Source organism: Symphodus melops (genome assembly GCF_947650265.1).
Source record: "Symphodus melops genome assembly, chromosome: 3".
Classification (NCBI taxonomy): Eukaryota; Metazoa; Chordata; class Actinopteri; order Labriformes; family Labridae; genus Symphodus; species Symphodus melops.
The window spans coordinates 12688636-12810446 of NC_136693.1; the positions used below are offsets into that span (position 1 = coordinate 12688636).

The 121811-nt window shown below is 39.1% G+C and overlaps 5 protein-coding genes across 13 annotated transcripts; all 5 read right to left on the reverse strand.

Moving 5' to 3' along the window:
- Positions 1 to 9683: 9683 nt before the first annotated feature.
- On the reverse strand, positions 9684 to 22890 carry stk33 (serine/threonine kinase 33). 2 transcript variants are annotated; one of them, XM_079339196.1, is made up of 14 exons: positions 22784 to 22890; positions 18326 to 18442; positions 17696 to 17809; positions 17464 to 17568; positions 17133 to 17337; positions 15357 to 15442; positions 14674 to 14761; positions 13807 to 13882; positions 13597 to 13709; positions 13396 to 13481; positions 13237 to 13309; positions 12678 to 12853; positions 11869 to 11955; positions 9684 to 11538 (listed from the first exon to the last, which is right to left on the reverse strand). In XM_079339196.1, exons 2-14 carry the CDS (start codon positions 18410 to 18412, stop codon positions 11407 to 11409), a joined length of 1428 nt encoding a protein of 475 aa, XP_079195322.1. In that variant the 5' UTR covers positions 18413 to 18442; positions 22784 to 22890; the 3' UTR covers positions 9684 to 11406. The 2 variants fall into 2 exon arrangements, with proteins under 2 accessions (XP_079195322.1, XP_079195323.1); XM_079339197.1 differs by having other exon boundaries at positions 17133 to 17271; positions 22784 to 22889.
- A 4151-nt stretch (positions 22891 to 27041) lies between these two features.
- Positions 27042 to 44722, reverse strand: trim66 (tripartite motif containing 66). Of its 2 annotated transcripts, none has more exons than XM_079339183.1 (18): positions 44634 to 44722; positions 41736 to 41960; positions 40726 to 40939; positions 38448 to 38577; positions 38021 to 38137; positions 37727 to 37841; positions 37311 to 37457; positions 36434 to 36551; positions 35404 to 36206; positions 32824 to 33030; positions 32358 to 32487; positions 32184 to 32265; positions 31925 to 32099; positions 29313 to 30097; positions 29106 to 29229; positions 28920 to 28994; positions 27742 to 27894; positions 27042 to 27628 (listed from the first exon to the last, which is right to left on the reverse strand). In XM_079339183.1, the coding sequence occupies exons 2-18, from the start codon at positions 41742 to 41744 to the stop codon at positions 27392 to 27394; spliced, it is 3621 nt and encodes a 1206-aa protein (XP_079195309.1). In that variant the 5' UTR covers positions 41745 to 41960; positions 44634 to 44722; the 3' UTR covers positions 27042 to 27391. The 2 variants fall into 2 exon arrangements, with proteins under 2 accessions (XP_079195309.1, XP_079195308.1); XM_079339182.1 differs by having other exon boundaries at positions 31925 to 32105.
- Positions 44723 to 46056: 1334 nt separating this feature from the next.
- dennd2b (DENN domain containing 2B) lies at positions 46057 to 93757 on the reverse strand. 3 transcript variants are annotated; one of them, XM_079339185.1, is made up of 20 exons: positions 93415 to 93757; positions 79447 to 79545; positions 72360 to 73598; positions 70894 to 71039; positions 66799 to 66920; positions 65203 to 65418; positions 64834 to 64930; positions 64617 to 64661; positions 63870 to 64054; positions 62681 to 62790; positions 61464 to 61533; positions 59654 to 59731; positions 58421 to 58561; positions 58119 to 58267; positions 51197 to 51374; positions 50196 to 50237; positions 49571 to 49682; positions 47666 to 47905; positions 47314 to 47400; positions 46057 to 46532 (listed from the first exon to the last, which is right to left on the reverse strand). In XM_079339185.1, exons 2-20 carry the CDS (start codon positions 79518 to 79520, stop codon positions 46498 to 46500), a joined length of 3366 nt encoding a protein of 1121 aa, XP_079195311.1. In that variant the 5' UTR covers positions 79521 to 79545; positions 93415 to 93757; the 3' UTR covers positions 46057 to 46497. The 3 variants fall into 3 exon arrangements, with proteins under 3 accessions (XP_079195311.1, XP_079195312.1, XP_079195310.1); XM_079339186.1 differs by lacking the exon at positions 93415 to 93757 and adding an exon at positions 88503 to 88655; XM_079339184.1 differs by lacking the exon at positions 93415 to 93757 and adding an exon at positions 88390 to 88654.
- A 401-nt stretch (positions 93758 to 94158) lies between these two features.
- On the reverse strand, positions 94159 to 99430 carry tmem9b (TMEM9 domain family, member B). Its single transcript, XM_079339200.1, has 5 exons — positions 99172 to 99430; positions 98122 to 98213; positions 97932 to 98040; positions 97545 to 97679; positions 94159 to 95377 (listed from the first exon to the last, which is right to left on the reverse strand). The coding sequence occupies exons 1-5, from the start codon at positions 99241 to 99243 to the stop codon at positions 95222 to 95224; spliced, it is 564 nt and encodes a 187-aa protein (XP_079195326.1). The 5' UTR covers positions 99244 to 99430; the 3' UTR covers positions 94159 to 95221.
- A 753-nt stretch (positions 99431 to 100183) lies between these two features.
- scube2 (signal peptide, CUB domain, EGF-like 2) lies at positions 100184 to 118043 on the reverse strand. Of its 5 annotated transcripts, none has more exons than XM_079339190.1 (23): positions 117354 to 118043; positions 116776 to 116892; positions 116511 to 116636; positions 116132 to 116266; positions 115162 to 115287; positions 114923 to 115039; positions 113446 to 113535; positions 112720 to 112836; positions 112503 to 112625; positions 112078 to 112194; positions 111782 to 111904; positions 111377 to 111493; positions 110424 to 110513; positions 110154 to 110276; positions 109400 to 109567; positions 108758 to 108961; positions 104371 to 104541; positions 103535 to 103702; positions 102571 to 102732; positions 102257 to 102454; positions 101897 to 102049; positions 101703 to 101782; positions 100184 to 101386 (listed from the first exon to the last, which is right to left on the reverse strand). In XM_079339190.1, exons 1-23 carry the CDS (start codon positions 117439 to 117441, stop codon positions 101240 to 101242), a joined length of 3060 nt encoding a protein of 1019 aa, XP_079195316.1. In that variant the 5' UTR covers positions 117442 to 118043; the 3' UTR covers positions 100184 to 101239. The 5 variants fall into 5 exon arrangements, with proteins under 5 accessions (XP_079195316.1, XP_079195314.1, XP_079195315.1 ...); XM_079339188.1 differs by having other exon boundaries at positions 108758 to 108964; XM_079339189.1 differs by having other exon boundaries at positions 116776 to 116895.
- Positions 118044 to 121811: the final 3768 nt, after the last annotated feature.

The following is a 121811-nucleotide window of genomic DNA, read 5'->3' on the forward strand; positions in this document are numbered from 1 at the left end:
GACTGATTGCCTCCAATTGCATATTTAAAATGCTTAATTCCTCCATTAAGGAACCTATTTACATGAATTAGGGACAATTAGCATTTTCAGACCCACTTCAACTTTGTTCGCCCCCTTCCATTAACATTTGAAAGTGTCGGCTGCCAGACACAAGAAAGCCCCTCCATCTGATTTGTGCTGACCCCCTCTGACTGTTGCCTGCATGGACTTTTATATCTGTAGCACCTCACTCAAAGAAGGGGGCCGGTCGGGGTCTGCTGTAAGTCACCTCATTATGGCTAATCAACAGAAGCTGTGAATGAAAGACAATGGAATGAAGGGCAAATGGATGTCTGATTCAGAGAGGTAAAAGTGCAGGTCTTTGACCTTATAGACCTTTTTGTGGCCTCCTAATTGTTGGTTAAGTGGAACTTAAGAAAAAAACATTAACAGTACAGGAGAGCTAGGTGTCAGGATGTGAACATTTATCTTTTTTCAGGTTAATAGTCCATGTGGCCAAGCTGCAACCTTCAAAGCTAGAAAATGAAGCCAATGTTAAAGTGCCAACTGAGCTGCAGTCCCTCAAATGGCCCCTTGAGGCTTGTTCTGTACTCGAGTAAATTAGGCCTCAAATTAAAATAAAATATATTTTTTGATCAAGAATTACTATTATACATAATTAGGGTAGTTGCTATGTGACAGGTCTGTTGTATTTACAGTCAACACTGCTAGTTCAGTGACATTTGAACTACTCTCTTGTGCTCAGAAACCAACACAAGCTGAATTTTATAACTTGCTTATGCCTGTGTATCTATCAATGTTGGATCATCCATTGCTCCTCTCCATTGACACACTTCAGTCCACATATACTGTAGGCAACCGACATGACGGTAGCCACACATCTAACTGAAGGCTTAAAAAATGACTACAAACCAAAGGGTGACGTCACAGTGCTTTTAGCTCAATGCAATCCATCCACACAATGGAAAATAAGGCATTGTCAACAACTGTTGAAAACTGTGCAAATGCAGACTTGAGTGATTTCATTAGTCAGCAAAAACATTGTCTGAATCAAAACACTTTCACATCCTTAACATGAGCTTTTTGATGGAAAAAGTCATATTTTCTCTCTCTCTCTCTCTCTCTCTCTCTCTCTCTCTCTCTCTCTGGTGAGCTTACTGAAAAAGGAGTCTCATGTCACGTGAGTCATATGTAATGCTTTTTATTGCTGCAGTCACAGGCAGAAGAGGGAGGATGAGAGAGCTTGTTTTGATGATTATATTCACTCTTGACAACATATTAATATCTCTTTGAGTTGCATAAATCCTCGTGTGTTGGTTTATGTTGGTGTAGGAGAGGAGGAGGGAAACAGTGGCCGCTTGGATCTGTGGGTGTCCATCTAATGATGCACATGTCCTCACGTAAACCCTGTTCAAATGATGTTATAAGACACACAAACTAAACTATTTTGTATGCAGTCGATCACAACGGCAATGCAAACACAGTATGCAAGAAAATGCTTCTTTTTGAGTTTATTGGTTTTAACCTAACACCATGTGATGTAAGTCTAAGATCATAAATGCAATTCTGATAAGAGAGAACATGTAGCCAGTAAAGTTGTGACCATCTATTGGGTAAAAGAGTGCTGTGACAGATCATCTGTACTGTACTAAGAAATGACAGGGGAAAAAAGCAACTTAATTGTACCTTATACTATCTATCTTTATTTTGATTGTGGGAGTGGTTTAAAGAAAACAGGATTAAGAAGTACTCCCGTTGGGTGTTCACAAAATAGTGTTGTGAAGTAATCCAGAGAATACTCCCTCATAAAGAAAGAATACGCAGCTTTTTGATCCAGTAGATGTCGCCCTTGAGCACCAGCATGAAACCAAAACAACGATCTGGCACAACAACAAGCTGCGTTGTTGTGCTAGATTGTTGTTTTGTGGTAATGGTTACACCCTTCAGTCTGCTCAAAGCCTTACATTGCATGACCATGATCTAAAAACGCTTATGTGACATCCAAATGAGTGTTATTCTTCTTTTCTCAAGTTAAACAACTTTTATATGCATGGGAATGAGTCGTTCCATCCATGTAAACACGGTGTAGATACGGCTCAGATAGCAGGACTCACAGGTGTCACACTCATTGTAAACTTTTAAATCTTGAGGAAGTTTACGTTGGCAACTAACAATCCTCTCACAGGATGTGCACTGTTTCCATAAATCTAAATAAAGATTTAGGAGGTTCATTGTATGTCAAATTGTATGAGACAAAATGCTAGGATGTCTTACTGCATGCAGGCCAGCATGCTTTTCTTGGCTGTTTCAACTAAAGTCCTCCACAGAGCACGAGACGTCACAGCAACTGCTTGGTCAAGAAAGTAAAAAAGAACATAATGGACATAGCTCTGAAAATAACTAAAACAAAGTGATGCATATTATGATATTTCCAATAATGTGGAAAAGTGGTAGAGATGATAGGCTAGTCTAAATTTTGGTCCAATCATCAGTTCCTGCAGTCCACATGTCCCTGTGTCCATGGTCAAGAGACTCAGAGGGACTGAAATCAGCTTGTTTTGTGTATGTGTATCAGCAGTACTAACATGCAGCCTTGGTCTTTCACATAACAGCCTCTGCAATCAGTGTATGAATGTGTTTTTAACAGGGTGAATGGTGACATAGCGTAGAGCACTTCAAAGGGCAGAAAAGAAGTGGAAGTGTATTTCAATACAATATTCTAACTTTGTGCTTCAGTCTGTTAAATATATGTGTATATTATCTATGAGAATCAAAGTTCAAGGTGCACCAGTTTGATGAAGTATTGCGTCCTATTTGGATGCATACTGCGTTCAAAGTTAACAACGTAAGGGCAGCTTAACTATAGAGAGAAATATGCAATTTGTAGTGCAACAGCTTTCTTTCTAATATTTTTAGTTGTTGTACTTGTGGTCATAGACTCTTAATGTACACTGAAGTAACAGCGAAATCATATGTGATTTGCACTTTGGATTTATTTACTAGAAGTGAGAGAGAAAATAGAGGAAGGGGAAAATAATCCATTCAAAAATGTTAACACACTTACACAACTCATTCATGAAGACGGAAATCATTTTTATGTGACAGTTTATATAAAGATATTCACAGTAGTGCCCACAGGAGGTCAAATGTGAGGAATTATTAGGTTGTAGGCATGTGTGTAGATAACTGTCAACCTTTCTGAATAATTTCTTAGCTAAACTGCTCATCTCTGATTGATGAGCAGTTTAGCTAAGAAACGATTCAAACTGCCAAATGCCCATTTATTAAAATGTAATTGAAATAAACAGATGCTGCACATGAACACAGACAAGAGACAAGATGTTGGGTGTTTGAGGGATTCCAGTTTTTCTATGTAGTCTGAGTAGTTTTGTCTGTGTGCATTTCTGTGGGCAACATGCAGGAAGACCATAGGCTAATGTTGTCTCTCTTCATATGGTTACAGTTGATAGCAGGACTTTATATAATTGCAATTGCAAGAAAACTTGGATTGGAAATGCATGCGTGTTACACCTGAAGCCCTCAAAAATTCTCCTTCACTCCCAGAGGCTATTCAGTAATAAATTATACACTGATGGGATCCAACATTGATTAAATAAGAGATACTCATAGAGTGTGTTCCAAATATAAGCAAATGGTTATTATTCAAATAAATGTTTGAACTAAAATTGTACAAAATCCTTCATTTCTGTTGGTTACTTTTTAGTTTTGTTATCGACCACAGACATCACACCCAGCGGCTGAGTTTTGCTGGTGTGAAGTATTTCGCAATCTTGCCGATATTTCAGGGCACACCAAAGGACAATCAAATGCCATGGTCTCACTGGATTTAGCAGCCTTACTGTGCTCCTGACAATCTCCTTCCAACATATTTCAAAATAAAGCTTCCATAGTTTCCAACAACTCATGGCAGTGTTTTTCCATCTCACAGACACAGAGTGTGCAATAAGTGATCTTTACGTCAGGATTAATATGTTGCTATAACATAAACAAGCTGCCTGAGAAAATGTGCCATCATAAAAAAATAAAGTAATATCAGTATGAATGCTTGGACATCTACACTTAATGCTGTTACAAACACAATGCCGTAGTTTGAATGCACTTATTGTCTGAATTACAAGGACGAGTCCTACGTGCTATCATTATTGTGTTATTGATTATACATAACTCACTTTGTCTGATTATGATTACAATTTAATATTGACTTCCAGCGTGAGATGAATTCACTCTCCCGGTGTCAGTCTTGTTGACTTGTATGATCTATCATTCATCAATACCATTGATCCTCCCAAAGTTCATCCATCCATATGTGACTGGCACATCAGTATTTTACATAAAAAAAAGATTGAGGGGAGGCAATCTGCATGTCAGCAAAATGTCACTGTAATTGAGCTCGGCTGATGTTATTGTCCCCTAACGAAGTTCTGACTGTTTTATAAACAGGGCTGGGACAAGAGGCATCAGTCACAAGGGACACTGTTAACATTACCAAGGACAAGAGCATCCTGCATTAAACAGGAGCAGCAGATGTGCCACACTCACCCGTATATGGAATTTGAATTCTTTCTGATCCTCAGATCCATCCATCCATCCATCTGCTCATGTGTCGACACGCACACACAAACACACACACACACAGGAGATGCGTTTACAGTATACAAAATAAAAGGAGAACATGCAGCACTACAATAGCATACAAGACTAACAGTGCACTGAGGCTAATTGGAAAAGGCCTGTCACTCATTACAGACACACTCTATGTGTGCAGAAATCTGTTTGTGTGTGTCTTAGTGTGTAAACATCCCCCATGTGTGCTCTGCGTGGGTGCGAGCCTATTCAGTCCACACACTGGTATATCGCTGGCAATTGCTGTACTGGTGGACACCGCTGTGACAGTGGGCTGCCCTCAGAGGTCTCTGGATATCCAGTGTAAATCCAGCCCATGTGGAGCTGTGAAAAAAGCTAATAATATGTTATTGCAGTCTGGGTCCCCCTGTCGCCTCTCCATCAGAGCACCACTGTCACCTTACACACGGTCCGCCGTGTGATAATGGACAATAATGTGGAGTAGCTGAGAGTGAGAAGTCCAATCTGCCTCCTGAGTGGTAAAAGGGTTGGAGGAAAGAACAGGCCGTATGCTGTGTGAGAACTCCTGACTCTGAGGCCATGTGTCATCCCATCATGAACCTCTGGGCCTCCCTTCCAAAAGAAAAGCATACTTCTGATTGATTGTTAACTTATTCCATAAATCAAGAAGTTTCAGTCCTTACAGGAGAGAGCATGTGTGAGATTCCTCAGTGCCGAACTCACTAATTACATTCTTTCCCAGCGACACAACAGGATAATTTGTGCCTACAACTCTGCAGCTTTGTTTTTGTTATCTTTTTTTTTTTGCATCCAAATACAAAAAGCTGCTCCTCAGAAGACCATTGCCTAATTGTTTCATCATGATGTGTTTATTCATATTTAATTTAGAAACATATTCCCCTGCAAAAACATTCATTAGCGTTAGCTTCGTAAAGAAATAAATAAGCAGATTTGTTTTGAGACTGTTTAAATCTCTCAAAGAGAATCTAAAATCGCATTATCAGCGATGACTTCAGGCGTGTTTGCTGTAAGTGAAGCACATGAGCCATTGTTGTTCTCGTTTTGTTTTAAGCAAAGTTTTACAAAACAACCTTTAGAGGAGAAGTAAGAGCCTTGTTTTCAAACCTAAACATATTAAATATGCTTCCTTTGATCAGGAAAATGTTTCTGTTTTTGCTTAAAGTGAAATGTTTCCCCTGAAGAGGAAAGTTTAAACTCAACAAAACACAAGAAGAAGAGCAGTACATGGGGTGCTGGTGGTGCAGTGGAAAGTGCGTGTGTCCGGTATATGGAGGCTACAGTCGTCAACACGGTCCTATCCTATCTCTCCAATAAAGGCACTTAAAGCCCAAATATAGATCTTTAAAAAATGTTAAAAAAAGAAAAAAAAAGAAGAGCAGTACATGTAGAAACAAAGTGGTTCAACTTTTGGCCAGACTGAGGCCTCTAGTGGCGGCTGAAGGCAACATCCTTCTCATGACACTTCAACTTCATGTGAAGAGTTTAAGGAGGATTTTAATCAAGGAGGGTTTTTGATCAACCTTATCATTCTGTTGAATAGACAAAAGCTTGTCTAATGTACAGGAATACTGAACCCCACTTTATGTAACATTTATAAACAGTATTTATTATCGATAATGTTATTTTTTACATTACAAGTCCCTTTTTTCACACATTATTGTATCTCTCATTGTCTGATAGATTCATATGTTTTCGTACATTTTGGGAACATTCATCTAATATTCTGTGTGGGGGTTTTTTGTTTTGGTTTTTTAAGACTGATTTTTGGGGCTTTTTGCATTTATTTGAAAGAACAGTGGATATTGTAGTAAATCTGGAGTGAGTGGGGAATGGCATGTAAGCAGCCACAGGTAGGACTTGAACCCTGGCACCCTGCTTGGAGGACTCATCGACTCTGTACATAAGGTGCAAACTAACAGTTAGGCCATCTGTAACCCAGTGTGTAGTTATTTGTGCCTAAATATTATTTTACTCAGTGTTAGATGTGATGTATTGACTGAGCTTTATATATTCTGAATATTTAATCTTTATATGAATTACATTTCTATCTATCTGTCTGTCTATCTTCAGCATGTCTGTCTGTCTGTTCATCCATCCATCCATCCATCCTTCCGTCTGATTGTCCATCCGACAGCGAAAATAGTTGTTTTCAGTTTCTATGAATCTTGTAAAATAGGAGAATAGATTCCAGTTGTTACAACAGCATCACTCATCAGGCCGGAGTAAACAGAAGACTGTGCAGGAAGTCTTCTATTTGTAATTATTGTGATGTTGAGGGGGCACAGGGGGCATTTTATTTTCTGTCTGATGATTGAATTCTGCCTCCCTCCTGTGCTGAGTTGTATTTCGGTGCGTGACCACAAGCTTTGTGGTTTTCCAACCCTCATGGGACCAATTCCCATTATTTACTTGACTGTGACCCCGTATCATGACCCCTCAAGTCTCTCAATCTCCAGGAGCCTACTTTTAAATTGCCCACCTAATGGCAACCTGCATTTTTACTCAACTGTAATAAATGTTCCAATTACGCTGATGGTGATGGAGACGATTTTCCTATGATAGAAAGGCTGATTGGATCTCCCACACTCCATTTCACTATCTCCCTGCTCTTTAGGCGTTCCTACAGACCTGTGGTCAGCACTGCATGTTTGGAGGGATCTAAGCCTCCTCCACTTGTGGTAATGCACCCCTCTCAGTGCGCCAATGAGGTGACTTCGAAATTAAGTGCTTGAAATAAATGAATTCATTCTGGCAGAAATGTGTCAAATGACCTTTCCGCTGCTCATTGCGCATGGTGCACATTACACCAGAGAAATGCTCCTGTTGTCTGGGCTTCTTTTGTTTCCCCCTTCATCTCTCTCTCTCTTGGCAAATGGGGAATGGTAATTAATTGAAATTATTTCCATGTATAAGGTTTTGTAGATCACTCCTCAAGGTGTCAATAGGTTGATAGATATTTGGAGTTTATAGTAGAGTCAGATGAAAAGAACTCTGGTCATACTCTGCAAATGAGTGCCAAAGCTTCATGAAACCAATACAAGGGCAGCAGAGGCGATTGAGGGCACGAAGTAAAGACAGAGGGGAGACAGAGGGGGGCATTGTCCCCAGCCAATGATATTCTGACAGAAGTGACAGTGGTCACTTTCCACAGAAATTGAAATGTTTTGGATCACTCAAGACTGGGCACATTTTTCATTTTCTTCCCCCTTTTCCCTCCTGATGAAAAGGCTGTTTGTGAGAACTGAACAGTCTCCTTCCTTTGAGGTGGTATCCTCCTGCTTGGGTGAATGCAGGGCCTTTTACCCAGCTCTGTGCACAAGCGAGGAGAGCTTATCCTAATGCAGAGGCTGCCTGCCTGCCTGTCTGCCAGCCAAGGAGAGATGTAGCTTTAAGAGGCCCATACATGGTGTTGATTAGTTTTACTGAGCTGGTATGCAGAGACCAATAAATTAAAAATGAATAAATTAAAAATGTACTCTAGCAGAAAATTGCTTGGAAAACAACCACCTCCCCATTAAAATATGTATAGTAATGCCTTTTATGTGAAGTAACTCGGGATTAGATATCACTGTAAATTAACACGCCATCCAACCGTAGTTGAGAACTTTTCAATTTTAACAAGGAGTTATAAAAGGGGTATTTACTCCAGTGTGTTCAGTAATTAATTTGATATTCAAATGAGCTTACAGTATGTATTATAACTGCAAATATTCCAAATAAGAGTATTTTTTAAAAGGGGGTAATGTCAACAGAGATTGATTAGGCTTGCTTTGAAATTGCCATCTGTTTTAAATGTTTACTTGAGGTGTTGTTCGCCCCCCTCCCTTTTCTATGGAAGTAGAGGCATCATAGTTGCCCCCATGTATCTGGTATTTTATTTCATTTGGTAGGGGCGCAACGCACCCAAACATCCAAAAACCCACGTGTGCATCTCCACACACAAACACTGAAGGGGATCAGGAACATCAGCATGTGTGATGAGCTCCAACAGATAACGTCTCTGCAACATTTCCATGACATTGTTGTTGTGTTACCTCATTACCACAATGTCACAGAAGCAGTGTGAGGATGTTGTGTTTTGGAGTGAGGATGGAGGTGGGGGTAGGGGGGGGGTCCAGCTGCAGGTATCGAGCCTCTGCAGATGAGCTGATTAATTAAAGGGAGCTCTATTAAGGTTATTGAGAAGCATCCCCTCCTCCCTCCTAACTGGATATAAAATGATTGGAGCAGAGGGGGGGCCAAGGTAGGGGGAAGCATCCTTGCCTCTTTTGACATTACCCAGCGTGTGCCCTCTTCGCACGCCCCACAACTCTCACCACAAGTTCCTCTTTGCACCCCACCTTAGCTTTGCAGGGGTGACACTCTCTTCAGGCTCCAAACCGGGGCTGCAGAGTTTTAATCCCCCCTAACCCATCAAGCCACCCACCCTTACTTCCATCTGTCAGGAGCACTGCTGGAGGAAAAAGGGGGGGGGGAGGTTTTTGGGGAGGCAGGGGGCGCATCCCATGTTCCATCCCAATGAATTTTCTAATTTCCTTTGCCTCCATGCTTTGTCCCAAATCCACGCCCCTAACCTTCCCACCATACAGCCTCTCTTTTGCTCTGTCCCCCTCCCATCTCACCTCTTCTCTGTGTTGTGGTCCGAAAGAGAAAACTGAAGGCTTCTGTTGGATTTTAGCAATACAAGCTGATATTTTTAAACTACTCTCAGAATATATCAAGATTTGCATTATGTGTTTCAGCCTCTTCACATTTGTTCTACCTCTGGTCATGATGTACAAGAACACCTATGATTTGCTCTGAGTCAGATTCTGCTTGCACAAGTCAATTTGGGGGATTTTTTCCTGTAATTAATCAAGACAATGAGGACCATATTATGCTAAGATCTCATCTCCTCTTCTGAAAGAAGTTATACATTTAGGAGGTTGTCAAAACAAACTTCCAGTGTGGGTGCTTAAAGGGAAATGTAACTTAAGTTAAACACTGTATTGTTTTGTTATATTATCAATCACCAAAGTTGTATTTTGTGGAATTAAAAAAAGATGGCAAAAGATGAATAATTTCAAAATGTACTTTGTTTTAATGAATCATCCATACAAACAACATATTAGTGACACATCACATTGACATCACAGTTTAATGGGCAGTGACTCAAGCAATCAATTCTAATTACACATTATCATGCACCAAACTAGGTAGTAAGCTTTAAGGAGAGCACTCTCCTGTCAGATTAACTCAAGGAAAGAAATTCTGCAACTTACTACAGCTCCATCTGCTGTTTCCAGCAGACTGAGGAAAGCAGCCGTACAGTGTGTCAGTAAATGTTGCAGCGATTTTGGCCTGCAGCTTGAATAAAAGATCATTCATTTCCTCTGTTTTATTAAAAATAAATCTAAAAAAAGACAGTGAACATGTTTTTGTACATCACCCAACATCAAGAAGTTTGCCTAAAGACAATTCAATAGAGGTTAACAAACTGTGTGCACACTTTGAAGACCCTTATCCCTTCCCTGAAATATAGGAATACCTTTTTAAAAACAGTTTGAACAAATGCACACTACATTTACACATGCACACTAAAACATTGAGCCTGTGCAGGAACACGGAGCCCCATTGTTGGCCCTCATTCACTTCAAGATGCAAATGTGTGGATTTGAAATTCAGCCTGTGTGTTATGCTTGGCTACTTTAATGTTGTATCTATGCCGGGGATTATTCTCTCTACAGCGGGAAAACCTGTGCTTGAATGGCAGTGCCCTCAAAGTAGCTCCTGCTGCTTTCAATGGCCTCCAAACGAGATTAGACCCGTGGCTGCCCTCAGTCCCAATCCTCTGCATTCAGACAGAGCGTAACCAGCCTGTGTGACACTTTCTCTGTTTTGACACTGAGTGGGAGCAGTCAGTGCATACAGGCCGTTTTTTAGAATTGAGAGGTCAGAGTGGGAGAAAGAAAACCCTTATTGCTCTTTTGGTGTTGTGCAATGATAATGTGTTCATTGTCCTGTACCCCAAGAGTTTGAAAAACATATACCGTACATTAATTATATGGTATTTTAGTGAAATAAAAAATGTACAATTATTGTGTATCACTTTTATTGTAATGATATTTGGCACATCTTAGTTCTTCATCTCGGCATCTTATCTTTTGAACGCATCCTGTAGCTAATATTGTCAATCTAAGACAGAGCACTAACCTTTTCTGAACAAAAGTTGCTTTTTCAACAACAATTCATAGACATTTTTTGTTCTTACTTAAAAGTTAAAAATCTTCCCAGACCAAATTTGTATATACTTGTTGAACCCTTACGAATAATTAAATAACCCAGTGTGATAGGAACAATTATCACGATCAATGAATTGTAAAAAATGCTTCGGTAATAATCCCTGTAATTGCTAACACTATAACAAAGTGTGAGCTCTCATCTTGGCTGCTTGACGATATTAAACAGTTGGCTATGTAACAGGAAGTATTTGTCCTGCAGTTTTACCCTACTTCACAGGAATCACCGCTATGTGGGAGGTTGGGGGGAGGTACTTTTCTTTGGCACAAGGAACAGCTGACTTTGTGCTCCACTGGTCTCTGACTACTTTTTCGAACGCCTGCATATGAACTCCAAGTAATTGACACTTCTCTTGATGCTTTGTTTCAGTTCATTCCAGTAAAGATTGCACCATTCACAGTAGTTTCACAACAATGCTAAATGACAGAATTACTTTAGTTAAATGAAGTGTATGCCAAGTCACTAATTTAACTTTTCTCTCTTGTTTTCTGTCTCTAGTTTTCAAGAGACAGTCCTACTTTTGTTGGTGGGAGAAGATCTCCTTTTGTCAGAGGCTGATTTCTGTAATGCACTGATGTCCTTCTTGTCCGAAGTTCTGGGCTGCTGTGTGCAGGGTTTCAAACCAACAAGAGACTGCAGGGAAAAGATTCACATTCATCTTACATAACAGAATTAATCACATTCATATAAAAACAGCTGCATGGATACACCTTCATTAGCAACTTCTGTAAGAGTTGAATCTGGCACCATCTAGTGGTGATTTAATATGAAAGGATGTGTTCAAGATGCACAAAGGAAGTTAAATAAGACAGGTGTTTGTCGAATAAAAAATGACAGACGGTTTGAATTTTAAGACCCAAACCTGCAAAATGAAGACTGGTTGTACTAGTTGTACATCTGGGGCTATGATTAAAACACATACATTCAAGGAAATGGAACTTTCAGGGCTAATTTGCTATTAACCTGTGTGGCTGTTGGTCCAGCTGGTCCATGGGCTTTAGAGCCGTTTTTGTGTTTGTCCTGTCGGATGCTGCCGACAACATCTTCAGTCTGTATTTTAAAACACAAGGAGAACCCAAAGAGAAAAATGAGATATTATAGCTATGGACTGGCCTATAGAGCAGTGTTTTTCCAGTTTTGATCTGCCTGTTGAACAAAATAAGATTTATTGTCTTATTTACTATATTGAAAATGACAAAATGGATATATAGGAACCAGAAAGTGTTTGCAATGTCACTTTAAAGAACACAGTATGGGGTCGCCGGTGGCGCAGCGGCAGTGCGCGCGACCCCATGTATTGAGGCTCAGTCCTTGCGCGTGGGTGGCCCGGGTTCGCGTCCGGCCTGTGGCCCATTTCCCGCATGTCTCTCCCCACTCTCTCTCCCCCTTTCCGACTCTATCCACTGTCCTCCCTCTATCAATAAAGGCCGAAAACAAAACTATAAAAAAAAAAAAAAAAAAAAAAAAAACACAGTATAAGAACTGTAACTATAATTGATTCAATACAACGTTAAACGAGTACAAGAATAAAACTACTATACCCTAAAATGAATTCTAGAAAATCTAAAAAAATGTGCCTGTTTTGGATCATTTAGGACAATTAATGATACTTACCCATGTCAGCTTTGAAAAATTACTCTTACCGCTTTACTGGAAAAAATGGCCAACAACTATAAAAAGAAACTTGACTAAGCTTAATCTGATTTCTGAAAATTAACAAAAACAGATACACAGCTAAGGTGAAGTTTATGTCGAGCTGTGATGAACAGTACCTGCATGGTGGATGTGGTCGGGTTGCAGAGACTCCTTTCTCTGCTGGACTTTGGGTTGAGCTTAACCTGGCTCTTGTGGTTGCTGTCTGTTTTTAATGAAGCTGATTGGGAAGCCACGGATGGGTCCAGCGAGTCCTCAGAGGGGGAGGGTGAAAAGTCCTCCTGAGTTAGTGTTCCTATTGGAGATGATTTTGAAATAACCTAAATGTCAGCTAACCACAGATGGCTTTTCTATTTCTTTGATAACTTTTTTTGCACATCTGCTGGTACACTTTACAACCAGTCCTTTTAAAATCAGCAGTTTCTCCATGGCTGGTAGTTCCCTGTTAAATTGTATTTCAGGACACCTCAAACATAGCAATTGCAAAAAAAGGAGCAGTAAAGAAATTGGAGATAACCAGACAAAATAAACTTATTTAAAGAGTTTTACTCCCCCTCTGCTTCATCCATTATTCCCCTTTCCCTTAAATGACCTCTTAAACAATATTGTTCATAAAAATGATCAAATCATGACTTGGATAAGGTTTTTTCAGTGAAGGGAAGTTCATTATTGACTTACTCTCTTGCTGTTCTCTGTGATGACGAATCATCTCCAGCACATTGGACGGTAATGCAGATACATTAGTGTCACCCTGTCGGACAAAGCACCACATTAGAGCCCCTAATGTGACTCATTTGGTAAAGTTTATGAGCGCTGCTGGAACAATCGCTGTCTTACTGTGATCCAGGGGTTTTCTAGGAGCTGATTAGCAGACATTCGATAGGCGGGGTCTACCTTCAGAAGGCAAGTCAGTAGATTTTTTGCTGTGGGGACAGATGCAAGATGATGGGTGAGCTTGTCTGTAACAATCTCCACTACACAAACCATGTATCCTTTATGCAGGATTACATGTTTTATGTATTTAATAATGTGAGCCACCTGCATCACTGATGGTTTTCCAGATGCTTTTGGTAAATTCAACTTCTTTGTTCACAATTTCCTTAAATAGGTCTGTCTTTGTCTTGGACATGAATGGAGGCTCCCCACACAGCCTACAGGGACACACAGCACAGAAGAATGTATTTACAGTACCTGCATATTCATGAATGTTTAACTGTGTATATATACTACGTGATTGTTTCTACTTACAACATATACATGACAACTCCTATGCTCCAAACATCACACCAGTGTGTGTAACTACGACCGCTCATAATTTCAGGGGCTGAAAGTCACACACAAACACATATGTGAGGAATTTAAAGGTGCCACATTGAGTGTTACCTTAACATTTAGAGAAATGCTGAGTACAGTTATGTTCTGATTAGAAAGTACTTTAAAGCCTGTAATGTTTAACATCAGCGAGCAGTGTTTTTTCAGATGGTCCAGCTTTGTGTTTACGGCACACACATTCTAAATCGATAGAATAGCTTGACACAAAAGGACACGCTCTCTTAGCTTTAATATCAGAACCTTTTTTACTCCCGGTTATATTGCACATGCCAGTAGAGCAAAAAATTGACATGAATGGACTTCGTATAGCGCTGTTCTGATCTTCTGACAATGCAAAGCGCTTTTACACCATACGTCACATTCACCCATTCACACACTAATGGCAGAGGTTGCTCTGTAAAGTGCCCAAACGCCCAGAAGTACTTTCTCCATTCACACCCTGATAATAGCTGTGACAGCAATTCAGAGATCAGTGTCTTTCCCAAGGACACGTCGACGTGATTGCAGGAGCTACTGTAGGGATCAGACCCCCCAAACAGTCCAGTTTAGAGGCAGCCGACTATACCATTAATCCGCAGCAAAAAAAAAAAAAAAAGGATTGCTTAACAGACCCCCAATTGTTTATAAACCAATACCTTTGCAAAATAAAATGTAGTTATGAAGCAGACATTCAAAAATACAAAAACCATCATATGCAGCAATTTCAAACGTTGAAATAGAGCCCCCTCCCTGTGGTCATCTGCATGGCCTGTTAGCATGTTGGAGGAGATACCAGTGTCCTACCCATAAAGATAAGAGTCCCACAGCTTTCCGTCATTATGTTCTCCATGCCAACACCTCCCGTCTGCACTGATAATCCGAAGTCTGTCACCTAGGCAGAGAATAGCATTTAAGAAAAGGGCGATTAAAAAAAGAACATGATTTAGATGAGCTAACACACTTATAATAAATGCGATGTTAGATGTGTTTTTCAGGCAAACAAAGCAGTGTTTGGGCACCACTACAGCCTGTGATGGTTTAACTGAAGACCAACATAGCTGCTGAGGCTACACCTGGAAAGCCTTCTGACAGTATCACAAAAGCAAAAAAACCCAAAATGAGACTGATTCCTGGGAAATAAAAGTATTATGTATCATGTCAACATATCCTAACAACATATACAGCATCTGAAAGTTTTTGTTTTTAGAGTGAGAAAAAGACGGAGAGCGACAGAGACGTTTTGGACAAGGACTTCCTCCTCGCACACCAGGTATCTGCTTTGTCCATAAAACAGAGTTTCTCTTTGTAACGAAAAAAAATCTGGGTGAATCTGCAGTGATGAGATGCTTTTAAAAGCTTTCATGAACATATAAACTGAGGAGACATTGAAGGAGGAACATGTGATGGTGAGAAGATTATACTCATTTCGACAAACTATTGTGAGGAAGCTGAAATGGAAAGTTTTGAATTTTATGTCAGCCTCTCACCTTGATATTAATCCTGTCGCTTTCATCTTCATCACCAGCATTTTTCACAAGGATGTTTCCCAGTTTCAAGTCCCGGTGCACTATATCTGTTAGATGTGTGAAAGAATATTAACAATTCTAAGATGAATGTTTGAGACTATAACATTTTTACACACGTTTCAGAAATCAATATTCATATGTTTTTGTTATATTGAAACAGCTCAAATAGGTAACATGTGATCGCTAATAGCTATGAAACCGCTGAGAAGTGCTTTTGCACTGTTTGGGTTGTTGGCTTTACTTTTTTTTATTCTCTCTCACTACTCTCATCCATGTGTGCAGCTCTGACATACAGAAAAATCAATCTAATGTACAAAAACACTGAGCTCCAAATCCCAATGGTGGTTCAAGTTAATGGAGACCAAATCAGAATTTAAAGAAAGGTGAATATAAAATGTGCATTCAGAAACCCAACTCAATTATTATAAAGGATATAACAACAATTATCCACAGGGATTATAATGACCAACTTTACAAAGTGGGCTCATGAATACAGCCAGTGGGACGTGGGCATTTTTGACTATTATTCCAGCAACAAATATCCCAACACATGTCATCTTATCGGCTGAAAAAAAGGGCCTTTGTGTCAGTGCTGAAGAAAGTCTGTGATCAGAGAATGATGCATGATAAGTTCATGTCAGTCACCAGAATTATTAATAAAGCATGCGTTTTACCCACTGACACAGTCATCTGTTTACTTTGTTTACAGCAGACCAGGTTGAAGGGCCTCATTAACAAAACTTGGTGGAGAGAGAGCAGGCAGGAGGAAAAATACAATTTGCCCTGGGCAGTCCCTTTCACTGCAGTTTGAAGCAGGCAATTATCAAAGGCAACAATACTGATGGTGTATGTGAAGGGAACGTTTGACCAACTGGTGTGCCCAAATCAAACAAGAAAATACTCCTTTATAAATCTAAAAAAATACTAAAAATAAATATTAAGTCGATTGTTCAATTGCTTACTTGAATCTTTTACTTTTAGTCCTTTATTTAAAAGTAATATTTTGTCCATACACTTATTCTAAATCACATTTTCTTATAATAAATAAATCTATGATATATTTTTTTGGACATTACCACATCTCAACTAGAAAGAATCATACAATTTCACAAGACAGCTGGATCTGCAGTTTAGTATCTGCAGGACATGTGAATGTGCCGCGGTGTTACGGACATGTTAGCGTCGAAGCTCAAGCTGCTGTTTGGGTCAAACAGCAACTCAAAGCCTCACAAATGACGGAAACATTTTCCTACTGTGAGAAACGCTCAAACAAATGTAAAATGAGGGATTGCAAGAATGGTCATTCAATAAAAGGGGTTCTTGCCACCTCATTAGTATCATGGAAACCAGCACACAGGTTCCATGTGAAAACACACCTATTAATCAGTATTGCTCCCCAGCTGGCTGTAAATTACTCATTAACTACCAGTAATGACGCTTCATTGCCAGGCAATGTCCTAAATTACCTCTCGTTCACCATTAAAAAGGGGGTTACATTTCCAATCCAAACACGTAGATGTAATTACATTTTCTTTTTCAAAAGGTTTTAATAGTGACTAAAATAATGATGACTGTGCAGGTAACACAGTTTGATGACAGTGGAGGCCACAGTCTGAACTGAGAATAGAACATGTGTACTTCATGTCCAATTCTAAATGAACTTGAAATGCTCGACTTAAGTTAGTCTGAAAATGTTTTACATGATCTCAAATGTCAAATGTCTGTAAAAGAAATCACCTCTTTTGTGAAGGTAGACGACGGCGTCAGCTAAGCTGCAGACGATATGCCTCGTCTCATCCTCTGTAAAGAACTTTTTCCGCTTCAACAGCTGCTTCAGATCACCTCCAACACACAGCTCAGTAACCAGGTAAGTCATCTGGGAACCAACAGGGAACATTCCTCTCTTCATATGGTTCATTCTTGTTTGCTTATCGGTAATGTTCTTGCAGGGACACAACATTATAAGATGACCTCAAGTCAAATTGATCGTGTTAATGTACGCGTCTCAGATCCACCCTCTTAGTCAGCCCAGCTTCGAGTTGCTTACTTTAAGTGCAGCATGACTCACCTTAGCCGTGACGTAGACTTCCTTGAGATGTATTATGTGAGCATGATTTACTCGTTTGAGAATGTTTATTTCATTCTCCAGCATCTCCACTTTCGAACTTCCAGGCTGAAGGGACAGGAAGTCGAATCACAGCTTGATTTTCTCACAAAACATTTAACTCCATTACAAGTGCATCTTTTTTTTTTTTGACATTTAAAAACAGACTCCCCAGAGGGATTTCAAATTCACTCACCGCAGGTTTGCAAACTTCCTTAATAGCCCATTTTGTCCGCGTCTCAACGTGGATGGCTTCATAAACAACTCCAAAGCTACCTTGACCCAATTTTCTTCCAAATGTATACATTTCCTATTGGGATAAGAGAAGGAAACCTTAAATCACTGTTCTTCACCTGCTCACTGTCAGCCAGAAACAGCAGGAGGTTTTCATTTGATTTTGTCTTGAAGGCTTCAGGATGATTTTACAATTTTTGGATCACAAAAACGGGATGTTTTAGTTCAAGACCTGAAATTGGAAGAACATCCTGATTGCAAGCTCACAGGAAAAACGATACATTTTCTGGGGCTCTGGAGGTGCACAATATAGTATTTCTAATCAGGTAACAAATGATTAAGTTGCTGCTGCAGTTGGTTCAATCTCAGGTCTAATTAAGTTGATCATTATCTGTGTGCATGCAAGGGTGAGCACTGGCTGCTTCAGATTTTGCAGAGAGAGCAGTCAAATTCCCCCGATGAATGAGAGCTACACAGCAGCAAAGTGAAGTTTAATCCCCTTCTCGAGCAGATGGTTTACATCAGAGAGTATTTGTAACTTCGTCGATCGCACAAAATGAGACTGGGGTGGAATAATGGAAGTTCTTCTTACTCTGAGGTCAGCGTCATCCTCCAGACGCAACACAGGCACAGTCCTCTCCAGTGGACCACTGTTAGTCCCCGGAGACACCATGTCCATTCCTAACTCACTAACATCTGCCTGTGTCACCTAAAGATGAAAGAAAAGGCCAGTTCTCATGTTTATCAATACACATCCATATCTACTCATTATTTGACACAACATTTGCCCTTGTGGAAAAATTAATAAATAAAGATTCAATAAACCAAAAGAGAAGTGTTTTCTTTTTTAGGGTTAACCTTCATTTTAAACATTACTGTGTAAGTGCCATTTTGAAAAAAAAAAAAAAAAAAAGATAAGACATCACATGATCATAAACTCAAAGTGAAGCGTTTTCTGAGACACTCAGGCTCACTAATGAATAAGTCAAGAAGTAGTGTACAGAATGACTGAATGGTTTCTTTCACTAGCTGAACTTCTCTGTGATCACTAGTTCATGAGCGATCTGTTGGCTCAGCCCCCCCCCCCCCCCCCCCCCCCCCCCCCCCCCCCCAACAGTCTCTGGATCCAAATTAAATGTATAGCAGTTATCAAGTGATGACTGGGAGCAGTGAAGTGGATCCACCACATGCATAGCAATTAATTATAAACAAGGAAGCAGTGTCTTTAACCTCTTCACTCTGACGCGTTATTTTAGCCCTGACAGGCCTCTCATAACAGGCCTGTCTCTCCCATTAGCTCCTGTCTATTTTCCAATCAAAGTGATTGTGACAGTGTCTGGAAATTCCAATCACCTCAATCACAGCCCATTTGTGAAAGACAGAGGGATGTGATGAATCTATCACCGGGGACTTTGTAGGTAACTGGAGGAGGAGGAGGAGGGGGTGTCGGGTCCTTTGCCCCAGACGCCGAGGCAAAGGTAACAGGACACCTCAGGGTAAGGTGAGGGTGAGAAGTCTGATGGTGACGAACAGACAGGTCTGCAATTGTTTTAAACCTCAAGTTGACATGTACAGTCTTGACAGATGAGCTTTTTTTAAAATTTCAGATCAAGCATTACATTTTAAAAATAGAACAATTCTGATATCATTTTTATAGCTGTGTGTTGCTTAATTCATATGGATGTGATTGTTTTACGGCCTGGCTCGGTACACTGAAGGAATGTTTGTCTCACAGCACTTTATCCTCTCTGTCTGTTTGAACTCAAAGCTCCTGTGAAGGGGCTGGTTGTGAAACTGACTGAAATGAATGATGATGCCTCTACATGACCTGCAAAAGCAAACAAAACCATCAGCAGCACCAAGATTGATCACTTCTATATAGTAACATCCTAACCTTTAATGTCACTGATTAAAGCTACCAATTATTTTCACCCGCCAATAAAAAACTACATATAGATGGTGGACTGTAGCCGGCCTCCCATTCCTCCCAAATCCCATCACTCTTTTCAAAGGAAACGCTCAAGAATTGCCATTTTGCTAATTAAATGATAAGGACATGATGATTTTGGCCAACTGTTTTTGTTTCATGACCAAATTGCTGGAAATAAATATGGCTTTCAACCTTTCAGTGTTAAAGGGGGGAGAATTGTACGCGAGTGTTAAATAAAATGCCTCCCAGTGAGACTACGTTTCCTGTCCTGTGCTTTACAAACTCTCACATGCAGGTTAATTAAGACTGCTTATTTTCTGCCTTATTGACATAATGGATCTTTGTTCTTGTCATTACAGGCGGAGCATCAAAAAATCCATTATCATTAACTAATAACAAATGACGACTAAGAGGTTGGATCCAATACAAATGAACAATGTCAAAACAAAACTCTTTATTTTAAAAGATGTGATGAAAGATGAGCAGACATCACACATCCCAGCCCCAAAGAGACAAAGTCCACCTTTTGTATTGATTTTGCCTCATCTCCACTTTCAGCAGGAAGTAATTAGAGCCGACAGTACATCACAAGTCAAGCCCATTCCTGTCTCATCTCTTACATCATTCTGTCAGACAGCAATGTCTATTTATTTGCACGACTTAGTAACTGTATGGACATACAGTATTTGCATGGGAGGGTGTTGAGGAGACACAATCAATGTCACATGGGAACAAAGGAAGACTCTTACACTGTGTAACTTTGGTCCCGTGAAACAAGCTTGAACATGTCGTACTCTTTATGAAAGGATGTTGACTCTTTCTTCCACCTTTAATGTCAACAAGGCTGACACTGCCCCTAGAGGCTGTAAACATCTGTACATCTAAAGTTTGCAATACTCCCCAGCAGGTCAAAAACAAATTCTGTTGTCTTTATAATGACACATACTGATGTTTGCTGACGTGATTTCTCATCTGCCAGTTATAAAGTGAGCCTGGAAGAAGAACGTTTTATCTGTACAAGAACACAACATCTGTTTCAGGCCTGTAAGTCTTTAGGTTTTCAATTGTGTCACTGTGCATGGTGACTTGTAGTTGGAACATTTACACTGTTAGAATAAGTGATTTAAAAGTGCTGTGCAGAAAACAACTGTTCCTGACTTTTGGGTGAATAAATTCCTGATGTAGTTGTAATTTTTTAAATGACTCTTGAGTGTTTCTGGCCAAACAAAATATGTGAAGATGTCATCTTGGACTGCAGGCTATTTCAGGTATTTTCTTTTTGTCAGTCTATTTATGGCATTTTGATTTAACTAATAGTTGTTTGTGGCATTTCTTTTCTGGCATATTAAATAACTGCAGCATACCAAACATAACCATATGCTGATTAAACTACAGTTTAAGAACAGTTCCCACTTTTGAATCTCCACCACACCATCAAGATATCACACATTTCAGTCACTGTCGGGGGGCCTTTTGAAGTTTGCTTTCCTTAATGGAATAACGAGTTGAATAAATTAGGCTTAAGCAGCTCTGTAATGACGCTGCCTCAAGCTGTAACAAGCAGCCTCTTAAATATAGCCTGAATATCAAACAAAACAGAATCTTATTTACTGCAATTAAAATATAAACTGCGATCCTTTTAGCTTGAGCCTAAATATCACATTTCCTCATGTGAAACTTAATCATTTATTGACAGCTTGGCTTTGATGACAAATGATAAACTTCACAGTCCTAATGAAGCGTGGAATTACATTACCTGATGAGGCAAAAAATTGCATGTTTAGAATGCAAATATGGAGCCCATCTACTTCACCACGTTATGAGGTGAATCCTAATATTATGCAGGGAGATTATCAAAGCTGGTGGTCTAACTGCAATATGCCAGGAGCACATCAACATTAAGCCATCAAAGCACGCTACCACAGAGTTCTGATTGCAAGTATACCAAACCTGACAGTTGACGTGCTCCAGTGCTGGCAACAAGGAGAAGTTACTGTTCCTACACTCAGACAAACATGTAAGGTATGATGGGTCCCTGTAAACAAATCATTTAAACCCCCCTTCGAGAATTACTTCTGTCTCCATTGGTCATGTTTGATAAGTGTCTATTGGCAAGAAAACGTGCTTTGCCAAAAGGAAGCAAAAGATCAAATTCTGCCATTTGCTCAGAGCTCTCCACGTGTTGCTGGGAGATAAGGGCCAACAAATTCAAATTTTCTCATTGGTTTAATCCTGGTTAAGGCTAATCTCTGCCCTTGCTGGGCTCAGCCTTGGGAAGCGGGGAGGGCAGACATCTAAAAAAATATATATATAGGCCATAGCAGAAACAAGAACAAATTACATTCATTTCAATGACAACCCAGAGGGAGCTCAGCATATTCATATCTGAATATACACAGATGTCCACACCTTTATTTATAAGTCATTTATATCCCACCTGCAGAGCTGACAACTCTAACACTTTTAAACACTTAGAACACAACATACAGGTCAACCTTGTTAACAAGGTTGACCTGTATGTTTCTAACACCTCCCTCATAGGCTTTAACTGAACTATAGGTGAAACAATGAAAATAAAATATCTAACATTTTCCAAAACTGCTTATAACGTTTCAACATGAGCATAAAGGAACATGATTGTTCCCACTATGATAGCACTTCACTTCAATAGTAGTGTAAGTTCCGATATTTTAGGCTAGTAAAGCATCAAATGTTTGTCTTAAAGGTATGAAGTAAAGTGACATGACGCGGCTTCATCATTTCAAAGTTCAACTAGTTCTTAATATCTTCGTTTGCCGTGACTCAGCATGACCCTTCACTAAATATGAGCAAGCTAATAATCAACTAATAACCTGATGTTGACCATCTTATTAAGATACAGCTTATTGAATTAACGATGATATTGTCCAAAAGACGAAACCGCGCACAAAGCTATAACAGTGACAATAATTTAAGTTAAGCATAAACAGTGTCGTCATGGCAACGAAACGCCAAGTTGTGCAATGTTGTGTCCTTACATGGTACATACCTGTGGTGTTTTTTATGTATTTAAATATATTTAAATGCCCTACATAAAAGGTGTCAGTTGTTGTCTCAAAGTTAAAGAAAAAGTTGTCTTACCTCTCAGAGTAGGTCATTTTTCAGAGTATAAATTGCTGCCTGGAAGTTTATCAGCGTGTGAGTACGGAAGGCGAAATGGGACAAGATACCAATGAATGAACAGCGCTACTCTTTTACAGGGTCTTTCAGCGCCCCTGGTGGATCTCGAGGGTCCCCCAACATGAAGTACACTTGACCTAAAGATAGACGTGACAGAGGCAGGAATCCCATTAATTTCCTAAATTGATGTTCACCACAGGTTCTCTTTTATAAAATCAGGTGGGTTAACAGCTTTTATCAGTTTGTATTGTATAAGCTACTGTGCAGTCTGAGTTTTCTTGGTCCTAGGTCTCCATCTAGTGGAAACAACTGGATTTATTTTCCTTGGCTATTGGTATAATAGAGATCTCCATATCAGTTAAGAACAAACAAACAAGGCTTATGTTTTAATAAAAAATAATGCATTTTTTTCTCTGTATGACTATCATTGATTACCATGAATACCAAATAAATAATTTTTAACATAAACTAAAAGGCACTATTAATTGAAGGTTAGATTAATATATTTAAGGCCCCATTAAGTCATGATATTTTGTCAAGACATAGTTATCTCTGCCAGTTATTATGTAGTCATTTGGGATGATGTCACTTTTATCTAATTTTATCAACACATCATGGTCTAACATCATGTTTTTCCCACCCAAAAACATTTTGAAGAGCATTTTGCATAACATATAAAATCTTCATAAATCATTGTATAAAAAATCTTAATATATCTGAAAATAAACACTCACAGTATGTAAGATGGAAGCAAAAAGAGACAGAAAACAAGGTTCAGCTTAATATGCAGCTAAAAATAAAAAACAAAGCATAAAGCAGCTATTTGTTACTCCTATAAAACCATCTTTGAAGATAAAACATATACAACAAAGAATTCCAAGCTTCATGCATATTTATCAATTCTATCACAGCATAAAGTATCTGCAAAAAGACAAATAAAAATAGGTTTTCTATAAAAAAGGGAAGTTCGCTATACATCAACTGTTAACAAAGTACAATTAAATAAGAGAAGAGTTCAAAACAGCAAATGGAAATGCACAAAGCTTCGTATCTCAGAGGCAGTGAGCACAACATGTTGCCAGTTAAGTCAATCTATTGAACAATGATTACTGTAATTACTACGTTGCATAATTGCTCAGAGGAACCAAAAAGCTAATTAATTTTAGGCCAGGAGTTTATGTTTGAAAGGTTATATTGCTCTTCAAACAATCATTCTATTACAGAACATTAAGTGATGGCAAAATGTGCAAAGCACTTATTTTAGACCATATGACTCAGACTGAAAAGCAGGTTTTCTTGAGTCATTTTAAACAGATACCATATAATTAGTATAAGAGACACGACGAGAACCTTTCATGTAAACCTTTTAAAAACGCAATGTGTCACACTATGATTGGTTGAAGTTCTCTGTAGGTCGGGAATGTTTGTGGTGACAAGTTTTGATATTAACTTTAGTTGGTAGGTTCTCTGAAATCTCCATTTACAAAACAAAACATAATTGTATTCTTTGAGAGTTATTGAATATTTCCAGAATAATACACTACAAATATCATAATTTATCCGCTGCTAAAGGTAAAAATCCACAACTTTAGAACCACCACAGTTGACCAAAGTGTTGTATAAAGGAAGGTGTGGTATATGGAAAAATGAAGCTAAGGTACACGATAATTCCCTAGCTATTTGGAAATTTGCAAACCTAACCACCAGAAGACAGGGTTGAATTCCTTAGTGACCTAATATTTAGTGCAGTGCCTTTGAGGTATTACCAGAAATGTTAACTACTGTGTATTCTCACAATCAAAAGAAAAATGGCCCAAGGGGTTCGGGGTAAAACATACCCTACTTTTTACCGGTTTTATCATTGAAGTTATACATGTATTTTATTTATTTGTTTATTTTGACAGGGACAGTGTACAACCTATTAGCTCTACCAAAGGTATCTATAAGTTATTTTTACATGTGTAGTCACTGGGCAGGAGTCAGAGATAACGTTTCTGTTAAGACACAAATTATACGCAAACATCTTCACAACAATAAACAACAGCTGAACAATGGCATTAGATTAATCCACAGTGAAATTCTCAAATGAGATGAAAACAATAATAGGCTTCACTTTAATAACTATACACACAAAAAACAGCTACACTACAACATACCGGTATATATTGTATCTCCAAAACACGACATTAACACAATACCATAACAACATAACCATAACCACACTGATCTGTGAGAAGAATCCCTGCTCATAAAAAGTCACATAGATTTGAGAGCTAAAATCAGCTTGTGGTTTCATTAATATCCCTGTAGCTAAAAGTCTACACACTGCACAAGACCAACTAAACTCATCACACCTATCATATTCTCACTTGACTAATGTGAACATTAGATGAGTATGACTAATTGTGAGACCATATTTAATGTGTTTTCATATCACTTGTGCATTTTTTGCTCGCCCATATGCCAGACAGTTTGACACGAAATGTGTAAAAACCAGCAGGTCTTTCCAGTAACAAGTTCCAATGCAGCCTCGTTGCTTCTATTACCACTTAGAAACCCAACCCTTTTATTTAATCCAACACAAACACAATGGATTTATTATTACTGAACAACAGAGAGGGTTTTGGCATTGGATCACAGTTGCAATCACCTTCGCCATCCCTGGGGCTTATTAGAGAAGACATTATGAAATATTTCATGTCATTTTTACAGAGAGACATCAAGGAAGTTATTTTATTCACCATCCTCCGAACCTGTCAAGACCCTCTAAAATCATAGAAATGGCATCCCAATCAAATGGTTGTTTACATCTTGTCACGGTTAAATGACTTAAATGGAAATTATCTTGACTTGTGAGTCTAGCCACAATTTAATTTTCACAAAGCAGTGTGACTTGAAATTCTTTGGGTTATGACTTAATGACCAGAGACCTCCTGGTTTATGTGAGTATAGATATTTGTTTACGCCCAAAGAGCACCTGTCTTTGAACCTTAATTTGTGAAGTAGCACACATCATCCATTCATCCATTCTATGATCTTTGTGTTGTCTGTATATTGCTTGTGATGTTTTAACCCTGTTTGTAAAGCACTTTGTGGCCCCTGCCTGCGAAAAGTGCTATATAAATAAATTTACTTACTACTTACTACTAGTGGTATTTGTTATATACTTGCGTAACAAATGTGCAAAAAGAAATAAAATTGCAAGAATGTATTTTATCTTGAATGCATTTTATTGATGTTCATACAGTATATGTGCATTTATCATTGTTATAGTAAAAATTAAAAAAAAAGAAAAAAAAAAGAACTGCAGACTGCTGCCAAAAACAGTGACAGCAACTAAACCTTTTCCCTCATACAAGAGGAAACATTGTGATATCTATGTCATTTAAAGAAAGTAAGATTACATATGTTGTATATTCACTACTCTTGACAATGATCAAGGAGTGCACCGACAATCATTGTGTGCAGGACTTAATCTAAATGTTAAGTTAATCTACCTTAGGCTGCTGGAAGCAAGTTCAGACGATAATACACGCTGCTATGCTCTACAACAGTGGCTGTTATAAAATGACATATTTCAGTTTCGCTTTATACGTCTATTCATCAATACTGGATAATATCAGTGCATTGCTCTCAGTTTCAGCATGTATGCACAATCTTAATTTAAAGAGGAGAAAATCCTCCATGGTTGTTCTGGACATTTAATTTAACTTAACAAAAATGAAAATAGGCTTCTTTAAGCTCTCACACTAGTCTCATTTCCCTCAACCATTTCGATTCTGTACCATTCATCCAATAAAGCAAGGTTTATAGGATTTGCTAATGCTTTTCCAGAAAAGAAAAACTACCTAGATACATAATCATATCAAGAATCAATCTTATGATAATTGCCTGCAATCATTTCAGAACTAAAAAGCCAACTATAGTAAAATAAATGGATACAGGTTAACAAACATGGCAAATCAAGTATTTACCATTGTAAAAGTGCTGTGTATATCAAAGCTACATTAATCACTTAAAATTGTCCACTTGATAAAGATGAAAAGTGAAATGAATAAACAACTACAGCATCCTCTAAAGCCAGGAATGTAGCTAAACAAGTCCTGAATGTAAATACAATAACTAATGTCCAGTGCATCAGGAGAGTTTAAAATACGATGTGATGCATACAGAATTGCTGCTCCACCTTTAAGAACGCAGGGGTAACCAAACCGGTTGATTCTTTTTATTATCAAAGGGATATGGCTCTGCGTGAACAGTAGATCCTTAAGTATGTGACTGAACCTTTTTTCATTCTTATTTTACACTCTATGCTCCTCTGCTAAGCTACAGTCAGCAGGTATAATAAGTGCTCCAACATGTCAGACATTTTAACGATGCTTTCAATATGTTTAGCTGCCATCGGATGGCAGCGCTGTGATATTACTACAAACCACAAATTAGAGCTTCTATCAGATTACAGAATGTGAACACTGCTGCAACCCCGCAGGTTGCTAAACAGAAAACAGCATAATTACACACAAATACAGCATAATTGTGATCATGGTTTTGAACTCCCTTCACCTCTGATTAGAAGTTATTTCTCCTTGACTTGAGAGAGTGTCTCCTCTTCCTCTTCCTATGGCACTGCTCCCTCCTCTCTGGCCATGGGAAACTGCCCTCAGCGGTCCTGTAGGCCTCATCGTACTCATCACTGTCAGAGTCCGCTTCAGCCCCGGGGAAAGCTCTTTCAGGGAAAACTTCCTTCAGCTTGGAGGTGAAAAACGACTCAAGACTGCGGCCTGCTTGGGCCACCTCAGAGTCAGGCTGAGGTAAGAGGGAGAAAGACTTTTTACACTTAGAACGGTCACATTGAGTTAACTGCTGACCTCTGTAAATGTTATGTTAAAAACATGCATTACAACATATGACGTACTTACATAATTAAACTTTGCACAATTATGGAACATGAGACAGACATCAGCAACAAACTGCTCTGCTGACTTATAATGCTGGTTGTGGTTCTTGTTGAGTTTGGCCCTGATCACCGACAGGTCCATGGGCCTCTTAATGATCTGGTAGTAATGACGAGCCTGCATGACAAAGATATAATCAACCAGGGGACATTTAGACATAACTAACTTTGACTCTTACTTCCCTGATTTTATCCACAGTGTAAAATCCTCATAACTCTCTTTGCATGTGAAACGCTTCATTGATTACAATATGTATCACTTTGATTATTACAGTATGCAACACATTTGTGTTTATTTATTACAATCCTTAGATACATTTTGAATTTCCCTCGGTATGAATAAAGTATCTATCCATCTATCTAGATATTCAACCATTCGAACTGTAGAGACCGAGATAGTGTAGCTAAACTAAAACGGACTTAGAGGGGTAACTTTAGGTACCAATAGTAAAGGTTCTCCATGAAGTACAGCACTACAGTGCAATATTTTAGATAAGTCATCCTTCTTTGTCTGTGTTTCATGCACAGTAATGAGGATGCAGGAGCAATCCAGCCGATAGTGTAAAGATACAATACTGATCCAAATCATCAAGAAGTGCTGTAGTGTAGCAGTATTGGAAGATAACAGACAGACAGCAAGATTATGAAAGCTGTATTCGAAATGCTCATTTGACATTTTTTCATTTGGTACATTGTTTTTATGGATGTTCAAACTTTTGGGTTGTGTAATTATTGTAGGCAGATGCAGATCCAGGGATCGGCCTTGGCCAGCCTTGATGTGATTGACCACTCCTGGGGCCACCTCACAACTCTAAACTATGATTAGCTTTTGTTCAAATCTGCTGTTTTGGGCTGCGGTGCAACTGTGTTCCTGCTTAAATCTTTATTTGGACTGCCAGTGAAATGTTGCTTTTTAGCTGACCCACATTCAAAATGCATCCGTTTGAAGTGAATGAAAGTACATTTTCCGTTTTTGAATAAAACATAAATTAATCTAAAGAATTGCTGAATGAAAAAGGATGCGTTCATTATTTTTAGAATAACTTCCACCAGGTGAACATTTGTTTAGGCCCAGAAACCTCGACTTATATGGCATCAATCTTATACATTACACCGGAAACATGGTGAAACTCAGAAACTTACAAGTGGACTGACAGGCTCATGGAAGGGAGCACTCAGGATGTTACTGAGGATCAGAAGAGTCAGCCGCTCACATTTCTACAAACAGATGAATAAAAATGAAAGATAATTGTTCGAGACAGTCATAGCAATCAGTCAAAACCAGAAAACAATCATCATTATCACTGTGCAGATTCTTAAAGTTCCTACTCTCTGGTCATATTCAGTGAGTCCAAGTGCTGATGTGTGTTCTCCAGATGTTCTCCCGTTCTCGCAGTCGTACTCCACCTCTGGCTGCACAACGTCTCTGCACAGGCTACACACCCAGTCGCCTCTGAGCCAGGTGAGAAACAACATCAAGTTAGGAACGATAGTAGGGTTATGTTGAATGTACTGTATAAAGTATAAGAAACATACGAGGGGAAACTCAGCAGTGACGGGATGTGACAGGACAGATGGAAGACTTTAGGACAGCGATCGCAACACAGAAGTTCTCCTCCAATCAGACAAACAGCACAGAAGTCCTCACTCTCCATCTCGGCACCGTCCTGGTCAGGCTGATCGTCCTCTGTGCCTCTTTGGGCAGCGGGGTTTGCAATCAGAAGCGTCCTCTGACTAGGACCAATGTGAGAGTCCTCTTCCAGGTCAGAGCGGAGTGGCTGCGGGTCATCTGTGGTCAGTTCATTGTCAGAGTCTAAGTCAAGATCAGACTCCACAGAGCCATGGGAGTCAAGAGGCTGAATGGATGCTACGTCAGAGTCGGTTTCTGCCTGAAACCTGGAATCATCGTCAGGCTGGACGTCTGACTCTGTTCCTCCGTCGCCAGATTCTTCAACAGCATCCAGTCCTTGACCATCCTCTGATACGGGGTCTTCCTCATATTCTAAACTGGGCTCTGAATCTCTGGTTTCACCACAGAGCCCCATCTCTCCTGCAGCAACAGATTTCTCCTCAGCTTCAGAGGAAGACTCTGCATTTGGGTCAGATTCTGGGGATAGATCAGACTCTTGCTGCTGTCCTGGATCATCCCAAGAAAACACTGCATCCTCTGAGACTGATCTGGGATCTGAATCAGAGTCAAGATCCAGAGTGGAGTTACTCTGTGGCACATATTTGGGGATGGTGGATGGCAGTGTGAGTGCTTTATGAGCTCCAATTGACCCCCTGCTGTCAAACTCTCTGGCAGTCTTGAGTGTGCTGAACTGATGATGACCAGAAGAAAAAGAAAAGTGACAGAAAATAAGAAAATGTTACATTCATGAAATGAAACTCTCTAGTTACACGTCTCTAGTGATAAAATGAAAGAATTAAAACATTAGCATCATTACGGGCTCTTTGGGAGTAAACATCATTCCGAAACCACACAAAACATGCACCTACTGTAGACCCTGTATACAGTTACAGTAAAGTTTTGGATGTTTTGCAATTGTATAGTGTTTTCACTTCCATGGAAATATGAAAGGCATAAAACCAAGTTTAAAAAGTTACATGGGCTCTTGTGGCTCTTGTGCAATATAGATGACATTTTCCCTTGGTTCCTCATGGTACACCTTAATTTAAACATAAAGACCACTTAACTGACTTAAAGACTATCTATCTTTGCTGTGAGATTTCCATCGTCTGTTTCTCCCTGGCTAACCAACAGCGGATGTTCATCCTGGTCTGCATTGTGTTTAAGCCAACAAGGGACTGTAAGTGAGAAGTCTTTTCTCCACTTTTTTGAATGGTGGTCCCATGTTCTGAGACGGGTTCCTTTGCTTCATATGAGGATAGGACCTTTGTCCACGTTTGTTACAAGTTACTTATTTTGTTATTTGTTGCTGGCTCAAGTTTATTATTAAGTTGAGCTCTCTTTTCTTTTAGTTTAATCACAAAATGGGTTCTGTTTCTTGTAGATTGTTCCTGGTCAGGGTCACCCAATAAAAAGGAGGGTAACATTTTTTTTCCACAAGAAACAAGTTCTTACATTTTGGGTCAGTTATTACATTATGGGGCAGGCTAAATATTTTTTTCATAATAATGTAACAACTTGCTACATTTTGGTGAAAAGTTACTACGTTTTGGGCTCATAAGTTTACAGTCACTGATCATATCCATTCACTTTCTGTTTCACTGATAAATATTTATTGCCGGAACAAGGATGATCCAGCTTTTTTGGTCAGGTGTTCGTTTTGATCGTTTGGTAATGACTTAGGCCATATACTGATGAACAGTTTCATGGTCAAAAATCATAACAAATATCATCCACCCAGATAAGACAAGATTCGTCCTGGGCAGAAACTCTTTCAGTAATGTGCAGATAATTCTCTGTTTATATGCCACCTATTGCAAAGAACATAGAGCCACTATTCCATCTCTGGCTGCCCTAAAGCGTTTGACATGATTGAGTCGCACTACTTAATTGTAGCACTCAGGAAATGGCTCTAGTTACAAATTAATTGAATGGATTCAAATACTATATACCAAATCAAAATGCTCTATTCTTACTAATGGGGATGAATCCAATCCATTCTCTTTGCAATGTGACATTCACCAGGGGGAACCATTGCCTGCATTGCCATTTAACAGAGTATTGGAGCCTGACATCAAAGGTATCCGTTTAGGCAATATTGAGATTGTTGTGACCCTGTATGCTCATGACCTCCTTGTCTGTCTTACCCTGTATTCTGGTCCTGCTAGATTACATGAACTCTTTTGGGAGTATTTCAGGCTCCACCATAGATTGTAATAAGTGTGTATACAAGACTTTAGAGGATCAATTTATTGAAGACTTCCTGTAAAAACTGCTTTTAAAGGTAGTGAAAGAGTGTTTCTTAAGCTCATCAACAGAATCAATAGAGAACCTCAGAGCCAACATTGAATCCTGGAGAATTCTACTCTGCAATAAAAATGGTGAGCCTTCCCAGGTGCCTATATCTTTTTTGACCGATCTGCCCATACACCTAAAATAAAAATATTTTCAGCAGTTTAATAGTATAATACTTCCATTGATAATCCATTTACATATAACTGCTCTGATGTTTTAATACCTCTGCTGCTGCATCATGCCAGGTTCGCTCCTTCGAGAGACTTTCACTCTTCCCAGTCCCGCTGGCTGGCAATGGGTCACTCTGTCGTCGTCCATGAGGGGGGAGTTGAGACACAAGAATTTTGAGACGCTCTAAGCAAACCACTGGGACTTTTGACCTTCCTGTGTCCTTCTCTCTGTTACTTCAAAGGGGAAGATTAGATATATTTACTTTCATGATTTCTGCATGGACAGATTTTTTTAAGACAGCTTTTACGCACCTATTGTTGCTGATTCTTGACACCCTGCATTTCTCCTTTGCCTCATAATTGACCTCTTCATTTACATAACTGAAAAATGGTTCTAAAAAAACAGAATTGAAGTGAGCATATGTTAATAACCTTTGATAACAGAAATAGTCATTAGGTTTAGGATTAGGTAGTAAAATCCAGCACCTGGTTCTGTCTTATAGGACAGTAGAGGAGACCTGTGACGCCTGTTGGGATGCATCTCAGAGGAAGATTCTTTGACAACACAAAGCACCCCATCTGAAGACCTCCTCTGTCTGGGGTCCACGCTGGTGTACTGGGAATAAACACAAATGTATACGAGATTGGTGTGAAGAAATCTGAACACAAGACATGACTTTGAAAATACATTTTTCACTATTTTTTAGCAGTCGCAGAACTTTGTTTTCATTCAGACAAACAACTAAGTAACTACGCGGCAGATGAAGGACAGCTAAAATAATTTGCTGTTGGAACCATCAAAGTGGAAGTGCTATAGTTGTGTTTCAGAGGAACAGTGACAGTCAGAACAAAATAGTATTGCAAATTTGCAATAGTGATCACCTCTATTCCATCTGACAGCTGAGCTTCACTCCTTGTCATGTGTGATCATATTCAGAAGACGCAGTCTTACCTTACTTGCAGCTCCTGCATCTGTGCTGTGACTGCTTCCTGTGGGCCTGTCAGAGTAAGGACTGCTGGATGGGGCTGCCAGTTCTGCCGGGATGCTCTGGGAGCGTCTCTTCCTTCTTGTGCACACCAAACTCGGGCTGAGTCTGCTGCTCGGCACATCAGATACACACTCGTGGGCTGTCACTGACACCTCCAGGGATGTGGATCTCTGTTGGTAGCACACATATACAAAACTAAACATGATTTGTAGCTGCATCACATTAACAGACAATGCTGTTAATGTTATTAACAACAGAAAGTGGGACGTGTGGGTGGAAAAGTCCTTGGGATACAGGCACGGTACTAAACAAAAACATCATTCAGAGCCTATTAATTCAAAATGATTCAGTCCTTACAAACACAGAGAATGGTCCACACAGCTGCATATGTCCCGGTTATTGTGTAGCAGATAAAAGGCTCAGTTACAACATGTTATATCCTATGTAAATTCTCTATCATGCATGCAATGAGGGCCCTTTGATTAAACCAGCTCGGGTGTGGATGTTACTGCAGGTGGGCTGCAAAATCTCACTTATAATACAAATGTAAAAAAGACTGTTTTTCAATAGTAGTTTTACTTTTTGCACTTATGTAGAATTTTTCTGTTGATGAAACTATATCAGGATAAACTGGATAAAGTGTTGATTAGACCTTTCTTTAAACTGGGAATGACTGGATTAGACCCCCCCCCATGCCTATATTACAATTAAAGTGATGCAATTTTTTAGATACAGTAGTTCTGTAACAAACTTGAGCTGTATTCACATATCAGCAGGAGGGAAATTAGCACAATTTTTTTGGGGACTGATCCATTTAACATGTTTCACTTTTCTTTTTCAGTGCACCATCGTCCATATTGAGGCCAAACAGAGCTTGTGCTCCTAAGTCTCATGCAATTAAAACACTTACCTGATCCATGCCCCCTGGGAGAGGTACATAGGATTCAGACTGTGGAGAAAAAAAAACTGACTATAATCCTTCTCTCTGGAACGATGGAGAGGATGGGGGTGTAGGAATTTATCTCAAAGTAAGAACCAGAACTGAAGTCAAACTGGCAGCTTCCTCTATTCCCTCAGTGACTCATTAATGACAGGTTAAGTACATAAACGACTGCACCCAGGTGGTTTTATGTCGTTTTCAGATACTGTGACTTGAAAATGCAAATATAATACATCTTTGTGCGTATGAGCGCACACGCAGAGACATTTTAGAGAGGTGATTATGTGGTTGCTCAAACCTCTGGCATCAAGCGTGATAATGAAGAACAGTGCCCTCCTGGTTTCGGGATGCGTTTCTATGAACAGCTCAGAGCTTTAATTGTCAGAGCAGCACTTTGTTTTCCCGTAATAATTTCTTCATAAAAGCACATTTGTGTTGCACCATCTGTTTTTTAAGGCGAGCTGTCAAATGTGGGAAGTGATCAACCTGGCATTTAAATAAAGTGATCCTTTATTTTTAGCTGTTCAGAGAATTATTAAAACTAAGTACTGCCTTTAATTTGACTCCAACATTTTAGAAATAAACAGTAGAAACTCAACGTATGTGAACATTTCCGCTTACTTTTTTTCACCACAAGTGACACTGAAGTCAACAACTTTAGAATTAGGTTTTGTTGCTCTCATTGTCTGAGCTATGGTTTAGAACACCTGTGTTTTACAGGAAATAGACATGACACTGACCAATGCATTGAGGTTTTGAAGCGGCAAATACAAACAGCGTTATGTGGTTAACCATGTCATGAGTAAGGAGTGGAGTTCAAATTAGTGAGATGATACAGAAACTCAGCAGGACCACGTGTGAAAAGGTGAACCGAAGACTGTGGTGCACAACTTTCACACTACATACACTTTGGTCTCCCAGTAGCAAAAACAACCAACGTTTTCATTCTCAGCTTTGACTGTTGCTTTACTTCCACTATTAGAAGATACATCTATATATCTAAGACTCACCAGAAAATGTAATTTTATTATAGCTTTTTACTGAATTATCTCTTAAATACTGGGAATACATATCGCTGTAAATGACAAGGGTCATCTAAAACGTTTTACAGGCTAACTTCTTTATTTGTGATGACTATTTGTTCAATAAAATATTTAATAAATACAAGTTAAATGTGTGAAATCTTAGTTCAGAAGTTTATTGTAAATATCCTTAAATTAGGCTGGACTTTTGCATAAAACCAACATAGGCATGAAGTGAAACAAATTTATATTCAACTTTTCTATTACTTACTTATATTTTTAGGTCCTATTTTTTCTTTGCCCATTTTAAATAAAAAAAGTTTGTTCAGGTCAGATGAGCTTCACATATCTGTTACAAAGGAAAGCTCCACAGCAGCTCCTGAGAGGACACTGTGGTGATATTAACTGTCCACTTTAAGGTGAACAACAAACTTTGAATAGTTTTTCGACAGGCGTGCTTTCCAGTTTCACTTATTATTTATTAATCACGTCAAAGTGAGGTTTCCTGGTAGTGCTGTGCAAATCTATCTTTGCCACAGAATACTTAAAATCTAATCAGAGTGATCCTTTAACTGTCTCACCCTTCCGTCTCTGTGGTCTCTGAGCATCAGTGCTGGTCTGTTCCTCTTCTCCTCTCTTCTCAGCTCTGCTGCAGGAGGGACATGGAGCTGATGTCTTATAGGACTCGGCTCCCCCCTGTCTTCATCATCATCCAGCAGCTCTCTGCTTTCAACCCCAGCTTCCCCATGTGACTCCTCCACTCTGCACCTGTTCTCCCAGTTGTCTTCAGTCATCACGTCTCTGTCCACAGCTGTGTGGCCGATATCCTGCTGCAGAACAGAGCTGGAAGACAGCTTCCTCTGGCACTGGCCTGGCCTGCTGTGGTCTGCAATCTGACTTTGGCTGTCCAGAGGAATGTCTTTGTGGCGATGGTGATAGCGATAAGACTTTTGAGACTGGGTTTGATTGGCAGCAGCTTGAGGCTGGGATGCAGAGCCTCGACTGCAGTTTAACTGGATATTTCCCATGAATGGGACAGGAGATGAAGGTGGAGGACATTGCGTGGAGCTGTCAGGGTCCCAGCACCTCTGGAGCTGCTGGTTCTGGTGCAGGGAGGAGATGACAGCAGGTTGTACATAACTGGTGTTATAAAGTGTGGTGTCCAGCTGGTTTTTGTCCAGACTGGATAGATCTGGCTGAGAAGGAATGCTGTGTAGGCAACACATCTGGGGCTCACAGCAAGCCTTGTACCCACAGCCCGGCTCGCGTCCTCTGTGACACACAGACGGCAGAGCCATGCAGGTGAGCGGCTGAGGCCTCAGGATACTGGAGCAGGTCAAGCCCTGAGGATATGTGCAGTTTCCCCCTTCAACATTTAGCTGGCCTGAAGAGCAACAGAGAAATGACTTGTAAGTGAAGCTGTATCTCCTTTAAAGTGAATAAATAACATAACAAAAACAGACAGTAGTAAAACACATAAAATAATAGTCATTAACAGTAAATAATGACCTGAAGAATCTCTTTGAATCATGGAGGCTAATTAACAATGGAAATTTAGTTTGACGCAGAAATTGTCATATTACTATCATGGTTAATTTAAATGCATTTTACCAAGAGAGGAAATCTGCTTGGTCCAGTAACTGGCATCCCAGTTGAATTTAATCTTTACAGGACTCCAAGAGTCTGAGTGGAGTGACGGCTCAACCAGTTGTTGCATCTGAAGTGAAATCTGAAAAACAAGAGGATACCTTCTTGAGATAAGGATAACAAGATTTTGCAAACAACCATGTTGATGCTGTAGGGGCCCCTAGTTTTTCGTGATCTAATTTCTGGGATTTGGTTCTGGTCCAATACAGAGAACCACGCTGTTATCAGTTTAAGTAATAAAGCTGTCTGCCAGACGATTTTTATAAAGACTGGAATCACTCTTTCTTAAGGCAACATCAGGCCTGACTTTCTTTCCTTCCATTGCAAAATTGAATGTAAGAACTCTGAAGGTATTGCAGGAAGCCATCTTGGTTGTAAGAGCAAAACAAGTGAAATATCTCCAAACAGCTAACGCTTTAACCAACCTCCTTCTTTTTGTGATCAATACAAATGTCTGCACTCCCGAGGTTTGACGTAGACATGTATCACATCAAGGCAAGAACATAAAATGTATTTCAATAGATCAGCCCACGATTAGTCCATTCTCACAATTTCTCACAACAAGTCACCATTTTATTCAGCTATTTCATTAGTTCACTGAGATATTGTGACTTCTGCTCCCTTTCATGGGTCTTTTTTCCCCTCAAGATGAAAATCCCCAGTTCTCAACAAGACAAAAGCCATAGCTGAATTTTAATTTAATTAAACATTGCACCACTGTGACTGGTGACTCTTGTAACCAGTGAATTTCACCTTTTAGAAATAAAAAAAAAAAATTGAGGGGGATCAAACATAATGTTTAGCGTACTCCTCATTGGACTGTGTTAACCATGAGACATACCAGAGCCCTGCTGAAGAGCACCGGGCCTCTGCAGTGGTGGGTCTTAGCCCAGGTGATGAACTTCTGAACATGGTCCATCTGGCCACACGTCTCGATTGCCCCCTGCAGCTGGTCCTCCAGACGCTGCTGAAAGTCCTCTGAGATTTTCTGTAAAGACACAAAAAAAAGCATCCAGTAATATGTAACTTTGAGAACACAGAGCCCCATAGCTGGACTGTGGGTTAAATCAGTGGCTCATTTTTTTTGACAGATCTAGTACTGTAGATTTTATCTTAAGCAGCTTTGACAGATTATTATTGGTTCTCATTTGCTTGCTATCAGAACTGATTACATCATGGCGGTTACTGATTCTTTGAATGTAGATTCACAGCTGGCTCAAGGATAAAAAGGAAAGAAAAAGGAGAGAAAGTAATTACCTCCAGTTGCTCTATTAATAGGGTAGCTCGTTTGTTAAGCTCGTTCATCATAATCATTTTTGCCATTTTAATCTGGTTCTCTGCCTTCCTGTGTGCAATCTTTACTCCGTGAAGTCTACCGAGACAGAGAGGAGAAAATAAATGCATCAGTCCCGGCAGAAAAATCCCAAATGTAGAAGAAGAAAGCAGACATTAATTTATGCATTAGCTTGCTATATTTCTCCATCTTAAATTATTAACGAAGTTGCACTGGCTTGGGACTTTGATTTTGCTTCTTTGTGAGTTTCAACCAACCTGTCCTCTATCTGTTTGGCATTGTTCTCCACTGCGGACCGCCTTTCCTCCACCTGCTCCATCAAGCTCTCAAACAGCCACTGCTGATCCTGTAGGGCCTTCGCAATTTGCACCACCCTGAACAATACGAGAGATCAGATCATCTACCAGATATAAAGTTGACTAATTTATTCACTGGACAGGAAGAATTTCCCCGGGGAAGAGACATTATGCAGGTGACCTTAGAGGCAGCTACTGTGCTGAAACATCACAGAAAAACAAAAACGTATGAATACTTAATTGGTATTAGGCGGGCCAAGGATAGCGTATGCAAATACACAATGATAGAAGTGACAAGGCAGTTAAAGAGAGTCGATGCTCATGGAAGTTTTTAACCTGCAGTTGGCCCTCGTCTGCAGTGTCCTTGTGCTGTGTGTCTGACACTGACCTGTGGGTTTTGTGGGAGGACAGGTGACAGCTGCTACAGCACAGAAGGTCACATGACTCACAAAACAGCTCCAAGGGCTCCTGTCTGTGAGAATGGCACATGAGGAGGGAACAAGGATATGACCCAGGGCCTAAGAAGACAGACGGAGGGAGAGGAGAGGGCATGGAGCATCAGCAAAATTTGCAAAAGCAGAGGAAGGCCATCAGGGTGTTCATGCAGTCAGAAGTTTTGGTGAGAACAAACACTAACACTTACTTGTTATCAGAAACTTTTAATGACTAAACAGTTATCAAATGATAATAATAATAATAATTTATACTTTATAAATGCCACAAGGGTAAATTTGGTTTACACTCTGTTTAATGGACATGAACACACACAGGCCGAAATACACACTCAACCACAAACAGGATCCTAGTGACATGCATTAATGGAGAGGTCTCAGAGTGAGGGGGCTGCCCACAGCGACCACTCCAGAACAGCTTTGGGGTTCTGTGCCTTGCTCAAGGGCACCTTGGCAAGGCACCGAACCAATAGAGAAACTAATTAAAATGTGATTAAAGTTAGAACTTGTCTCCAGCAGAGGTCTGAGAGGCATAAAGCATCACACATAGTGGTCACCTCTACACTCAAATATCATACCCAAACTTGCATCGTTTAAAAATGAGCCTGTAGTTTGACAGATTGGAATAAAACTAATGAAGTGAAATAAAGTATTTAAAGGACTCTATCAGTATCCCCTGAGGAGTTTGTTTCCTCGAGGTTGATCTAAAGTTAGCCATGATCAAGTAATCACTATGTGTTAACTTTAAATGCACTTCTAAAGTTCCTGTTTTATAAAGTAGTTTTTGGCTGTAGTCCATTAAATAACCCCCTGTAAAACTATAACACATTTTCACACTTAGTTTTTTGTAAGAGATGTGTGAGAAGTTAGAACAGGTAGAAGATGCAGGTGTCTGATGTTGTACCTCTGGACAGCACCAACTGTTGTTATAGTCAAAATGAACTGCTTCTGAGTTAACTGCTTTGCTTATGTTAACTTCACAGACATAATAGTGATCCCAGTTACTTTATTTATTTATAAGCAGTGAGACTTTCTATAATGTTAAGGAATTCAAAACATTTTATTTCAACACCCACAACATTTGATGTCATTTGTTATTGGAATAAAGTGTGGATTTTTATGACGACAGTAATGCAATTAATTTCTGGCATAAAGTCTACTGTCTTTAGTGTAAGGTTAGAGTGATGCTGTTTAAAACACAAGGGCAGTCCTTTTACGTTCTGCTGTACATTTTAACCAGATCAAAGTGTGAAACTTTGTTTTGATGGTAGAATCATGCTCTGTTTTAAAGTGTGCTTTGAAAGAGTGTTACAAAAGGACGGTTAAATTAATCTGTGGTGAGTTATACTGACGTGTTGTCTTAATACTGGCCTATCTACACTGAACAATAATAAAATAGTGGGAAATAGGTTCATGGTTGAGGTTGCAGGGAGACTGAGTTGAAGTGGGTTAAGTGACAAAAGATGCAAGTGAACATTTTTTACAGTCCTGCCCAAATGGTCTTTGATGCACACTCTAAAATATCCTTCACACATTTATAAATAGGTCACAGTAGAAACAGTTGGCCCACAGTACATCTAACTAACAATAGCAGGATAAGGCTAATGAACGCAGCCCTGCTGCTCTCTGCTGGCCGGCTTACCTCAGCCAACCCTCCTCCTGCTTGCAGATCATCTCAGATCTCTGTGGTAAAGAGCTGAGCATCACCTGCTGTGCATTCACTGACCACATCCTGTCTGTCAGCACACTCACAAATTTTCTCACATGTATACAAGGCAAACAACAGCACTGCACCATCAGAGTGAATGCGTTTATGATGTGCCAGTTATGATTTGACAGCTTCTGTAATGCACACCTGCAAAGGCAGCTGGCAACAAAGCTGCCAGGCATACTTGAGGGTCTTTAAATAGCAACACGCTAATATTAGCAATAATGATATCATAGGAGCGCTTAAGAATCTGGGACACGTGTTAATGAGAGGTTTAATAAAACACGGGGATCTCCAGGAACTATTATCAACCGCTGTCCTTACCATGAATTATTCTTCATTCTTCATGATAATGACAAGCAAACACTAGCAGAGTGAAAACAAAGTTTAAAAAAAGGCCTGCAGGCGACAGAGCGAGTCAAATTATGTATTTATAATCTGTTTCACTGGTTTACATCTGGATGCAACATCTTGAAAAACAGTCTTGAAATGTGTTAGTATCTTGCCTTGTCCAGTGGGAGGCAGGGAGCTGGAGCCTCTCTGATGCAGGTCGGGACACTGGGGGGCACTGGGCCTCTGTTGTTGATGCAGCTCCGTGTACTGGGAGGTGGTGGAAGCTTTCTGATGCTGATGCACATCTGTGCACTGGTAACACAACCACTTGTTGCAGAGTGTACACAGGCTCTGTGCGAGTGTTGGCTCTGAGCACTCAGAGCAGCTCTAGAAAAGATTCACAAAGAACACCTTATCGCTACATATGCACAATAAACACTCTCTCACACATACGTGTGATAAAAATTATATTCCTGAAACATTGTATTGCTGCTAGTCCCTGGGTTTAATCACACATTAGAAGATAGTTCATTGTTCTTGTGACAATAAACTTGTAAATAGAAACAATATTTAACACAGAATGCATTTTTTTTCAATTATTTTAACATTTTAAGGACGTTAACAACAAAAATACAATAAGTACTTTCTGTTAAAATAATGATTTGGGCAATTTTACTTTCAAAAAACTATCAGAGCCCCTTTTGTTTACATCTGATATTTGCTTCTGGTATGAGCAAATAAAGGAGCATGAAAACTGTCTGTTAAAAATATCGCAAAAATGTCTATTTTAGAGCCTTTAAATACTGGATTAAAACCTTAACTAATTCTAGCGGGAAAAATATGTCCTCTGTGCTTCACCATGTCTGCCTATTAAGCACTAGTGAAAATGACCTCGAGACCAAATCCAGTTTTCAAACTGTATTACTTGCCCAAAGGCATTGCCAGGGCTATTCCTAATATCCAGCATGTATTTTTTTCGGATGACAACAGAGCAACACAAATATAGAAAGCATGCCAACTCTAAACACAAAGGCCCATGATACCCTGAAGGGGTTCAAGCACAGGATCAACAGTGCAGAGACAAACAAACCTCTAATCTCAATGTGTGTCAAAACAGAAGCAAAAAAAAGAAGAAAAAAAAAAAGTGAAAATCAAGAAAACATTTCTAAAACCAGCTCCTTACCTTCTCCATTTCAGTGTTTTGAGAGCAGAACCGTTGCCTTCTCAGCAGGAGGGAGATGAGAGGAGAGCGAGCAGCCTGACGCCTCAGCGGCAGAAACACTGAGGCTTCTACCTGAGGCAGGAAGCAGCACGCACCGAGAGGTGGCCCCAGAGGAGACGGCTTACATGACAGCCTCACTGTTCTCTCTCCTCCCACAGTTCATCCATGTGTAGGACCCGAGCGTCACTGCAGAGGAGGAGAGGAGTGTCACATTCAAATTTCATTCCCTGCTCTCTGCTGCAGCCACCAAAAAATAGGAAAAAAATCTAATCCTTTTTCTTAAATAAGCCTGTGCATAATAATTGGGAATTAGGGAGATAAGACAATTATTTCTTTGTAGGGCAAAATATCCCCGGAAGCTCTTTCCAAAATGGAGGAAGGAAGACCAAGTGACCTACAATGGGCAAATCGTACTGTAAGCAACTTTTAGTTCTTTGGAGCAGGCACAATTTGAGGGAGAAGTAGGTGATAATAAACTCAGGTAAAGACGGACTATGTCAGGCTGGGATAGGTGGGCCAGCTGTGGCCTTCTTCCCTTTGTCAGCACAAGGAGGGGACAGGTCCCTGCGGAGCTACATGCTAACATAGTGTACCAAAACCGGGTCAGGCTCTGATAAGCTCCAGATGGGACTAGGATTCACTCATGCAATTCCCTCTAACACAGAGAATTCAATTAAGATTTTACCTCCACATGTCAAGGATCATGTACACAGAGAGTAGAAGCAAACTGAAGACGAACAAAATTCAAACACAATAAAGATAATATTACTATATATAGTACAGAATGTCTGCAAAAGACACAGTTTAACAAAGAAAAAAAAAGTTGAATACAGCACAACTGGGGGAAAATTCGATTGACAGCAAGCAAAACTTAGAAGAGACAGACACACAATCATAGACAGTCCAACATGAGACTACAGTCGCATCTGGAGCTGTGAGCAAGCCTGCCTAACAACAACCCCTGCAGTTTGACCTATAAATCTGACAACTTTCTCATTCTTGGGTTCTTCAGCAGGGAGCTCAGAGCAATCCCATTCCCCATTGTGCGCTTAAAGACCCAATTTGAAACACAATTAGTGAGTCGGAGAACACCCTGCCTCTTAGTTCATGCAGCTCTGTAGAATAGTCTAACTGTGCACATGCCTTCTCTGCACCTTCACTGTGTTTTTTTTCCTTCTCAAATGGCAACCTCCCACCAGCTTCTTTGCCCTGCTAAGTGGAGCTGGCACTACGTACACATGTCATCTCAAGAGATGTGACTGTAATAGAAGCCTGTGCCGTGATCTCTCCCTTGAAAGCACCTCCGGTGTAACATCTATTAACTCTGAAAAGATGATATAACTTATAAGGCAGGATTATCTTCTACCAATCCTTAGTTGTTTTGAAACCTGCTAATATAATAGTGTATATATATATACATATACATATACAGATATACATATATGCCTAATTAGTTTGGTGAAAAAGCAGAACAAACACCTATCTCCATTAATGCATGTCACTAGAACCCTGTTTGTGCATGAGTGTGTATCTCGGCCTATGTGTGTGTTAGACAGAGTGTAAAAACTGAATTTCCCCTCGTGGGATTAATAAAGTGTAAATTAGTATTATTATTATCTGTGGGGGTGTCACCCACCTTGGGGAGGGGTTACAGCTCTTTGTGATGTCATGATGGGAAAATCTACAAACGGCCTGTATGAGCACACATTTTGTGACAAGTGGAGCAGGCAAAATACGTGGATGGATTTTTCTTTTGTAGACAAGCATGGTAAATTTTGTATTTTGCAAAATATGTGACCTTTAAAGTTTTGCTTTATAAACTTTACTTTGTAAAAAAAAATAGAAGTAACAATATTTGTTGCTCATCACCTTCTGCCTTTGGCCCTCTTTAATCACCCAAAATGCCATCAATAATATCTGCCATACTTTTAAATTATAAAGAGTAGGAAGGATTTATGAGATGTATGTCCGCTTTTAATATCTGTGTTAAGTCTATAATTGACATGAAACACCATTGTAATAGAGTTGTTAGTATACTATGAGAGTGGAATTGGCTATTGGCTAATAGGCTACTTTTTCTCTGTCATGACATCTTAAGTTCTTCTGGGTTTTTGCCCTTCTACAAAGTTGTAGCTGTGCCATCTACTTAATGGTATGCTGTTTCTTCTTCTGTACTGGAATTCAAGGCAAAACAAGAGATCCCTGTATTGATGTTACACTGAAGTAATGGAAGAACTGTAGAGTAAACCAGCATAGTTGTGTGTATTTACTCACTGTACTGTATAAAGCTGTGGGACTTGGGATTTCCAGTGATTCTCCTTATGGCATCTTACACGTTTGGCTACCTGTTCCATCTGTTCATGAATGTGTCAGTCTGACGGCACTTTATTAGCGCGTCGTCTCCCCTTAATAACAGCGAGCATGTCAGTCAAACTGCACAGCATCTGCCCCCGCATCCTCAGCCTGCCTCTGCATTAGCAGCCTCACCTCCGGCGCATCACTGAGCGTGATATTATTTTTTACAAAGTGCGCATGAGATTACGCCCCTAACATGGCATCATGGTGCAATCCACAACACAACAAGAACACAGCCCGCACAATGTCTTCGCAAACAGATAGTTTCAGTGCACACAGCGTCTCGAAACTGTGTCTGTGTACATGTTAATTCGGCTCGTTAAGTGCGCAGCTCATGCACAGCATCCTGTCAGGTAAACATGTGAGGATGTCAGAGTGCTGTTCTCAGTCCAGTGGAAACGAGGCTGTCACTCGAGCAGATAAACTTCTGTCGGCCTGTCAAAACATGTCAAGTGTGTTTGCAGTGTGCGTGTCCAAAGCGAGAGAGAGTGTCTTTTCTTTTACCTTGACCCATGCATCTCCGAGTGACGATCCCTCCATCGGATGTCGCTCTTCAGACCGGCCAAAAATTGGGGAAACACCAAGTCTCGCAGTTAATCGTGAGATTTACATTCGTCCTCTTGCAATACATCTGACGTTTCAAAAAGCTTCAGCATGACACTCTTTGAGAAGAGTTATTATTGGAGAGATGAAAATAATGGCGTTATGGTTACATTGTAACCCGGTGAGGGAGGAAGCATTAAAATCCTATACATTATAAATAAAAATAAGACAACCACAATGAGGAAATGTTCTTGTTTAAGAAAAATACCATGCTGCTCATGTCTGCTGTTAGTTTTTATAATTCTTTCTGCTTATATGCTATTCTGCTTCAGATCACTGACCAGATGTAAACAAGTTTGAGCTGAGTCAGTCCAGGTTTAAATGCAAAATAATTTAAAATCTGTTACGATGCTTTTAAATATTTTCTAACAATAAAAACATCAGGAAAATTATTTGTGGTCAAATAAATTAATACTAAACTTGATTTGGACTGCTATTATTTTATTAATATGTTAGTACCATTTCATTATTTTAGCTGAGGTCATTATTTTTATGCTGTTTGGTCATTTCTCGGGGGGGGGGGGGGGGGGGGGGGCGACTACTATGACTAAAACAGAGTCCTGAATAAAGGTTGTTGTTATAAATGTATTGGGGGAAAAACACTTCAGGTCGATTAATGCATCAGTGAAATTACACTAACAGTACTCACACTAAGACTCATTCATCTTCATCATGTGAAATTGTTTTACCTCCAAAAAGTCTGTTAATGATTATATTGTTGTGTGTTGTTCTGTGTTGTGTATGTTTATATATTATGTGTAACTATCAATGCTCAATGCTTTCTTGATATAAACGTCCATTCGATTGATGTAGAAGAGGAAAAGTTACTGTGTATACAAAATATTAAAAAAAATAAAAATAAAGTTTTACCACCCTAAAACTTCACTTCCCTTTACAATAATAACAACAATATGTTAAGCCGAATCCAGACCATGTGATTTCACATCAAATGTCACTGTTAATTACTACAATAGACACCAGCAGAGGAGAAGTAATATGGCGGCCTGACTCCACAGTAAGCCTCTCAGTTTAGAGAGTTAATAACAGCGTGGCAATGACAGGCACCAGAGTGATGTGTACAGACGTAATAAGGTTACCAGCAGCATGTGGTAGCTGGTGCTAGACTAACTGTGCCGTCTGGGATCCTGCCTGCTTTTCCTAACGCACAGCTTTGGGAGATGCTGTCATTAATATGTGAGAAAAAAATGGTGACTTATAAATGAAAGAAATTTGTGATTTCAGCTATGTCAGAATATCATATTTTAGAACAAAAAATGTCTTTTTACATGTACAATTGTTAAAAATTAACACTCAGGCATTTGTAGTATCAACTACCATTTTTTTAATAAGTTTGCAAAAGACTCCAAGAAGAGCTACAATCATTCTCTCCATCACCTTGATGCATGTACAGTTTTTGAATACACTCCTGGATCAGAGGACAACTTTGGGGTGAAATAATGCAATAAAACAACGTATGAACTGTACATCTATGCCCACGTCACTTCACACACACTCACATAACTCTCTTCACAGTCACACCTGGACATCAGTGGTTACTCTGAGGCTCGCTCGCTGTGTACCGCCCTGCTATTAATATCTCATAAGGCACTATAAACATACACTGAAGAGTATCACAGCCAGCTTACAGTGAAATAATATGTACATGTTTACAAGGTAAAAAAAAATGACAAAATAGTTAGAATCAATATAAAGTGGAAATGAGACATCATGTCTTCAGTTTGCTGTAGGACTGCAGGACTTCAACTCAGTTCTTTTTGTGGAGGAACTTCATTTTACTTCCTGAAAACAAATAGAAGAAATCTTGTCACGTAAAAAAAACCATCTCAGAAGTTCAATTTAAGTCAAATTCATACATAGACTACATGGATTTACTCAGAGAGATTTAGCTCTTGATCCCTCTTCTGATTAGAATTCAAGACATTGATTTAGTGCAAAAAGTTCTTTTTAAGACAAAAATAAAAAGGATTCCAAAAGACGTGTTTGTAGATTTAACCACACTTCATATGTCTACCCCCTCCCCCCCTGTCTACCCCCCTCCCCCCCCTGAATAAAATCGTTAAAATGATTTTCTTGAGTAAAATGCTGCTCATACTTCATTCTGCAAAGGGAGCTCCTGCATCGGAGAATCAAAACTATCAGTAATTCACATTTCAATTCAAATTGACCTTTTCATGAACTACTGACAGACCTATTGGTACTATGTTAATTGCTGCTATGGAGTATAAGTTCAAATCTAAACAAAGCGAATAAGGAGCAGCATCTGACAGATGTAAATTTTGTTATATAGCTCCATCTGACATGTAACACAAATAACCATAGAGTAAAGTTTACAGTAAAATGGAATGACATGCGGGAAAAGGAGCCACAAGTTAGACTTGAACCCGGGACGCACACTTGGAAGACTATAGCTTCTGTTCATGGGGTGTGACCAAACTGCTGTGTCATCAGCACCCAGTATTTCTTATAAATTTGCACCACCACTTTTTTCAGAACCAAACTAAACAATTTCTTTTTACTCCTTGACATTGAGTCAAGCCTTGTCTATCATAGCAGGACTCACCAAGGCCTTTGAGAAACTTGTTGACTCCACTCTGTTCTGTGTCCGGCAGCTCCTCCAGATACTGATCCACCCTCTGCTCAAACAAACCTGTTGACATACAAAGCACCAGAGATACAAACGATGGAATAATAAATACCTGTTAATGAGCCAAACAGCTGGAGTTACTTTTGTCTGCCTAGTAGAACAGGCATGAAAGCATGCTAATGGTAACTTTTAGCCACTAGAGATCAGTGTTACTACAGTGCCTTCTTCTAACTCAAAAATGAAAATCCACACAGAAAAGTTTCCAGGCATCCCATCAAAACTTTTAAAGACAACATAGAATATTCCTGGAAACAACTGACTCTTTTACCTTTAGCCCTGGTCTTCCTCAGCTCCCGATCCTGTATGAATCCTGCAAACATCTGTGACTCCATAAAGACACCCAGGAAACGACGGATACTTTTTGAAGCCACAGATTTCCGGAAGGCCTCTCTTTGGAAGACACGCTCTCCCCGCTCATTCTGAGTGATAAACAGCGAGTAGTGGCCGATGGTTTCCAGGAAGAAGCGTATGAAGGCCTCTGACACCAGGCTGTTCAAAGAGTTATACTCTAAAGAAAAACAGGAGGAAATCCTTCAATACTCACATAAGTTACATTAGTATTTATAATAATAACACAGAAATAAAACAAATAGAGCAAAGGACAGTCAGAGTAAGATTAAAGAAGATTAGATGGTTTGGCTCAACGCTCACAGCCATAACAGTAATAAAATGTACCCACAGCTATTTCCAAATCCTTGTGCATCGAAATAACCACAAAAAAGAAATAACAGTTGTGTGGTTGTTTTGGTTAACTTTTATTACTTCCTTTTTTTTAAACTGAGGTTGTCAAAGTGTGTCAAAGTATTTAATGATGGAAACACAGGCCACAGCGAGCAGCCTTACTTGATGAGTCCTACAGCTGAAGCTGAAGGGATAATAATTTGAGTTGAAGTAAATACTAATGATGATGATTCCAACAACAGAAGCATGCAGGGACACCCTGATGTTGGAAAGGTCTCTGTGTTTTGGATTTCTTCAAGTTCTATTCTTCACATTATTCAAATAAGTTATGATCTCCTCCTAAAAAACTTACATGATCTGCTTCTATTTTAGTAAGGAATGCATTTTGAGAAGTGTTTAACCAATCTATGAATTTCATTTTCAGTGCAATTGAGACAATCCATTTCAAAACTCTTGTTCCCATACCGGGAGTCGAACCCAGGCCGCCTGGGTGAAAACCAGGAATCCTAACCGCTAGACCATATGGGACTTGACTCACAAATAGTTTTCTGTGAATCTCCCTGCTGTTAGATATGTTTATCTTCATGTACATTTTATTGGTGTTTTACAATTTATGTAATCGTATACTGTGGTACTTGTAACACTAGGTGCCATAAGCCTGACCCAGTGTCTAAATATGACAGTCCTTTAAGGTGACTGCATTTTTGCACAGAGTATTATAAGTTCAGTTGTTCATACTATAACAACTGTAACAACTGTAGCCCTGTAACTGGCTCTTTTAACTATTTTGATGCATATTTCCATACATTTTTATCTAATTTAATTTTGCACTGTGTGATTTTTCTTCTGCTATCCTGCTTTGCTGCTGTAACATTAAATTTCTCCATTTGTGAGATGAATAAAGGATTATCTTATCTTAAAGTCCGACTTCAACGTCCATTTAATCTAACGAAATGTTGGTTGCTTTTCATAAATGTCTTGCATCGGTGTGTATATTATCAGGAACCGGTTGTGATTGACATGCAGCAGATGTTGTCAAACTACAGACCATGAGCTGTTTTAGTTTGGTGAAGAATGCGGAAATCTGAGACAGTCTGGGTAGTATGCTCTATTCGAGATGAATCATTTCTGACACACTCAGACACACACATGAGTACATATCGTTTTAATTTAACAATTTACCAGGAATAAACACCTCAAAATCCTTATTCCCATACCGGGAGTTGAACCCGGGCCGCCTGGGTGAAAACCAGGAATCCTAACCGCTAGACCATATGGGAGATAAAAAACATCATGTGGGAGAAAAATAGCAATTATCTCACCTGACCTAGGTACAAGTTTTATGACTCACTGTGATGAGTAGTCTATACAGAGGACGTCATCTTAAAGAGTTTCACTGAGCCTTGGACTGAACATGTTACCAAGACTCTTACTCTAATTGACAAGGGAAAATCTGTCTCTGTTGGGTTGAGATGATTCGTCACATATTCACCTTCGTCTGACTCGCTGTCAGAGTCCTGATTGATGATGTCATTCCTCTGCTCCAGAGCTTGTTCAAGGGCTGCCTGAAGTTTCCGTGGTAACAGGGAGGCCTCGTCGTCCATCTGTAAACAACAGAAACACTGCAGTCACAAATGATCAACAGAAATAAAAATGGAAAAATTCTTGTTTATAGGCTAAAACTAAGACGCAGAGTGGAATATTTTACAACCTTGTTTAATATAAGACTCACTTTTGAGAGAGGGAAACACAAATTCTGCATCCTGCAAATGAACTTGTGTTCATAAGCAAGAAAAATGCACTCATTACATTACATGCTACATTTTTTGCAAAGTTGGTCTACAATGAATAGTAATGTGGCTAATGTCTGCTAGAAGAAAACTTCAATTAGCTGTATGTCAAACAAATGCTGACAAGATAATTTGCTGACTTTATAGAAATGATAATGTTTTGTGTTTTAGCATTCCAATGGCTGTAACACTTTTATATACTTTTATATATAAACACATTTATATTGAGCACCAAATGCCTGGGCTTAAATACGTCAAAGGTCCAACGCATAACAAGGATCCTTCCATTGTCTAAATTTCTGGTCAGTTTATTTATTATTCATTTACCTGTCGGATGAATCTGTCAGTTCCCAGGTCAACCATTAAAGCCTGTAAACAGGGAAAAAAAGAGCACATTACTATCAACTAGTTTTTTTTTGTTTTTTGTTTTTGCAAAACCAACATCTTTGAAACAGCTCCTGCACAAAATAAAGATTGATAACACAAAGAAAGTGAGAAGTCAATTAAATCCAGGAGAAGTGATGTTAAAAGGCAACAGATGTTGTTCACAGCAACAGGTACTTCCTCCTTAACTGTGACTGACATGTGTTTTCTCACATAAATCACTTCACTGAGAAATACAGTTCAGATGGAGGTAATACTAAGATAAAACAACTGTGATTTTTATTACAAAACCAGATTCAAACCCAAAACCAATAAACCAATAAATGGAAATGCTTTACTGTGATTCTTCTGCCAAAATATTTAATGGAAACCAAAACTGTTATGTAGACCAGCTACTCAAACTACCTAATGTCAACAGATGGACATGTAATGTGTTGAGGGATTTAAAAATAAACAATGTATTGTTCTGATTATCAGCCGCTCAAATGGTAAAGTGATATGTGAGCAGGGTTAACAGTACTGACTTAATAGGAGACAGTACTGACTTAATAGTCAGTACTGTCTCCCAATGGAGCGCTTCACAAGGTTTTGACTCATTTTACTGCCCCCAAGTGGTAAAACAATTAATGCAACTAGGAGTTGTTCTCTTCTAACATCTATGATCTAAATAAATTAATTTGTCTGAATTCACTAATAATCAGAATAGAGGTAGAGGTAGAAAATGCCATTTTGTTCAGGAATTATTGTGAATCGCTGTTGTTGAAATGTACCAGCGAAATGACACTAGTGTGCACTCTTTGGAGAAAGAAATTGGTATAAATCCAGGAAAAAATACAACAAAGAAACACAGGCACAGAAAAGGCAGGGACATGAAAATAAAAAGTGGAAAGGAAAGCTCAGTTAGAGGTAGACTGTCTGGGGAAACACAGAGGCAAGGTCCTCACCTCTTCCACAGGAAGCTCCTTGAGTTTGGGCAGAGAGCTGGACAGAAGGCCCACAAGGAAGGGAGTGGGGCAGCAAACAATATCCAACATGGACGCAGGTAGCACGGGGATGAAGGTGTGTTGCCAGGAGAAAGGGTAGAGCAGTGCCACCACTGCATGCATGCAGCTGGACAGGGTACTGATGATGAGATTTAAAAAAAATATATATATATATATATAAATATTTTTAACAATCACTGAAATAATACTACACTGAAGTGCAACACCAGATTAAACTGAGTCGCACAACCAAAACAAGGTAAATGTTTCACTGGATAATGAGTTTTTGTTTTCACACTGAAAGGGAAAGTGGGGTGCTGCAGGCTCATGGTGGCAAAGCCAAAAAACTGTGATAATCATACTTAAGTTGTTAGGACATCCATCAAATAAGGACAATTTTAAGGCTTTGATATTAGTGTCAATTTAAAAGGAATGGACCGTGAAAAGCTGGAAGGACACTGGTCTATGTTTCAAGCTGAAATGACAATAACTTGTCAAGCTTGTGTTAGTATAACTGCTAGGAAGTATCTAAAAAACATTACATATTATAGTGTTCAGAGATTTCCATCGTATTGTAAAACACAAACAAAAGAAACCGTAGCATTCAGTAACTGTAGAGCTAACAATAGCCTATAAGCTAGTTATCAGCTGAATGCTAACTTTAGCTAAAGACACAGTATGATGAGTAATGACTTTAAAGGCACAGAGAGTAGGCTATGTAACCTATCCATCTTTAAGCTTTTTCACCAGGTTAAATTACCTTTGATCCCTTTTTCATTTAACATATACTATTGTATACTATACTATACTTTTGTCAATTTCACTTAGATTCCTTTCTCTTTCAGGCTTTATACAAATGTGTTATCAGCTACTGACAGTTTGTTTGAGCCCATTCAAAGTATTATTGTGCGCGCACTCCCATGTATTGAGGCTACAGTCCTCAAGCGGGCGGCCCGGGTTCACGCCTGTGGTTCCCCACTCTCTCTCCCTGATCTCTGCTCCTGTACACTGTCCTTCCTCTCCAAGAAAAGGCAAAAAATGCCAAAAATAAATCTTTAAAAAGAAGAAGAAAAGTATTATTGTGACATTAATCTTGTCTTTATGGGTGGCGACGCTCTGACATGTCGACATAGTTAAGCTGGAGGCTTGTTGATGCACTACCAAAAAAGCACCAATTTGGTTTAAGTCCGACAGATGTGGTATAAAACTGGGATCACAAATAGCAGCCTGCTTTCTCACGATCCGTCGCTTGTTGACAGTGGCTGACCCTCCTCCCCTCTGTCCTCTACATACTGTCCAGCCCATGTACACAAAGAGAGTGAAAATAAACTGTGCCGACACACACACAGACACACACACACACATACAAGACAGAGGACTAAACCATTATGGATCAAGAACAAGACCAGGGATAAAACATGGTATTCAAACGTACTCCACTTGAGATATGTACACTTTTCATAAGGAATGTCTGCAATGTTGTCAAAAGAACATCACAGTTAACAAAAGACCTTTGACCTCTCATTCACGCTTAAGTTTCAGCGTAACATACAGAGTAACATACAGCATATTGACAGGAATAATGATGTCTGTTTTCTGAGTTCAATTACGAATTTCCCGCTGTTCTTCATTGTGGCTTTTAAGCACTTTATCTTAACTTTCCATGACTTACATTGCCAAGATTAAAATGTGTTTCATTGACAGGGAAAAATAGAATTACACAAGTGAAACCCAAAAACTGCAATAACCCACGGCCTTTTTTAATCCTTCTCCAGTTCACTCATAACATAAAGCACTTGCAGCTTTTCTTTGGCTGGTCTGATTTCCATTTGCCCGAGGAGGGCTAGATAATTCTTAACAGATCCCATCCCCGAGGTTTGACGAGTTCCAACAGGGAGCGATGGGGCACAGATCTCAGAAAAACCTTTGCCACAGGCTACATGTGGCCCTACACGCCACCGATACCAAAAGGATCAATTACACTCACTCCCCAACCACACACTCCTGGGAGAGGATGAACTTGCAATGAAAACACTCTGCACAACCAGAGGTTGCCACTCAACCCTGGAGAGAAAAAGGAACATTCCTGTTAGATCCAGCTCAATCCTGTACATGAAATGAAAAATAACCACCTATTTGATATTTTATTTTAATTTGATGATGTTTTATTACAAAGGGGCTGTGTATGTAGATGGGTATAGAAATTAAAAATTAGCAGGATGAATAATGTTGTATTCTTGTAAGCACAAGGAATATTTCTAGGGATTAGATGTTGGTCAATCCATTATTTTGGTCCAAACAGATTGCCATTAAAAATATCTGCAGAACAACAGTCATATTAGCCTTAGATGTTCATTGCTAATTTATACATGTAAACATGATTATAACTTTAAGTAAAATAGCAATCATGGTAACCATTAGCCATTTTAACCCTGGCGATGGGAGTATGGTTAGGATGCTGATGTTGATTAGCTCATAACATGACTGTGTAATTTACAGCCTCAGTTCTTTTAACATGGCTCTATTTGTTTGATCTTATCGCCTTTTCCTCGTCTGGCTTGTATGGGATTTATACTATAATCACTTCTGAAAGATCAGCGCACATTTTTACTGATTCTAGTAAAGCAACAATCTATGTGTGGTCTGTTTTTAAATAAGACAGAGATGATAAAAGAAGATGGCACATGTTCAGTGTTAAACCTCAACATTTGCTGATAAACATGAAAACATGTAAGCATAAAATAAGCTTCAATTATTAATTTGACTAATTTCAATATGATGACACACCGAACAGTCCCATTGCTTTATAATTCAACCCATCATAAAAGCGAGAATAACCAGAGCGGTCTGTGCAAAGCAGTTATGTGTTGAGATTTGGGAGCTAATCCTGACTTATTAGCTCTCATAGATCTGCCAGGCTTGGTTTAGTGTGTGTGAGACTGAACTGGCAGATACTACAGGAAACATGGGATCCAGAGGCTTAGTCCATAAAACCCCGGGGAGGAGGGAACATTTCTGTGTCCGAAACAGAGAGCGGTTGGGAGACAAAAGCCTACATCACAGCATGCCTCCCAGATCAACAACTGTAAACACACTACAATGTATCTGCCAGTTATGGCATTGCAAGATTCATTCCAAAGACAGAGGACAAAGAGGAGAAGACTGAGACAAACTGGACACCAGCTGTTCTGTAAAGTTTTGTAAAAGTAATGTTATAGCGCTTCCCAAGCTCAAAATAACACCTAAAATGATGTAAAGAGGAAACAGTGTAGATCTGGACCTATAGGATCCCTTATGAAAGGCTGCACATGGTTTATTTTTATCCTCCAGCAGAACGTTCTGAGCTCCCTTAGTCCCCAAATGGGTTTCCTTCACTTCCTGTCTTTGAGGATCTCTCAGGCTTCCCAGACAGCAACAGCAGGAGACATTTTACACTGAGAAATGGCTCCTCGATGAGAAATTCTATACGAGTTCTTATTCAAACCACAAAAACGTCTGAGTTTGATCAGCGATGTCTGGAAAGAGGACATAATGTGTGCAGGTGTTTGTCAATGTGAGCGTCTACATGTGGGCCCCGAACACTCACAAGAATGACACTGATGTGAAAATCAGCTGGTCAGGCGATAGGGAGGCCAAGTCTTTCTTAACTTGTTGAAAAACAGAACAAATTTCACATGTTTACATTGTAGGGATTCCAATCGAGTTCTGAGTTAAACACCACATGGGAACTGGTTAAGTTGTTAAAAGCTGTTTTGGCCGCATGCCAGCTGTGCAGACCATGTTACAGAAAGTGTTTGAGAACGACAAAGGGCTTAATGATATAAGCATGCTTCCACACTGATTAGAAAAACGCAAGCAGCGATGGTAATAACTCTAACAGTCTGAGGTTTACAGCCAGCATTGATCATAATACTACAGCTATAAAATGTTTAACATCAGACAGCTAGATTATTCAAAGAATACAAATGTCACTAGAAACTTAACATCATTTAAATGTCTGTTTTGTTATTAAAACATAAGTGGAGCAAACTTTTTCAGCATTAAGGGAAACCTGTAAGAGCATTTATTTAAGCAGCCTCCAAGCAGTGTGAGCCAAAAAGGCATTGTTAATTTTTTTTTTTTTTACTCATTCATTCCCTCTCTTTCTGTCAAATATACTATTAGCTTTCATTTTATTTCTTAATTGTGCTATTTCAATCTACATGTATGTAAATGTACTTGGCAATCAATTCTGATGTTCTGATTCTGATGGAGCCTCCACCTCCTTTAACGTCTTTTTAATTCATTTATCATTTTATTTTCCCTGTAAGAGAGTGGCAACTCTGGTAAAAACAAAGCATTGAAGATGGTATGATTCAATCATCTGAATGATGGAATCACATCCGGGAAATTCATTTAGATCAAATATAAAGTAACAATTTAACTGTAGGAGTACTTTGATGCCTTGCCAAGAGATCAATCGAAACTTGCGAACACAATTTGGTAACTGTCGTCATATTTAGCCTGAGGACTGACGGAGGCTGTTTACATAAGACTGCAGCTCTGTCAAAACTCGGTCAGTATCTGCAGGTCAATTGAGTTAAGCAATTACAGAGTGACACAGTTGATGATGAATTTATCCGATTAGCCGTCCAACTTGTTTTTACAGGCTTAGGATGGGGGAAATCATTTAGAAAGAAATTGACTGTGCAGACTTCAATGCAGAGGCAAACATCTGTCTGGTTAAACAAAACTTTCTGTGTATTATGACAATAGCTAAGAGAATTTAAGAAATCAAAGAAAGGAGGCATAGAGGACCCTATTGAGAACTCGTGCCCAACTTTTACTCCTTCGTTCTGCTTGTGTTGGATATATACATTTCAAGGGGAGAAACATACATCATCTACTGCTGCTGAGATATTTTGGGAATGGATTACGTGCCATAGGCCCAGAGGGAGCAACCCTTTTATCATTGGAGTCATTAATGCAGCAGTGTGGCCCTGTCACTGTTTCAGTAGAAACCAAAACACAGGACTTCTGCATATATGCATGCACGCTTACATGTTTAAACCATTGTTTAACTCCTCCCTCACACAGTTTGAACACATTATACAGCAAGAATGATAAAATATTCAAGACTAATTTATAACTCTTTTTTTCCCCATGTTCTTTATAAGGTTATTTCAGTCGTCTGTAACTTATTTGAGTTAATTTTATATCCTTCCTCTACAGGAAGACATTGTAACCACTGCTTCATAGTAATGAACCTCAGTCAATTTGAATTGTGGCTCGGATGGAAAATGCATGCATGCTGATCATTAGCAAGTTTATTGTTTGCCATATTCACCATTGACTTTTAAGCATTCTACCAAGCTATAATTGCTTATTAACAGAATACAGAAACCCTATCAAAAAACACTTAATAGGTCATACAACCTAATCCTGAGGGGACTTTTAATGTCTGTGTTGACTATTCTAAAAATCGAGTTAATTGTCGCTGAAACAGTTCTTTCAAAACCACACATGCAAACATCATGTTGGAAGAAAAAGAAAAGTAAGGTGATTTACAAAGTTAAAAGGATTGATCCTCTGGGAAACATGTGGACGTACTTTGTTGTAAATTTCATCATGAGTAATGAAGCTCGACTGAACCTCCTTCTTTCTTTATTTCGCTCCTCTGGAAGTTTGATTATCTATTCAGGCACGAAGGTCAGGGATTGCTTGTAATCAAACACCAATATATCACGGAAATATAGTATCTTAGACTATCTCATGATTCCCACCCTGTAACTCCTTGATGTTATCACCTCTGGTAATGAGCAGCTTTGAGCCGTCTTCTCCAGGGACACAGAGAGTGCCATGGATCATACTTAAGGAGTGAACGTGGCATCATAAGTCAAACGGTGACAGTCGAGCCACAGATCACAGGGGGCAGAGTCGCACACAGGAAGTGCATTCCTTCTCCTCACAGTCACTGCCCCCACTGATGTTTGTTTAAACTTGGCTTTGATACATGGAGAGATTTCGGTTCTATTCAAATCTCCTCCCCCTCCACCCTCGCCTCTAAAAGTATCCCTTTTTTCTGTTACAAGTGAACAGACTGGGACACTGAGTCCCTGGAGAGTCTTCGAATCTTATCAGTCCCACCCTGTCCTCCTCTGGCTGTGACTCTCACTGTGTGACCCACTTTCATTCTGCTATTATCCTGCCAGACTGACTTGCTACAGTAACTGACTGACACGATGTCTTATTTTTTAATACTTATCAATACTTTATTATCCAAACAGTTCCATTAGATCCTCTCCAGTAGATACAACAGCAGCATAATACAACCATCAGTTGTCTGTGTGTAGCCCGGCCCAGACAAACCCCACACAGGTTCAATGCTAACCACTGCACCACCCTGCAGCCTTCAGACAATCCCAGAAGCATAACACAACCACACAGCACACCGCACAGGTGAAACAAAAGCAAATAACATATGCAAGAACCTCATAGATATGAAATTGTCCGTTCATTGTGAAAGAGACCAATATTCCTGCAAAAATAATAAAATTGTTACTCCCTTTTTTAAAACCTAAACAACCCTAAATATTTATCATTTCACTCATTCTGCCCCATTACTGGTTTACCTATTCATTTCTGAGCCACTTTATAATAACTAGTGGGACATAGGGGCTGATCTGGATGATGTATGGCCTGTCCAATTTGTTCATGTTTTACAGGACTTCATGTAGATGAATAAATCCAGAAATTGCATTTGTTAGAAAATATCTGGGAAATCCTTATCAGGATGGATTTGACAGAAATGATATATTCCAAAGAACTATTGCCTATTAAGCAAAAAAAAAAAAAAAACACAATAGCTGTAAAAGCTAATTACCTATAAAACACAACATCTCACCTGAGTTTATCAGCCACAAAGATGACTCTGCGTTCCAGCAACAGAGAGGCAAAGACTCGTATCACCTGCCGTACACCGAGGCAACTAAAAAGACTGTCAAAGTCCACATGCTCCAGTCTGGAGTCCGTGGGTCGCCTCAGCTCGATGACCTGAGGGACCAGAATATAAGGGAAATATTTTGATTCAACAAATGATTTAGTAAGTAAATGTTCTTTTAAACACTTTTATTTTATTTGATTTAAACAAAAAGTGAAAGTCAAAAATAGGGTAAAAGCAGTTTTTCTGCTTTGATTATCACTGACCTCATTTCCTGCTCCAGGCAGAAAGGTCTTCACTTTGATAATCTTCCCTGGTGCAGGGAAGGGCGACTCCATCAAACTCCTCATGAAGGGATAAACTAGGGCTGCAGAGACGCCTCGCCGCCGCTCCACCTCGTCCAGGATCTGAACATGGGGGTTGACAAAGCAGAGTTAGGTTAACATATTTGAACGTATTGTGACCTCAGAAACATTCTGGAGACTGGAAATGTCTTTTACTGAAGGAGCCTGGGGTTCCAAAAAGACAGAAAAAAAAGTAACTGTTATTGAGGTTATTAACGAAGGTGACAATTCATGGAAAAGTATGATCTATTTACCTTGAGGCAATTGTCTGGAACTCAGCATTATTTTTTATGTTTTCAAAAATATCAAATGTTTTTTTTTTCCAAGCATGTGGGATTGGAAAATTCCATCTAGTGTGCCTGTCGGTCTGTTTTGATCCAAGCTGCCTGTTTTGGGAGGTGATTGGAGAAACACTTGTATTCAAGGTCATATTGCCTCTTTCTCCCTTGTCTGCCTGTCTGCCTGCCTGCCTGTCTGTCTCTCTCTCACACAAAATTCTCTCTGAAATCAAACAGAAGCATTTAAGTACTTTGTTTTCATGTCAGGTTTGCTGCTGTACAACTGGCTTGAAGTATGTTTTCTGTTCAAGTTCCTTAAAATGACATGATGCAATACTATACACACTCTGTTTTTAAGACTTTTAATGAATTGAAAAAGAACATTTAGCCTTCAGAGCACTGTAGATTGCACTGTTGTTTTTCAGCCTTAACTTAACAGCTTAAAGGTTATTGGGGGTTTTTTCACAGCCAATAATCAGTCTGATTGTCTTCCATATAGGTTTCAGGGACAGACAATAACATATTGCAGATTCTCTAGAATGACATAAAGCAGACACTTTATTTAAGCACTCTGGACTTCCTTGTGTTGAATTCATATATAATCAGATAAGACCAAAAAAGTCAAACAGAGTGACTGCTCTGCTCTGTGTAAACACAGAGTCAAAAGTAAAGGAAACAATAACTCTGGGAAACGTAAAAGGCGCTGAAAGTCATTTTAACCACAGTTACAACACCAAAGATTGTTATCAAACTGCACTGGCTGTCTTTAGTACGTGTGTGTGTGTGTGTGTGTGTGTGTGTGTGTGTGTGTGTGTGTGTGTGTGTGTGTGTGCGCGTGTGTGTGTGTGGTCACATGCACAGGGAAGACTGAACTCACTGTGGAGAACAAGTCAAAACAGCCCAGTCTGCTGATAACACAGTACACCTCTGGAAGGCGAGGTCCTTTCCCGGTCGGCTGTAAGAGAAAAGCAAAGGGGACTTATCTGAGATGGATGTTAATAGAGTTAATGAAGAGAAACATTCACAGAAACTATTTAATGATTACTAATTGAAAGTGCTGCAATGGGGTAGGTTTCAGACAAAGTGATTGACAGCACACTGCAGAAACATCGTTTTTTTTCTTTAAGATTTTCCATAGCAAATATTCTCTGTGAGATACATTTAACTGATAGAAAAAAGATGGACTAGATTTATTTGTTCGAAAACAGGATGTAATAAGATGTACCACTTTTGTCCACAGGGGGCACCAACATTAACACTACTAAGTTGCTGTTTGATTAGTTTTAGGACCAGTGTACTGCTTGCTTTAGATTTAAGATAAAATGTTTGTATAGAGCAGCTGAAGATTTCTAATCAAGGGTTGTGATTCAAAGTGAAAGTCTTTCATGTGGAAACCAGCTTCCTAAACACAGGTGGTTTATCTGCTCCTGCTGATAGTATCTTTTTTTCCCTTTGTACACTCAGACCATTATGTGCTTGAGACACAGACACTCAAACACACAAACCCAAATGAACACAAGCACTCAAGAAACACAAATCCACTTGTCCATATTAGGTATACAATTTTCTCCTCTTGTTTCTCCTCCACTTTTTCAAATGGATGATTAAATCAACTATGTGGAGCCTGATTCAAGTCCTCAGGAATGCTCGGTTATTGCCAATGGCTGGTTGGACAGCAGGAAGGAGGAAAGAAGAGGAAAGCAGAGGAAACAAAGTCACTGGAGAGGAGCAGCTCACCTCGTCCTCTACCTTCATTAAAAATCTGATTCTATCAGGATGAATCTCAGATCAACAGAGCACATCAGAGAACTTAAAAAAAAAAAAAAAGATTTTAGTCTGGTTAGAAAATTCCCAAAATGTCCTCCTGTTTTTCAGCTCATAATGCACATTATAAATGGTAGAGACACGCCCAGTAAACCTCTGAGAACATACTCACTGTTGCTCTGTAAACACACTCAAAAAAAACCATACAGCAAACAAAAAACTACCACCACATTCACAGAACCCCACTCATCTGTGATCTCTACCCACAAGCTAAATGCAGTGCTCAACAGAAAACTTCAAAGCTTTCTTTGGACTCATTATGAAGAAAAATGCTCCACAATGACAAAGTTAGGAATTCTCTTTGTCTGCCTTTCCTGAGAAACTCTAGTAAATTGTAATGTTTCAATCCTAAGCTTTTTTTAAAATCAGTAATTATAATGTTGTAATCATATTTAAATGCCCTCTATGGCTCAGAATGTAAGATTAAAAACATTTACATATTATGTCGCATCTCTATTTCTTTGTTTTTTGACTTTATTGGACACATATATTGATTGCAAATGCCTGTTATTAGATGGTGGTGTGGTTTGAATGTTTGTTATTCCAGATGTTTCTTTCTCATTCCTCAGTAAATCTTAACAAGAAAAGGCAGAGACGCCGAAAAAAAATGAATCGCATGTTCATCAGCAGCTTTTTTTTAATGAGCTGGTGAATCTTTTACTGTCATTTGTTTAGTCATGACCACATTTTTAACGATCTATTTCTGTGCTGTACTTGTTTACTTTCCGGCTGCCTCAGTTGATGGTCATGCAGCACATCAGTGCCCCCACAGGAAAAAGTTATCACATGTTCACATAAAAACAGTCTGTCAAAATAAACACTCTCAGCGGGGTGTGAATGGGGGGGGGGCAGCAGAAACTAACCAGCAGGCGTCTGCAGTACCCAAACCTCCTGCTCCCGTCCTCTCCGGTCAGCATGAAGGAGAAGGTCTCACTGTGGGGAAACAACAAATGTATGCACATAAGAAGCAACACAAAACACATGTACAATTTAGACAAACAATAAATATTCAGAGTAAATAACAAGGACTAAATTTACATTTACACAATTGTATTAGCTGAAATAACTCTGAATGGGGATTTTATGCTGCATGCAAGCAACAGGTGTTTGAAACGTAGGCACAGGCATAATGATAAAAACCCAATCATGTAAAATGAAACCATGGCTTCCAAACATAGAGTAAGGACACTAGTTACATGTATTATTAATCAAAGTAAATAGGTTTCCCTTTTACCCGTAAAATGCATTTAGACAAGTTTGATTTTAATATTGTGCCATGCATAGATGGTATGCCCAACATGCTTACAAGACACCATTATTAAGACAATGCAGAATGCAGAAAACAAAAGTGGACATGTCAATAACAATGCTAGTATAGAAAAAACAAAAACAAGCTGATGTGACCTTCCAGGCTGTAGAATAATGTGCTCAGCTTACATAGTAGTATTTACTGTATATTGTTTAGTCTTTTTACTTTATAAAATGTATTTTGAGTCTATGAAAAGTGCTCTATAAATAAAATGTATTGTCATTATTATTACAGATGTTTTCAGTGGCAGTTCATTCTCGGAAATCCTTAAAAAATAAAACACACTACTTGTATGATGACCTCTGTGGCTTTGGAGAAGCTATCCAATGTCAGAGCAAAGACCTTGAAAGTGCCATCAAGATTATCATTATCACAGGCAGGGAAGGTTTTAAAAAAAAGACTATTGTGGTGTGTTTTGTCAGTCTGCCAATAATGGTTCCTCTAATCATTATCAGTCATTAACACTGACATAAAAACTTAAAATATTAAGCTTAGTTTAATTAAAATCAAAGATTTCTACAAGCAATAAAGCCTTGCTAGCATTAGAGCACTATTGTTTGTCATAGTATTCATATAAACTAGGTCTCAAACCCCTCCCTATACTACTAAAATGGCTTCAGCCACCTGAGTTTGAGTGCAAATACTTTAAGGTGAGGGTTTAAATATTAAGCCAGCCAACTTAATGGAAGTGCAATGCTACATGGAATTCCCCCTTCATAGACAAGTTAGTAATAATTAACCACATAGATGTAGGAAGAGTTTCAGTCACACCTGGAGTACTCTGACACAGGACTCCAGTCTTTTGCGTCTGGGAAACAGAACTGAGGAATTGCTTTAAGCCTCTGCTCTGCCTCCCTCATCTGCTTTGTGGGCCTCTCTAACTGTGAGAGGAGAGAAACAAAAGAATTAAAGTTACCATCAGTTCATTCTCCCTTCTGAAAATGGTGTCCTCTTCTTTAAAGATCCCCCTGGATGACAGCCTGACCAATAAATAGCCAGACTGACATTTCTCCCGTAAAACCTCTGCCCCTTCCAGTCCTCATGAACTCAACAACAGAGAGAGTGTTCCCCCCCCCCCCCCCCCCCCCCCCCGTCTACAAAGATATACTTCTCCCAAGGGAAACAAACACATCAGAAATATCCTTGAAATATATTTTGAATGACTAAAATCATTTCCAGACTGAAAAACAGATCCTGGTTACGTTATGACTGTAAACAAGTCTTCAATGTTATAAATCTTGGCTTTCTATCCTTAATTACACATCGTCATCATTTGTCAGCAAACAGACACCTGTAGAAAGCGTGCGTAATCAGCTCCTGTTCAAACATGTTCTTTTCAGATGGGACTGCCCTGCTTTATTCATGGCATTAATATTTAAATCTCAAACAATGTTTGACAGGGTGAGGTTTGCTTTTGACAAACTGAAAAGCAGCACTTCACCTCCATCATCAAATTGACCATATAATAATGAACTTTATTTATGATTGTAAATATTGTAAATGTACAGTTAGTTAAAAAAAAAGTGTTTTCATCTGCGTAGTGGCAATATTGTGCTGCAGGGACGGTGTTTTACGGACCAAACCAATGGCTTGGCTTATTTTCAAACTGATATAAATGTTTCAATTTTTAACAAAGCTTGTGCTAACATGAATAATAATATGAATTAATGGAGGAGGAGTGGGAATAAATTAAAATTAAAATAGAAATCTTTTGTGTGTTGTCTTGAAATAAACTTTCCAAGTTGCTTCTAACAGACTTAATCACCAAAGGGATCGATTTTAAAATAAAAATCCTTTAGTCAAAAGCACTGAACAATGATAATGGCCTGAAGCCATCATTCTTGCTTGGAAACAGTCAGCTTTGATGTAACATTGCAGTACTAGTGATTTATAATTGCTGAACCTCATAGTAATGTAAGTGTATTATTAAAAAGAAGATGGATTCAGGCGTGACCTTTACCTTAGGGAACTGGTAGGTGACCTCTGGGGAGTAGGAGTTTTTGCTGGGTTTCTTTTTTAAAGAAACAACCACAAAATATTCAAAGAGTTCCCTCTCCTGCCACTCGATGAGCTGAAGCTCCAGAGTCCGGTAGCTTGGCGCCCGTCGGAGGATGGACTGCAGTTTTAACAACCTCTGGGTGTGAGCTTAGGAGGGAAGCAAACAATACCTCTTTGTATAAAACAAAATCCACACTTGATGCTATGAAATGGTAAGGTTTTATCAACATTAGTATTTGGCATTCCCAAATCAAATTAAATGGATGTTAGATCGGAAGTGGCTGAATATTGACTGAAGTGTTTGTCCAACAGTAGGCTGTTGTTTATCCTATATATGTTTTTCTAATGAAATATGTAAAGAATTCCCTCAGGCTTTTCAATATCTATTGTCTTTTAGTTTCTGATCATTCTGGAAGAATTCACAAGAGTAATATGATTATTACACAGGAGTACAGCAGTATACCATTCACAACCGTTTTGAGCTTCCCACCTTGAGCATAATGTCAGAGAATACAGTATAACCAACCACTGTATGAACATGATCAATGATGGTATGTGACCTTCCTGTTAACCTCAGTTACATGTCAGGAGCACAAAAAAGCCAAACATTAAAAAAGAGAAAACGTGTCATAAACACAGAGAAAAACAAAGTTCAGTAACTGACATGTGTTGCACCTAACTCTTGCGAATGAACGTGGAGGTCACTCACCTTTGAACCTGTCGTCAGAGTCGCTCTCACTCTCACTGTTGTCATCTAGAGGCAGACATGAGACAGACAAGAGGGTTTTCTAAAGGTCGTCGTTCTTTTTCACAAACGTGTTTATGTCATGAGAGGGACACAGAAAGAACTCTGTGTGGGTGGTTTAGACACAAATATTTACCCTCTTATCTTGCCTGTGGATAAAGGGAATACAGAGAGCTCTTACCCCTCAGCGAAGCAGTCTCAACATTGGACATGGACAGCTTCTTGAGTCTCTTCTTCCCACGTTTAGTGCAGTATATGGAGTTAATCCTCTGGACCAGCTGTAAATAAAGGAAGGAGAAAATGCTCTGCTGGAGATTCTTAGGCTTGTTTCTTTTGATCTCAAGTATAGAAAAGGGGGGTGAACCTGGATAAATGTCACACTGTGCTACACTTAATGAGTGCTGAAATACACAACTGAAAAAGTTTGAGGCAACTTCTGCTCTGACTTGTTCCTTACAGAATTCTAAGCTTATCTGATAGGAAGGAGAATATAGTCGGAGCTCTGAAGGGGCTTAGTCCAGGTGTTTGTATAGGATCTACTCGTGTGTACCTTGGGGATCCTCCAGTGCCTGTGTGAGGCCAGGGTATCACTGGTGCTCCGGAGGCTATCGTCCAGCAGGCCGCATGTTGAAGGCGATACACCCACTTGGGGGAGAAGCAGCATTTCATTGTGGCTGTGGCGTTTAGAAAACTGTGACATCCGGTGGCTCTTCCTCTCACTCGCACCAGAGAGGCGGAGTGACTGGCTGCTGGGTTTGGATGGCAACTAGTCAGAGAGAGAATAGAATGGGATAGGTTGTGTGCAAAATATTCAGAATCACTCCCTTTGGCAGCGTCCTTGTCAAATCAGAGATACATTGTTTTGGACTCAGCAGAGAACCAAACTGCATCCCTACTGTCTATTCTATTTATTTATTTGTGGACAAACAATTGCCTGCAGATAGACATTATTTTTTTCTTGGAATACTGACTAAATGACCAGTTATAAACAACACAGGGTTTTGCAAATACAAGGGTCTTTCTTTATTGTTAACTCCTTGTTAACTCATTTGGACATCTTCTTGAGAGATATTTATTTTAAAAAACCCACCAGATTATAATTACGAGGATTTTAACAATCGTTAACGCAGTATTTGCCTTCAGTGGTTGAGTGTTCATGATATCAAACCTGTTTATACAGAGGGTTTGATTTTTTTAAGTGGAAGGGGCGACCACTTACCGACCTTTATTTCAGTATCTCTGACTGTTCGTAGTACACCACATAAAGGACATTTAGAGGCTTTAGGGAGTTTACATACTTTATAACGATGAAGAGCTGTTGTGCTCGAAACGTTTTTAGAATACCAATGCAGTTAGAGAGCCGTCTTTTTCTCTGGCTCTCTATCATCGATTGACTTGAAAGTGCCTTTCTGAATCTGATCAAGTTTAAATCGTCGCTATAATGATGTAAACAAACATAAAAGGATTGATTGTTTGATGTTTGCCGTCTTTCAGCATCTTTAAGCAAAGACAATAAATCATCAAAATTGCATGTGCAGCACAAGACATGGTTCTCAAATGCATTTTATCAGCTGATAGTTAAACGTTGTGGGGAGTAAGGAAAAGGCAACAGCTGCCAGGTGACAGGCCCCTCATACAAACAGCAAATTTAACTGTGCCATGTTTTATACGGACACTTTTGTGTGACATTAAAATGTATTTCAGATGCTCTGATGACAAAAAAATACCAATTACTGACAGATATCTTTGTGACACCCATTGAATTTGTGTGGCTGCACTGTAAACATATGCATTAGTTTCTCCTATTTTGTATTTCTGACAAAGTATCTTGTATAGAAGTATTTCCTGGAGGGTTCAAACAAGCTTGCAGTTGTCTTTCGGTGTCTGACCTTTCTACAAGGAGAAAAGTGCGTCTATGTTGAAGTGAGGATGCCAAATCTGCAGGAAGACCTTCCTGTAGAGAATCACCAGATCTTTAACATATTAAACTGTTTCCTGCTCTGCTTACAGTGAAGACAGGGATTCTTAAACAGGGAAGGATTCAGCACTGACACTAAGTAAAGGGATTCAATTCAAAGGAAAACGTGTTATGATTACGAGGTGAAAACACATCAGTGCTGTTGATCCATACAGGCTTTTGACTTACCTGAGGTGGCGAGTTCAGCTTTGTGTCGATGGCGGTCCAAGATCTACTGCTCTCAGACAGACAAGACTTCCGACCTAAACTCCGCCGCTTCAGGTCCACATCCTCATACGGGTTCTCCTTCTCTGTGGGACGATGATAGTTTTCAGTTCAGCTCAAACATAATGTCAGCAGTAAAGCTAGAAGCTATGCAAAACGTATTTTTGACAGGAGACAGTTGAGAAAGTGGGGTCAGAAGGGGTCAATAAGGGTAGCAAAGGGTGTCAAGGGTCAGAACAGGGCCTCCCTATGGTAAGTCTGAATAGAGATGAGTCATGATAGGTAGGTCCTAGGTCACCACCAGCTGGCTCAAGTCTTTTCTAAAAGTCTAAAGTCTTTTCAGTTACTGTTGGCTGTGGGCCCCACAGGCCCCAATAGACCGAGCTGAAACTTCTGGACACATCAGTGACGATGAGTCACTGCCCAGGCATGCCAGTGTCTGCTGTGAGAGTTCAGGAGGTCCATCTTCTAAGATTCAGAGGATAAACATATAGTGTTCAGATAACGGAAACTGTTTAAAGAGGTCTGAATTATCTGTTTCATGAAACTACCTTACCCTATGTGTTTGTCATTATTTTTGAATTTACTGTTGTATTCATATCCTGTTTTTTAACAGAAACAATTTAAATGAGTTGGCAAAAAAATAAAATGCAATAAACCAAAATACTGCAGAATAACTAACCTTTGCACGTATATGTCTTAATTCTTGAGAAAAACTAATATATATATATATATATATATATCAATCAGAATCGGGTTTTATTGCCAAGTACATTTTCACATACAATGAATTTGTCTTGTTTTTTGTTTTTGTTTTTCAGAATCATTGCTTTTTTAACTATCATCTTTATGCTTGTAATCCTGCGGTAGCTGAGGGTATTTGTGGATATACATATATTTAGGTATTGGTTTGGGAAAGTTCCGTACTTAAACTTTTATTGGAACTGAAAATAATGGATTTGAAATAAAGTGTTCAGAGTACAGTATCTCCAAAAGTTTCAATGGGAGCATACTTAACTTCCCCTTTGTTATAGATGACTTCAGTCAAAACATGATAGCAAAAAAAAAAAGGAAAGAAACATTTTAGAGCCGCTCACAGCTCTCGCTGATGTCACCTGGCAGGACGCCAACTTCAATAAAGAAAAAACTTGTGTAACACCACAGTCCATGTCTATTCAGACATGCACTCTGAGAATAGCTTTCTGGCAGGGTCTGAAAAAGGTTGTGAGAAAGTGGAGAAACCACGGCGAAGAATAAAAACAGAGCCAGATGGCGTCTGAAGTGCATGTGGGGAACTTTGAAAGGAAAGAAAAGCAGTGTTATCTTCCAGCAGAAAGAGGAAAGAACCAGAAGTCTATTTGGTAGCTGTGTTTCTTCTTCCTGAGTTTATTACTGGAAAGAAAACGATGAACTCAGCCTCCCAAACAATGACTGTGTGTTTTAAAAACATCTAAGATGTTCCTGTGTTTGGAAAGCTCGATCTAGTTATTTATATTTAGACAATATGAAACCAGTTAGGGGTAAATACCTATGCACATAATAGTGAACACTGTCTGGGACGTTAACAGAGCTGGGTTGTATCTCACAGTAAATTAGCCGACTGGAGTGGATTTTCTGTGCATCATTAAAGCTAAGAAGCCCAATAACAGGCCTTAGTCTGACCCCACGTTGTGCTGCAACTCCATTAAACTGAAGCAATACTGTAATGAGAGCCTGCTGGGAAAATGATATGTCTGTATTGTCGCCTATGGACTGGAGGGTACTAATCTACTCCTCTGATTACAAACATCCAGAACTGTTGCTAACACACCCCCAGACACACAGTATTATGCAGGGAGTGGACACACCTCAGCTGCACACTGTGATTGTGCATTTCTGTGAACACAATGGACTCTGTGGGCAGGGTGAGGCACAGAACAAACAAGACCCACAATGTCAGTTTCAGATTACCCTTTAAAGTGGACGAGCTACAGTAAAGTGGCCCCACTCACCCAGTCAGTCGTAAATGGAAATATAAATGGGATGAAAAATAGGTTACAGTTTTGTAAGAACATTTGTCTCATGATACACAAACTTGAGTATTGGCCATTACAGAGTAGCGGTCAAAAATATAATAATAAAAAGTTCAACTGTGCTAGCTCATGTCTGAATGACTCTTTAAGTGTAACTTAACAAACCAAGCTTATGCACACACAATTCCCAGAGCAGCAGAGTGAGGCAAACTAGGTCAGCAAGTGAGTTTGAACAAGATCAGGCCTCTATAATGCAGACAGCTTCACTGCAGGACGGGGTGTGACTCATCTGCCTGTAAACAGATCACTCATTGGCACTTAAAACAGTCTCTTAACAATCTATCATGCAATTGTTTTGACACTGTAGCACAGGTGGCACATGACTTGCACTTAAGGTTAAATATCTGACATGATGCATAGTTGACAAAAACACGAACACTTTAAGTGATAGTCTGAATAAGGCTCATAAAGGAAGCAAAGATAACCAGGTGAAGTTTAGAAAACATGCATGCACTCCTGGTTCCCTGAATGAATTTCTTTTTAAAATAGAGGCTAAGAGGAACCAAAACATGGTTCATTTATTACTTTGGCTGTTCTCACACAGACCACTTAACCTGTAAACCGCTGCTCCTCTCCATTAGGAAGACTGTTTGAAATAGCGGGAGGAATCTCAAACTTAGGGTTAGTCTCTAGGGTCAGTATCTTTGTCAGGAACAAACACAGTTTGGCAAAAGTCTGTTTTTAAAAAGCAAACTGAACACAGACAGCGCTGGAAGAACAATAGGAGCTTTGTGACAGCTCACATGAAAATCAGGCAAGCTCTGGTACCCTCCTTCACGTTATTGCACATCCTCGGTAGAGAAAAAAAAAAAAAAGCTGATGATCCCGACACTGATCTCGTGTGGAATGTTATAGCGTTTATCAGGACCTATTTGGAAATGACTATACATCTTTAATGAAAAATATGTCAGAAAGTAAAAGAACGTTTTCAGTGCATCTGAAATGCAAGCTTTTTCATGAGACTCATACTGACACACTTTTCTACCGTGTTAACTTTGCACTGAGGGAACCAGCAACTGGACTGTGCAGAGGGCCTGGGGTCATTTGCTAGTGGAAAGGAATTTGGCTCTCAACATGTTCAGCTTCGACAGTTTACAGTGAGACACACAGGGTGTTGTTAAAAGGGTTTGTAATGTGAAAGGATGCTGCTCCACAATCATAATTAAGCAACAAGAAAAGCATGATATTTTTTTTTTATTTGACAAAAGATTGGTCATTGGGCTCCACTATATAACCACATGTTTTCATGACTCATTCTAATTGTATTCGCCCATGCTGAGTCTTTATCCACTCCACTCCTTTACATGAAGCAGGTTCAGAAGGAGGAACTATCCTTACTGTCTTTTAATATCAAGCCATGCTGCATGAGGATTTCACTCATCTCACAAATGTCTTCTAAAATCATTGTTGCATTCCACATAACCATAAAATATGTGCATTTACAATCCACGAAGGGATCTGTGTAAAAATGTAACACATATTTATATATTTTGATTGAAAGGTCTAATGCAGCAGGAATATAATATTAAATATAGAGGACTTTCTAAGATTAGCATGTAATATTATATATTTTTAATGTGTTCTACTGATCTAATTATTTGATTTATTTGATTTGTGAAGCACTTGTAACTGAGTGTTTTAAAAGTGCTTCATAAATAAAGTTTTATTTACTTACTTACATTTTGAAAAGATCTCAGGACGCACTCCTTGAAGATTACAACAATCCTTTATGGTGCAAAGCAACTATCAATATTAAGGCCTTGTTGCTGTTAACATTCATGACTAATGACTTGATTATTAGCTTGATTAGAAGGTTATTTGTTTAGCCCATAAAATAGCATACATAATTTCTTCAAAAGTCCAAGTGTGCATTATTACATATAAATATATGAATTAATCTGTCATTAAAGATCAAGAAACTCAGTAGATATTTCATACTCAAGATGCCAATGAAAATAAGGTCTTGCCATCAAACCACTGCACTTACCTACTATGTCCTCATAGGCATTCTCCTCTAAAGTGCTTTTTGAATTGGGTCGGCTCCGTGCGTCTGCGGTCAGAGTGCCATTCTCTGTAGGAGAGGACGGATATGAAGATGGCAGACTGGTAGCATCCTCTGACTCGCAAGACTCTCTGAAAAGAGATGGAGGAGACATTGCATATCAGCAAACACAACATTTACAAGCAGGAAGAGTCGGTAAGAATCAGCGTCTACCTCAAAAGAAGTACACAGATAACAGAAACAGTCCAGATGGTATAAAAAAAAAAAAAAAAAGGTCCAGATGGCTGGTTTTACTTCTTCTCCACTTGCCAACAACAACAGATGAACAGGTGGCTAAAAAAAACCCAACTTCAAGCGTCGACTTATTTCCTCAAAAATCTTGAATCACAAGCCACTAATAAAATACAGAAGAAGAAAAAAAGAAACGGCTGCATCAACATGTGCTCGAGTCACAAGAAAAGTCACAAGTAAACATGCAGATATCTTACGATTGCCTAGTGTTCTTTGCACATCATGTGAAAGCTGCAGCCACACTAGTGCTGGGATCTACTGTATGGTCGTGTTGCACCACCAACAACTTGTGGCTTTTAAACTTGGTCTGAAACTGCTCGGGCCACAGGAATGTTAAACACAGAGTCCAAGCAATGAACATTTTAGGATTTCATCCCCATCTATGCACAGCGACAATCTGAAGAGGCCCCACCCTGACAGAATCTACACACTGAGGACGTCTGATACTGAGAACTATGTGTTTAAATGAAAACAAGACTCAGCTCACATTCAATAAACAGGGGGACACATTGAACTCGTGCTGGATTTCCCCGTTCTCTACAGGATAGGGTTAGATAGATAGATCTGGGGTTTTTTTTAAATAAACTGATTATTGGGGATTTTAATTTCCAAACATTTCAAAATCACACATTTCAATAGAGCTTCTTTGTATGAATGGCTCTCATGATGACCTGTAAGCAGTTACGAAATAACAATGATGGCATCATTCCAGTTGAATAAAACAAAAAAAGCTAGCGAGACAAGAAAGTCAGATTTAATACCATGAACCTTCCTGTAAAAATGTGAATTTTGAAGACGTTAGGATAACCAACATGTACAATTCACTTCTCCACAGCCAGACACCTGATTCAGTTGCTCATCAAATCACCAAAACAAACAAGTTTTTAAAAATCTTAAATGAAAACCACTTTGATGCAACAATTCAAATGTCTTCTTTGTGTTTCCAATGATTTTATCTGCTGACACCTAATTGTTGCTCTATAATGTTTGTGGGATTTTTTTCTTCAATTTTTTTTTTTGTTTTTCCTAAAAACAAAAATCTGCAAAATCTGTTCAGCTAACAGGTGGAACACAACTCCTATGCAATGAAATATCTGTGGCACTTCTAACATAAAAAAAACAAATCCAAACTCTACAAGCAGAAGCACATTGTGACTCACTTTTCCTGGATCTTCACTGGTGCGCTCCCTTCACTCTTTGTTCGTGTCATGCTGGGTGCAGGAGTGGATGGAAGAGGAGGGGGAGACTCAGAGGCTCTGTTTGGAGGTAGTCCATTCGCTGACAACAGGCCCTTCTGATCCCGTTTGGCGTCGTACTCAAAAGTGCGTTTGGGTTTCGGCAAGGGGTTGACTGGCTGACTGGGGGGTTCTGGGCTCTCAGACCTGGCTGAGCTAACGCTAAACCTTTGCCTGAGTTTGGAGAGCTTATCAGGTACCAAGGCTGTATCTGGTTCAGTGGCAACTGAGCAAATGCTGCTGCGCTTACTGCCGCAAGTGCTGTCCAAATCATCACCTATAATAAAAGACTTCTGTCTTGTCTTGTCTGGAGCATAACAGTTATTGAGAAAACGGGGAGGGGACGGGCTAGGGTTCTCCTTCAAAGCTTGTTCTATCTTTTGTATCCTGTTGAGGACTGCTGAAGTCTCCTTCCGGGTAGAGAGGGATCGCACAAATGTCCCCGAGGACTCTGACTTGGCTATCCTTTTTTGAAAGCGACCTTTGTCTGAAACTCCTTCCTCCTCTTCCGTCTCTGTGTAGGAACATTCAGAGAAAGCCGTGCTCATCCTGCGAACTCCCTTAAAGTCAAATGTTTTCTCACTGCAGGGGGAAGAGAGCAGGCTGGGGCATCCTTCACTGCCCCCGACACGCTCTCCTCCTCTTTTATCCAGACACAGACTCATCCTAGGCAGATCTACTCTTCTGCACTCCCATTCTGAGATCTTCTTGCGGATTGCAGTAGGGGGAACACCTGCTAACGAGCGTGTGAGAGAGAGAGAACGTTTGTGACTTTGGTTCGAGGAAGGCCCCAGTGAGAGCGTGCTCCAACTCAGGGGCCGACCATTCAGTCCATCCCCTGGAGAAATATCCCCCTGTCCCTCCTTCTGACTCTCCTGACTGGTCTTGGTTTGAGTGGGGGGCTTATAGATAGAGAGCCTGTTATCCAGGCAGCTGATGCTCTTTGACTTGGTGAGACGGCCTTGGGAGTTGGTGTCGCCTGTGAGGGATGCACCGCTGCACAGGCTGGAGGTCTTGCTGCTCCAACCAGCACGTACCAGGAACCGGCCGTCAGTCCTGACGTACCTACTCTGCTTTCCAGAGGTCTCACTATCGCTGAGGAGAGGCTGCTGGCTCTGCCCCTGACTGACAGAGAGAACAGGACCTGGAGATGTGGACTGGCACCTGAAACAAGACAGAATAGTATGAATAAAAATGTACGCAGTTTCTTTTAAAAAATAAGGACATATCTAAGCCTAAAGGATTGTGTAAATTAAGTGGCAACCTTTGGATTTAAATAATGAAGCTAAAGCGGATATGTTCAAGACTGCAGTTCCTACCATTAAAGGCTGGCTCTTCCCCATCAAACCCCACATGAATATGCCCAACCTTACAGCAAATCAGCAATGATCAGCAAATTACAAATCAAACATGTTCACAACCTGGAACAAAAAGTCTTTCAAACTTTTCTTTTCTTGTTAAATGAGGCTAATATGATTTCAGTTCAGTAACAGTGTCACGCTTCTGTCACCTGTGTCAACCTCAAGTCTTTACCTGCATGTACATATATGAGCCATATCAAACATCTTCTCTCATGTTCATCCAAAGTTCTGAAAACTCTACCTGCTCGTCCTTCCGCTACTTGACCCATCCAAATAAACTAGTTTTATGCTGTGCCATAGCAGTCTCGTTGGTGAACTTTATACAAGCACTTGTTTGCAAGGTAATTGTTTTTATATATTTATGAATTGATTGTGTTTGGATTGGAGACCTGTTTTTCGAAGTAACCAACCATTGAGCTGATTTGCTGCTTACCCTCCAACATGAGTTGTGCTCGGAAGCATCAAGTTTGCTACATTCCACACGAGCCCTCTTAAATTCTTTCGTCTAAACTACTCCAGTCAGGTACCAACACCAACAGAATCTCACTCAGAAGGAAACACTTTGATGACAGTGCAATTTCTTGAGAAACAAAACAGAACAAGAAAGAGATGGGTCGAAGAAATCTTGGAAACTCAGAACTCTGCGACAAAACTTTCAGTCATTTAAAAAGAAGTGGGACTCATCATTGTGTAATAAATGGCTGGAAGTCTTTCTGCTGTTCATCGTGTAACATTGATCTTAACACACACTATCTAATTGGACTGTTTTAACCAGTTTAATTTTCATTAAAGTATTGTATTATTGAACCTGATTGGCAAATCTTAAAATCTGCCAACAAATCTAGAGCTTGAAAAGTAACATAATGTGGAACAGATGAGAGAAAACTGAAGAATCAGCTGAAGACTCTGAATTCATTCCCAAGATCAAAGACAGAATGAAAACCTGATCCACTTATTCGGAAAAGCCACAGGAAAATATTCTGTCTTTGGCAGCATGAGATTTAAATAAAGGCCAAAGGAAATAAAGACTACATTAAAATGCCACTGTGGATTTTTCCACATGATCATAATAATTTGAGAGGAGACTCATTGTGGACCTCACACAGTAAGCAGATGAGATGTATTACCGCGGCCTTACCTGTAAGTTCACACCAATCTCCTCTGGTCCTCAGGTCTTTTTATCCCTTCAGATAAGTAACATAGGAGCTACAGAAGTCTCACGGTCACTGCTGACTGTACCATCAAACACACACTCTCTCACGGTGCTCACGTCCTTTCCACACTTTTCCCTGATACCTCCCTACTCTGGAACTGTGTCATGACTTGGAGGCTGGCTAAGTCTTGCGAAAGTGAGGCATCGGTAGATCTGATGTCACAGCGTTATGGTTAGAATAACAAGCGTTATGGGAGGAGGAAGCTGAGGCCTGCAGACTCTGATCCAACAGTGCAGGTTGGGACACATCTCCTTTCACACCTCTTTGCCCTTCCTTGGTTTCACTCCTCCAGCTCCAGGGTGGGGAGACTTTTACAACGGCTAGGAACCTGCAAGCTGCATGGATGATGGATGCTTCTTATCTTACTTTCCCTGAAGAAATATGAGCATTAGAAAAGACGGCTTATGTATGGAGGGTTTCTTTTACTGCTGGTTTTTAGTATTCTGAAGGAGATTTAAAGGGCACAAGGCTTTTGATACGGATTTATCAGAATGATAGATTTGAACTTATACTGTATATCCCTGACCATAAATTCCCCAGATTAAAACAGAAATAAAATACAACGCCCTAGTTTATAAGAAGCAGGGTCTCGATGTTGTAAACTGACTAGCATTGACTGTTGGCTAGAAAGCATTTTATTGCATCCAGGTCATTGATTGTGTAGGTAACGTCATTTTGACTGCTGAAACATAGTGTGCAATAGGACTGTCCCGCCTATCTACTGTCAAGACCCACTTTACCTTAACCCCCTCGAAACGTCATGGGGTTAAGGAAAGGGGTTCAGAGAATTTATAAAGGACTTTGGGAAAGGCAATCGTGATTTTCTGACAATCTGACTGCATTTCCACTAGGCGTAATAATGCGATGCCGGTGGAGGTTAGTGACGTGGTACAGTTTTCAGAAAATAGACTAAAAAAAGCTAATCTCAAAATCTTTCTCCTGTGCCTTCTTACCGGTGAAATACTCCAAATAACCACAAGGTGTGAATGAAAATACAAGGTAGGCTATAGATACCAGGATACTTCACTTTCGTGGTTTTACAACATCAGCATCACGTTCAGAGTTTACCTCTGGGTTTCAAATCAATATAAAACCAAATGCAGAATGTCTCCACATTTCTCCTCCGACAGATCATTAGTTTTCGTGAGTGCGAGTTGCTTTAAAAGTTGCGGAATTGTAGGGCAGCACTTTCTCATCTCCGTTCGTAAAGCATTGTCCAGTGTTTCCTATGCTAAAGGAAGTTATGAAGGAAGCATTGACCCCCCCTTTCCTTAACTTTTAAAGAATTCAAACCGCCACTTCAATGCTTCCGGGGTAAAGGAAAAAAGGAGAGTAAAAGGAGGGACTATCTTAACGTACCTATAATTTTTTTCAGGCAAGAATAAAGTGTCTTACGCATCAAATCGATAGACTCTGGTCTCAATTCAACAACTTAAATTATGATTAAAAAAAAATTAATTCTAGCTCTTCTTATCTTTTTTTCTTCAAAAATAAAGCAATTGTGGTGACAATAAATGGTTCATTTCACATGACACCATTATGTAATGGTAAACAAGTGTGTTTTTATGAAAGTGCAGTTTATGTGTTCAGTGTGTGTGTTCTTTTAATCATTAACTGAAAGAGCTACAGCTCTCAATATATACATAATTAGTCACATAAAAAAGACAGTGAGTTTGTTCAAGATCAATATTTGTAAACCTCCTATGCACAAAAAGGAGAGGTATTCACATTTCAGTGGTGTGGATATTATTATCAAGGCTGTAAAACCTCATACAATGAGTAATAACAAAAGACTACTGGATTTGTCTCCAATAAAACCTAAGCCAAATCATAATCAAAGCCTTTTGTTTCTGCATTAAGGCTTTCTAGATGTATCATATCAGCTTCACATAAGCCTCTACCCACTGCTGCTGTTCTTCTTCTGCTCTATTTCCTCAGCTGTATATGAATAGAGTAATACTTTTATAGAGATTATAAATGTCAATTAAATCGAACTCCATCTTGAAAACAGTCCATCTCCAATCTCAGGTAACATGTCTTCAAAAAGACAAACGGGCAAAAAGCAGAAAATACTTCAACATAAACATATTAATCAGCTGTCCAACACATGGCATGTTGCACTGGTTCATAAGGGAACAATTAGAGCGTGTTTGGCAAATTAAAATGGTTTTGGATCCTGAGTACTAACTTAACTTCTGCCAACAAGCCTGGCGTACGTAGAAAGAGAGAAGGAGCAGTGTCCCTGAGGTATAATATCAGTGAAAATGTTTTAGTAGTAACAAGACCAAAATACACAGTAGTGCAATTATTATGCCAATGTGAGACAAGTTTATTGTGTTCATCATAATTCTTCCAATATTTGCTCTTTGGTTTGCTGGCCTTTAATGGATTCATATTTTGTGAACAGGGGTTCCAGGCTAAATCTACACTTGAAAATGTTCTCCCTACAGTATGTGGAAAGTGAATAAGCCATATGATGATGCTGAAGGAGAGAGTCAAACTAGCTTCATGTTGTGCTTTGTGATTTTTTTCAGTGATATATTGGCTTCACTTTGTACAACAGGAGGACATGGAGACACACTGTTCATATTCATATACAGGCAATGACTGAAACATTATTTTTATTAAGATGCACACTTTTGTATATAATGTTTATATTGCAATATAAAACCATTTGATTATTACATTTTTGTTTACTTTACATCTTGTCATTTGCTGACGTTGGTCTGCACACTAATATCTTATCAATATGTTGCTCTTAAATTTGATCTGTTTACAGGTCAGCAGATTAACTTACTGCAAAAGTGAAATCAGCCAACTAATTGAACTGATTTCAGAGTTGTAAGTCTTCACTCATCTCAGATTGCCTCCTATAGTTCAGAATAAAATGATGACGAGGGATTCTTCGATTGATCCAAAATGAAAATATTTGCAGTAATTTTGTCTCTTTGGGGGGGGGGGGACTTTGAGGGGATTTACAGTGGTCTAAATAGTGCCTGTAAAAATATACCTAGTTTAGACAGCTTTATCTGGCCTGGCCACACTTTCAGTGCTGTTCAAAGAGCCGCATGCCTGTTTGTCACAACCCGGCATCTGGCTCTCACTCAGGCGTTCAGGGCACGCTCACCACAAGCCACTTCCTGTTTCTGACCATGAGGGAGGGAGCCAATCGCACACATAAACAGCACTTGTGTTATTGTTCAACATATATGGACTTGATCATTCAACAGCACGTTCATATATAATCATGCAAAACTCTGGTACTTGTTTTTTTATATTTGCAACGTTTTAGTGGAATGAATTCATTGAATGTGCTTGTTTGGATTTTTAAACTCATCTCTTTGTGCCCTGTCAGCATGTTTCAACTTGCTACAAAACCTCTCAGGGTTACTTTTGTGGTTAATTGGGATCTTTGAGATGCGGCAAACTTCTTCGAATAGAGGGACAAGCCCGTTCACCATGTTGCTGTATCCTGATGTGTGATGATGTCATGATTTCAGGGAATGCCTTTTTTTTTTTGCAATATTGATAAAAGCATCCTCACAATCTTTTAACTCTCAGGTATTGTGAGCCCACAAGGACGGTAATTTACACGTAAATGAAGTTATCTACATCATTGTATTAAGATTAAGCTTGACATGTGTGTGGTTTGCCACTTCCAGTATGCCTAATATATCCCATAAGTATTACAGAGAGCCGTGGCCAAAATATACTTTAGGTTTCGTAGTGTGAACAACATTGCAGTGTGTCTTTACCACTTCCATATCAGCACATAAAAGTGCAGCCTTAAATATGTATTACAATACAGATACAGCACCATTGCTAACAGAAATCTTTCTTAAAATCAGCCTTAAGACCATCACAAGGTGTAAACAAAGACTTCCCTTCACAGCTGTGACGTGCAATGATCATGTTTAACTACGCAAGCAAGATCAGACTAAATGTTTTCTCACCAGTCATCCTTTCCCTAAGAAGAGTTTGTGGTAAAAACTAATGGCTTGATAAAAAGAGTCCAATGATAAACTGTGAGCATGAACAGTCTAGATATCAGATATCATTCACAAAGTTTGTTATTCTCTCCCAGCAGGACACTGTCAGCTCTCAACATGCTAACACAAGCTTAGCTCAGTACTCACAGCTCAGAGCTGGATGGGGCCTTCATCCAGGATACAGGATCCTGCTTGCAAAATCTCTGGAAGCCTTATCATGATTTACAATCAATGAGTTTTTTTTCCCCATGTGGGATAAAAAAAAAGAAAAAAAAAAGAATAAAGACTATTCATCGATATGAAGAGGTGGATAAAAATTAACGAAGTGATGAGTTGTTTCTCTTTAAAATCAAAAGGCAAAGCATCCAGGCTGATGAATACTCTGAAACTATGTTATTTGACTTGAAGTGCACATTAACTCACTCCTCCTGTCCCAGGTGTCACTGACCTGTCGGGGATGTCCCGCGGGGCTTTACCCCCTCCTGTACGGGCCACAGCCTTCGAACCCTTGTTGGCTGTCATGTTGGTCTGCAAACCACCCAGTCACCTGAAAAACAAGCACAAAGAAATGGTGAACATTTAAAAAAAACTGCAGCTGCCAAATGTTAATGTTAAGATAATTCATTCAAGATAATTAATTCTTTCGAAGGTTGTTGTGGTTTTGTTTGTGGTCAATATTATATGGAATAAGGCTCAAGCAGTGTTCAAAATGGGTTCATGCTTGCCATGAAAATGCCCTTAAATTCAGCTTCATATCAAATGAAAAAATCTGTCAGACCACAGCAAGGGACTGCAACAAATGTTTGATGAAAGAGCAGAATGAACAGGTCAAATCATGTTAGCTTTGCAGCTCTGCACACCACCTTGATGTTGATCTTATACTGCTTTACTCGGCATCAAAGGGTGAACACAAGTTCCAATACCAACTGGATTTTCAGAAAGAAATGATGGAAGAGAGCCGTACAGCTGATATTATCTTCCCTTGCTTCTGAAACCCTCCAACCCAAAATCTGACAGACAAAGATAAACAGAGAAGAATGGTTGCAGTTGTACTTGACACCTTTTCATAAGGCAAGTTATTACCAAAATCCCCCAGTACTCCACTTGCCTACAGGTGTCAAATCTTTCTTGTAAACAGTGTTGAGGAATTTCAACAAACTCAGAGCAAGAGGAATAACTAACACAGCCTGTAGGACAGCAGAGGAACAATTGGCACAGATGCTCCTCCACTTTAAAAAGTCTATTTTTGCATCAAACCTCGAACTACGTTACTGCCAGAAAATAAATAAATCTCAACTGACATTTTTAAACAAGGTCATGATGTAGTGATTTGGTTCTTAGCCAGGGAACAAAGAAGGAAAGTCGGCCATTGCTGACATGACTTGTTCAGTTCTGAGGCTGTCTTCAGGTTAGCTGCAAATATTTTAAAGATGATTTCCAACAGAGAAGACTTGTATACAGCGTACAGCAGCAGTGCATAAATGAACATGTAATAGAAATGTGGAGAACCAATATTTAGGAGAGATATCATCTGATGATCTTAATAAGCACATTTTTTGGTAAAGGATTCATCTTTTTTTCATTTTCTTTTTTTAATGGAGTCAACAATAAACAGCTTTTATGAGACACAACAAAACATGTCAGTGCTCTCTGGTGGACAATCTATGTGATAAAGATAGTGTTTACTAATTACATTACCATGGACCTCCAAACATCTAAGCTCCTGTTCAATGTTTTTATATAATCACCTCTCTTATCATAAATATCTAACAAATCAGAGATCGACTGATCCATACGAATTGAATAATAGCGCTCCAATATGTTTTGATGATGCTTCTTATGTCTACATTGACATTTCCTCCACTAATGAGAATGAATCAATTTGAATCGTTGGTAATTGTAGTTCCATGATTGAGAAACACAGGGGCTACCTCTTTGAAAGGACAGCTCCTTTTGCGATTAAGAACTGTTTGAGAATAAGAACTATCGATTAATAACTATTAGACACGTCTGTGAATATTTTCAGTAATGGTTTACTCTGTTAGGTAGGGATACTCTGCTGTTAAATAGAATATCCTCCAAATCCAAGCTTCATGTGACATCCTTTTGCAAGGGAAAAAAAAAGTTAAGACATTTTCTTTTGATAAATGTTTCCGACACTTAAAATCTCACATCAGACCAGCAGTTAGTTAAATCTTCCTTTCAGTTCAAACTGTTGGTCAATGGCCCTCTAAATCACTTTCTTAAATGCTGCAATGCGCCTTTGAAGGGCTCAAAGTGATTGTTCTGGTGCGTAAGGAGGTCAAATGCAGATCTCTGGAGATCAGAGGTGGAGGATGGGAGGGTGCTTGGAAACTTGGCTTGTTTACAGGAAGTTGTTGTATGAAGAAGCCAGCCAACCAGAAGTGGAGCTAAGTCCTATAGAGACAGATGAGGAGAGAGAGGGAGCATTCCTGCTGTCAGCTATTTCCTGTGACTGTGTGGACGATGCTAAGATGACATGCCTGCATCATTATTTTTAACAGAATCTTAATAGTGATGACCGGCTTATAACATTCCTTCACAACTTTTCTCAGAATGCTGTATTGTTTAACCTTTATTTAACCAGGTAATTAGCCCATTGAGATCAAGATCTAATGATGTTTTCTTATATGCAGGCAATCCTGTAGGATTAAGAAAGAAAATGTCAAAAGGGAAGAATATCAGACCAAACATTAATTCTTACAAAATTTGACATTAATGGTTTCTGTAAATCACAGAACTTTGGCTTTTTTTGGACAAGCATGATTTGATTTTTAAACACATACACACATTTTGGATATTGAATGGGACACAGTAAGTTAGTTAGTTAGTTAGTTAAATAATTTGCATGATTAAACTAAATAAATCCTTCATGGGAAGCTCAAACACAAAGGGAAATCAGGACCAACAAAGCCGAGCCTGAAAAATACAATCTTTAACATGAATCTGCACACTAGTAGCTATGTGAAATATTACTTCCGATTACTACCTGCAGAAATAAAACTGTTTGTTTAGGAGGTGAGATTCAGTATTCTCTTTGATGCTCTCTCTAACTTTAACACTTTAACAACTTTAACACGTCATTTAAATTTGTTACACCTTCAATGAAACACATCACTATCAGAGAAAAAAAATTGCAATAAGCTGCCAGAAGAAAAAACAAACAAACATAAACTGCAAACTATTTGCATTTTGTAGGGAATAAGCTCTCATGCTTTGGTTAAATAAAGTCAAGAGCTGTTTGTTTTTAAATAATCACTTTTTTTTTAAGCTTTGGGACAGGGAACGCTACAATCACAGAAATGGGTCACACAGGCCCGAGATGGACTGAGCAGTGTAAACATTGAGGCGTTAGCCAACTGACTTCCTGAGACCTGATAGCATCTCTCAACACAAAATAACTGGCTTTAAAACATCACTGCTGAGAAAGCTCTGGAGTACCTTTAAAGTTCATTCAACCAGATTCATGTAAAGTTTTCTCCTGAGATTTCATAGCATAAGGCAAGCAAACGGTCAACAGCTAAATGTTGGGGAGGTTTTCTGGAAGTCTTGATGAAACACTTGACTTTGATTGGTGTTAAGATGTTTGCAGTTTTACAGATAGACGTACAAAGGGGATTGTGTAGCTGTGATGCATTTTTGGCAAATGGTCCAAAATTAATTTACAAGATTTTTTGTTGCCATTTGCGTCATCCATAATTTCAAATGATACTATCATATGAATATGTTAAAAAATTGATGGCAAACAGATGGTCCTTCTGAAGCTCTTATGGACCAATGTGACTGCCCAACTTTTAAGCTTGTTTCTTTGTATGTCTAGTTAATGTGAAGAAATATTAACACTCGTTCGAAGAAGAACCCACAGATGTTGGGTGACGAAGTGATTTTTAGATTAAATAACAGATATGTTTGCACCAATATGAGCAGTTACTCAGAATGCAGGATACTTTATATTTGTCGAAGAATATTTCATACTTGTGTTCACTGTAAACAGCTTCTTGTCAGACGTCTGTTGGTCTATGAAACTCTGATTTATGTGTGGAGTGTGAAAGGCATTCACAGGAAAATAGTGTAACCCTTGTTTTCAACAATACATGTTGAGTATCTGCCAGCCAGCACGTAAAAAACACTCTCATTTTAGCTAGTTATGGTTAACGGTTTGGTTTTGATTAATGTAATTATTCCTTATTGTATTAAAATAATGATTAAAGGAATTACAAACAGCAAAATAAAGAGCTGTAAAGTTATTTGATGACCTTGTTGTTGACTGATGATTTCCATTGAAAAGGTAACAATTCTAACATTCTTTTAGCAGACAATTTTATCCAAAGTGACATACATCACAGAGAAACACAAGCAAGGCTCAACAAAAAAAAGGAAACAGTTAAGATCAGGGAGTGTAAACGATCCGCTTTAGGTCTAATTGGACACAAAGGTACTGTACTGACGCAGTTAACGATACACACAATATCCACAACATTCCACAACATCCGACACAATCCCCTGTGACGTTTTAAGTCACATCATTGTACCCTCAGTTGTGTCTCTCAGGACACACAACAAAGCTATCCTGTTATACACATCAGTAAAATTACATGTGCTCAGATCTACACCTGAAAGCTCCTGAACTGTAGCTTGACTGTTTTTTTCCTGTTCTTACATACAGCTCTATCAGACAATACACACAACCATATGGTTAAAAAAAAAAACTCTTCCCCATTTCATATTTGAATATTTGAATACTGCCAAATTCAAATCCTCAAAACAAAGTGGTCTCTTGAGACACTCAAAACCATCATTTTAATGATCTACTTCACAATTTCCAGAGTGTTTCCTGGTTTCGTCATCTTCATAAAAGCACTAATTGATTTCATGAGACGCATATCAATGACGCATATTTTCCTAAGCAACAAGAGCATCATTCACCACTGCAGTGTCTCCAATCGACTGTTTGGAATAAAGAGCCCTTTGTGTTCAGCACGTCCTTGAGAGGGACGTGGTTAAAAAGTAAGTCTTATCAGCTGTTTGCAAGTGTGCACATGTGTATGTGTGAAAGAGATAAATATCTTGCAAAAGAGAGCACACACATCCTTGGTCCTGTCACTTTTGATGGATCATCTGATACACAGTTCACTCTACTACATGAAGGAATGTACTAATATTTGCCCTATCCATCAGTCTGCGGCTGCGTTTAAAATATTAAGGAATGTTTTCAGAGGGTGGAAGAAAGCCCAGGCGTTGGGCAGAAACACCTGCATCATATGCCAAGGATTTCTCTCTCATTCAATAAAGACCTTAAAAATGCTCTGTCTATGCACCTGGCTCTTGATGTCCAGGGCCGATTTAATCTAGGAATTTTATGACGTCATTATGGACAAAGTAAGATCTTTGTTAATTCTGAAACATGCAGAAGCAGCTACCATGAACTCAGGCTTATACAATCTTCTTTTGTCTAATGCTTCACTGCTTTTTCTGGCTGACCTGTCCCTCGCTTTACTGCTGATTTAGCAACTTGACTTCAAGGATTTTTAAATCTGCAGTCCATCACAAGCAGCCAAAAAAGCTATGTGGGAAAAAAAAAGGGTGAAATTTCTGCAAATTATCAACTCTTTCCAAACGTCCCATCGCATGCAGCCACGAGCCCACACACAGATACACGATATTGTTTGAATATCATAAAGACCAGTTTTGTCCACTACAGACAAAAAGAGACTTTAGATGGGTACAATCATGTTAAACTGAGCATTGCAGGAGAATTACATGAAAAAAACACATGTTGCATGTTAAGAAAAAAAACTTTCTCTCTAAAAGACTTTTGTAATGTGTAAATACCCAGCTGTCTCTGGATAGTGGTTTCAGCTTGACAGCCTTAATGTGTCTCCATATAAAAGAAAACCACCAAGGTCGATGCTACTGGCAGTTGTACATAGTCATACCTACATAATTACCCCCACACTCCACCACGTTGCCACTGTATAGTTCTGTAGACCAGGTGGAACCAATTCTCAGAATCTTTTTTTATCTCCTCTTTTAGCAGTTTCAGCTATTTTCTTTTCTTGACTGATCATGGCTTATTTTCTCTTTGGGGAAAAGACGAAAAACCCTTCTGTGTAACCTAGATATGAGCATGCACAGCTGCAGAGGCAGGCATGTGGAAAACGGGCTTATATCCATTTGAGCTGTAGCAGGGGGGCCAACGTGTGTGTCACAGAGATGACCTCTGACACACTCAAGTTTGACTTTTTCAAGGACATAAATAAGATTAGATGAAAGCTTGTTTGGCTCAGTCTTAGAGTCCAAGTTCAGTTTAGCAAACAAAAACCCTGGCAAGTTTTACATCACATGCGTTTCTGTTTAGTTGACCACAATGAGACTAGGCTATCTGTTGCTGTTTACTAGCTAATAGCATGCTAAAATGTCAAGCTAGGGCTACGCAACTAATTGCAATTTCATTGTTATCACCATATGAGAAATTGTAATGACAACATTGCAGAAGTCTGAATTTATGGCAATGAATAAGAAGGAGTCATTTTTTTAAGCTATAATGGTAAGATGAAGCTAATGGTTGCAATCAGCTTGCTAGACCTTTTTGTGTATTGGAGCACAGGTGTTCAGTTAAACATGAACAACAGTAAATAGACAAAAAATGAGTTAAAGATAAGTTGCAACAATGTTTGTTGTAATGTAAAATTCATAACAACTTAAAGACTTTACAGTTTTGTCGAATTTTTCGAAAGCACTACTCCAAATAGCAGAGTAACAGACAGACAGACAGACAGACAGACAGACAGACAGACAGACAGATTGATTTGATTCCAATGGATTTTTTATATTCATATTATACTTAAACAGGAAACAATTTTTTCTGTTAAAGAAAAGTTCACAAACACGGCCAAACGCTGACAGTGTAATGTCTGTGTGTTTAAATTTCACAACGACTGCAGAACATCTCCTAACATGTTCATGTTAACATGGTGATGTCATGGTATGACGTTATGGCACAAATCCCATTGAGACATCATTTATTTTGCACAATAAAAAACAGTTTCAATGTGACTCACACAAGGAATATTTGCAATCAGCCTGTTGCTGTATCATTGTTAATGTACAGTAACTCTTACGAAATGCAAAGTATGTTTACACAGTGATCATAGTGCAGTGCAGAATCCACAAGTTTTGTAAGACAAGAGGACAAAACCGGTTTAAAAAGGTCTCAACAGGGAAAAAAATACAATAAAACACGTGAAGTTTAGTTTAGAAATGTAACTCCGCACAGAGGTGTCATGAGGCAACACACATTGGAAGTGGTTTTCTTTTATAAAGAAGCATTGTTTATAGGTGGTTGAAAGGTATCTTCATCTGAATGTGGGGTAAAGTTGAGAGAGACAGTCGTGATGAACAATGGACGAAGATATCAGGTTGAGAAATCTAGTAAAAGACACTCTGCAGGAAAATACTCCTACACACCAAACGATGATGGTTGAGGTTCCCTCCACCAAGACAATTAACCAAACTGTTTCCTCATAGTTTTCCTGGTGTCACAAAGCATGAATCCTCCCAGAACCAGTTGCAGGTCTCAAAAGTGATTGTTAACTGGAAATCGTAATACTTTGTACACCTGTTGAATCTTGAACCTGCCAAAATGGATCCTTGTACTTGTGACAGAGCATTACATGCAAACACCTGCAGCACAGGAGTTTCACTTCATTAAGATGATAAAGATAACAGAGAAAACAACGCTGATTAATTATGTTCTCCATCATTATGACCACAAAAATATGCTGCAATGATAACTTTTCATCGTCAGTATCACTGTAAGATAATCTATAGTCATGATAAATGATTAAATGGCCCATGAAGTTCTTGATTGATCAAATATTTTGCAAAAATCTTTGAAGTTTTTATGATTAGCTAGTGTTCAATGCAGTTTTTTCACTTATTTACAAATGTTGTGACAGTGAACTTGAAAACAAAAAGTGTCCAATGCTACCCAAGAACTGAAACACATTTGAATCTGATTAGTCCAAATTTAACTGAGGTTGAATTGTTACTTCTTCTACAAAGGAGAGGGAGAGAAGACTTTATGATGTTTGAGTTAACAATGGTCCTTTTAAACGCGTCTAATGACGGACCTGGCTCAGTGCTGATAAACAGAACAGAGAACAGTGAAGAATTTCCTCAATAGCTTTGTGTTGACAGTTCTGTCCAGTACGAGGGGAAGGTCATTGTTTGATTACACAATAGAAGGGATGCAATGGGGAAAAAAGTAACCTGTCACATCTCAGGTGATACAAGTTGTAGGCCTAATCTTTTAAGAAACATGAATAATATTGTTCATGATGGGTCTAAAAGTCATCATATTGAGTTTATAAAGCACTCGATTTATTGGGTGAACAGTGGTGTTTTCTATCTTTATTGGATTATCTTGATGTAGCTCATGGATTTACACCAACTGTTCAGTGTTACATGCATCAGATAGTGTCAAAAGTTCAAGAGGTCAGAGGATGAATAAAAAGCTCATTTTAGAGTGCATTTAGAAATTACTGGATCAATAGATGCTCAGCACATGCCTTAAAATGTCATCAACTTTAAATCAGATCTGGAAGAAGAGAAAAGTTTGGGCAAAGTGAAAAATACAAAGTTTAAAAAACAACCATGACTGAGGTTATACACTAAGCGGCGATACATGTAGTATTTTGCAGAATTAATGCCACTATCTTCAACTAACGGCTCCTTGTTTTGCACATACTGTATGTACAGTGTGTGATTGTTCAACATGTCTGTAATAACCCTTTGCATGGGGTCTAGGTAGAGCATTGACAGACAGCAGCAAGAAGGAAAACTGCTTGTGTGCAATCTGTGTTTTTAGCATAACTTTCAATTATATAACATACTAAACAGCATAGCATATGTTTCATGGTCATGGTGTTTTCATTTAGTCTGATCTTAAAACAAGACTCGAGGCAAAGTTGGCTATCCCACAGTGTTCAGTTCATCATGTCTGACCATGCTTAGTCCTGTGCTGTTTGTGTTTATCTGCTTTTGCTTTTACTTGTTGGATGTTTCAGCGATAACTTGGTCTTATTACAACCCCCCACAGTTAGTCTCCTGCCTGTGTCCGCTGGACATATATTACTTCATTCAAAGTGTCAGAGGAAGAAAAATAGTGTTTGAATCGGAGCTTCATCGTTTAACATGCCGATGACCAAATATGGTCACGTGCAGCTAAAGACTACTTGAAGACGTTTGAATGCACTGAAACTTTTAACACAACTTTGTAGCCTTTGTACCCATGTTTTCATATCGCTACTGGCTACAAGTTTAACCCCCCTGTTTGAACTCTTCAATTTATTAATAAGGCGGCTTTTACCTCCGAGTTTCTCCTCACGTCCATGTCTGCAGCTGACATTTCCAGATTATAATCCCTTTTTTTAAAACGCGTTAATCCAGTTCGTCTCTGCGTTGAAAACTTTGGCTGGTTACCTGCACTCCTCCATGAACTCCGACTGATGTCTTTCCAACAAAAACCGACAAAAAAAATCCCTCTGCCTCCCCTCTCTCTCTCTCAGCCTGCAGCAGAGTGGAGGGCAGGACTTATTACTATGGAAACGGGTTGTTTGCCCCCCACCTTCCTCAGGATTTGCCCCTCATGCCCTTCTCCTCCTCCTCAGCCAGGCATTCAAGCTCTCTGTCCCTTGTTTATTGTCAGGGTGAGGATGAGGAGTTTGGATGAATATTCACGAGATGAAGGCTGCTGATGGGATGGGAGCATGTTGCCAGCGCTGCACACACACATTGTCACGCAGCCGAAAACCTCCACTCAGTGTGAATCCATTTAACCCCGCACAAAGATGTCTTTCACATGTGTAACCAAGCCTCCCATAGAGCACTTTATAATCTGTGTTATTTACATGCACAGATACACTACATAAACCGACTTTATTGAAGGGCCAGTGGTGGATGAAGTTTTTAAAGCGAATGTCATTCAATAAATAGGCTACATGTGAAATAAACTTTTTTACAAGTTAGTTTCTGCCATTTACCCAAAGTAAAATATGGAAACAAATGTAGCCTCCTATAAGTATTATTAGCTCAATTCACTCATTAACAGATGATGGCATAATAAGTTACTAATTATAATTGATACCCTATTAAGTGATTAAACCTGGTATAGCTTGTAAATATGCCTATATGTTCACCTCAGTCTTAAATGTGCTTGTCTCTTTAACTGCACAAAAAGCAAAAAACTAAGCAAAATAACTAGGCCTATATCTGAAAATGATTATATTCTACTTGTGTAAATGTACTTAATTACATGCCATCACCATGCATATAGCCTAAAAGGCTACCAGTAATGATTATACAATTCTTTTTAGCAGACACTTTTATCCAAAACAATTTACATCAGAGAGTAAGTACAATACAAGCAAGGATCTAGAAAAAAAAGTTTTTTTATTCCAGTCTGAGCAAGTGTGTCTTACTAGACATGAAGCTGTGTCTTAAAGAAACCACAAATTGATCCAAATATAGCCTATAAAGTGTCTAAACAATGCATGAAAGTCTTGCTGAACTCAGCCTGAACATCTCCCTCTGCCACATGCAGAGGTGGAACCTGAAACACAATGTCATCAATCGTGGGTTTGGCTACAGGTGCAGCAAAGCACAACCAAGAAGCAACAAGTATCGGTGCTATTGTCAAATGTGAGAGATCTTTTCCATCTCGTCTCAAGTTACTTGTAAAGTACAAATAAAGTGAATACGCATTATTACACTCCACAGTTTTATACCACTCAACAAATCATACACTGCTGAACCACATGTCCAAACTCTAGCTGACCACAGAAATGAAAACTTTCACCTAAAATGTAAAATCCCTCCCTAAAGATTTGAGGAAACTCCAATAGAATTAAAACACTTAACTCTCTCCATGTGGCAGTTCAGTACGGATTCACACAATAATAAAGAGCCTCTTTGTAAAGTCACATTGTTAAACATTTCAGACTGTGCATGTTCTTTGGTCACATTTCTACAAATACCAGACAACAACAGGATGAAAAAGCCACATGAATTCCAAACTTGTGTGGTATGCTCCTCAGTGGTAAAGTGGGCAGCAGGCAGTTAAATGTATTCATCTGTTCATCTGTTTAAAATACAGGAAAGTACAAATCATATTATGTAGCACCTAAGATCACACATCAAGGTGTTTAGAACACAATCATAAGTGATACAACAAAGATGATCTTAACTCAATGGATCCTCAAGGGATTTTACTGTTAGGACACATGAAGTATTTATAAATTCTGAATTTGTAATCCCCTTTCAAATGGAAATTCCATTAATTCAAGTTTATTTACGAGGTACATTTAAAAATAGAAATACTGTCTCTGGTTGTATACCTTCCCCAGTCAGACAGTTTACATGTGACAGTGTCTATACCACAGAATATCATTATAAATCGGGTCAGGATGAAGGATCGGCCTGTGTTAGCAGATTCACAAACATTTAAAACAAAACAAAAAATCTTAAAACAAAACTACAACCTCAATTAAACAGCAGCGATTTACTTGCAATTATGGGACATCATCATCATCTTTTCCTCTGTGTTTTATCTAACAAAGGGTCATTTTTAGAGGGGCAGGGTCTCTCCCTTACAAGACGATCTTAGGAGTTTACGATCCAATTCAGTAAAATATAGAACAATTCGATGAAATTCAATGATCAATGCAAAATGACACCTGGCAATTTTGAACAAGTTGTTTTCTCATTGTAACCCACATAAAGCTAACTGGCAAACCATTTCGCTAATGCTATTCTCATAAAAGTTAAAAGCTCATGTCAGAGTCTCATTAGATCGAAGATGCTGAGCACAGAATATAGGACAAGCAGCAAAAACGGGATGTAAAAGCTGTCTTTATAGGAAAACTTAAAATCAATATTTGACAAACCTCTATATAACTACCATATCATCTCCCCTGCTAAAACGTCTTTATACCTAATACTGAAGAACAACTTGTCTTTAAAACTCACTCTTTTGTGGTGTCTTATATCATACCACAGACCTGGGAACTGAGGAAGTCACAAAAATCCAGACATCCGTCATCACAGTGTGTAACATCAAGTCAGCAGGAAGCCTATAGTGCCGTGTCACTGTGTGGCTTTTCTCAGAGAGCCACTGAAAAGGCCTCATAAAGAGTGTCCTTCCTGAAGAAACTTTAGATCCTCGCTGCCTATGCAACAAAAAGAGCCGAGAAACTGACTTCTTTTTGAGGGATGTTTTCTACCAGAACGTAACTCCAGCTTATTTTCTCACAGAAGTTTTCACTGATCGCTGAGCCGTCTGTATTTCTCATTAAAAACCACATCCTCTCCTTGCATGACATGGAAGCATCAAAGGAAGCTCAAATCAAAACAGAACATGCGGCCGTTCCACGTGTACACTCAGAATTTTTATCTAATGAAATCCTTAAATCCATTATGCTAACCTTAAATCTTCATATTCTTTATTAAAACTAGTTTAGTTCAGTTTGTAGGTTCTTATTCTTATACATGCGAAAGCTGGACAATGTAAGTGTTTATTTTCTTTAATAATCCTTTTACTTTATGTGTGTTGGTTAAGGATCCACTCTGAATCCCAAATCCTGAACCATTCAAGGGGATTATTCTGCAGCTCTGTGGGGATTTTTCCACCTACACGATAGAATTCACCTCAGATCCTTCTATTTAACTTCTGGATGTTCCCAGGAGTTGGAGGGATGTTTGACTGTAATAGCTTTACCATTTATCTGCTGTATTTAAAATATATATTCTGCAATAAACACCATATCAGGTTTCAGGAAAAAAAAAGACCTGAGGCCACTCCAGGATAAGTTGACTGAGGCTGACGGGTCGATGATGGTCTGAGATACAGTTTGACAGCTCTGACAGGAGTAAAGATGACTAAAGACACTGTCCCTGTTAATAACTGAGGAGCAAAAGCTGCACGTCTTTAAAAGAGTCACTGAAATGATATTGTGAAACTACTACATGTTTTTTATGTATATCTTTATAAAACATATTCTGGATTTGTATTTCAATATTCGGTGGAGAGAATAACTTCAAGTGGAATCTTTCTAATTATTGAGATGTTAAAAGAGTTGGCAGCCTGAGGCAAATTTCAAACATGTTTTTTGTCCGTTTTTCCCCTTAAAGACACAATTTTGAAGAGTTATCATTCACACGGTAGAATGTAACACCAAAAGGATACTGAGTAGCAGCTATGAAATCCAAACGTATGAACCTAAATATGAATCTGGGGTGCTTTGCTTGAGTATTTGTATTACACGAATCCTTATACTTCTATTCCAGCACAGCCCAGAGACATTTATCATTATTTGCAGACACTAGGAGATACAGTGGTTATTTGATCAGTGCACAGATATTTGATCAATGGCCAGCTATTCTGGTAATTCATGAAATGTTTGGAGTAGAAGATTGTCAAAGTTATCTGATTCAAGCTTCATTATTTTGAATATTTCTTGTTCCTTTAGTCATCCTAAGCAACATTTTCACCATTTGGTGACTTTTTATAAAGCAACAAACTAGTTGATTGACTAAAAAAATAAGTCAAACCCCTGTAATAGCTTCAAAATACATGACCACAATGCAATGCAAAGAACAGATTGCATGTATTCAACATAAAATAATCGGTCTGATAAACATGCATTTCATAAGTAACACCATGTTACAGTGCATAGTCTTTACAACAGCTGCAATCTCACAACACACATCATATCGTCCCGTAAGAGCAAGGACTGTAAAGTTTTGCTCAAGGACAATCCTTTATCTCAGGAATTGTTCAACTCACAGCATTTGCAGCAGCAGTCTGACAAAGAAACCTTAAAGGCAAATGAATTGCAACGAGGTTACACAGTAGCCTCCGGTAGTTTATGTGAGTGGGCGTGCGCGCGCGTGTATGTGTGTGTGTGTAGGGTGGTAATTGAAGTGAAACTTGTGGGAGCATGAACGTAGAAGGTAAACAAAGGTTAATGCATCAATACCATAGACACGGATTGTATGGATGGATCAAATTCATAGGCTGAGGCGCCTCCTGTAGTCCAACTCGTGCAAATGCAGCACCGCAGATTAAGAAAACTACAATTTCTTTAACAAGTCAAACAGAAGATTAAGACAGTCTACAAACATCGACCAAAGTAAGTGAGTATGAAAAACGCACAGCTCGACCATGCTAAATAAGTTAACGACATGACAAACTATGAAATATGAACTGATCTTTTCTTATGAGCACAGTCCTCTAAAGATGCTGAAACTCCTACGACTTTCTATAACAAATAAAGAAAAAGTTGACTTTTGCATTGTTACGTTTTCAACCAGTCATAATTTGAAACAAAAGGTTTACCTGTGTTTCCGTTGCAGAGTTTGGTTCAGTGATCCATTCTGTTTCTTACAGAGTCTGTGTCTCTTTCTGTCTGCAGCCTGAAAACTGACTCTTTTTTTTCTGCGGAAAAATAGTCTCCTCCGCCTAACTGCATGCAACGAGAGGAGGGAAGAAGGGAAAAGTGAGCAGGAAACGGTGACGCAGCTGTATGGAAATCATTTAACTTGATTAAGAAAAAAATGGATACTGGTGGCTGTCAAATATTTAGAGAACCAGCTGATGTGGTCACTCTTCAGTACAATGAATCCAACTGGCTTTTGTCCAGATGTTTATGTGTTAATACAGGTACTGAAGAATGTGCTATAAATAAGTAGAGGAGAGGGTCAAACTTAATGTCTAAAGGAAACTGCGGTTGTAAAGAGATGACACAGTAGAGTATTGATGGTGTGGAATCATGAATATGGTGAGAAAAAAAAATCAAAGATTATACAACTTTTAAGCTATTGGTGCATCAAGGGCCAGATCTTTAACACTTAAGTACTTACAGTACCATGCCCCCAAATCCCAGAGAAAACCTCCTCTCCTAGTCTTGCAGGTATAAGCCCAGGGCAACATCCAGCTTCAATAACCTAGTAAACTCTTGAAATCGTTTCATAGGAAACCACAGATTTAAAAACGTGAAAGTTCTTGTTCTTCTAAATGACTTGTGAGGCCCGCAGATAATGTCAAGCATGAAGAAATGTAAACACTTTATAACTGCAAGAATGGCAAATATGACATACATTTATTTCGAAGTCAAAAGTTTCACATGTACAATAGTTAAGAACACGATCTGATTCTTCTTCATTCACACAGCCCCATCGTCCACACAATAACCTCAGAATAACACCACGCTGTGATCGAATGAAGCCCGACGAACAACAAGGACCTTCAAAATGGTACTGATGTTAGAAAATCACAGACTATTTATTCGATTTCTTTAAACATTAGAAGAGGGTACTGATTCCAGAAGTTCTTTACAGATGAGGGTCAATAGCACAGCTACGTTCACTATGACATCACCATGAAATTGCATCAATTTAAGAGATGAGGTTCAGCAGATATATGTTAAAATGTCAAATAGAACGCATTAAATGATGTTTTCTTCACAGCAGACAAGAGACATTATGATAGGAATGGAGGATTGAAAACACAATTATAAAAGGAGCGTTATAAAACATGCATTTTCAAAGAAGGCTGAAAGAATATCATTTTACACGATGTCCTTCCTCCCGAGGTTAGAGCAGTAGTTCAAAGTGTTTTTTACTTCAGTATTAACCGGGGACATTTATCCAGCAAACATCTGTTTGTTTTTTTTAAATGTTTAGAGTTTAGTCTGTAGGTTCAACATGTGGTCAATTTTGGCTTCATTTGAAAATGTGGCCACAACAAGTCAAATGAGATTTATCTTTATCTCACATTGATGAAGTCAATTCTCTAATGACTCAGCACTTCTGCAAACCAGTCACCAGTCAGAGAGTGAATTCAGCTCTTGGGAATGCTATTCAAGACTGTTCAGTAAATATTGTGCAAAACTGAGTGACTGTTATCTCTTGTGCAGCAGACTAAATGACAGTGCCCAACCTGGAATTTACACTTGAAGGGGACCAAACTCCTTCACATTAATCACTTCAGAAGCCTCACAACACAAATGAGAGAAAGGAAGCAATATTTAAACTGAGGGCTCCATCACAGTGTTTTCTTGTTTGTTTGTTTGTTTGTTTGTTTGTTTGTTTGTTTGTTTTTTGCTCCACCGTCAGTAACTGTTGATCACAGGACACACTGAAGTTTAACTGAGAACAACATGGCGGTCGAACACGGACTTCCTCTGTTCCTGGACCTGCCTCCTCCAGCGCTGCTGAGCGTGCTCCACTTTGTTCAGCATGTTGGGTCGAGAGTGAGAGCGGGACAGCACGTTGTGAGCGTTCGCAAAAGGCTGTTGGTCCTGAAAACACAGCATGGAGAGAACCACAATTAACTGAGAAGGTACGAAATCAATCAGCATATCAACACTTCCTGTTGCTTTTAGCCGACCTACAAGACGACCCCATTTCACAAAGAATGACAATAAGTCGATGGATAAGGCCAGAAAAATCCTGATCATGTTTGAAATGTGACATGAATTACACTTTATTTTTCAAATTCCACAGTTTCACAAGTGAAGAAAGTGCTGGGTTTTTTGCAAAACTATTTCAGTTGAGGTCATGAATAATATTGACTTAGTTTATATTAATATTGATCAGTGCTGGCTGAAGCTCCAGGCCCATAAGTTTCATTCAAAGGCAGGGTAGGTCATTTCTTCCAGATACACTTTTTAATACGTTGGTTAAAATAGTTTTTTAGGTCCTGATATTAATTTGTAATTCATGCGCTCTGAAAAAGAAGCAAAAAATAATAATCTGTCATCTGTAGCAGTTGTAAACGTGTAAAAACTTCGACCAATGTCAGCACTCGGTATACGTTTTATAAACCTATCAAGCCTCTCTACCTCATGCATGCACGAGCCCACCCTCAAAGCACGAGCTGAAATCCACTTCTGGATCAATGGCTCTAGTGCATGTAAGTGAGGGATGTGACTCTTGAGGGAGCACAGAGGGGAGGGGCTGAGTGAATACAAAACAGAGATGCTACTTCCAAAATCATACTAGTTTTCAAAAATGACCGACCCTACCTTTAAAACGTGATCAGTTTAGTAACTCACATCACAACACAAGCACATAACTCCCTCTATAATAATGTAGCAGCAGGATTTCCAGTTAAATTGCTATCTTTCTTAAATTGGTTACAATCACAGTTTGACCTATTTTGTTCAACTCTTGAGTCTATTAGGAATAAGCTCTTTTTATTCCCAAACAAACCCTTCATACATCTAAACAGTAACATTTCTCACATAAACATGTTTTTTTTTGTTTTTTTTGGGGGGGGGGGGGGGGGGGGGGTGACCTGGGAGCTGCTGCAGTCATTCTCCTCCTTTCATTTTGAATAAAAGTTAAATTGTTGTGCAACATCTGGTTTGAACTGCAGAAGAATATTTTAACAGTAAATACTCATGGAACAATTCCTCTAGTCTGGACTCTGCCAGTGAAAACACACGAGAGCTCAGTGTGTTGGCTGCAGTTCCCTTCAGGCAAAGGCAGTCAGTGGTTTGTTCAGATAAAAGCCCTTCTTCACACCAGAGAAGACTGCATTTATTTCCCTGTTTTTGTAAAACACCTTGAGTATCATAATTGTGCTTCCGTTTCCTGAGAGATGATTTTATCAGCAACTGGTTAACTGTTAGAAACAAGGGAAAGCCTTTCTGATTGCTCTGCAGCTGTTTTTCAGTCCAAAAGAAAATACAGTTTGGGGGCGCTGGTAGCCAAGTGGTTAGTGAGCACTGCCCATGTACGGAAGAACTCCAAGCAGGCAGGCAGACAGGTTCGAATCTGATCTGTGGCTCCTTTCCTGGATGTCTGTCCCCATCCACTGTCCTATCTGTAAATAAAGTTGTAAAAAGCCCCCCAAAACTGAAGATCTAATAGTCTTTTCTGCCTCACCAAATGGTATAAGCAGACCTTCCTTCTCTGTCATGCTCATAATTACGTATATGAGAAACAGACTGTTGCAGCATGTCTTTCATTTTAATGACATTCAATAACCCAGTAAGAGCCAAAAGGAGTGAGACAGCAAGATGTGAACTAAAACGTTTGTGAGGAATAATGGATCAGATTAAGAATGAGAAAGCACTTTCTGAAACTAAACACTACTCTCTGGGTTTGGAGGGGAGATGTGAAATTCTGCCAATAGATTTAACTGCTGTTAAATTAGACATTCATTCAAGGTCATTAACAAATATGATCCTGTATTTATTGTTTGATTTGAACATTTGAGGCATTTATTCCAAAAGCAGCTCTTTAGCGTACTTTAACAAACATCTTTTTAAAAAAAATCAGAAATCTATCATCTCATAAAAGGATCCTATTTGATATTTTGTGTAAAGGCAGGCTACTATTGCCGCGACGAGAAAGAAGTCAATGTGCTGTAACTTCTTTTTAATGTTAAAAGTTGAGGCAGGATCATAGTGAGGATTTGTTCACGAGTTTTAGTGCTGTCACAAAAAGAGGAGCACGTACCCCGACGTCGTCGTCACTTTGGATGAGCTGCGAGTGCCCAAACAGACGCCTCTTCAACATGGGCTCCAGCAGAGTCAGGTAGACCATGTACAGCAGCAGCAGGCCCAGAATAGAGAGGTACATTATGATGGTTACCTAAAAACATGAACAATTATTGACCCGTTGTTCAACATGACTACAAGATAGAGAGGGGAAACGCATAAGAAGCTGGAAGTAACTTTTCAATTTCGATGCATCAACAATTATCGATTAAACAGTCACGATAGATTCAATTGATCATGCTAAATGTAGTTTTTTGTTTCTTAGATGAAAAACAAATAGGAGGAGTGTGTGCAGCTCTATGGTGGTCCAAATAATCAATCATCCCTTACTTTGTGATACACTTACCTTAATGGTCCCCGAGCTCCTCTCCTCATATTTACACTCACAGCGCAAGCAGTACGCCTCCACATCTTTACCATCCACTGGCATGGGCTCAACGACATGGAGACAGTTACTGAAAGACAACACATTCACTTGAATAAGATGCTAGCGTGTAAGTAAAGGGCTGGATGATGACATGTCTCTTATAACATACCAGTCTTTGAGGGATACGTTTTGTTTGTAGATTTGACCCTCGATCTCTCTGTACGGTGGACAGATGCATTTGCAACGAATGTCCTCTGAATTCTGTGAAAGGCAGACGACACGTTTCAAACTGATTTTTGTTTGACTTAGACATTGATTTGGGTTGGGAGGCGAGTCCCACTTGAGTCCCGGTGTGGACCAAAAAAAATCTGGAAATTGGTCACTGGAGGTGCCATGCCACCTCCTGGGCACTGCCGAGGTGCCCTTGAGCAAGGGACAGACCCCCCCTCACCTCCAACAGGCTCAGGAGTCCTGTAAATTATTATGTTCTAAATATTATCATATTAATATGGGGGAATAATAAAGAAAACCTAATTCTTTCCTGCTTTTTTTCCACGTCCTCTCTAAATATCCACACAATGTTGCTGGCAAACACAAAATGCACTTACAAAAAAAATTTAGTTAAAATCATATGATTTTTTTTACTACTCTCATATTGCTTCTTTAAATCAATGTAGTGATTTATTTGTTCCTCGTGTTTTGTTTATTCACTTGTTCTCGTCTCACTCAGTTCCTATGAATCTGAAGTTGTTGTTGTTGAATGTGTTTTGTCATTTACATGCACGAGGACGTATTGCTCCTGTGATAATGAAGACTACGAATAATTCATGTGGACATTAGCAGTCGTTTCATATTTCAAAGTGCAAAACATACAGACACGTTAAAGTGTTGTTTGGCTAATATCCTATAAATGGTGGTTTTATGTATCCTGTTAAATATGATCATTGTCTCGGTGACTGATCGTCAAGCAGATAAAAGTTCATATTACCTCTATGGGGTTATAATGTTCAGCTTCTGTTTAACCGGTATCAAGGTACATCAATCAAACAGACACTGAGTATTTCATCATATGCAGAGTTTAAAACACCTAAAAAGTTGCATATTCAACCCAAAGAGTCCCTGGTCTAGTCTTCGTAGCATTAACTCACAGTGTAGACCGGAGGTGTTTATTTCAATGCCTGTTTAAAAGGAGGACATTTTCAGCTAACATTAGCCTTACCTTCGCTGTCACTTGACTTAGTAGAACAAAACAAGCCACAGAGAAAACCTGGAGAAGAAACAAAGACCTCATCTTTCAGTCCGTATAGGCTCGTCTGTTTATAATGAACACTGTCAGCTATCAAAGGAAACACGATATAAAGAAAATACAAAACAACTGACGGCGTTAGCCCGCAAGCTTACTCGAGGATAAACATCATCATCCTCCTACAAGCAGCTGACTACTTGTTTCCGGAGATGGCGGTCCACTTCCGCACACAACACCGCTGGGGTAGCTCGATTTTAAGCACAGGACCTCCCCCCGGCGGGCGGGGAACTAATCCTTCAGGTTTCCCTTCTGAGCACTTTTTTTAACTGATTGTTGAACGAACTAAAATTAATATTAATTCGGGGGATTTCCCTATTAGCATACATTATTTGATTATCTGTGTTAAACGAGCAGGAGCAGAATCAAGAAGAGAAAAAAAAAACATGCGCGCAACCTTACAAATGACCACATCAGCAAAGAGATGCAGGGTATCACTTTGCCTGAAGGGGTCACCAAACTCAACAGACACGAAAAGTCCTTGTTGAAGCTTAAAATACAATATGGCTTCAAATCTGTTGGGACAGGTTAATTGCATTTATTTAATGCCATAGTTTCTTTTTCAGCTTAAAGGGATACTTCACCCATTTACATGAAGCTGTGTATCATTAGAAACATGGTAGTAGTGTTGAATGGTTGTGAATCCAGCCCTCATTTTGCCCGGAGAAGAGAAAAATATGTTTGTCTTTCCTTGAAAGTTTTCTTCATGTGATGCAAAAAGCGTCATATTGCATCAGAGAATGGCAATGGAGATCGTCTCTAAATGCTGTCTTTCTAAGAGGTGTTTTCATTAAAACTGCTTTATTGAAGCTATCATGCAATGTGATTATGACAGACGCATCTGTGTATATGAATGCAGTGCCAAAAACCAAAGATTTTGCTTTATCAAAAAGGAATTAAAATATGCAAAAGGAAATCCAAAACAAAATAAGTGTCCTATCTTTATTTACAGTATATTGGATGTACAAAACCATACAAAAATATATATGTCATCTAAGACAGGCGAATAGCTCAGTTTCTATTTTACAGGACTTTTCTGGCATTTTAGGGATCAATTTTTTGAAATATTCAGTCACTAAAATCACATCTCCCTCCATTTTCTGCACTGTTTGCAGAACTAACGGTTGTCTTTGGTTGCTAGTTCACAATATTGCAATGTGCAATGTTTTGATGCTTACTTGTTCGACTGCAAAACATTTGGAAAATTAAACATTTCTCCAGGGCAGAAGTAGTCAGTCACACACCCTTAGTAATCAAATACATTGGACACCAGCTAAAGCAGCAATGTTTTGCTGACAAAAATCCATGTAGGTGACCTACATTACATGAGCATTTCCCCTAAACTTTTTACATCATATACAAAACATTTATCAGAATAATTGCTTTGTGGTGCCACTACTTCTTTAGTAGTGCTAATGTTACCAAGAGAAAAAGTGTGCTATATTTGTTTCTTTTCGCAGTATTTCTGTTGATTAACCTCTACTCGGAAAAAATAGTCTATGTTAAGATTACTGCAGATACCCACTCTATTTACAGCATCACTGACAGTATCTGTTTTGCTACCATATTTGCTTTTCAATCAAGAATATTCAAATTTACATTCTGAAATGTTGAGTTGAAAGTTGAAAGGAACGTGTTAAGTCATCACAATTCTTCTGTTGCTAATTAAGACATGTAAACACATATCTCCACACAAAGTGAAGAGAGCCAGACCCCCTCATGAGGATACCAGTGCTGTTTGCAACATATATCACTTTTTCTGAAAAATGTTCTTCCTCTTAAAGCTCCAGTAATAAGTTCAATTGCTTGACTTGCCCACTTTCTCCTCAGGGTCTGTTGAAGTCCCTTCTAGTATCACTCCATGTAAAAACAGATAAAGATAACTACAGAATATTTTTAAACATGGTCAGTGGGTTAAACAGATACTTTGGCCGGTATCTGATCTAGCTTTTCAGGAAATATCCAATAATTAGGCATGGACATCCTAAGGGCGAAGGAATCTCAGGACTTTGGAGCGCAGGAAGCGGATGAAGGATTTTGGGAACATTTCTCGGGATTCTTGTGCTGTGTAGTTGAAGAAGTTCTGTGGGTGAGCCAGCACATCAAACAACGCCTTCATGAGTTTCTTGTCCTATGTGAAAAAGGAATTCAATTAATGGACAAGAATAAACATTTAAAAGCAAATGTGAGCAACAGCAGCTTGCATTTCCACAAGTCACCAAAAGAGGGCGCTTTCGGATACTGAATCATTGAAATTAACAATGTAGTTGGATTGCAGATACTTATCCACATCAAATAAAAATCACAAATTGAACTTTATTATAAATGCTTTTAAGAGAAACAATCAGTTGGATGTTTTAATCTATTAAAAAAATCAAAGTGGAATGCAAAATACCTACAACCGAGACATGAAAAGTGCTTCATGGGAAATATTTGTCACAACATACCTTTAGAATTTCCTGGTGATTCTCTGAAGCGTATAATCGTCCATCTCTAACAATGTCTTCTATCAGCTCTTGGTAGTCCTCTTTAACACAAAAAATTCAAAATGATTTTATTAATTCAACAAATGACATCAAATCTGCACAGGACACTGTAGTGGTTGTGTCTGCAGCAAGAAATCTCATATCATTTTTTTTACCATCATATGTCACATATGGGACTTGGAAGCCTTTCCCACTGTTTCCCTCGTTGGACCTAAATTGTATCCAGAGCCTCTTTGAGCGGGAGGTAAAAGCGATGGGACGTTCGTAAGTCTGACATGTCTCGTAGGTTGTCACAGAGTTGGATAAAGCTGTGAAATGAAGATTTAGTAAAACAAGAAAAAATAAATGCATATGTGATCCACTGCAACGTCAGTAAGACACATGAGAAAAAACACGTTTTTTTCTGTGCCTAACACAAAAAATGCTCTGAGCCTAAGCATACCAAACCAAAACAAATAAGAAACCTGAAAGAAATAGTAATAATAGACAAAAATAACTGTACTAGTGAAACTTACAGCTTTTTCTCATCACTAAGTAGTCTCCACATTCATCCTCAATGGGCAGGAAGATTTCTGGGACAAAAATTAGGATTCTGCGTTTGGGTGGTGGGTTAATGGTCCAGGTGCACTCGATATTGGCTGGGTAGTTGCCCGGGTAGTTTGGGGACTCAATGTAGCCGGTAAAATCTCCCAGCTCTCCTCCACAATGTCGATCTGTGATGGTTTATAGATCAGAGTGTCAAATAAGTTGTTTTGTTCTTGGAGCAGCAAGGTGAATTGGTTGGAAATGTATTTCATTCAGTAGCTGTTCATTGTTAACACAAACATACTTTTGCATTGCATGAAATTAGTGGAGCCATCAAAGTCTGTAGTGGTATTTCCAGGGCATGCCACACAGTAGTTCTGCCCGAACTCTCCTTGATATGTGCCAATGGGACAACGGATGCAGCGGTGTGTGCTGGTGTTGTAGTAATGTCCTGGAGAGCACTGGACTGCAGGAGCAGGGGAAACAGATCAAAGACTGTAAATTCATATGATGCAAACAAGGTTCACTATGGGTTGATAATGATTATAACTTCAAATATGTAAAGTCCTGGGGGTATTTAGAAAACACACAAGACAATAAACTAACATTTTGAAGGCAATACCAACAAGGCGCACAAATAAATTCACGGGGAGGGCTTGATCTTTAATGATTCTTTGTTTACGTCCTTATTTATCTGCTAGTTAAATTCTCTAAAGGTCAAACATACAAATGTTTTTTTGGTTTTTTTTTAAAGGACCACTGTGCTAGAAATATTGCAGAGTCTTAACATTAAAAATAACAACTTAAAAGGGAGCAAAATGTATTTTACTGCCATCCATATACTTAAAAACCTTCTCAACCAATTAGATTGTACAAACAATGCACTGTCAAGAGGCTTGAATCTAAACTCTTGCACATAGATCATTGAAGGTTGTTCTCTACAATAGGAGGCGCATATTAAAAAAATAGAACACTTGTGCTGTTAAATGCAAAGACACTAAAACTGCTGCAGAGGGCAGCAGAGTTCCTGTCAGCACCTGCATCAGCTCCTCTGACTCTGCAATTCTAGTGTGACGAGGGTGATAAAGATTTAAATAATACAAATAATCATAATTTAACAGTTTAACAAACATTTAATATCTATTAGGATTGACAGGTTTGTATTAACATTGTCAGCTGTAAAGAAATCATTAAACCTCCTAAGTTCTTACTGCCACATGTGAAACTAAACTAAACTTTTACAACAATTTAATTCATGACTTTGTCACCTTTGGTCTCACACTCTTGAAAGGTGACAGCTTCACTGCGTTTGGTGACCAGGTTTCCTCCACAAGGGAAGCAGGAGGTGCGTCCTACTTCTGGCTGGTACGTTCCCAGAGGACAAGGCAGGCAGGGAACGAAGCCGTCATGAGAGTACTGTCCAGGGGGACACTGACCTGAGCACAAACATTGAGTGTATTCAGAGGGAGAACCTTCACACACATAGCAGCATTTTATCTCTCCTACAGACCTTGTAGCGCTGCACCACTTTGGTTAGTTTATTTTAAGTTTTTTTGTATTATCTTATGTGTTATATAAGAGAAAAGACTCTTTACATTCCCATCTTAATGAAACATGTATAGTCTCTCAGTGCAGTACCTCTCACACACATGACTAATACAAACTGGGCGAGTGGGAGTTAGCCGATAACTCCTGTTGTTTAGTCTGACAGAGGAGATGGGATCCGGGGTTCAGCCACAAAGTGACTCTGATAACAGCTCGGGAGGAGACAAAAACATGCTGGCTCTTTCAGCCTTCTATTTCAGTCTGAAAGAAGCGTGTTCACTGTTTGAATTAAAATACATCTTCAACATCTAAGCTCAAGCTTCTTTGGCTTTACACAAAGCAGAACATCTGTCGGGGAGAGATCTTTATCATGGCTTCATTGCTTCCTGTGTGGCTCATGTACACAAAACATAACATGTTGTTTCCATGCGTGCTTATATTTCTTCTGCTGATTTGGTTTGTTACTTTATACAGATTTTAGACTCCCTCCAAGGATGCATTTAAAGAGAAGTGCAAGAGTTCACAATACAATAACAGATTATAGACTTGACAGTCTTACCCCCACACTCGGACATGTTTCGAGCTCCAACCACCTTAGAGATGTCTCTTCCTTCAGGTCCAGGGCAGACCTCACAGGACATCTGTCCCTCCTCATCCTGATATGTTCCAGCAGGACACAACACACACCTGCCCTGATCCCGGTCAAAGTAAGTCCCGACATGGCAGCTCACTGACAGGAGTGAAAAACACGAGATGCAAGATTAAGTTTGTTGTCACATTAATAAGAAATTATGATTTTCTTTATTGGACATGTTTTTCTCTGAAATGACTAATTTGGATCAGACTACCAACATTATTAATTCAAGAAGGTGAAATTAGACATTTCCCTCAACCAAAAGACTTTGTTTTTTTCCTGAACTTTTATTATACATCATTACTGTTTTTGTAGAAAAGTCTGAGTCATGTAAAGCTTACCTCCAAAAAACCAGACAGACATGAATCACCAAATAGAACAGACCGGCCCGTGGCTACACATAATGAAACAGTCCTAACCACAGTGTTGATTTACACTCTAACAACAGTGGTTCAGTTGCATAAAAAAAATCATGAAATTAAAGTAACCTAGACTTCATCAGCTGCCTCTTAAGTGTAATCAAACAGCACCGTGTACACACTTGAAATGAATAAACACGGTTAACAGCGTCCTTAACACATCAAACGCTAGCTGAGCCTCGTCAGTTTATCAACTTGTCATTATCAACATGTCATGAACATTTCAGGAATCAGTGTTCTTCAAAGACAGCATAAACGTTCAATAGGGATTCAGGGTTTAATAAATCCACAAAGTGTTTTTGTCATCCGACTGTTACATGTCAGCATAAGTAACTCTACTGCTGTAGAAAAAAAACACTCATCCAGTGATTTAACATATAAATCATGCTATGTGATGCTGCCAAAATCATTTACATTACTCACACATACATATGAACGCATTTATAAACTTCAGTGAAAGCTGGAAATAAGAATTACGGCTTTTAATAGACGAGCCGTAAATCTTCACCAGGCACGGGGATAGTTGTGTTTGGAAAACTGTTTAACATGATAAAAGCATGTATTGGAATAAATGACATCTTAATTGTGAACCAGAAGGACGAAATTTAGATTGACCAGATTTAGGTTTAGGCTTCAAAGAATGAATCTTATTGTCTTAAGTCAAATGTTTTCTGTAAAGAAGACAAACTATGTCAATAATCCTGAAATACAGTGAAGTGTCTCATACTGATCTGACTGCAAGAAAGACACAGCATGCATCTAAAATGTTTATGTGGAACGTTAGGCATGTTTTTCTGGCCGTTTTATGACTTTTTTTTAGCCTGATTCATGATGTCAACGTTACTGAAACTAAAAATAAAGACTATTTAATAGCTCCTGTTAGATCTTGTGTTGTGACTTCAGCGTTCATAAGTGAAATATTTGAATCAAACTAGCTGGACTCAAGCGGAGGTAAAGTAGACTTTGAGCTGGTCATAAAGGAAAGCGTGAAATAAAAGAAATGTGCTTTGGTAATAACAATCATAGATTTAAGGTCAAATTGAATATGTTCCTAACAAAAAAGTGAAACAGTGCTGTTACTTAATTGTATAATGATTATTAAAGCAACACTATCAAATGAAGTGTGAGCAAAAACACATCAAGAAAAATGAATGCAGTTAAATACAAGGTGATATTCAGCTATTTGAATTACATTTGCAGTCCATTAAAAGTGTTAAAACAGACAAAAGCCCAACCTCTCCACAGCTGCCCCTGTAACTACATCTCAGACGTCTTGATACTTTATACACATTATAGCCGCGCATTAGGGAGGAACATTTCCACCACCGTAAGCAACCTCACCTCTCTTAAAAGCAAGCACACGAGCAAATCAAAGAGAACATTTCCGTCTTATCTCACAAAAGTGCAAAGTCTTGATTAAAGGGAGCAGAAAGCACTTTTGCTTTGGTTCCTCCCACACAGAGTGATGCCTGTTATTAATTTGGGAATTACTGCGTCTGTCTGATGTTCTTCAGAAGTTCAGTAGAAAATTGAGGCTGATCTCACACAAGAATAAATCAATTAAATCACTGGCGTTTAGCACAAAATGTGCCTGAGTTTAAGCCGCCTGTAAGTAGAGAAACCACAGTCTCTGGAAACTCAACACACAAAAGCTTTAATGTGAATCCATTCTATGCGGCTCAGCAAATTGTTCGATTTTCCTCCAATGAAAGAAAATGTAATTCTCTCAAGAGCAGTTCATTTTTTGAAACCCATTGTTTACTCTGAAAGACCATGAGGAGCCATCATTGCATTGTCCTCTAACAGCTTTTATTTGACAGAGGGAAGCAGTGCGAGAAGAGAGAGAGTGAGAGTGAAAGAGAGAAAAAACCTTGAAGCCTTTCAAATGCAAAGAACGCTTCTATAGAGTCCTCGAATTGATGGCCCCAAAGAGGTTTAAAAGACCTTTCACCTCTATTCAACTCCCAAGTCTGTGGCTACTTGATGACATAGGAAAACACCACGGTATCACAGTGGTAAGGAGCTGAACCCAATAAAAGGGGTCAGGTTTCTGAATCCCCCCATTCTGCTCGGCCCAATCACTGCTCGCGCCTATCAAGCCGAGGCCCAAACAACTGATGCTAATTGATTCCCATGGTGTGGCTGAAGTCAATTCTCTTTAGCAGTTTAGTGGCTGGGGGTCATGCAAAGTGGCCCCAGTTGGGGGGCAGGGGGGACACAGCACTCAAACTGCCATTTTGAATCAAGAGCACTTCCTAAACATCTTCAATGTTAACACAAACATGCAAACAAGTCAACTTGAGCGGTCAAATAAACGTGGACACGCACCGAGAACAGCAGTTTGGGTCGTTCATGTTAACATGTTTGCTCTGGTCTTACTTTCAGATCAATGTGTTGGGATGCAGTCACGTGAAAACCAACATTACAAATATACATTTAAAAAAATGAATATTTGCATAATTAATTAACTTCATAATCCCATAAGCCTCAATTTAAGTCAAGCATCCTGGAATTCAAACCGACCTGACCAGCAACCAAAGCGTCAAAGTTAGAGGAGAAACACTTTCAATAGAGCAGCACTGAGCAGGATGCATAATTTTTTCCAAATGCACAAGAGCCTGTGTTGTCATCCATCTGAGGCAGCGAGAACAAGTCCCAAATGGGCTTTTCAATGGAGTGGGCAAACTGAATAGGGCTAAACTGCACTCCGAGCTAAGCCAGAGCGGGAGGTGGGGGAGGAGGAGGGGGAAAATATAGCTCCTTTAAAGAGCTGGAGGTTAAGAAGAATGCCTTTCAGCTCCCCCATCCACTCCTCTTCCAAATTACATGTCTACACCCCTGCCATGGCCAATAGACTGCTTAATGTTGACCTGAAAGCATAGCGGGGGAGTTAAGAAATCAACACACTCAGGAGCTGAGTTACTGAGACATAGGAGGAAAGAACAGGAGCAGTTTGGGGTTTGAGTCAAGGTGGCACGGCTCGGCAGCAAAACTAACTTTGATGCTGATATAGAGGAGGAAAATGTTGAGTTGCATGGAGATACACTCGACGTTAAGCTGCAGGTTTTTATTCAAACTAACTTTATCTCAAGAAACCACAGACAAGTAATTGCTTCAGCTTAAATATCCTCTCTGGTTAAAGGGATTTTTAAAAACTACATCTCAGGATCGGCCTTCAGATTCAAACATCTTCATCATTTGTGATAGACATGCACAAATAGTGAACAAAAAGCATACCATTTGAATAAATATTTAGACATATCCACAGACGAAAGGCAGCACTTTCCTCTCACTGATATTAAAGCGGCGCTCAGCAGGCAGAAAACTTACTGTGAGGCCCGAAATTAGGGGCGCAGGGTCCCAAAAGCCAGAGAACGCACATGCCAGCCTTCAAGCTCTCCAACGCTGACAGTGTGCGGTCTTATTTAATGAACATTTTCTCCATTTCAGGTTGTATATAAAACCCGAGCGAGAGGCAACAGCTACCAGGAGAGCTGCCATCAGCCCCCACGTTACACTCTTATCCGTAGAAGCTGGATAATTTCAACAACAGAGTCTCTGTTCTTCCATGCAAGCCCACTCTCCCCTCCAACTAGCTCATTACAGCATGTCTGAAAACCAAAAAAGGCACTCATCTGGCCAACACCTGTTCCAAATCTAACCATTAAAGCAGCTTGTCTAAATATATCTCACTTGGATGGACCATTTCAATTGCTTAGAGAAAAAGCTAGGAGCCTACTGTTTGTATGGACTCCAGTCAAAGCTATAAAAGCCCTAATGTGCACTGCAATAAAAGCAGTTTGCTTGACAATTGATAAAAAGCATCAATATTTACATCAGCAGTTATACCTGGCTGAAAAGGTTAACTCCTGACACTGCATTGAATAACTCACCACATTTTCTGCCCACCAGCACCTGTCCTCCTCCACAGTGTCCTGGCAGCTCTGCTGGCTGGCCCAGTGTCTTGCTTAGCTCGTAGTCAGACCCGGCAAAGTGGAGGTGGAACTGTTCCCGGTTGATGGACTTCCTCAGGGTCCGGATTGTCTTCCTGAGCCTCTTCTCTGAGCGTCGGCGCACACAGTTCAGATCACAGCTCTCTGCTGAGAAAGGCACTTGATACCACAACTGTTTCCATTGCAAAAAGGCTCATCTAGCTTTAACTGTACTTCTACCTGGACGCTCACATGCATAACGAGACACACAAATCCACCATTGAGTAAGGGTAAGAGTGATCTAGGCCACCACTTATAAACGCATTGATTCAGAGTCTCAACCCAGAGCCCACCACCATAGCCGAGTCAAAACAGGAGATACTTTAACAGTGTGGTTTGTTTAGTGATGAACAAAAGCGGTTGAGAATAGAAAAGAAACAAAGAAAGATAGAGGATGAGAAATAAAGGTCCCAGGCAAGCAGACAGACAGACAGACAGACAGACAGACAGACAGACAGACAGACAGACAGACAGACAGACAGACAGACAGACAGACAGACAGACAGACAGACAGACAGACAGACAGGAAGCGCAGAGACCAACCTGTTACCTCCTCTAGGTTCACATCCAGCTCAAACTCAGCTGTTATCGACGTGCCGTCCTCCTCACCGGCTTTCCTTCCGTGACGGCTGCGCGTTCGCTGTCCAGATGAGGTGCAGCGCAGGCTCACGTAGCTGAACTGAACATTTTCAGTGAAGAAGAACCTGCTATCTAACAAACAAAATTGCACAAATGTTAAAGAAAAACTTGGACAGCATTACAGAAAACAAAACCTTACATTAGTTTATTTGGTAACTTTTCAGTAGTGTCGATCAAAAAGCTTATAAAAAAGGAGTTTGTGTCATTTTTTGTGTCCTTTTACTTCATTGGAAACACTTCTGTGCCTTTTCAGCAATTGTGAGGGATGTTAACATCACAACCATTTGGAGAAGCAAAATAATCCTACAATCGGAAACCCATTTGATTGATGGCTCAGTCAGAACCAACTGCAAGGCATGCTATGGCTAATTACATCCTCCCCTGTCACTGCCAGACAAAGTGCTGTACTGAGACATTCAAAACCACATCACTTTGCCCAAAATTTCTTTCACATTCGCCTCTGGTTTTTGGTTTACTTTGACTCTGAGGTCTGCTTTATCTTCTAAAGTTTGCAGCTTTAAATGCTGGCAGCTCTGGGTAAATCCTAAATGTTTTTAACCAGCAACAAGGAGTTTGTAAATGTAATCCTTGTCTGTCTGATCTCAGTCTTGTGTTTGGAGGCTGTGTTGTGCTTCTTGTTGTTGAGCAACCTCTGTACCTGATTGAGCTGAGTTCAAGCTCTCTTTTAGTTTCTCATGACTTCGTTTTAAGTTGCATTTTGCAGAGCCGGACTTAAAAGTGGCTGTGGTTTTAATGCGTGTAACATTTGCCATTTCTGGACCTGTGGGAAAAAGGAAAAAAAAAATGTCATTTTTCATCTACACACAGTATTTATCAGCTGAGAAGTAAAGCCAGAGCTGTTCCTCAGTTAGTGTTTAGTAGGGCAGAGCAGAAAGATGGATGTTAATCTGTGATGTTTTGGACTTGCCTAAGCATTGAAAGCCACTGCTGTTCTTTTGTGCTTCAACCAGGCAGGGCAGAGGCATTCCACAGGTCACCGTGTACGAATCCTCCGTCCCTGCAAACACGAGAGGCCATGACACACAGACCAACACAGACAAAAGTTAAGGCCACAAAAGCCAAGTAAGAGAGAGCAAACAGGCGGCAAGTAGGAACAAGAAAAGTTTCCCTGTAGGCTGATGATGACACACAATCAGATCTAGAATAGCATGACCTAATGACTTATTCAGCGCTGCAGAGTCTCAAGCATTGACCGTGTGAGTCAGGCAATTGAGCATCTTCAAATGGCCACTCTAAACAGAATGTTTCACATTCAATTGCTCCTTTTTATTTTTCTCTCTCTAATATGCGTTCTTACTTGCTGAATGCGGGGCCTTATCCTGCCTCGGTTTTACGTACCTAGATATTATTCATATCAAATCATCTGTCCTTATGTCATAATCTAACCAAATCAATGAAAGGCAATGCGTACCAATAACCAATTAGAGGCAGAGTAAGGGCGGGTCATGTCGCAGAAATGATCTGGTGGAGGTCAGGAGCTGCCTGACCCTAACTATAACCCAGAATACAAACAGTGCTGATAGAGTTATTACAGAATTTAAATAGTTTAGCAAGATAGAGAAGAACAGTGAAGAAACAGCTTAGTGTTTCATGTTTAGTGAACAAAAGCTGGATTCATTTGACTGACTCCTATGGTACACACATTCTAGTGTTTGTACAATAATTGGCAGCTGAATCTTGGTAAATGAAATGAAGCGCACAGGTGTTAACTGCAAGGTGTGCAAGCCCTGAAACACTTAGACGTGCTGATGAAAAGCCAAGTTGCTTCCCCTACAGCACAGTTCACAGGGAGGTGTCGCTATAACTGTGCCCATCATGGTCATTAAATGATGTCATACTGAGATGAAGAACCAAACTCACCACTGCTGATGTGGACTTGAGACTGGCATGTCAGGAAGCAGCGGTCCCCTCCCTCCTGCTTACTACAGTTCAAGGTAGGTTTAGATGTTTGTTTTGCTGGTGGTAAACCCTCAGCCTCTAGATAGAAATCAAAACAAAACTCCAAGGTAAAAGGGAACACTATTGATTGCAACAAGGTGAAAAGGCCAACAAGGTAAGTCCAACATCTTCCAGCACCAAAAGATTCATATCTTTTCGGGATGTTTCACTGAAGCATAAGAAAACCAAGTGACAGAGAATTAAAGAGAAAAAAGAGAACAGAATTCAAAGTATCTCCTGTTTTTGTCCCCTATGTTTTGTGTCAAAAATGGGAATAGCACACACGCATTTCATCTGCCTCTCATATAGGAAGAGGCACTGGCTTACCAATGCAGTCCTTTTTGTTCCAGTGTAGCTTAAAGCCAGAATGGCAAACGCATTCAAATCCGCCCATGGTGTTCTCACAACCCTGCTCGCAACCACCATTGTTTACACTGCATTCATTTATATCTGACAGGAGAAAATAGAAAAGTCATTTTCATTAATAACACAGGCTGAATAATTACTACAAATCAAGAAGCATGTGCATTTGTAGAATTTTAATCTAAATCCATGTTTAAGTGAAATATAGATGTTGAGCTCAAATTGTCCCATGAAGCTCCCTCCTTTCTTTGTAGACTCACCTCCGCAGTGGGCCAGTCCATACATGGTGTAGCCTTTGTTGCACAGACACTGAAAACCACCAGGGGAGTTCACACATGTGTGATCACATGTGCGCTCAAAATAACACTCATCTATATCTGTAATCAAAATGAACAGAAGATATAATAGCAGGGCAGTCAGTTGTACTCTTCATCAGGAGGGATTTTCCAACCAGAAAGAAATGCTAGTTTTTGATCATGAACTCCCCCACAGAGAGCCATCTGGCATGTCTTATAAATCAGAGGTACTGTACATGTTAACTTTTTCATACTTGAAATAAAAAAAAGGAGTTACTGAAAAAGCTGTGCTGAAACACCCCCTTTCACCTAATTTATACATCTAAAATTTTCTCTGAGATATCTGTGGATAGATCCCATTGAATCAAACAATTAGGGAGCTTTTATACCTTGACAAGAACGCTCGTCCGTCAGCAGCTTGAAGCCTTTCCGGCAGTTGCACTCAAAGCTGCCAATGGTGTTCCTGCAGAAGTGTTCACACCCACCATTGTGGAGCTCACATTCATCAATATCTGTAGGATACAAAATATACTTGATCATATCCATGAAAAATCTCGATCCTTTTTCTTCTCTGTGTAATATATTTTTTAGGACTGGAAGTCTGACCTTTGCAGGTTTTTCCGTCCGTCTGCAGTGTGAAGCCAACGGGGCAGCTGCAGCGAACACCTGTGGATGTGTCTTTACAGGTACAGTCACAACCCCCATTGTTCACAGCACAGGTTTCTGAAATCAAAACACACAATGTGAATGAAAAATGGCACTTTATATCTCAACGTTACATGCTACATCCCAAGTTAAACAGAGCATTGATTTTTTTTTTTAACATGGTGCTCTTAAAGCAGCTGGACTACAAAGCAGAATCATTGTGTAAGATGCTTTGAACACTTAAATACACGAAAAATAAATGTTGTCACTCATACAAAGGCTGATATATTGACATGAAAGCTTACCTAAACAAAAGTTATTTTTCTGTATTACTGGACATGTTCTGACTATGATCTTAGCAAACAGCCGAAGACAAACATTTTTACTGGAATCATGTGATCAAAAACTCCTAAACTGACACCATATAAGAAAAGATTTACGACCTGCCCATCCCAAGTAGAAGGATAACGTGAAATGTATCACACTGTCACAAATGCATATTTTTCAGGAGGGAAGCTGAGGGTGAGACAGCGAGTCCGTAGTCATTTCACAGTTTGCTCTAAAGTCTGAGGAATGCATAGGCTGACGAGAGATTGGTCCTCTCTCCTGTATAATATCCCTAAGTGGTTCTCTGTCATGCAGCATGTGCATTAAACACAGGCTGTTAGAATTTAGCATTATTATTACCCATTAGGAGTCTCCGTTTGACCCTTTTGTCCACCTCAGTAAACGATGTTGAGTTGTGGTCTGCAGACTCCATTGTGGCTTCATCTCGTTCTATGACGCAAAATAACAAATCATTGACAGAATAGGAGTAGATGTACAAATTCAATACAGTCTAAAATGAACACATTCATAGGCGTGATCTTTCTACTGGCATCAGCTCTGTTTGTGTAGATCCCCTTTCAGTAACCAGATGCATGTTTACACTTGAGATATTCAGCTTGTAGCAGCTTGGTGTTCGTCAGATAACATATCAGATTATAAAAGTGAATCTGAAGACAACATCGCAGTGCTACATCTAGACCTCACACACACTGCTGCTGGAGGGACATTACCCAATGTCTGATCTTTATCCCACAGAACCATTGTGTGGAAAAATGCACACTGCCTAACAGGAGAACTGACATAGAGAGATGTTTCCAGTTAATGTGTTTCCCTTTTTCCATCACGATAACATCACGATACTAAAAAATAAAGAGCATTACACTGTCGGCTGCTCGTGCGTGGTATGTGGACTCCTTGTTTTGTTATATATTTTACAAAAGGCACAACATTGACAGAATTTGATGTCAGGAAAAAGAAGCCAAAAAAATAATCCTACCTCCCTCATTCCCCTGGTTTCTATGCATATATTATAACGTTAACAATCTAACACAGATGGATAGGTGTTGTTCATGCAACAAGACATACGAAACAGAACTAGAAAAAATACTTTCATAGCCACGTATAGCATGATAGCATGATATACAAAACAGGCTTGTTTCAGCTCCTCATTGAACCTCAAAATAAAAAAATATCAAAATAAACTTCTACTGGCCTCAAAACAAAGACTACCTTAACTCAAGACCTACTTAATAACTATCCCAAGACCTTTCAACCCCATTACTTGCTTAGTACTCCATTCACTCCACAGGTCTGAATGTCTGGAATGACAGCTTTTTTTTTTTTTTTTTACACTTTAATTTTTTGTGTTTTATTTAATATACATAAATCAAAAATGATTATTGGAGAAGTGTATCATGTTTGGTATCTTTATTTTCAGTCATTTTGAATATGGAGGTATGTTTTAAACAACTACTGGCAGGTCGTGCAAAGTTTAGTCCAAAAGGCAACATGATTTGGAGAAAGTTCTTCAACACAATTTGCTTCTGAGAAGTCCAGTTGTTTTTCTATTAAACTTTGAATTACTGTGATCTTGATGATTAAGAACACTCACAGACTACTACTGGCAGGTCCTTTGTAAGAGAGCCATATTGTATAGACTCATCAGAGGGTAAGTCATCTTCTTAAAAGGCAGTTTTAAAAGTGGATGTCACAATATTAAAGATGACAGAACATGTTCAAGAATTGTATTAGTGCTCAACATAAAGAGGTTTGACACGTCTTACAATGTTTTACATTCTCTGTTTTAAAGTTCACAAACTTTTTTTTACTGTCTTACCTACACACGACCTCTTGTCAGGTTGCAGTGTGTACCTGATATGACACCTGCATATGGGGCCGCTCTCTGTGTCCTCACAGGTGTGCTGGCAGCCTCCATTGCCATGGTTACAAGTTACTGCAGGGTCAACAACATTGCATCCATAAGGCATTTGATCAGCACAACACACTGGTTTACAGTATAAGTGCAACAAGGTTGTGTTGTGGTGTGAGTTTAGCGTAATGCTGTGAAGTACGTACGGATGCAACCTCTCTGATTCCGGGCCAGCTCGAATCCTGGACGACATTCACAGGCCACACCCCCTTTGGGTGTCTCTTTGCAGATGTGGGCGCAGCCGTGTTCCTTATTCATACAGTTGAGGCCCTCTGGGATAAAAAAAGGGAAAGAAATGGACGATGAAACTGTCCTACAGTGACTGACTGGTTCCACACAAAGGCAGACATACTGCAAAGACTGATTGTTCTCAAGCCTTATGCAATTAAAAAATCATCACTCATGCTTGTAAGAGGGAATAAAAAGACTCTTTCAATCACAGGAAAAGTGTCTTAAAGGTTCCCTGAAAATAAGTTTCTGCAACGTTCTTTACTTGGGCTGCAATAAGATGCGATGAAGCAGCGTTTATAAAGATGGGTCACAGCTGAGTGGACAGGTCTGCAGGATTATAAAGGGTTGTCATGAGCTGATGGAGCGGAAAGTACTCGCATTTAGTTAACTTCAGTCAAGAAGACAATACAGAGGCTCCTCAGACTAATCTGTGACACAGGGCACATAGATCTGAGCGTTGCAGTTATTAACTTATTTTGTTCCCTGGGACACAGGGATCCTTTTCCCACAGCATGTGGCTACTGCAGATAAAGGCTCTGTGACAGAGGCCAGCTTGAACCTGTCACCCTTCATTGTGCCATCAATCTTCAATTTGTTTATGAATATTGAAGCGATTTTCTCAATTATTCTCAGACTTTTTGTTTGACAATTTTATACAATAAACAATCACAAACACACAAATAATACACATCTAATATTTTTACTATATATGAACTGTTGATAGAACTGAACCGTGACATTGTTAAAGTCTCACTTTCCATCAAACATTTTTTAATGACTAAATAATTTTTAACTATCCTGAGATTTATTTCAGGTGCTTAAAATCTTTGTTGTCAAGCTACAGCTGCCGATTACAGAACAAGCTTGCATGTTGTGGTCACTCACCCACAGAGCGGTGGATGCATGTATGCTGGTTGTCACTCAGGAAGAAGCCCTCTTTGCAGCGGCATTCATAGCTGCCCATAGTGTTGACACAAGTGTGTTGGCACCCACCATTATTGAACTTGCATTCATCCACATCTACAAAACAGGGAATAAGTTCAATTAATTACCAGTGTTAACAAAGAATTTGTTCAAATCACTGCATTAAATCAAATAAAAAGGTGTTTGTTTTACTGTTGCAGAGTTAAGTGAAACAAAGTGTACTTAAGAAGAGCAGGCTGTGTGAGTGTGGAAAAACTACACATAAAACCAAAATAAACATGAACTTTTCACCATTAATCACACAAGTTTATTTTACTCAAATCTTTAAAGCTGATCTTACCAAGACAGTTATGTCCATCATGTGCCAAATTAAATCCATCATAACAAGTGCAGCGATAATTGCCTGGTATATTGTTGCACTCGTGTACACAGCCACCATTGTACTCCAAGTCACATTCATCAGTGTCTGAAAGTAAACAACATGAGCAAATGTCCACCCACTGATCACAACATTAAAAAGCAAAACATTAACGAAGCGAACATGTTTATTCTTAATAAATAAATGAGTTCAGATTATACAGGTCAACAAAAAGGAAATCACTTACCTTCGCAGTGTTTTCCATCTCCTTTAAAACCTGCTTTACATGTGCATTTGTATGAGCCTTGAGTAGTCTGACATATAGCATCAATGTGACAGCCATCACTTCCCTCTGCACATGGATCTGCTGAAATCCCAAAGGGTCTTTTAAGTCATAAACACCAAGACACATTCAAATATTCTAATATATAATATAGCGTGACATTCAAAGATGCAGTATTTACTTGTGTTGTAAGTTAACAATTAAGAGGGTGAGTCTAAAACTTTTCACTGACACACTGCAATAAAAACGTCCCTTAAGAAAACAGTAGTCCACAGCGGGACATTTGAAAATTCCTGTGAAAACTATCTAATGAGTTCTGATGCAATTTACTTAGGAAACAAAACTTGTTTTACTAACATATAACTATTTGGATAATTATTTCCACGGGAATGCTTTAAACATCCAAAAAAAATAAATAAAGAATAAAAAAGGTACCACCGGAAACAACATAAACGCACTCTCTAAAGCGTGCGTAAAGTAGCACTCTCCATGACTAGAAAACACAACACACACACACGAACACACACTCACTATAGTCCCACCTCGAATCTCTGGAACAGCTGCGCTTTGGCGGCTATTTAACAAGAGCAAAAACAAACAGAAGTCCCTCGCAGCCCAAATAGCTCCCATGGTGATATCATCCAAGTTTAGAGGTCTTCTCAAAAGGACGCGTACGCACTGAAGTCGTGACCGAGTGTCCGCCTCATTTTCATTCTAGCCTGTCTATCTGTTTCACAAGAAGCTTTGAAAAGAGAAAGGAGTAAGTGAGGGAGTGCGTGTGTTTGTATGTGTGCGTCTGTGTGTGTGTGTGTGTGTGTGTGTGTGTGTGTGTGTGTGTGTGTGTGTGTGTGTGTGTGTGTGTGTGTGTGTGTGTGTGTGCGTGTGAGTGTCTCCCTGAGAGCGAGAAAGAGTGTACGCGCGTACACGGGAACATAGAAAAAACTCTGTTGAAGCAAAGCTGCGTCAAGTCAGCTAAATAACCAATGCAAAACCGGAAGTAAAGCTACCTTGCATTCAACGTTACATTGAGATTACGCGAGAAGGACTTTTATTTTGACAGCACGGAACCGAAAATCCTTTGGAAAAACTCTCAGCACTTTGGTCTGTTTTGACGCAGAGATTTTCGCAGATCTGAGAAAAGGAAAAGTTGCAATTAGAGTTTTACACAAATGCTGTAAAGTTAAAGTTAATTTATGCATCTACTGGCTAACTAGCGAGCCCTGAAAGAGAAATGATGCCAACCATCCAAAATATAATTGAATATTTTTTAAGATCATATTGACAGAAGGCTGCACTGCCGCACTACCTTTATGGTTAATTGGTTGATTTTGGTAGCTTTCTAATGTTAATCATTTATGGCTCTGTTGTGAAGGCAGGATCAGGCGTATTTCATTGACAGAGCATGGTGGACGAGAGGGATAGTAGACCTGAGAGAGTTCAGGTGAGGAGGAGGCAGCAGCTGAGTGACATTGTGCTATTATGAGTAGGCTGAAGAACAGTGGCGCTGCTGTGTTTTGAATTATCTGCAAAGGATTGAATGTGGATGCAGGGGGACCTGTATATAATTGTAGTTAAGACAGGTTGCAACAATAATTGATTTACAAAGCCGTAAAACCTGAAACAACCGATTGACAAAAAACATGTAAACATTGGCGCATTTAAAACTCCAAATTACTCAAAAGAAAATGTTAGAATTTGTATGGAGCTCCACTTGAAAAATTCATTTAGACACTTTCTGGATGTATATCCCATTTCCACCGAACTCTGCACAGTAGGCAGAAAACGTGATTGCCTAATATTCACAAATTATATGAATATATTGGAAGGTTTAAAGTTCAATCATTTTTGGAATTTACACTGGTGTAAATAAAATCACGAGTTAAAGTGTATTTTTTATAGTTTGGAAGTGGTGAAGCAACAACGCCACCTTGTGTTTAAGAGGTGTCATTAACATCCAAGTTATATCGGCATGTCAAGCCAAAATTAAGTCAGTCCAACACATTTGTTTTAAACTGGATTTAATCGGCATTAGGATCAAATGTTGATGTTTTTTTTAGAGTCAAGCATTTAGTTGTAAGGGCAGTTTTTATAGGCCTATTGCTGAATTTCATATTGTAAACTGTTTCTTTGTTTTGTCATTGCCATATCGAACTAATGAGTGTCAGTCTAAATGTGCCATGAAGAAATAAACTTACTTACACCATCTCATTTATCCAGGTCATGTTAAATCAATGCTTGATAGAAAGTCACCTGGTGGAAAGCAGAGAACAGGGGAGTGTAATCATTTCAACCATGCTGTTCTACTAAACTTTGCAACTAAACACGCTCTGATGCCACTTAAAGTGTCCAGTAACATGTATTACAAACACCAATAAAGCATCATTGTATAATCCCTATCTTGCACGATTGAACAACAATTTGTTGAACAACAAGAATTTCCACTCCTTTCATTCAGTGTAGAAAATGTGACTTATTCAAGATTTAAATAGAAAATTCAACACGTTTTTAGTGCACGTGTTAAATTGTGTCCATGATATAAAACAACATTCAAAGCACTCTGCAGCTTCAGTCCAGTATTAATGGTTAACAAAGGGTGGCCTCCATAGTCTTAGAGACTCAATTTACATCTTATTTGCAGCAGGATCAGAAGTTGACGGTAAACAGAGATGCACATTAACTACTCAATAAAATTGAGGCAACAGATTGCACACATTATTATTTAAATCTAACTTTGTTAACTTTGTTAAAACTCTGCTTCCCACACCCACGACGGAGGGCCTGAGGTCATGGTGACTGTAAAGAACTTTGATGTTATTTCAACTTTTCACAGTTTACAATAGATAGGCACTATAACTAATAAAAGAACTACAAACAGCATTTTAAAGATTTATAATATCAGTGCAACTAAGAATACTTAATTATTCTGTAGGCTACACACAACTGCCTAAAATATGCTTTAATGTGATATACAAAATAGGCAATACAAAATTAAGTTAGTGTTATTTGTAAGGGCAATGTCAACATGAATGCTGCTACTGTCAAATTGCAACAACAAAAACAAATAAACAAACTGTAAGGTGACCCAAAGATTCCAGCTCAAAAGGTTTTTAATAGCTTAGAGTCTGCTTTAAACTACGTAAAATATGCAATAAATGTAATTTCTTAACTTGCTTTTGAGTAGCTGACCCTTACCAAACATTAAAACATCTGAGACGATAGAGACGGACTAGCTTTGTCGCTGTCAATATCAGACCATATGGGTAAATATAAACAATGTTTGCAATACTGCAAATTTAGTTATTTAAAACACAGATGTAATAAAGATATTTTTCATTCTAATATTACATTTTATGTCCTCGAAGTGCACTAATATGGGGAAGAGGATCTTCTTCATAAATTGATTGGATGTGTAGAAAGGAGAGATGACTGTCATATGGCTTGTCACTGTTCCTCTCTGCAGCACTATTCCAGTATCACTCTGTCAAACAACAAGAAACAACATATTCATAATCAATCAGAAATAAACAATATATACTCAAAAGCAAAACTTATAAATGTAATAATGCCAATTCTCGTGTGACTTAATGGAGCAAAGTCAGACAATCAAAACAACACATGGAGAGAGAAATGAAAGAGAGCATACTGACATGTATGAAGTCCCATTTAGAGTCAGGGGGGTTTCTTTAGTTGCATGGAGACATGTTGACTGCAGGAGACTTCTTCTGGACCACAACATCTGTCTTCTTGGAAAACCTTTGAACCAAATCAACAAGACGTGTTAGTTCAGATACAGCTGCCAAAGTGGTCTAACTGCACTTTGAGAGGACAAGGATGACACTTGAGTGTTTGTAAAACTCCACCAGCAATCTGGCAAAACAGTTAAAATTTAAATAAATTATATTTGTATACATTCTCCTATGCCACTATTGAGACACAGTTATTAATATAGAAGTGCCAAGGTTTTGTGTTTGATTTAAAAAGTCCCACCGTCAGAGAGCAGGGAGGGATGCGAGAGGTTGCGGCGAAACATAGTTAAAATTTAAATTCAGTGTATTTGTATACATTCTCCTGTGTCACTATTGCGACAGACATGTTTGAGGGAAATCGTAATTGTTTGAATTTTAAAAAAAAAAGAAGAAAAAAAAGAAAAGAACATTTGTATGTGTACACAGATATTTTTTTGCACGACCTCTCCTGACCCCACATCACGTCCCTGGGCTCTTCCTCTCTTTGGCTACCGGTTTAGAGGAAAATTTTGCTAAAGAAAAACCCATTAAAAAAAACCTATACAAATATTTAGTACTTTTATTTTACTTCTTTCAGTTTAACAGTTTAGATATTATGCCCAGTTGGAAAAGTGTGTATTCACTTGTGCTTGTGAACACACACTTTTCCAACTGGGCATATCTAAACTGTTAAACTGAGACAAGTAAAATAAAATGTAAGTCTAAACTTACCTTTTGAATGGTTGTGAAATTGCAACAGTTGATGAAATACAGATAACACAAGATTGAAAGACTGTTTTTAAGGATTCAAATTTTGCTTTTAAAATGTTTACACAAATATGATTTAAATACATTTTAAATGCTTTTAAAAAACACTTTAAAAATATGTATGAATATTTACATTTTACTTTTTTGTTTTGAAGTGCAAAAATTGCTTTCAATATTTACAAATATAAAGATTTAAAGACATTTAGCTTGTTTGTTTTTAACTGTGCAAAAATTGTTTTTAAATTCTTTTTTAAAAAGCTTAAAATATGTTAATTGTTTAACTGTAAAAATCCTCCATCCATCCTCCCACTTTTCAATCACTTTTTCTGCCATTATTAATTTAGGTGAAAAAAACTCAATGGGGAGGCCCTTTTGAAAATTTGAAGGGGGCGCCACTGAGTCATTTTGCTAATTTCTTTTGCAACATGACAAAAATATAAAAATTTTCGCCAGACCAGATGACATTGGAGATTTTGATGAGTTTTCATTCACGTTCAAGCTGTCAAA

Excerpts from the sequence above, each read along its gene's own strand:
- stk33 (XM_079339196.1), bottom strand. The coding sequence starts at position 18,412 with ATGGACATGGTGTCTCCGGGGACTAACAGTGGTCCACTGGAGAGGACT. Across the intron at positions 14,762-15,356 it reads GCGACAGGATTAATATCAAG|GTGACAGACTTCGGATTATC; the intron begins GTGAGAGGCTGA and ends TTCTCTGCCTAG. Across the intron at positions 13,710-13,806 it reads GGAGTTGTCATGTATATGTT|GCTGTGTGGGGAGCCTCCAT; the intron begins GTAAGTAGAAAC and ends GTGTCCCTGTAG.
- trim66 (XM_079339182.1), bottom strand. Across the intron at positions 36,207-36,433 it reads CAAGCAGATTTCCTCTCTTG|GCCAGCTAAATGTTGAAGGG; the intron begins GTAAAATGCATT and ends GTTGCTCTTCAG. Across the intron at positions 27,895-28,919 it reads ATGAGCCTGTCAGTCCACTT|GCTCGTCATTACTACCAGAT; the intron begins GTAAGTTTCTGA and ends TTTGTCATGCAG.
- dennd2b (XM_079339185.1), bottom strand. The coding sequence starts at position 79,520 with ATGACAGCCAACAAGGGTTCGAAGGCTGTGGCCCGTACAGGAGGGGGT. Across the intron at positions 61,534-62,680 it reads CCTGTGTCAGAGTACTCCAG|TGAGACCTTCTCCTTCATGC; the intron begins GTGTGACTGAAA and ends GTTTCCCCACAG. Across the intron at positions 46,533-47,313 it reads CAAGTTTCTCAAAGGCCTTG|GAAGTAAAATGAAGTTCCTC; the intron begins GTGAGTCCTGCT and ends ATTTGTTTTCAG.
- tmem9b (XM_079339200.1), bottom strand. The coding sequence starts at position 99,243 with ATGAGGTCTTTGTTTCTTCTCCAGGTTTTCTCTGTGGCTTGTTTTGTT. Across the intron at positions 97,680-97,931 it reads GGAGCTCGGGGACCATTAAG|GTAACCATCATAATGTACCT; the intron begins GTAAGTGTATCA and ends TCATGTTTTTAG. Across the intron at positions 95,378-97,544 it reads AAAGTGACGACGACGTCGGG|GACCAACAGCCTTTTGCGAA; the intron begins GTACGTGCTCCT and ends CTGTGTTTTCAG.
- scube2 (XM_079339187.1), bottom strand. The coding sequence starts at position 117,441 with ATGGGAGCTATTTGGGCTGCGAGGGACTTCTGTTTGTTTTTGCTCTTG. Across the intron at positions 110,277-110,423 it reads CAGTGGCTTTCAATGCTTAG|GTCCAGAAATGGCAAATGTT; the intron begins GCAAGTCCAAAA and ends TTTTTCCCACAG. Across the intron at positions 109,568-110,153 it reads CTTGAACTCAGCTCAATCAG|ATAGCAGGTTCTTCTTCACT; the intron begins GTACAGAGGTTG and ends TTTGTTTGTTAG.